Source organism: Indicator indicator, chromosome 29, assembly GCF_027791375.1.
Source record: "Indicator indicator isolate 239-I01 chromosome 29, UM_Iind_1.1, whole genome shotgun sequence".
In the NCBI taxonomy this organism is placed as follows: domain Eukaryota; kingdom Metazoa; phylum Chordata; class Aves; order Piciformes; family Indicatoridae; genus Indicator; species Indicator indicator.
Window position 1 is genome coordinate 2,129,935 of NC_072038.1, and position 138,431 is coordinate 2,268,365.

Consider the following 138,431-nt stretch of genomic DNA (forward strand, 5'->3'; position numbering starts at 1 on the left):
GCCGCAGTAGAGTCGTGGTTGGAGAGTAGAGAGCCATGGCCCTCGTTCATCGCCTCTTCCTCTTCATCCTCCTCTTCACGGCCCTGCAAGTCAGGGTTGTTGGTGGAGCTCCATGGCGAGCCCGAGGAGCAGGTAAGCAGCAGTGCTGGTGCAGCCTTTCCTGGCCAGAGCCTCTTCCCCCTGAGAAGCATGGGGGTGAAGCTTTGCCCTCCAGTGCTTCACAAGGCTTTGCTCTGGGTGCTGAGGGCCCCAGGCCCCCCTGCAGCTTCACCAACCTCCACCTTCCCCGCTTCCACCTTGGCACCTCAGCCCCTTCCAGTGCCCACAGGCCACCGAGGCACAAGTGGATGCCAACATGCACTGAAACATTTCCCATCTCTGCTTGCTTCCAGATGAGGATGGAGGAGGCCCTGGGGATCCAGCTGCACAGCTGGATCTTGGTGTCAAGCCCTCGGAGCACCGCAGAGGTACCTTCCCAACGTCCCTTTCCTTGAAAGAACAAACACTGACAGTGTGCCCACAGCAGCTTCTGCTGCACTTTGCCTTGAGATCCTCTCTTGGTCACTCCTCCATCTCTTGGCTCATTCCTCACCTGGAGCCAAGAACACTCCTACATGGGGAGTGAGCTGGGCTCAGCCATGTGCCCCAGGGCACTTTGCCTTCAGAAGCTCTTTGTGGCCCCTTGGAGCAGGAGCTGCTGCCAAGCCAGGGGGCTGGTTGAGCTTGAGCTCAGAGCTTCCTTTGGTCCCAGCACGGTGCCACTGCAGGCAGGCTGTAACTCTCAGCAGCCTGCTCCTGAGTGGAGGGCAGAGCTGAGTGCCGTGGGGTGCCCGGCTCTGCCTGTCACTCACTGCTGCTGCCTGCTGCACAGCTGTCTGCAGCTGTGTCTCAGAGGCTCTTCTCTGCTGTGCTTCTTTGCAGACCTGCCTGGAGGCCAAGGCAATCCAACTCCCCTCCCGTGCTCCAAGACTAAGGCTCTGGCAGATGGCACAGGTAGGTCCTGGCTCTTCCCTCCCTTTCAGAGCTGCCAGCACCAAGCCCAAGGGTCACCTAGCTGGGGGCCTCAGCAGGCATGAGGACAAACACGTGCCCATGGTGGCCTCTCTTGGCATCAGCCCCTGAAGGCTTCTCTGAGACACTTCTGCCCAGGCAGGTGCCAAGAGGTGACAGAACCTTCTCTGGGTGTTTAGGTACAGATGTGCCCGCCCTGAGGACTCTTTCAATGCCCCCCTGGAACCGTCCACTGCAGCCTCGCTGGCATCGCCCACTGCAGCCCGGCTGGCATCGCAGCGGTGAGTCTCTGCTGACCTCACAGGCCAAGCACTGCATTTCAGTATTTCATTTGTGTGAATCTCTGCTAAACCTCTCTGTTTAGGATCCCCAAGAGGCAATTACCCAGCTGACGAGGCAGAGATTTCCAGAAAGACTTCTGAGAGTGTCAGGAAACTGCTAGAGCAAATGGAGAGAGAACATCAAGGTGGGTACCCTTCACTCTGCTCTTCTTGTCAGCCTCCTCCATATCTCTGAGCTGTCTCGCCTCCTGGTGATGCCATCTCCCTGATGGGGCAGGTTTCCATCTCACTCAGCTCTCCTGCTTGCTTTCTTCAGAGAGGGAGCGAGAGGCTGAGCAGGAGCAGAAGGCTTTGGCAGGCAGCAGTGCTTCACCGCCAGCCTCTGCCGAAGCAACCAAGGTGCCTCCAGCCAGCAGCTCCTCAGGTAATTGCTGTCCCCTGCTCAGCTGGCAGCATCCATCAGCATGTAAAACGAAAGGGACTTGTGAGCCTTGGACTGCCCATGGTGGCCTCTCTTGGCATCAGCCCCTGAAGGCTTCTCTGAGTCAGTTCTGCCCAGGCAGGTGCCAAGAGGTGACAGAACGTTCTCTGGGTGTTTAGGTACAGATGTGCCTGCCCTGAGGACTCTTTCAATGCCCCCCTGGAACCGTCCACTGCAGCCTGGCTGGCATCGTCCACTGCAGCCCGGCTGGCATCGCAGCGGTGAGTCTCTGCCGACCTCACAGGCCAAGCACTGCATTTCAGTATTTCATTTGTGTGAATCTCTGCTAAACCTCTCTGTTTAGGATCCTCAAGAGGCAATTACCCAGCTGACGAGGCAGAGATTTCCAGAAAGGCTTTTGAGACTGTCAGGAAACTGCTAGATCAAATGGAGAGAGAACATCAAGGTGGGTACCCTTCACTCTGCCCTTTTGTCGGCCCCCTCCATGTCTCTGAGCTGTCTTGCCTCCTGGAGATGCCATCTCCCTGATGGGGCAGGTTTCCATCTCACTCAGCTCTCCTGCTTGCTTTCTTCAGAGAGGGAGCGAGAGGCTGAGCAGGAGCAGAAGGCTTTGGCAGGCAGCAGTGCGTCACCGCCAGCCTCTGCCGAAGCAACCAAGGTGCCTCCAGCCAGCAGCTCCTCAGGTAATTGCTGTCCCCTGCTCAGCTGGCAGCATCCATCAGCATGGAAAACGAAAGGGACTTGTGAGCCCTGGGCTGCCCATGGTGGCAAACCAGGCTCCAGACTGAAATCACTCTCTGGGTAGGCTGCTGAGCTGCTGGGACAGCCCCAGAGAGGAGGTCAGGAGCTCTGGGCCCTGGTTTCCTCTTGTCCCCTCCCTGTTACCTCAGCCCCTTCCAGCACCCACAGGTCACTGAGGCAGAGGGGCATCCCAACATGCAATGAAACGTTTCCCATCTGTGCTTGTTTCTAGAGGAGGATGGAGGAGTCCTGCCTTATCCAGCTGAGCACCCGGACCTTGGCATCACCTTCGAGCCCCCGGAGTTTCGGCCTGCAGGGAGGTCTCTTCCAGCTCCTGCCCCGCGTCGTGCACTGCAGCCTGGCAGGCGCCGCAAGGGTGAGTCTCTGCTGACCTCACAGACTGCCTCTGGTTTTCCCTATTTCGTTCCTGTGAAATCAGCTAAATCCCTTCTCTTTAGGTCCTCCAAGGGGTAATTACGTAGCTGAGGAGGGAAGGATTTCCCACAGGGCTTTTGAAGCCCTCAGGAAACAGCTGGATGAGATGGAGAGAGAACAGGGTGGGTATCCTTCACTCTGCCTTAGCCGGGAGCCTCGGCAGCAGGAGGCTGCAGGCACAGGGCTGGCCACGCTGTGGCCTGCACAGGGCAAGAAGGGAAGGGGTCAAGGGGTCGATCCCAGCTGCAAGCTCTGTGAGCTGAGCTGGAAAGCAATGCCCATGCTGCAGAAAAGGCAGAAAGGCAGAGCAAGGCCGTCCTGAGGGGGCAGCTTCACCCTCTGGACTGTGGGAGCTGGCCCAGGGAGAGGGAGGAGATGGAGCGGTGGCACTCCCTGCTGAAGACTTAACGTTGCCATTGCTCCTCCAGATATGGCCGAGGAGAGAAGCACAACTGGGGATGCTGATCAGGACACCCAGAGCCCTCAGTGTCCCCAGAACGTGCTGCAGAGCTGCATGGTGGCCACAGCTTCCATTCTGGTTGCTGTGCCAGTTACCATTCTGCTGTGCTACCTGGCAAGGCAGTGGCAGAAGAAGAGACAGAAGTGAGTTGTGACTTTTTGCCCCTGACTGCGGCCTGCACTGGCTGCTGGGAGCCAGCCAGCACTTGTAGTCCAGCTGCTGTGGAGCAGGGACTTAGTGCTTGGGCAAAGAGCTCCACCAGCAGCTGAGGACTTGAAGGGTCTCCTCTCTCCACAGGGAAAGCAAAGCCGTGGCAGATGCACGAGCATGGTACAAAAGCCGCAACCAGCCTGGCAGCCGGGGCCAGCCCAGGCAACACAGCTACAGTCCTTGAGAACGGAGCCTTAGGCCCCCTCACAGCCCCTATACCTCACCCCTCCCTCACCACCACCTCCCCCCTAGTCCTCTCACACTAACAGCCCCTACCTCCCCCACCCCCCTTTCTCAGCCTCCCCTTTTCCTGTGATCAATAAAGATGTTTCCTGTTACAAGCTCTTGTTGGGTCCTTGGCACTGTCTGCTCAATGCTTGCACTCCATGAGATGAGGTTCCTGCAGCACCTCTGGTGCAGCATACACAGCATGGGAAAGACACAGGAAGAAGCAGAGACCTGGGTGCAGTCACCAGGCCTGCACCCTAGTTGTGGAGACATGGTGGGGGGCTGGCAGGGCTGGGCTGTTGTCATGGACAGCTATGCACTGGTTTAGCAAAGGCAGCCCAGCAAGCCCAGCTCCGGAGCTGCTCCTTACGTGAAGGAGCAACTGGAATGGATGGTGCTGTGCCCAGGGCAGGATGAAGAAGGTGCTGAGGAATTAAGGGACAGGTTCATGGGGCTGATGCTGCTCTGGGTGTTTACTCCAGACAGCAAGAGCAGGAAGAGGAAGTCAATGAGGCCTTCTACAGATGCCTAGAAGTAGCCCCAAGAAGCCGAAGTTGCTCAAAGCTTCATCCTTACATGCTTCTAGGGATGAGGCATCCAAGCCTTCTCTGGGCTGCCCGTTCCAATATCTCAGTAGCCTCCTAGAAGCATACGGAACAAAGGTGCCAGTCCCAGAGCCACTTTCAGAGCACACTCCCAGCCTTGAGCTCTGCTCAGGAGGGGAGTGCCAGAGTCAGGGTGCAAAGGTGAGGCTGTGCCAGCAGCAGGTCTTTGTGCAGGGCTCCTCCCTTCACCTGCAGCACAACAGCCACCAGCACAGAACTGATGACCAGCTTCAGAAGCAGGCCCCACAGCTTTTTGCCCTCATAAATTAGTAGGACATTTCCAGGTGTCATGGTCTTAATCTGTGATTCAATTAAACAAACAAACAAACAAACAAAACCCCCAAAAAACCAAACACCCAAACATTTTGGGGGCACATAGGAGCAGAGACTCCCTTCTGCACAGCAAGACCATACCTGTTATTGAGGGGTTCATGCTGACAAGCAGTGTCAGAGCAGCTGGCACTAGGTAGACAACCTGTTGATGAAACAGGAACGACTGCAGCAAAGTTTCTCAGGAGAAGCACCTGCCCCATCAGCAAGGTTGCTGCTCCCCTTCACCACAGGCTCCCCCTTCACCTGGTAGGCAGAGCAGCTGCCAGCCCCCATCCCACTGGCACTGCTCATCTTCAGCACCACCCCCCAAAATCCTGCAGCATCAGCTAGTCCCAGCCCTTGCTCCTCACCTGCTGGGTTACTGACCCCTCGCTGCCCAGCCAGCCCTTGCCCTGCACTTTGAACAATTTTCCCCCATGGAAAGCCCCTGCGGGACACTCACCACCTACCGCGGGCCTCCGGCCCCTCCGCCCACACTGGGCATCTCCCCTGGCAGCAGAGCCCCCTTTGCTACCGCAGCCCAAGGCTGGCACACACAGGCAGAACACCCTGCCCCTCAGCACTGGGCCCGGGGCGCCGAGAGAAGCTGCGGCAGCAGACAGGGAGGAGGGCTCCAATCGGGACTGCGGCGGTCCCGCCGAGCTGGCGGAAGGTTGGTGGCCCGCGGCAAGCAGAGCTGGCGAGGAGCCGGGAGAGGGCCCCGCAGGGTTAGGCCCGGGGAAGGGCAGGAGGAGGAGCAGCACCTCGGTGCGTTCTGCCCGGGGAACCAACGCTGAGTACGGGGCAAGGACCAAACTGGGCCGGAATGGGACGGATGCTGCAAGCGCGGTGCGGTTTCAGCCGCCGCTGCGGGGCAGCGGTCTCTCTCCCGGCACCTCCTTGCTCCAGCTAACGACAGCCGGCGGCGACCTCCGGCGGTCCCAGCAGCACAGCGGGGCTGGGGCTGTCGACAACCCCCGGCACCGGGCGGAGGGCAGCAGGGGCCGCGGGGCAGAGCCAGCCCCGAACCCGGCGTCTGCCTCGCTGCAGCTGCTCGGCGCTTCCCGTACTCACCGTCCAGAGCCCGGCGTCGAGGTCGCTCACCTGTGGCGGAGAGATGCGCACTGAGACCCCGCAGCCGCTGCCCGGCCCGGGGCCGCTCTCCGCGGGAGGGCAGCGGACGGGAGCGCAGCGGAGCCGCCGCCGGCCGCTCCCAGGTCATACGCCAGCTTCCTCACCTGCACGGTGGCCGCCAGCCCGAAGAACGCAGCCATGAGGAGGCTGCAGAGCCGCCACAGCCAGACCGACGCCCGCCCGTCCGACATGGCCGCTCCGCCGCTGCCTGAGCGCGGCCGCGGGGGCGGGACGGGGCCGGCCTCGGGGCCTGCTGCAGGCGGGGCGGGCAGCGTGAGCCACCCATCGCCACCCGTTTTTCAGCTACTTTTGGCCCTTCTCCCGGGGATGCTGCCCTCTGCTCCGCTCTGCCGAGATGCCACTTGCAGTGCCCGACCCAGCTGGGACCCTCGTTCTGAACCTCGATGGCTCCGCGGAACTGAAAGACCTCCAGCAGCCGTGGCATAGAGAATCGTCGGGGGGAAATTCTGATCCGCGGAGCAGAGAGCTCGGAGCGAGACCCCCGGAGAGATAAAGGCATCTTTCCTTAAAGGGTAACCTGCGTGTAAATCACACGAAAGCCTATAGAGCTGGGCTCGGGGCGTCTCGGGGGAGTCGGGGGCCGGGCAAGGCTGCTCAGTAAGTTGGGGCCGAAAGCTGTGCGTGGAGTGGGACAGAAGAAGCGTCGGGGACGTCCTGCAGGAGGGCTTTGGTTGTACGCTAGAAGGCAGCCGCCCGGAGTGCTACGCAAGGGTATCGGGACAATCACCGCCCACCGCGGGTCCCCAGCCCCTCCGCCCCCACTGGGCATTTCCCCAGGCAGCAGAGCCTCCTCTGCTGCCGCAGCCCAGGGCTGTCCCCTTGCACAGGGAACTCGGCGGCGCGGCGCCTGCCCACGAAGCAGCTTCTGGCACACGCAGGCATCGCCTCCTGCTTCTCAGCACGAGGCCCGGGACACCGAGAGAGGCTGCGGCAGCGGCTGAGGAGGAGGAGGATTCGCCTCGGGACTGCGGCGGCCCGGCTGAGCTGGTGGAAGGGATCCGAATCAGGCAGAGCTGGCGAGGAGCCGGGAGATCGCCCGGTCAGAGTCTCGGGCGAGGGCAGGAAGAAGAGGAGCAACCAATGGTATCCTGGGAGGCATCAAGAAAAGTGTGGCCAGCAGGTCTAGGGAAGTTCTTCTACCTCTCTTCTCTGCCCCGGTGAGACCACACCTGGAATACTGCATCCAGTTTTGGGCACCCAGTTCAAGAAAGACAGAGACCTGCTGGAGAGCAACCAAGGTGCCTCCAGCCAGCAGCTCCTCAGGTAATTGCTGTCCCCTGCTCAGCTGGCAGCATCCATCAGCATGGAAAATGAAAGGGACTTGTGAGCCCTGGGCTGCCCATGGTGGCAAACCAGGCTCCAGACTGAAATCACTCTCTGGGTAGGCTGCTGAGCTGCTGGGACAGCCCCAGAGAGAAGGTCAGGAGCTCTGGGCCCTGGTTTCCTCTTGTCCCCTCCCTGTTAACTGAGCCCCTTCCAGCACCCGCAGGTCACTGAGGCAGAAGGGCATCCCAACATGCAATGAAACGTTTCCCATCTGTGCTTGTTTCTAGAGGAGGATGGAGGAGTCCTGCCTTATCCAGCTGAGCACCCGGACCTTGGCATCACCTTCGAGCCCCCGGAGTTTCGGCCTGCAGGGAGGTCTCTTCCAGCTCCTGCCCCGCGTCGTGCACTGCAGCCTGGCAGGCGCCGCAAGGGTGAGTCTCTGCTGACCTCACAGACTGCCTCTGGTTTTCCCTATTTTGTTCCTGTGAAATCAGCTAAATCCCTTCTCTTTAGGTCCTCCAAGGGGTAATTACGTAGCTGAGGAGGGAAAGATTTCCCACAGGGCTTTTGAAGCCCTCAGGAAACAGCTGGATGAGATGGAGAGAGAACAGGGTGGGTATCCTTCACTCTGCCTTAGCCAGGAGCCTCGGCAGCAGGAGGCTGCAGGCACAGGGCTGGCCACGCTGTGGCCTGCACAGGGCAAGAAGGGAAGGGGTCAAGGGGTCGATCCCAGCTGCAAGCTCTGTGAGCTGAGCTGGAAAGCAATGCCCATGCTGCAGAAAAGGCAGAAAGGCAGAGCAAGGCTCAGGTGCCTCTCAAGAAGGGGCAGCTTCACCCTCAGGACGTGGGAGCTGGCCCAGGGAGAGGGAGGAGTTGGAGTGGTGGCACTCCCTGCTACAGACTTAACGTTGCCATTGCTCCTCCAGATATGGCCGAGGAGAGAAGCATAACTGGGGATGGAGACCGGGAAACCCAGAGCCCTCAGTGTCCCCAGAATGTGCTGCAGAGCTGTATGGTGGCCACAGCTTCCATTCTGGTTGCTGTGCCAGTTACCGTTCTGCTGTGCTACCTGGCAAGGCAGTGGCAGAAGAAGAGACAGAAGTGAGTTGTGACTTTTTGCCCCTGACTGCAGCCTGCACTGGCTGCTGGGAGCCAGCCAGCACTTGTAGTCCAGCTGCTGTGGAGCAGGGACTTAGTGCTTGGGCAAAGAGCTCCACCAGCAGCTGAGGACTTGAAGGGTCTCCTCTCTCCTCAGGGAAAACAAAGCCGTGGCAGACGCACGAGCATGGTACAAAAGCCGCAACCAGCCTGGCAGCCGGGGCCAGCCCAGGCAACACAGCTACAGTCCTTGAGAACGAAGCCTTAGGCTTCTCCACAGCCCCTGTGCTCCCCACCCACATCCCAAAGCCTGTTCCCTTTGGCCACGCAGCCACAGGGGCATCCTCTTACCCCATGTTCCAAGCCAGAGCGTTTCACACCCCCTTCTCATTGCCCATCAGACTCCACTACCAACTCCAAAGACAGGAGAGCCTCCAGCACCCCTGCTTTGTTATCCCTCTTCCCCATCTCTTGTCTCCTTCTCTCTTCCCCCACCCTCTCCTCTCCCCTCACTCCCCCGACACTAACAGCCCCTGCCCCCGTTTTCTCAGCCTCCCCTTTTCCTGTTATCAATAAAAATGTTTCTGTTACAAGCTCTGGTTGGGTCCTTGGCAGTGTTTGCTCACTGCTTGCAGTCCATGAGATTAGGTCCCTACAGCACCTCTGGTCGAGCACACACAACATGGGGAAGAAACAGGAAGAAGCAGACACCTGGGTTACGCCAGGCAGAGAGAAAAAGAGAAAGGCAGAAGTCTTGCTAGAACTCAATTTGGCCACTCTGCTAAGAAGGATCCACCTGAGTGTGCTGAGAGAGCTGGCACAGAAGCTCGCCCAGCCATTCTCCATTATCTAGATCCATCCAATGATGGGCTGGGTTGGAAGGGACCTCAAAGGTCATCTTTTACCAACTCCCCTGCTATGGGCAGGGACACGTCCCCTAGCCCTAGTTGCTGAAACCTCATCCAGCCTGGCATTTAACGCCCCCCAGCACCGCGCCTGGGGCACCGAGAAAAGCTGCAGAAGCAGACAGGGAGGGAGGGCTCGACCCGCGGCAAGCAGTTCTGGCGAGGAGACGGGAGAAGGCCCTGGCAGGGAGTCCCGGGGGAAGGCAGCAGTAGGAGCAGCTCGGTGCGTTCTGCCCAGGGAACCAACGCTGAGCCCGGGGCAAGGACCAAACTGGGCCGGAATGGAACGATCCTGGACGCGCGGTGAGGTTTCAGCCGCCGCTGCCGGGCAGCGATCGCTCTCCCGGCGCCTCCTTGCTCCAGCTAACGGCAGCCGGCGGCGTCCTCCGGCGGTCACCACTCGGCCCAGGCGCAGCACGGTGGGGCTGGGAGAAACTGGTGGATACTGGGAGAGACGCAGAGAAACAGCCAGATAGGCATAGCCAGGGCCCTATGCAGGGTGGGACAGAACTGCTGAAGGGAAGGGGCTGCCACTCTGGCAGAAAGCAGCTTCTCCTTGGCACTTGGGAGAGGCAGAATGAATAGTTTGGTAACTCTGCAGGCAAGCAAAGTTCAGAGAGAGGGCAGAAGGTCTGTCCCTTGTGGGGATAGGCTGGGAAGGGAAGGGTTGGTCTCCTGACCGAATCTGAACCTGCCTCTTTCTTTGCTGCCTGAATCCTAAAGCAGTGGGGCTGTAGCGTGGTTTATAACCATAAATGATTGTGAGTGATGGTGTGCTACTGCAAGAACAGGTCGGGGCTGTTCACTTTAAAGCTTTACCAGCTCTGAGGAGCATATAACCACTCTCTCGGTGGACAGAGAAAATGGTCTAGGAGTCTCCAGCAATACTGCTTTCTTCCATAAGAGGGAGGCCAAGAACGTTTAGTACCCTTGAGTATAATTTGAACTCCTTGAAAATTAGTTCCTCAAAATGAGATGGAAACACTTTCCCTCAATGTGCATCTCTGCAGCCTGGTACTTAGCCCACAGGAGCCCAGGTTCATCTTCAGTTCTGCTCTGTAAAGGGCAGAGAGATTCAAATGAGAGTGCTGTGGGGATGGACCCAGCAGCCAAGCTAGGAGATGAAGAGACCCAGGCTGCTTCCCAAGAGCCTGTGCCAAAGATGCTACTGAAACATTGCCATAGTGACCCACCCCTAACCCACCTGTAGACACTGATGACACTGCTACTAGTGACCACAGATTGGTTTTGATCAGACTAAAACTGGTTAAGAGGCTCTGAGAGGACAGGTGAAGGGCTCAGGGTCTTTGGAGTATTCCTGGCTGCAGGACCCTGACGGCAGGTCAGATAGAGACACCTGGTGGTAAATGCATGGTTACGTGGTTGGTACAGCCAAAAGCCTTTTGGGTTTAGGTGCCTTACCCTCTGGGTCAGGTGACAAGAGCAGGGAAGGATGGAGCCCACCTTTCTGAGAAGGGCTCACTGATGTACTGACTTCAGGGGACACATCTAAGGTGTCCAATAGACTGACCTCCTTCTTGTCCTTATTATAGGAAAGTTGTACATTAAGAACACTCTTCCTACCTCACTGGTTTTATAGAGCTCACCCAAACTGATCTTGTTCATGCTTTGTCAGCTCTTTACTCCTAATTTAAAGTCCTTCTCAATTCCCAGAAAAGTTCTGCAACAACTCATCCAGAGGAACCTGGACAAACTGGAGAGGTGGCCCAGGTGAACCTCCTGAGGTTCAACAAGAGCAAGTGCAGGGTTCTGCCCCTGGGCCAGAACAGTCCTCAGTATCAATACAGGCTGGGGGAGGAGGTGATAGAAAGCAGCCCTGAGGAATAGGACTTGGGGATGCTGGTGGGGGAGAAGCTGGACAGGAGCAGGCAGTGTGAGCTTGCAGCACAGAAGGCCAAGGGCAGCCTGGGCTGCATCCAAAGCAGCATTGCCAGCAGAGCCAGAGAGGTGATTCTGACACTGTGCTCTGCTGAGACCTCACCTGGAGCACTGTGTACAGGTCTGGAGCCCTCAGGATATGGACCTGATGGAGCAGGTCGAGAGGAGGGCCATGAAAATGATCAAGAGGTTGGAGCATCTCTGCTACAAGGACAGGCTGAGGGAGCTGGGGTTGTGCAGCCTGGAGAAGAGAAGGCTCCAGGGAGACCTAATAGCAACCAGCCAGTACCTGAAGGGGACTACAGGAAGGCTGGAAAGAGATTGTTTGCAAAGGCCTTGCAGGGACAGGATGAGAGGCAATGGCCTTAAGCTGGAGAAGAGCAGATTTAGATTGGATGTTACGAAGAAGTTCTTTACTAGCCTGATCTAGTGGAGGATGTTCCTGCTGAGTGCAGAGGGGGTTGGACTGGATGAGCTTTGGAGGTCTCTTCTGACGCAGACTATTCTATGATTAAATAAGGAACTTGCATGCACTTGGAGAACAGCAAGGGAAGGACAACAGCCACCATGAACCCATCAGGAGCAAATGCTGACAAACCAGTCTGATGTCCTGGTGTGGCATCATGTTTTAGGCATAAAGTGGAAAGTAGCAGATACTGCATATGCTGATTTCAGGAAGGTTTTGACCACTGTCTGTCCTTACACTCTCTCTGGAGAACATGTGACCACAGGGTGAGTGCAAAACCCCTGAGGTAATTGTGTGTCAAGTGCTAATTATCAGCGGTTGTCAAAATGGCAGGAGATAGGGGAGGGATTTTTGCAGGGGTCCTTTCTGACTCCAGACCTTTTCAATTACTTTGGTTAACAGCCTGGACGATTAACACCTCATTAAACCTGCAAATTACTCCAGGTTGCAAAGGACAGCAAAGACAGCAGAACTCAGCAGTGTGCTGAGAAGTGGGAGAGATGAGCTGGAACCTCTAGGACAAAATTCAACAGGTATGATTTGGAGCGTTACCCGTGGGAACAGTGAAGGTCACAAGTGGTGGAACTGGGCGAATAAACTCTTTCAAAAAAGAGCCCAAAGTATAATGGAAACCAAACTGAACACCAGCAGCAGTCAAGGCAAGCACCACTCTGGAGCCTATGATCCAGGAATGACCCTTCCAGACAAGCTGGAGCACTACCTACAGAAAATGTACTCCAAAACAATGCAGATCAGCAGAAAAAGAGTCAAAGGAGGTCAGTGAAGAAGATGGGAGGCAGAGAAAAGGTGAAGAAAAACCTGAAAGAATCATGCTGAGGTAGTCTGTAGAGCAGAAAGCCAGAGCAAGGAAGGGGAAAGGAAGTGCCTAAGAGGTCACTCCAAAGGCGGCTGTGGTCACAGCAAACAGGACAGGATCTAAAGGATTTCAGCTCAGACAAAAAGGCTTATGTGAGGCTTTCAGATAATGTCAGGATAGAAGTGTGCCAGAACAGACTGCTGATGGATGGTGCAATTCCCACCACTGGAGGTCTTTAAGATCAGGTTTGACAAACATCTGTCAGGACAGGCATTGTTGATCCTCCCAGATCCGCAGGGAGGGAGGAAGGATAAACAGTGTGATTTTACCTGATTGTAAGCAAACTGCATGCAGGTGGCACAATGCAGAGATACAAAACAGCTGTCAGCTTCTGCCAGTGTCACAGCCTGCAAGATGCCAGCTTTGGACTTGCAGTCTTAGTTAAGGCAGAAGAGAAGGCTCAGGCAAGAGAGGGAAGAGAAAGGAAAGTTGTGGAACTGGGGGAAGGGAAATGTCTTCTGTGTCAGGACCTGGACTACAGCCCCCTCCCCAGGTGTTTAACTCTCAGCAGTTAAAGCCAGTTTGGTGGTGAGGGCAGGTGGTTTAACAAACATCAGGTGGCTCTTTGAAAAAAAGCTGGGAGAAGCCCTAGAAGGGGTGGGTGCAGAAAAAAAAAAAAAAAAAAGTCCATTCCTTTCCTTGGGAACTGCTTTTAGCTTTGGTTCCTACCTGTGTTATGTTGCTGCTGTGCCTAACCATGTCCTGGATTGCATAAAGGATTGAAAGTCAGCAACACCACCAGAGAGAGCAGAGGGCTGTGTGAGGCAGGGTGAGGCAGCAACCTAAATAAACCCCAGCAAATACAGTACTGGGATTTTGGCCTGAGAGCGTGAGGAGGTGATGGTGTTCCTCATGGCAACAGAAAGCTGCATCCCTTACAGGGAGGAGCAGGACTATCAGCAGTTGGGAGGATAGAGCAGAAAGAGGGAGGTGGCCAGGACCAACTCTGCTTCTTACTCCCACTTCCTGACAGAGGTGAACTCTGCAGAGTGTGAGGTATTCACTGGAGAGCAAGGTTTAGGCAGGTAGCCAGGCTACTGGAGTCCCAGCCCACCTCCCTGAGCCCACAGCAGGGAAACCAGAAGTCTCTAGAAGATACTACCCAAGCTCAAAGGAAAGAAAAAAATCTTGGTCTTAACAGGAGGATGAAGTCTTTTGAAAGATAAATAAATATGAGCTAAACTGAGGGAGAAAGAAGGAAAAAAAAAAGGAAGGCTTTAAGGGGAGGCAGTTCCAACCCCTTTCCCCATTGCAGTTGCACAATGGGTGATGGTTGGCAGCTTCTGAAGGCACATCCACTCTGTGCAGGAGTTGAGGTGTCTATCAGCACCGTCACGAGAAGCATGGAGAAGCCTGGGCAATGCAAGAGCAGGGAAAGGGGCTGCATAGTGCTGTCTAGCACCTGGGTGTCCAGCTCTTTGATCAGCAGATCTCAATTCACAAGGAGGTTGGTGTTTTTTCTGTTACATGGGGGAGGAAACCATGAGTCCTGTAGGTGAAGGGACTTGCCCAAGTCATGCAGCAGGCTAGAGAGAGCCCAAGTCTCTGGGGTACCCATGTTACTGCTCTAATTCCTGGCGTGTGTTGTCCCGAGACTAAGGCTGCAAGCTTGCTGAAGTGAAGGATCAGAAACAATGTGTTGGAATGAACAGTGAGTGGCTAAGAGAGGAGACTGATGGTGGCAGAAAGGGAGTGAACCTCTGGGTGTGATAGAAAACACAGGAGCAAGCTGTGCCCTGGGGTGGCCAGGGAAGACAGGGGCGGTTTGCAAGTAGCTGCCTGTGCGGAAGGGGCACGGGTGAGGAGGCGACACCCCAAAAAGCTGCTTGGGCCAGCTGCCGGCTCTCGAGGGGCCTTGCACAAGGCTGGGGGACAGAGGCGGCCGAGCACCCCCAGTCACCGGGGCTGCCGGGGCAAAGGCTGTAGGACATTGTCCCCCACAGCGAACTCCTGGCATTCTGTGACACACGCGGCGAGGCCCCGGGCAGGACTCCGGAGGCAGCGGGTGATGCCCCCCCGCCTGAGGAAGCAGGAGCGGGGCTGCTGCGGACGGAGGCAGCAACGATACGCAGCTCCCAAGGTGCACAGGGGTCCGGCGGCAAGCCCAGCCCCGGCGGAGCTTCCCCTGTGCCCGCGGGAGCAGCGGCCGCTCCCGCCCCGCCGCAGTGGCTGCCGCAGGGCGCCGGGGCTGCGGGCGCCCCGCCTGGGAGGGGTTAAGCGGCGGCCCCAGCCCGGGGGCGGACGGGGCGGCTGCGGCGGCTGCTATACGGCGGCGGGGCTCTAGGTGTCCTGCCTGGGAGGGTCCCTGCTGCATTGCAGCCGCCGCGCTGCTCCCTCTCCGCGCACACAATGGCGACTCCGAGCCCGAGCAGCGGCTCCGGCGGCGGGAGCGGGCCAGGCCCGGGCGGCCCGCAGGCGCACGCCGCCGCCAGCAGCATGCAGGGTAAGCAGCCCGAGCAGCCCCGCGCTAGGCCGCGGCCCGGCCGCCGCTTCCGGGCCGGGCGGCGCGCCCCGCTCTAGGCCTCGGCGGGCCGGGCAGGGCCCCGTGAGTGCGGTTCCCGCCGCGGGGCTGGCCCTGCCCGGGTCAAGCGCGGCGCCGCCGGGCGGGAGCTCCTGCGGCCGAATCCCCGAGCTGGGGGGTGGCTGCCTGCGCCGGCCGCCCCGTGCCCCCCATGCTGGGCCCCGGCCCGGGTTAGTCGCGGCTCTAGGGACCTCGGCGGGGCGCGGCCGTGCCCCGCCGTCCGAAGCGGTGCGGTCCCGGGCCGCTGGGGTGCCGGGAGAGGGGGTGGGCTCAGCCTGGCCCCGGCAGACCTCGCTCCGGGCCTGCCCCGCCGCTCCCTGCGGCTGCCGTCTCCCGCCGCGCCCCGCTCCACTCGGCGGCCCTGCCGCGCCAGCAAACTCCGGGGGAGGAAGGGCGGCCCTGGCCGCCACCGCGCCGCGACCCCTGGGGCAACCGAGGGGTGCGGGACCAGCCCTGGAACCCTGCTCTCGGCGGGGGCTGCACTGCCCCGGGGCCGCGGGGCGGGACAAAGGGCGGCTGGAAACGGCTCCGGCGTCTTCCTGCCGGGAATGGTTTTGCGGCCTCCGGGGCACCCGCGCAGGCCGCGAACAGCAGTACCCGCAGGAGGGTCCTCGCTGGAGGGAAGGGCGACGGGAGCGGGCTGGGACAGCGGGCGGGTGGCCGGACTGGTGTTCGGGCCTGCGGCAGGACCACTCTGCCCTGACCCGGTGCCCCCCGCCTCGGCCCACCGTCAGCCTCACTGTGCCGTGCTGCTGCCACTCTGTCCCTTGTTTGCTGCTTTGGAGGCAGATGTTGAAATGCTTCAGAGAGAACTTCTGCTTCAGTTTCTGGTTTATTCTGATGGAAATTTACAGTGTTTGGAGCAGGGACGTGTCGCAGGGTGCCTGCCTGCACTTGTTGGTGGTTGAGCAAAACCAGTGGGTGTTTATTTTTCAGCCGAACCACAGCAAACACCTTTTGAGTCTTTCCTTTAAAGTTCGACCACCAAACTCTCTCTCTACTTGAGCAGTGTTTTCGGGTTCATTGGGCTGAGGTGACACAGTGATGTTTTATGTTTTGGTTTAGGTAATGGAGGGCTGGTAATACTAACAAAGGTGTTTGTGCTCCTTTGGGACCTTTGATTTTTTACCAGAAGGAAAGGTCTCTCACAGAGGTGCTGGGTTGTTTGCTGTGGCCTGTGCTCTGTGTCCTGTTGGGGCACAACCGAGGCTCACAGGACCTGCTTGAGCAGAGAGCTGATGACACAAACAGAAGAGTCTGGTAAACTTGGAATAAAAAGGTGAACTTTTGCTGTTCACAGCTTTCCCTGGGTGAAGCTCTTGTGTGGGATGGCTGAAGGACCGTGTGGGTCGCAGCTGGGCCCAGGGAGGCTAGTTTTTACCTGTGTTTACAACACTTTATCAAAACCAGAATCCCAGACCTTGGAAAATAAACCCCTGGATGGAAGGCTTGGCCACAACACCCCAGAGCCTTTCTGATGGAAGGAGAAATGGCCTCGCTGCAGTGTGGGTACAACTTGCTGCGTTGCCCTCTTGCTTTCTGCCTGACCACTGCTTCTGTGTCTCTGAATGGTTTTGCACGTTGGCTCCAGAGCCTGTGGTGCCCTTTAAGCCTGTGACCATGCAGCACTTCCATCCTTTCTGCAGGTGGAGGACAGGCACTGGTTTCTGCTGTAGATGGTTTAAAGAGGCTGTTTGAACGTGAGGCAGGACAAGAGGGCAGGTTTGCTGACCCTACACAGGTGCCTGTGGTGAGAGCTGGGGTTGGGGTGTTTTTGTTTCTGTAGGTACCAGATGAGTATTTAGGTGCCCTGGGAGGAGCTGAGTGTAGGATCCTGGGTAACTCTGGAGGTTGCTGTGGCGGTGGTGGTGGAAGCAGGTTCCTGGGACCAGCGAGAAGCTCCATCCCGAGAGAACCATGACCTTACACTGTGACTGCTGATGCAAAGCCAAGGGAAACCTGTGGGTGGGATGGAAAGAGGCTGGTGGTGGCTGGAGGGGTCTGCAGTCTGCTGGGGCAGGTCCTGTTGCCCTCAGAGGTGCACCATGGCCTTGCCTCCAGTACATGTTTGGCTCCTTGCTGGAGCCAAGGTGAGCTGAGCTGTGCCCAAGCAAACCCACCAAGAAACAGTGAGCTTTCTGCAGTTGGGATGCTCAGCATTGGCTCAGGTGGGGTTGGGCAGGCACTGGCAGTTGGTAGGTGTGGGAATGCCTTCCTGGGTGGGGAGAGAGGCAGGTGGGGCTGTGGCAGTATTGATTTAATTGGCTTACGTGACATGGTGAGGTGGAGCAGGGAAGTTATTAAACTGGAAACAAGTAATTATATTTAAAAACAAAAAAAAAACTTGTGCTCAGTTAATTTTCAGCCAGAACCACTCTGGCCTGGCTTGTGCAACTGCTGATGTGAGGGAAGTGGTGGGAGCAGGAGAGGGTGGGACAGCTCCCACAGCTTTGGCAAGTGCCCATCACCATGGCAGAGGTCCTGTGGGCAGAGGTCTATTGTTTGTGGAGGCTGTGCCCATAAGACTTGTGCTCAGGCAGCTGACTGAAGGTGAGAGCCTCTTACAAAGGGTTGCTACTTCAGTATGAGGGCTGGAGGCTTTGTGAGGGGCTGTGCTGGCTGTGATTGGGGTAGAAGAGATTTTCTTCCCTGTAGCTGATAGGGGCTGTGCTTTGGGTTCATGCTGGGGACAGGGTTGATAATCCAGGGATGACTTAGTTGCTGCTGGGCAGTCAAGGCCTTGTCTGCTCCTTAACACCTCACTAGCTGGCAGGCTTGGGCTGCACAAGAAGTTGGGAGGGGACAGCTGACCCCAGCTGACTACATGGATATCCCAGGCCATAGAGTGTCACTCAGCAATAAAACCCAGGGAAGAAAGAGGAAGGGAGGACACTTGGAGTGATGACCTTTGTCTTCCCAAGTCACTGGTGAAGTCCTGCTCTCCTGGGGATGGCTGAATCTGACATGCTGAATCTGACATGCATCTGGCCTGCCATGGGAAGTGGTGTTGGAATTCCTTGTTTCACTTTGTGTGAAACACAGCTTTTGCTGCACCTCTTAAGCTGCCTGCATCTCACCAGTTTTCTCACTTTTGTTCTCCTCATTCTTTCCTCCATCCCAGCAATGGGGAGTGCACCAGTGGCTGGGAGGGGCTGAGCTGCTGGCTGGGGTTAAACCATGCTGAACATCTGCTCAGCAGGGGCTTGGGGTAGGGAGACGTCTTCATGGAAGTTGAGGACCATCATGTTGATATCTGGAGCTAGAGCAGCACATCCAGAAGTCTCTACAGGCCACCCTGTTTTGTTTTATATGCTACAATTTTGATGTGCTTAGGCACATTCCAGGTGCCAGTGCTGAGGTGAAGGGACAGCTGGTTGCCCTCACACTGCCCTCACTGTGCAGCCATGGCCCTCAGACCTTGTGATCAAGCAAGAGGTTGCTTCAGGTCTTAGTGTTCTGCATGCTCCAGCTTCATGCTTCTGTTCTTTGTCAGCTGCACGTCCCCATGAGCTTTTTTCTTCCCAGAGGGTGTCCCAGCCACAGCAGTTGATGGTGCCATGTTCAAGACATGACTGACAACTTGGAGACAGAGCTGGAATTCTGAGCCTAGAAAATAGATTCTGTTTCACAGTCTTTGAAGTGTTTTTGTGTGCCTGGCTGTGGGGGATTGCTGATCTGAAGTGCTGTGGGGTTGTGTTAACAGTCCTGGGGCAGTGGGTATTGAGTGTCCTGGAGGTTTTGGGGGGAAAGCAGGGATTCTGTGGGAAGCAGGATATCCATCCCACTGTGACAGTGCCTGAAGGAAGAGCAGCACCCAGGCTGCAACTGGAGCAGTTCTGCATTTCTCACGTTGCCAAAATTAGTGATAGGCTCTGCTGCAGATATTAGGCAGAAAATTGAGGCATGATGGTATGAGATTGAGAAATGTTAATTAATTCCAAGGCATGGGGAGAATGCTGATTCTAATTGCAGTTTGTGGGGTCAGTTGTCCTACCTGCAGTGTCAAGCAGGAGCTGGAACTGCCTGTGGCTGTTATGGATTCAGCTTCTGCATTCAGGAAGGCTGGAGGCATCTGGGGCTTCGCAGGGTGCTTGCAGCTTGGTGTGCTCTGGTGTCTCTCAGCAGCAAAGCATTCCTTCTGTGTGTGTCTTTTTAGAGTCTGCATGGAATCTGGTATTTTTGGTTCCCTTCCCAGGTGTGGTCCTGTCTGCTCCCCAGCTGAGGCCTTTGCCCTTTCTACCTCACTCCAATCTTTCAGGTTTAGCAGAGATCAGAGAAGATCTGTGTCTGGTTAGAGTCCTCTGTGGCTATGAGGCAAGGCACCTGGGCAGGGAGGTTGCTGAGGGGTATCTGAGTGACTTTGTCAGTCACTGTGGTCAGGTGTGTCAGTGTGTAGCCTGTGCTGTGTCTTTAGGGGAATTGCAGTTTCTTCAGTGCTGGCAAAGCAGAACATTGCTTGAAGCCATTTGTGAGTGTCACTGAGGCCCTCATGGTCCTTGGTACAGGAATTTGGTAAGAGGCGCCAAGGCTCCTGTGTCCTCCTCCTCTTAGTGTGGCTGCCTTGGTGTGTGCTAGGAGTGACCAGACCAGTCCTCAGCACTGCTGGAGGTACTCCTGGACCTAGGCCCACCAGGAGCAGAAAGAATGAGACATTAATGCCTTGATGTAGAGATCTTGGATCTGCTGGGGCATAGTGTGGGCACTGCCAGAAGGCTGGTGGGTGGCTGTAATTACCTCTCTGAGCAGAGGGGCTTCATGGATGGAGAAAGTAAGAGGAGCCCCAGCAAACACTTCAGTTTGCTTAGGGACCCTCTGAGAGAGGAATATGGGAGAGAAGACAACAGTAGGAAGGTGGAGGTGTTGTGAAGCAAAGGGAGCAGCACAGAAGCAGCAGATTGGATGTGGAGCAGTGTATGAATAGCCAGGTGAGATGAGATGCATGATGCTGGTGAGAAAACAAGGAAGACAGAAAAGAAAAAGGCAAGAGAAGTGATTGGAGGGGAGCATTGCTCTTTGTCCTCAGCAGATAGTGAAACAGGCATTGCTTGTCCCTGCTCTTGTTCTGGTGTGGGCAGAGGGAGCTGGGTCTTCAGCAGGTGGGATTTGACTGCTTGAAGTCAGAAGGTGACTGCACTTGCCCTTGCCTACAGTGGACTTACAAAACCTTTGTATTAAAGGTGAGCTGCTGGTGCAAGCTGATACTGGCAGACTGGTCAGGCTGGGACACATTGGCATTGATGATTGAAAGTGAAGATAGTTGTGTGGTGAGCAAAGCAATGGAGTTCAGTTCGTGCCCAGCAGTTTATTCCTGCAGAGTGCCTGTGCCAGGCTGTGGCTGACCATGCCTGCTCCTGCCAGCCTTGAGTTGGGTGCTGGTGTGCACCTCCCTGGGCAGGACTCTGCTAGTTGGCAAGTAGGTGGCTTTGCTCTTGAGCTTTTCGCTTTTGCTTTGCTTGTCATCAGTTGACATTCTCCAGATGTCAGGTTTCCTGGGGCAGCACAAAAGTGCAGCTTGCTCTCCTCAGACACTGGGAGGCTTTTTCAGTTATTTTGTGCTGATCTGATGGAGCCAACAGGATGGAAATCACTCTTGTCACCTGTCAAAACAAGGGCCACACAGTGAGGGAGAGAGAGAAGTTTTGTGAGGAAGCAAAAGAAAGAAATCTGCACTACCCAGACTTGATTTCATTGAGGATTCCCCTGAACTCGGTGTGTTTGCAGTCCTGGCAGGTATGGAGTGAGGCATCAGTTACAGGAGCCCTGTGCTAGCAGATCAAGCTCTCTGTGTATCAAACGAACATAAACACCTCGTTAGGATCTACAGCTGGGACAGCATTGCTGCCTTTGATGTCAGGTGTTTGGATTCAGGTTTGATCAGGTTTTATGTGAGCTGAAAGGAAAAATGGAGGAATAGATGCTGTAGCCTGTGGGGGCTGGAAGAAAAACTGCAGGAGAGGGAGAAGCTGCACAGGATGTTTGTGTAGTGCTCAGCCCTGCAGGCAGGAACCAGCAGCAGCCGTCCAGCCAGGGGTCACCCAAGCCATGTTTCTGAAGAAGGTACCAAAATCTGAATGGATGAGATGCTCCTGGCCTCCCCTCAGAGGCTGGAGTGCTCTGATCAGGACCCATACCCAGAGGTGCTGGTTATGTTCCCAGATCCCATGGTCCTCATTGAAAATGGACTCTGCTGTGCTCACTGAAGCTATCTATGCTTCCTTAGGTGGGCCTGGGTTTCTTGGGCCTGTTGTGTGCTGAGATAGCAGCAGCCAGCTCAGGAGAGTGGGAACTTCTGGGCTGCAGTCAGGAAACCTGCTTGATTGTGGCAGTTGAAGCTTTTCATCGTGGTTCAGGGGTTGTCTGTCACCTTGGGGATGTTCTAGTCAGGATGGATTATTGTTGTGGTGGTTGTTGGTGGTCATTGGTTATTGTAGAATCTGAGCTCCTGCTCTGCAGACATGAACAAAATGTTTTGGGGCTTCCTGTGTTGATCCTGGTTGTTTATAGTTGGGCTGTAATGTCTCTTCTACAATGAGAAACTCAGCCCCTGTAAAGACAGCAGTTTGGGAGAATCTCTAAGTGCATTGCTTCAGTAGCTATTGCATTTGTAAGCTGTTCATTTGATGTACTTTGGTTGGTTTCTGGTTCTTGGCTGCTGGTGGAGGAGCTCACTTGGCCTGCAGTGCTGTGAGCCCTGCACTGTTGGTCAGGTCTGGGATTGCCAGCGAGGGACTTTTGTCCTTGGGATCCTCAGGTTGCTTTTTGTGTTGCCAGCTTGTCTGATGGCAGCAGAAAGGTTTGAACAGTGGGTAAAGGAGGGTGCAGTGCCCTCTGAGCACTGAAAAATGCCTTCCCTTGGAGAAGGTCTGTTGCTGTAGCTGCAGTAATTAACCTGCAGCAGTTCAGTGGTGGCAAATGCCCCTGAAGAGACACTTCCCCTGTGTTCCTTCAGCTCAGCTCCTGAGTGAGTTGAGTGGTGTGTCCCTGCTGGGCTTTGGCAGTGGAGCAACTGATGGATGTTGGTTAGATCTCGGAGATCCTCATGATCTCCAAGTATCTGGAGCACTGTGTCTAGTTCTGGAACCCCTGTTGCAAGAAGGATCTGGACGTGCTGGAACATGTCCAGAGCAGGGCCATGAGGATGAGCAGAGGGCTGGGGCTCCTTTCTGATGATGACAGGCTGAGAGAGTTGGGGTTGTTCAGTCTGGAGAGGAGAAGACTCCAAGGAGACCTTCTTGTATCTGAAGGGGGCTACAAGAAAGCTGGGGAGGGACTTTTTAGGCTATCAGGTAGTGATAAGACTGGGGGGCATGGATCTGAGCTAGAGAAGGGGACCATAGGAAGAAGTTCTTCCTCATGAGGGTGGTGAGACACTGGAACAGGTTGCCCAGGGAGGTGGTGGAAGCCTCATCCTTGGAGGTTTTTGCAGCCAGGCTGGATGAGGCTCTGGGCAACCTGATCTAGTGTGAGGTGTCCCTGCCCATGGCAAGGGTTTGGAACTGAGTGATCCTTGAGGTCCCTTCCAACCCTGACAATTCTGTGATTTCTTGGTTTACTGATGTGGCCACTGCTTCAGGACGAGTTCTGCAGTTCCTGCTTCTTGGTGCTGCTGGCACTTGTTTGGAAGGTCTGAAACAAAGGCCTCACCCCTCTCAGCAGGCAGCTACTTGGATGTGTGGAGTGACTGTTAAAATACCAAAATCAGTGCAAAAGGAAGGACATCCAAGTTATTCTGAAGGTGCTGTGGGTTAAGTCAGTGTCCATAAAGCCTGACAGTGCAGGGAGGGTGCTTCATCTGGGGCAGGATTGCAGGGAGGCTTTGTGCAGCCTTGAAGCCTGTTTTGGTTTTCACTGGGGGTTCTTCTGATTGTCTGAGCAAGACAAAGTAACTTTTGCCTTGGCTTTGCACTCTGTTCCCTATCCCAGCCCCACCTCCTTGTGCCATTGCTGAGTTGCTGGGCAAGGTCTGTCTGTTACAGATCTCACTGAGGTTTGCTGGATGGACTTGTGTAAATGAAATGTAAGGTGCTTGAAAACCTGCCACTGTAGATGGCCCATGTGTGACAGCCCCTTGAAGGGTCATTTCTGTGTTAGCAGCTTTGTGTTGACTGCAGGAGCTGGTACAGGTACAACTTTAACACAGGTACCCCTGTGACATCCATACACTTGCAAGGTCTGCAACCCCTCTGCCAGCTCTCCTTGCTGAGGCTGCATGTTCCCCTTGCCCTGTGCCTGTCCCAGTCAGGAGCTCACCTTCCCCTCTGCATGGGCACAGCTCCTCAGGCTGCAGTGCCAGGGCAGGATGCTGCTGCTAGGGATGGCAGGGAGCAGGATGCCACTTCCCAGAGGTGGTTTGGCTCTGTCACTTGTCACACCATGCCCAGGCAGCACATTGGGCACATGCTTACCCTAAACCTTTTGACAACAGAACTAACCCCAGCCCTCATAGCTGGTGTGGCTGGCAGGGCAGAGGAGTGTGCTGCCCATGCTGGCCTGGTGCTTCTGACTCAGGCAGGAGCCTCCCTGCTGCCAGGCTGTGCTGCTGCCAAGTGCCTTGTGTGGCCTCCCCAGACGCTGTCCTGCATGGTTGGAGGGGGTGGGGGCTCAATTTACTCATCTGGTTCCAGCTTCTGTGGGGTTTGTGCAATTTGTGTCTGTTTTTGCTTGTCGGGGATCAAGCAGATTTCCACAGCTGCACTGTGCTGTTGAGCCAAGGGTGTAAGGAATCAGCCCCTGGTGTCAATAACCCCATGAGGTAGGAGAGCCCCACATTGGAGCTGATCAGCTCCCTGCCTGCCTTCAGTCCCAGTCCTGTCACCTCTTCAGAACTCTGCCTGCCTGGGTTGGTCTCTGTTCTGAGACACTTCTGGAAGCTGGAGGGAAGGATGGACCACAGGGAGCCATGCAGTGGGACAGGCTGGACCTAATTCCTGAGATTTAAGGTGGCAAACTCAGGGAACAAGAGAGATTAATTTTAAACCAAAGGCTGTAAAAACTCATCAAGTGTGGCAGCTCAGTGCATTTGGAAATGACAGTAAAGGGGGAAGGGGGGATTGAGAGCTTGCTCTGCCCCAGGGTCTGAGTGTGGCTCAGCCATGGCAGCAAAGCTCCACCTCAGCCCAAGTGCCTGTGTTTTGGCCAGGCTGCACTGCTGACTTCAGTTTGAAACTTTTCACTCCACTTTGGGCGTCTGCAATCTTACTGGGGAGGCTTTAGGTCTTGGAGATGCCCCTGGTCTCTTGGAGTATTCCAATACCTAGAGTACTGTGTCCAGTTCTGGAACCCCTATTCCAAGAAAGATCTGGAGGTGCTGGAAGGTGTCCATAGAAGGACCATGAGGATGAGCAGAGGGCTGGAGCTCCTCTCCTATGAGGATAAGCTGAGAGAGTTGGGGTTGTTCAGTCTGGAGAGGAGAAGGCTTTGAGGAGACCTTCTTGTGGCCTTCCAGTATCTGAAGGGGGCTACAAGAAAGCTGGAGAGGGACTTTCTAGGGTGTTGGGTAGTGTTTAGGGGATGGATCCAAACTAGAGGAGGGGAGATTGAGATTAGACCTTAAGAAGAGGTTCTTCCTCATGAGGGTGGTGAGACACTGGAACAGGTTGCCCAAGGAGGTGGTAGAAGCCTCATCCCTGGAGGTTTTTAGGGCCAGGCTGGATGTGGCTCTGAGCAACCTGCTCTAGTGTGAGGTGTCTCTCCCCATGGCAGCAGGGTTGGAACTGGATCTGGATCTGGAACTGGAACTGGATCCTTGAGGTCCCTTCCAACCCTGACAATTCTGTGATATCTTGGTTTACTGAGGTGGCCTCTGCTTCATGATGAGTTCTGCAGTTGATGCAGGTGCAGGGTGGTTGTGCCTCCCCATGGTAGGTGGACATAGAGAAGCATGACTTTTATCAGCTGTTGTTCCAGTGCACAGAATCTTTGTGTTTTCCAGGAGCCCAAGCTGTTGTATCAGAGGTCCTGATGGAGCTCTCTGCTCTGCCTGTTGGGTGCCTGCTTCAGGCCTGCACAGACCCAGTGCAGGGTGTGGGGGATCTCATTGGCCTGGATTTGCTTCAGGACTGGCATGTGATGCTGCAGAGCATCTCCCAAAATGTGTGACCTTGACTCCTCAGGCTGCAAGCCCTCCCTGGAGGGCTCTCTGCCGTTGCTGTTGGGGAGGAAAGGCAGCGTTGGTGTTGCCCAGGATCCGCTCCCTGCTGAACGTGAGCGCTGCTGAGGCTGTGCTTAGCAGAAACAAGCATGTTAGCTGTGTACGAGCACCAGGGGAGCCCGGGGATAGATACTGCACAAATTGTGTATTTATTAGCTGCTAAATTGATTTCCTCTTCTGCAGATCGAAGCCTTTGTGTTTGCCCTTTGCTGGAGGCAGTGTGAGCCCTCCAGGAAGCAGACGGCTGGGGCTGGTCCTGGAGCGAACAAAGAGTCCCCAGTGCCAGGAATGAGCCTGGGGTTTGAATAATTTATCTGATCTTTCTGAGGTGTTTCAGGAGATGTCCTGTGGTGTAAGGAGGACAGCTGCTCGGAGCAGATGGAGCTGAGCTGAAAGGGAGTTGGTTCTTTTATCTGTTTTGGTCTAGGCTTGTTTTTTTATCTGTGGACTAAAAAAGGTTTTATGGTTTGCTTTGGAGCAGGTTCCCTGAATTCACCATCACCTTGCCCTTGGACCAGGGAGCAAAATGTTTGTGCTCTGAAGAGGTTTGTGGACAGAGATAAAAGAGTTTCCTTTACAAACACATGGCTGTGTTGCTTTGACCTGGGAGGGGTTATGGACCAAGATGAAAGCTTTGCATTTGGAAATCCCTTCTGGGGAGTGATGGGCCCATGTCTGGGTTTTCCTGTAAAGACCAATTCCCCTCCTGAGCAGTGTCAGTTCAGGACCTGGTCTCATGCCAGACACTGGAAACCTCACCCTACCTTTGATGCCTTCTTTCCTCCTGTCCCACTTGGAAATGTGGGTGGGCAGAGGGTAGGAAGGGTGAGGATGGTCAGAACTACTTCATGCAGTGCTGGCCAAGGCTGGCAGCCCAGGGCTGAGGACAGACACAGGATTTTTGTCCTTTCTTCAAGGTAGCAGGAACAGTCAGCATGTGGAAGCTGGGGTACCTGGATGATAGCTTTTAAAGCTGGTTAACACTGATTTGGGGGAAAGTAGAAATCAGCTCTCTCCTTTCTGACCTCCTGTAGCCCAGCTGCTGTCCCTAGGAAGTGTGGCTGGATGGTAACAGAACTTAGGCAGGTTATGCAAAGGAGTTGTGAATGAACTCAGACTTCTGCTGGAGGAAGGAGATTTGGATTTGAAGGGTTGGAGACTGTTGCTGTAGGCAGCAGCTTGGCAGTTGAATTCCTGCTGCACTGGGGCACATGTGGTGGAATATATGAATGAGCTTGCCAGTGCTCTCCTGGAAATGCAGAATGGAGTTCAAAGTATGTTTCTCATTAATTATTTCTTTTTGAAAAGAGTTGGAGTAACATCCTGGAGCTTATCTGCCCAGCTGGCTATGCCAGAGTCCTGGCTTTGCCACTGTACACCAGCAGAAGACATCTGTGGGGCTGAGAACAAGACTCTGCTCTCAGGCCTGTTCCTTTGCCTTCATCCCTGCTGATCTTTCTGAGCAGCTGAGCAAATGGAAGAGGGATCTTCTCAGCATGTGTGGAGGTGGTGAAGGCTGAGATAGAAGTGGGAGCTGATGTGGGTGTCCCAGGTGTCTCTGTGTGCTCACACAGGAGAGGGCTTGGCTGATCAGGGATCTTCTGTTATTTGCAGAGGAAATTCTGAGGCTGATTTGTCAGCAGGGCTGCTTTGTTCCTGCCCCACAGAAACACATTGCCAGTGAGGGATGTGTGGCTGCAGGGTTTGTGTCAGCAGAGACCTGAGATGTTCCTGGGGCTGCTCACTTGCTTTAATATAGACAGGTCTGTTGCCACTGACTGGAACAGGAGCCTGTAACTGAACTGGCAGCAGGGAACCTGCTCCATTGCTGAGCTGCCAGAGGTCTGAGCTGCACCCTGCCTGGTGCCAGGGTACTCTGCTGCTCCCACAGCACCTGGGATGCAGTCCAGGAGCTACTTGTCCATGGTGCTCTTTTTATTTAGAAACAGAAGCTTTCTGGGAAGCTTTGGGTTTCCCTCTCAGATCTGATTAATGCTGTGGCTTTGGCAGCAGAGCTCTGACTGCCCAGCATTCGTGTCCTCAGGAATCCTGTGCTGCTGTGCCCTGAGTCTTGGGGTCCCACAGCAAGCACAGCCACCACTCTGTGGTGATGTTCTTCAGCTTGCCAAGAACATATAGAGCAGCACACCAAAGTGCAGATGGAATGGTACTGGGGTGAGAGTCTTGCTGTCCCTTGGCCATCATGTTCAAAAGATGTGAGTTTCACAACCAGCATTGGCAGGTGAAGCAGCCAGCTTTGGTCAGAGAATCAGGGGACCTCCAAAGGTCATCCAGTCCAGCCCTCTCTGCAGTAAGCAGAGGCATCCTCAGCTAGATCAGGTTGGGTTTGTCCAAGCTGGCAGGAGGTGCTGCTGATGCTCTCCTGCCCAGCAGGAGCATTGACTCTGCAGGAGAAGTAGTGACTGCTGGGGCAGTGGCAGGGCCAGGGAGGTGCACAGGCTGGCTGAGCTGTGTCCCTGCTCCTGTGGGTTCCAGCAGGCCCTGAATTCACAGCAGTCTCACAGCAATGACTTCTGCTAAATTTCTATTTCATAGTTCAAGCCCAAAAGCTGCCAACTGTGTTGTGCTGGAGGAGGAGGTGACTGTTCCCAGGGCTTTGAGTGCTGCAGCAGTGGTTAATTGTGACCAGAGCTTGCAGGTGATGCTGTGGAGTGGTTCTGCTCAGTGTTTCAGAGGAACAGGGTCACCAGGCTTTGCTGGAGGAAGAGTTTTGGTCAGTCCCAAGCGTGGCAGTTCTTTCAGGTGGCTGGGAGTTCAGTGTGCTCTGGTCCCTGTTAGGACTCCAAACCAGACAAAGACCCTTGGAAATCTCTTTGAAAATAAACTAAACCTACTGACAGCCTGGGAAGGTGAGGAGAGGGTGCTCCCTGCACTCCCCACGTGTGCACACTCGCTCTGCCAGGCTCAGCTGGGGCCTGGCTAACAGCTCCAGCCTGTGCCACACTGCTCAGCTGGCTGCCCAGGACTTCCTCCCACAGGTTCAAGGCTTGGTCTCTGCTGGTTGCCCCTTTCTGCCTCACACCCAGGCACGTTGAGCTCCTGTGTAAAACATCACACTCTGCCTTCCAGAAGGCAGTTTCACTCTTAGCTGGAGATGTTCTTTCAGTTGCCAGACTGCAGTGATTTCATGTTGTGTTGGTTGTCACCTTCCAGGTGTGTGCTGCTGCCTCTGTGTTGCCTGGAGGTGTTCATGGTGGTGGCATTGCTGCCCTGGCCTGCTTTGGGCTGGGTAAGGAGCCAGCCTCTGTCCCCCTTGCTCCTGCTGATGGGTAGTTATTTGTGATATCTTTGGAGCTCATTTTGTCTCTTGGGCTGGCTGATGGCCTTGCACAGGACAGAAAACGTGGGCAGCAGGAGCAGGCTGGTGCCCCCAGCCTCACCCTGCCCCAGGGCAGCAGCACCAGAGGCAGACCCATGCAGTGCTGCTGCAGGGTTGGGTCTGGCACCAGCAAAGAGAAGCTGATACAAGGGTGCTGTGAGGCAGCTCTCACCTTCTCAGCACAATGTTGCAAGTCTTGCTGTAGTGCAGAAGTGGGGGAATCTTAAACCAAGGCAGCCCAGGGCAGCTTTCTGCAGGCAGTGAGCAGAGCTGGCTCTGGTCACAGCCTATGCACAGATGGCTCAGAAGGTGGAAGGTGCTTACTTGCAAAGGCCTTGGGTGGTTTTGTGTGGGACAGTCAGAATTTTGTGTGCAGAACTGGTGCATGAGCTGGGGTTGTTCAGCCTGGAAAAGAGAAGGCTCCAGGGAGACCTTCTGGTGGCTTTTCAGGACTTAAAGAGGGCTCTAAGCAAGCTGAGGACAGACTCTGTCAGGGCCTGCTGTGACAGGACAAGGGGGTATGGTTTGAAACTCAGAAGAGGGAGATTCAAACTGGAGAGAAGGGAGAAATGTTTGCCACTGAGGGTGGGGTGAGCCTGTCCCAGGCTGGCCAGAGAGGTGGGAGCTGCCCCATGGCTGGCACCAGTGCAGGTCAGGTTGTTTGGGGCTGTGAGCAACCTGCTGTGGTTGGGGATGTCCCTGCTGGCTGCAGGGGGTTGGGCTGGAGGAGCTTTAAGGATCCCTCCCAACCTGAGGCATTCTAAGGGGTATGTGTTGGGTTCCTTTTCATGGGAGCTCTGAGGGGGAAGGAGTTAATGGGAGGGAGGGCAAGGGCAGGTGATAGCTGGATCTGTGTGGGGGCTACTGGCTGGTATTTTTGCAACAGTCTTCTGTTACTCAGCCTGAGACCTTGGGGATTAGCTGGGTAGGCTCCCAGGCTCCTTGCTGTTGCAGACCCACCTGCCCTTTGCACAGCAGGGGAGCTTTTTGCCAAGGACTTTTTGTCAAAATCCAGTGGACTTGGGAAAGTTTTGTTTAGAGACTCTATGGTGTTTGCTTCTATATCAGAGAAACTTTGTGTTTGCCCTTAGTTCTGGGGCTTTGACAGGATGAAAAGCTTGTGTAACTCCTAGGAGAGCCACCTCTCGTGCAGCAGCACCACTGAAAAGGAAATTCAGAGGGAGGTCAGGGAGAACACTAAGGAGCACTGGTTTGGGTGTCAGTGCTCTGGGAAAGGCAGAGGGACTGCCCATCTCCATTGGCTTGGTCATCAGTGGGGAGGGTGAGGACTGATCTTGGTTCTGCTGCTGGCTGCCTGCTTGGGTGGGCACTGCAGATGCCATTTATAGGCTCTGCTCTAGATGCATCACTGCAGGGAGCTCTGTGCCACCTGTGACTGGCAGGGTGTTAAATGCCTCTTGGTTTCCCCTGCCCTTCATTTGTCAACTTTGCAGGTGAAGTGGCCAGAGGCAGCTTCCTGAGAGTGCCATGGGGGCACATTCCCTGTGCACGCTGCTGCAGTGCCTGCATCACTGGGGCCTGCTTCTGCAGGGTGCTGGGGGCTCAGCTCTGCCTGAGGAGTGGGGTGGTGCCATCATCTGCCCCTTTTTTCCATGGATCTGTAGCCAGGGCTGCAATGTGGTTGCTCCTGGTGTGACCCTGGGCTTGCTGTGAGGAGTGGCATACACTGAGGGGCTGTGGGCAGCACTGCTGCTCAGGGGCTGTGGTGCAGCCTGAGTGGCTGTCAGCAGCAACTGGGGTCCCACAGCAGGTTATGGTCTGTGTCCTGCCCTGCTCCAGGCTGGCTCTTCACTGTGCTGTGTGGTGCTGCCTGCTTCACCTGCTCTGGTCCTTCACAGTGCTGGAGAGCTGGGCCCTGCTGGGAAGTTGCCTGGGTGTGTGCAGCTGGGCTGGATAGTCTAAAGTGGTGCTTAATGGGAGCAGATTTCATGCAAACCTCCAACTTTCTGGGAACAAAACCAGCCTCTTTGGCCTTAAAGAGCGTTGGCTGTTCCTACCAAACTCAGAACAGAGCTGTTCTGGTCAAGTAGGCAGTCAGCAAGAAATCCCAGAATGCCCCATGGTGGGCAGCTGACCCCAAGAATTTAGTTGTGATTTTCTGGTTTCAATTGACACAGGAGGTGTTTCTCAGCACTGATGTGCTGCTTTGACTTGCATCATGGAATCACAGAATGGTCTGGGTTGGGAGGGACCTCCAAAGGTCGTCTAGGTCAACCCCTCTGCAGTCAGCAGAGACATCCTCCAGGTTGCCCAGAGCCCTGTCCAGCCTCACCTTGAATGTCTCTAGGGATTGTGCCTTAACCACCTCCCTGGGCAACCTGTTGCAGTGTTCCAGCAGCCTCATGGTGCAGAGCTTATTCCTCACACCCAATCTAAATCTGCTCTTCTCCAGCTTGAAACCACTGCCCCAGGTCCTGTCCCTGCAGACCTTTGCACACAGTCTCTCTGCAGCCTTCTTGCAGCCCCCTCCAGGTACTGGCAGGCTGCTATTAGGCCTCCCTGGAGCCTTCTCCTCTCCAGGCTGAACACCCCCAGTTCCCTCAGCCTGTCCTCATAGCAGAGGTGCTCCAGCTTCCTGTGGCCTCCTCTGGACCTGCTCTCCAGGTCCATGTCCTTCCTGTGTTGAGGATTCCAGACCTGGATGCCAAGTAGTCTGCTGTGCTTCAGGCTTTCATACAGCCTGGTGTGCAAAGGCTCCAAGCATTTTCAGTACTGTCCTGGTTTTTGCATCACTCCTGGTACTGAGAATATGATTTTGCTTCCAGCTGAGAAGCTGTGGATTTCCTGCTCCTAAAAGTGTCTCCATTTCTCACAGTGCCAGTGAAGACCACCTCTGTTAAGACTTTGTGAAAGGTGACTGTTGAGGTGGCTGCCTGCCTTCTGCTTCTCCTCTGGCGGAGCAGCAGCAGGTGACACCACTGCTGGGTGTGGGGCACTGAAGGTGTGCTGCCTGCTGAACTGATCTGAAGTGCTGCCTGGATGTGCTTTGCTGGTGTCACTGGAGCTTGGTAAAGGTTCTGCTGAGCAAAGACCTGACCTCCTAGGTGCTTTTGTGTGGCACTTCAGGATGTCTGTCAGCTTGCTGGGGAACACCTCAGGTTTCTGTCCCCAGCACAAGCTGCATGGGCACCTGGTTCTCTTATGGGTCACTTGTGGTGCTGCTGCTCTCTGTGAAAACCAGCAGAGGCCTGAGGCATTCTGCAGGCAGTGCTGGGGGTGCCCAGCACTGCTGGGAGCCCCTGGAGCCTAGGGGGGGCTCTGTAGGATTCAGTCCTCTGCTTGCTGAGGCTGTGCAGTGCTGCCATGCCCTCAGTGCTGGCTGCAGTGAGCTGGGAGCTGTGCTGGCAGCCAAGGCTCTGCAGGGTTTTACTTTGTGTTAAACCCTGAGTTGTAGCAGTCTTGTGCCTGCATCTCTCGCAGTTTGCACTCAATGCACTGATTTGTTCCAGCAGCTCTGACATCTCCGGAGGGAGCTGTGAATGTTTGGTAAACAATGGGTGCCTGTGGCTTTATCTGGGTGTGCTTTGTTGGTGCTGCTCAGACACGTTTCTTCTCAGATGCTGGCCACAGAGAGAGAGGCCTTTGTCGGCCACAGCTTTACACAGCCTGATGCTGCTCTGCTGTGGGGAGCTGAGCAGGATGTGTGCCCTGGAGTTACAGCCTGGAGGGAGGCTGCTCCCCTAGGGCAGGGCTGGAGAACACCCATCTGCTCTGTCACAGCTTCCTGCCAGCACAGGAGGTGTGCACACTGCACACTGAGGTAACAGTGTCTGAAGCAGGCATTTCAAATCTATTTGGCAAGGTAGAGCTGGGTGGCAGGGTTGGATTTAGGCTTGCAGACCTTGCAGACCTTTCTGGTAAATCCTTCAGACCACAGTGACTGAAATGTGAAAAGAGGCAGAAGGAAAGCACCTGCCTGGGCAGAGGGATGCCTGCTGCAGCCTGGCTGCTAGAGCTGGCTTGGGGCTCTGCAGGTGAGGCTGAGTCAGGGCTGGGGCTTGCTGCTGGGGACAGCTGGCACCCCGTGTTTAATGCCAGCCTTGTAGCTTGAGGAGGTTGATAAATACTCCTGAGGACAGTGGCTTGCCTCTGTGGCAGTGCTTTTCTCAGCTGCCTGGCATGTTAATAAGATTGTAAATACCTCTGCAGAGCTTTAGTTGCTATCCCAAGGAGCCAGGCTCTGTTCAGTGGTGTCCTGTGGTAGGACAAGGGGCAATGAACACAAAGTGGAACCCATGAGGAGAAACTTCTTTGGTGTGAGGGTGCTGGAGGCCTGGAGCAGGCTGCCCAGAGAGGTTGTGGATTCTCCTTCTCTGGAGACTTTCAAATCCCACCTGGATGTGTTGCTGTGTGACCTGCCCTGGGTGACCCTGCTCTGGCAGGGGAGGGTGGACTTGATCATCCCTGGAGGTCCCTTCCAACCCCTACTATGCTGTGATTCTGTGGCATGGACCTGTTGCCACCTCCCAGAACATGATGGTCCCTGCTGTAGGTCCATGTTTTGCCCAGAAGGACATCATCCAGCCTGTATCAGTTGTGAGGTTTTGTGCTGAGCAGGGAAAAGGCTGTGGCTGTTGCCTGTACAGGAAGATCAAAGATGTGCAGGGGATGGAGGTGCTTTACAGATGCTGTTTGTTGTAGATGACAGGAATGTAGCACAGGTGTCTGGATTTCTCTTGTAAGCCATCAAGTAGTACCAGGGTTTGATCCCGGCTCTTTCATGGCAAAGCAGCAGCATCTCAGGTGAGGAGGCAGCTTTGCCTCACCCAGGCACTTACAGAACTGTGTCTTCTGCTGAGCTGTGCTCAGAGACCTGGGCAGGAAGCAGCTGGGCTGTTAGTGAGCTATGAAAGGAACAGCGAAGGTCCCAGTGCTACTGCCTTCCCCCTGCCCTGAGGAGATCAGCTCCTGTGGGGCCAGCTGGGGTGCAGCCCAGGGGGGCTGCAGAAGGTGATGCTGGAACTTCTGGGGCTCAGGTCCCCTTGGCCAGGGCTCAGGTCCCTTCATCCCTTTGCTGCAGCTCACTGAATTCCCCAACCCTCTCCTGTGGCATTCCTTGCCCAGGTGGCAGCCCAATCCCACTGTAGCTGGGCTCCTGCCTGTGCCCACCATCGGCCCTCTCCTTGGGGCACACCACTGCCAGGGGGCTGCTTTCCCAGTTCATTTTACTGATGAGTCCATAGAGCAAAAAGAAAGGGTCAGGGCCTGCCTGTTCCTTCCTTTGTTTGTTGATTTATTTATTTAGAGAATGGTTTGGGTTGGAAGGGACCTTCAAGAGCATCCAGCTCCAACCCCCTGCCATGGGCAGGGACACCTCCCACCAGCCCAGGCTGCTCAAGGCCTCATCCAGCCTGGCCTGGAACACCTCCAGGGAGGGGACAAACACAGCCTCCCTGGGCAACCTGTGCCAGTCTCTCCCCACCCTCCCTGCCAAGAACTTCTTCCTCATCTCCACTCTCAATCTCCCCTCTCCCAGCTCAAAACCGTTGTCCCTCATCCTGGCACTCCCAGCCCTTGTCAAGAGTCCCTCCTCAGCCCTTCAGGTACTGGAAGGCTGCTCTGAGGTCTCCCTGGAGCTTTCTCTTCTCCAGGCTGAACAGCCCCAACTCTCCCAGCCTGTCCCCATAGGAGAGCTTCTCCAGCCCTCTGCTCATCTTTGTGGCCTCCTCTGGCCCCTCTCCATCAGCTCCAGGTCTTTCTTGTGCTGGGGGCCCCAGAGCTGGAGGCAGTGCTGCAGGTGGGGTCTGAGCAGAGCAGAGGGGCAGAATCCCCTCCCTGTGCTGCTGCTCTCCCTGCTCTGGATGCAGCACAGGATTCCTGCATTACATTGCATAAACTTAGGCAAAATGAGAAATGGAAGCAGTCAACTCTCAGATATGAGGAAGTAAAAAATTAAAGAATAAAAATGAAGAACAACTCCAAGGAGAGTCTGATCTGTTGAGCTTCATCACCAGAGTTAAAACTGTGACATCCTTTCCATTCTAGATGTGTTACACTGCAGAGGGAAGCTGCTTTGCCAAGACTGTTTTTGCTGAAGTTGATAAACTGACCTTGTTCTGAGCCTGTGTTTGAAATGGGAGAACATGTTGTTGGGGTACTTCAACAAAAAAAGTGTGTTGGGATTCTTTGTTTTCTTTCTCCTTTTTTAGAGATATCAGTTTGGATTTCACTGCTGTCTGCAGTGGCCCAGGGAAAGAGCAAAACAGGTACAGAAGAGCTGGTGAAGCTTCCCAGTGCGTTGGACACTGGAATGGGAGAATCTAGAATCACAATATCGTAAAACTTTATGATCTCAGAGGTGTTTCCTGACTCCTACCCTTAACCCAGCACTGCCAGCCTGCCATGGCCCTCTGCACCACACCTACACAGCTTGGAAACCCCTCCTGGGATGGGGACTCCACCACTGCCCTGGGCAGCCTGGGCCAGGCTTTCAACACACAGTGAAGAAGTTTTTCCTCATGTCCAACCTAGATCTCCCCTGGTGCAACTTGAGACTGTTTCTTCTCTTCCTATTATGTGTTTCTTGTGAGAAGTGCCCAACCCCCACCCTACTGCAGCCTCCTCTCAGGAGCTGTAGAGAGCAATGAGGTCTCCCTTCAGCTTCCTCTTCTCCACACTGAACACCCCCAGCTCCCTCAGCTGCTCCTCCCCAGCCCTGTTCTCCAGACCTTTCCCCAGCTCTGTTGCCCTTCCCTGGACCTGTTCCAGCTCCTCAATGTCCTTCTTGGAGTGAGGAGCCCAAAATTGAACTGAGGATTCAAGGTATGGCCTCACCAGTGCCCAGTCCAGAGGCACAATACCTGCCCTGCTCCTGCTGGCCACACCATTGCTGATCCAGGTCAAGGTGCTGGTGCCCTTCTTGGCCACCTGGGCACACTGCTGGCTCTTCTTCAGCTGATGGCAACCACCACCTCCAGGTCCTTTTCAGAGAGGCACTTTCCAACCCCTCTGCCCCAGGCCTGGAGTGTTCATGGGGTGGTTGTGCCCCAAGTGCAGGACCCAGCTTTTGGCCTTGTTGGCCCTGGCTTATGGCTCCAGCCTGGCCAGGTTGCTCTGTAGAGCCTTTGAGCCCTCAAGCAGATCAACACTTCCAGCCAGCTTGCTTTAGTCTGTAGGGTGGCAGAGGCTGCTTTTAGCCCCCTAGTCCAGACTGCTGGTGAAGACATCTAAGAGAACTGGCCCCAGTGAGAGCCCAGGGTGCCTGAGTGTTTGTAAACATGGAAGGTCTCCATGGCTTTGCTCATTGTATCTTCTGATGCAAGATTTGGTGCTCATCAGGGTAAACTAAGGAGATGGGTTAAAAAATGCCCAACCCAGAGGGAAGTGATTCTCTTTGTGCATTGGGTGGTTAAGCTTTGGAAACTGTGGTAGTGTGCTGAGTGTTAGAGGGATGATGAAGAGCAGCATGGAGAAGCTTTTGGAGAGAGCAGTTCAGTGTCACCATGTACAGGGAGAACCTCTGGGCCAGGAGGCTGGTGGGGCCTCAGCTGGGTGGGTGCTGTCCTTGGGGTGCTTTGCCTGGTCAGGTGCTGTCATAGAGGACACACAGTGGTGAGGTGGGACACTGGGCCAGCTTCTGGCAAGGTTGGGTTGGTCTTGGGTTGGGTGAAGCAAGCACTCCCCACCCTACATCACTTGAAGGTGGGGAAGGGCTGGGGGGTACCTGAAGGGGGTTGCAAGAAGGATGGAGAGAGGCTGCTTACAAATGCCTGCAGTGACAGGATGAGGGACAATGGCTTCAGATTAGAGCAGATTTAGATGGGATATCAGGAGAAAGTTCTTTACTATGAGGGTGGTGAAACACTGAAACAGGTTGCCTGGGGAGGTGGTTGAGGCTTCATCCCTGGAGTTGTTTATGGTGAGGCTGGACAGGGCTCTGGGCAACCTGATCTGCAGGGGGTTGGACTGGATGAGCTTTGGAGGTCCCTTCCAACCCAGACCATTCTGTGGGATAAAATCCTGCTCTTGGTGGGTGTGTGGCTGTCTCACAGGCTTCTCTGGCTGCTGGTGGTGGATGGCAGTGAGTCCTTCAACAATTACTGAGGGGTTTTTCAGGCAATTCCTAATGGCTGCAAAAGGATGGCACTGAAAAACTGGCATGCTGGGTGGCTTTGGGTATTGACCATAACCCTTGGTTTCATGTCTGCATTGGTTTTAATATTTTTAACCTCAAGAGAAGCCGATGGGGTCAGTGATTGTCATTGCCCAGGGAGCTCAGCTGCAGTTGCTGTGTCCCTCAGCGAGCTGAGATGTTCGGCTGGTTGCAGCACAGATGTGTAGCTCTGCTGGGATCTCTCCTTTACTGAAACAGCTTCTCTCAATGCTCAGAAGTGTCAGCAGGACCCAGGGATGTGTTTTGCAGGACAGCAAGGCTCCTGTCTCAGTGTGATGGGCTCTGAAGCTCCCAGTTAGCTGGAGGCAAACATGACAAACAGCAGCTGGGTGTCTCATGCTGAGAGAGGACCACTTGGCAGAAGCAGTTCATTGTAGAAGCGTCTTGGGGTTTCTCCAGTGGCAGCAGAGTAAAGCTGGTGTGATTCTTACCAGATTTTGTCCAGAAATAAGAATCTGAATTATTTGGTGTCATTTGTAAGCCTGCTTGTCCAGACTCTTGTTTGCTTGTCCTTGAGCCTTGGAAGAAGACAGTGGCCAGAAGTGCCACAGGTCGATATTGCTTCTCACAGGCACTGCCTCTCCTGAGAGCATTCAAAAGGCAGCAGTGACAGCTGGAGTGAATCTGTATCTCCAGACAGCCTCTGCCCTTCCCAGGAGAACAGAGACCAGAGGAGTGACAGCTGGAGCCTGCCTGGCATCGTTCACGGGCTGGGACCTTGAGGGGAGATAGAGATTGAGAGCAGTGTGGCCATGGTGCTACCCCTGGGCCGGAGTCATGAAGTGCCTGGGAAAGGTTTCTGTGCAGGAGAGGGAAGCCAAGAGGAGAGTCTGGAAATGGGTAGCCAGAGACAGCTGTAACTTGTGGGCCACATGCTCCAGAACCTTTTCTTTCTCCAGGGGTACTGAACCCTGGCATTTCCTGAGCACTTGGGATGCTGAGTAACAATATTGCAGTACCTGCTGCCCTGTGTGCTCTCAAGGGTCTTCAGGGTCCAAGTGACATCCTGCCCATGTTGGGACAGTCTGGCACATGGTGACTTCATCAAGTAGGCTTTGATGTGCTCCCCAGAGAGTGTTTCCATGTTCATGCTGAGCAGTTCTGTGGCAATGAGCTTTGAAGGCCATGGGCTATGTGGTCCCCACATGCTTCTGTGGCAAGAACAGTCCAGCACTAGGGAATTGCATTGGGAAAGAAGCAAACAGCAGTCTGGAAGGGGTGGCAAGGTAAAAGTCCTCAGAGGCAGCTGCTTTGGTGGGTTCCTGCTATGGGTGCAGAGAAACTGAAGCAGCAGCAGTATTGTTGGAGGCAGCATCTCTTGTCTCAGCCTTTCCTGGGCCAGCTCATGGTGCAAGCAGCTGGAAGCAAGAGTGGTCAGGGCAGCAGTCTGGGGTAAAGCCAACCTGGCAAGGGCAGCTCTACTGCCTCTATGGGTAACCCACATGGGATCAAGTGGAGATGCTGCAGTGCTGGTTGTTTGTGATGGCAGATCTTGCTTTGGTGTGATGTTGCTGGTGCCCCCAGCACGAGAAGGACATGGGACTGTTGGAGAGGGTCCAGAATAGGCCACAAAGATGATCAGAGGGCTGGAGAATCTCTCCTATGGGGACAGGCTGGGAGAGTTGGGGCTGTTCAGCCTGGAGAAGAGAAGGCTCCAGGGAGACCTCAGAGCAGCCTTCCAGTACCTGAAGGGGCTCCAGGAGAGCTGGGGAGGGACTTTGGACAAGGGCTGGGAGTGCCAGGATGAGGGACAATGGCTTTGAGCTGGGAGAGGGGAGATTGAGACTGGAGATGAGGAGGAAATTGTTGAGAGTGAGGGTGGGGAGAGACTGGCACAGGTTGCCCAGGGAGGCTGTGGCTGTCCCCTGCCTGGAGGTGTTGAAGGCCAGGCTGGATGAGGCCTTGAGCAAGCTGGGCTGGTGGGAGGTGTCCCTGCCCATGGCAGGGGGTTGGAACTGGATGAGCTTTAAGGTCCCTTCCAACTCAACCCATTCTTGCACTGTTTCTTGCACTCCAAGCCCAGCCAGGTTCAGCCAGGCTTGCCAGGGGAGGTGTTCATAGAAGCTGTGGTAAGTGCTGTTGGGTCTAGCCTAGATCATGTACTGAAGCTGCAGAGGTGTGGGTCTGCTCGTGTGGGGAGGGTCTCTCAAACTGGGAACCACCCCCCCCATCCCCCCAGTCTTAGTCACTGGGCAGTCTTGCTGCCCTTGAGTGTCACAGCAGTGCTGGGCTCTGGGGGGCTTCCATGGAGGCAATGGCCAGCAGCACTCCCAGGGGCCTGGCTGAGCTGGGCCTGGGTGGCTTTGTGCTCCCTAAATGGAAGCAGCCTTGGGGCTGGTGGGGAATTACCACAAATCACAGAAACATTCAGGTTGGAAAAGAGCCTCAGGGTCACCAAGACCAACCCAGAACCCTACTCTGCAAGGGTCACCCCTGAACCATAGCCCCAAGCACCACATCCAAACTACCTTGAAACACAGCCAGGGTTGGTGACTCCATCACCTCCCTGGGCAGCACATTCCAATCCCTGACCACTCTTGCAGTGAAAAATGTTTCCTCCTCTCCTAAACCTACTCAGTCACAGCTTGAGGCTGTCTACTTGTTCTATCACTCATTACCTGTGAGAAGAGACCAGCAGCAACCTCTCCACAACCTCCTTTCAGGTAGCTCTACACAGCCAGGAGGTCTGCCCTCAGCCTCCTCTTTTCTAAACTAACCATCCCCAGCTCCTTCAGTTGCTCTTCATCAGATTTCTTCTCCAGACCCTTCACAGCTTCCTTGCCCTCCTCTGCACTGGCTCCAGCACCTCCACATCTCTCTTGTATTGAGGTGCCCAAAACTGAACACAGTACTTGAGGTGTGGCCTCCCCAGAGCTGAGTACCAGGGCACAGTCACCTCTGTGCATCATGGCTCAACCTTTCCTCATGAAGTGCCTCCTGAAAGGAGCAATGCTTGGCACACTGCTACAGGGCACAGCCCTCATCTGGGTGCAGCTGCTGACTGGGTGGTACAGTCAGTGCCAGTGCCAGACCTGCTGAGCATCCTTGTGCCCTTGGCAGAGTTTCTGCTGTCACAGTTCTTAAACCCAGCTACTCAAATCCCAAGCTTCCTTCATCCAGACTCCCCAAAGTTAGCTGTGCTCTGTGCTGGAGTTCTTCATGGTTTCCTCCAGAATCTAAGCAGTATTTACTTGGAAAATGGTTTGTCTGGAGGACAAGGCTGGGAAACTGCTTTACTCCCAAGTCAGTTGTGCTGCTGTTGGAGTACATCCATGGGCAAGGCTGGAAAGGAAGGAAATCTCAGTGAGGCTGGAGGTTGGAAGGGTCTGTGGGAAGGCAGCACCGTGCCAGCAGCCATGGAGACAGTGAGCTGCCAGTCCTGGGTGTGTGCAGGACATCAGCAGCTGCAAGGCTGCAGCTCTGAGCAGGGGGAGATGTTCCCCTGCTGCCCCTGCAGCAGAGCCAGTGCTTTGGCAGCAGCCCTAGCACCTGGGACAGTCAAAGCTGTTGGGAGCACAGAGATCAACAGTGTTGGGTTTTTTCCTTCTCAGCTGAGAGCTCACAGGATCAGAGGATGTTAGAGGTTGGAAGGAACCTCTGGAGATCTTTAAGTCCACCCCCTCTGCCAGAGTAGGACCAGAGAATCCAGTACAGGTCACAAAGGAACACATCCAGACAGGGCTGGAAAGGCTCCAGAGAAGGAGACTCCACAACCTCTCTGGGCAGCCTGCTCCAGTGCTCTGGGACCCTCACAGTGAAGAAGTTCCTCCTCATGGTGAGGTGGAACCTCCTGTGCTGGAGTTTCTATCCGTTGCTCCTTGTCCTGTTCCAGGATCCCCAGCCCTCAGGTATTGCTATACATTTATTAGAGACCCCACCTGGAGTACTGTGTCCAGTTCTGGAGCCTCTATTACAAGAGGGATATGGACATGTTGGAAGGTGTCCAGAGAAGGGCCATGAGGATGGTCAGAGGCCTGGAGCTGCTCTCCTGTGAGGACAGACTGAGAGAGTTGGGGCTGTTCAGTCTGGAGAAGAGAAGGCTCTGAGGTGACCTTCTTGTGGCCTTCCAGTATCTGAAGAGGGCTACAAGAAAGCTGGGGAGGGACTTTTTAGGCTATCAGGTAGTGATAGGACTGGGGGGAATGGAATAAAGCTGGAAGTGGGGAGATCCAGGCTGGATGTGAGGAAGAAGTTCTTCCTCATGAGAGTGCTGAGACCCTGGAATAGGTTGCCCAGGGAGGTGGTTGAGGCCAGGCTGGATGAGGCTCTGGCCAGGCTGATGTAGTGTGAGGTGTCCCTGCCCATGGCAGGGGGAGTGGAACTGGATAATCCTTGTGGTTCCTTCCAACCCTGACTGATTCTATGATTCTATTAGCCTTAGCTTTGCTTTGGGATGCCCTGGAGGAGATCAGATTGTTTCCTCTTCAGGAGATAACCTTGGATGTTCTGCTCCGTTTCCAGATGGAAGCAAATAACCCAATCCAGCAGCTCCTCACATCCCTTCCACCTCTTTTTCTCTCTTTGTTGATGTGTTTTAGTTGTGCAAGGGTAAGGTGAGAAGGTTGCAGAGCTGGATGCAGACCTTCTGGTCATCCTTTCTGCTGTTTGCTGCCACAAACTCCTTTTCCTGTGGTTCTGTTTCCTTTTTTCTGCTTATACTGGAGTAAAGAAGTGGAGCTCAAACAGGGTTCTGGTGTGGTGACAGCACCTGGCCAGAGTGAGGTCACCTTGGCACAATGACAGAGAGCAGCATAACACAGGGCATGACCCTGGTTAGATTCCCTCAGAACATAAGGCAATGCTTGCCTCACCACTGCAGCTCAGCCAAAGCCAAGACCATCCCATGCTCAGATCCAGTCTGCACTTAGGTTTGTTTAGCTCTGCACTGGTCTTACACTACCAGTGGGAATTGGAAGGCCTAAGTCAAGAACCTTTGTAGTTTCAGGTCTGGTTTTAAGGATTAACCTAGCATCAAGAAGTGATAGGAGCCAAAATTAGGTTTGATTTCTTCTAAATCATACCAAGAGCAACTGGAGGGAGTCCAGAGGAGTCTGTAAAGCTGCTGAGGGGCCTGGAGCAGCTCTGTGAGGAGCAAAGGCTGAGAGCCCTGGGGCTGAGAGCCTGCAGAAGAGCAGCCCCAGAGGGCATCTGAGCAATGCTCAGCAAGAGCTAAAGGAGCTGTGGGGGGCAAGAGGCTGGGGCCAGACTCTGCTCAGTGGTGCCCAGGGACAGCACAAGGGGCAAGGGGCACAAACTGGAACCCAAGGAGGTTCCATCTGAAGATGGGGACATAATTTTTTGTTGTGGGGGTGCTGAAGGCCTGGAGCAGGCTTCCCAGAGAGGTTGTGGAGTCTGCTTCTCTGGAGAGCTTCCTTAATGACCTTGAAGATCTTTTCCACCCATAGTGATTCTGTGTGACTTTGTAGTTAGTTGTGTTGGTTTCACTGTGTGGCCCCTTCAAAGCCAGAGGCTCTGCCAAGCTGTATGAACATTTCTGGTGGAAAGAGAAAGTTCCTGACACTGCCTTACCCTTGAGAGAGGGGAAGTGCTTCAGGTGTGGATAAATCAACATCACGAGGGTGATGAATGGTGCAGATCCCCTGAGCCAGTCTGAGTGGAGCTGCTGCTGCTGAAACAGGACCTGTGCTGCCCGTTGGGAGGTCCCAGCAGTGCCTCCACTCGTAGGGGAGGCTTCCAGAGAGGCTGTGAGGGGGCCCAGCTTTCATATTGCTGAGTAAACAAGTTCACGTGATTCCAAATGTGGAAACCTCTGACTTCACCTTCCTCTTGGATTTTCCCAGAGCTGGCCAGGGCCCAGGGAGAAACCCAGGGAGCGTTGGAGTGTTTTTATCTCTTTGGCTTTGATCACACCTCCACACAAGGCTGGCCATCTGACTGCATGGCCTTGGTGGTCTGCCTCTGAGTAAGGAAGGTTGACTCTGTTCTGCTGACATTTCACCCTCACTGATGGTTGTGTTCTGTCTCAGCTCCATCTGTCACTAATAAGCATCCAGGTGTTGTTAAGTGGTAGTAGATGCTAAGGAGCAGACATTGCACTGGTGAGCAGGTGCTCAGAATATTGTTTACTATGAGAGTGGTGGAACACTGGGACAGGTTGCTCAGGGAGGTGGTTGAGGCTCCTTCCCTGGAGATATTCAAAGTGAGGCTGGACAGGGTCCTGGTTGGGGATGTCCCTGCTGACTGCAGGGAGGTCAGACTGGAGGTCCCTTCTGGCCTGGCCTATTCTCTGATGCTATAACCCCAGTGCTTGGTTGGGATGTCACCCAGGGGCCAGCTGTGGCTGGGGACTGCTGGCTGAGGCCCCAGCACGTCACTGTGCCAGTGCCTGCCCCCGGCTGGCTGTGCAGCGCTGCCTGCGCGGGAAGCTTCCGGACAAGGGCAAGTGTTGAGTGCTACACCTGGGCCACAACAGCCCTGGGAACCTTCCAGCCTTGGGGCAGAGTGGCTGGAGAACTGCTCAGGGGAGAAGGACCTGGGGGTGTTGATTGATGGCCTGCTGAAGATGAGCCAGGGTGTGCCCAGGTGGCCAAGAAGGCCACCAGCAGCCTGATCTGCATGAGGAATAGTGTGGCCAGCAGGACCAGGGCAGGGATTGTCCCTCTGGACTGGGCACTGGTGAGACCTCCCCTCAAATCCTGGATTCAATTTTGGGCCTCTCACTCCAGAAGGACATTGAGGAGCTGGAGCAGATCCAGAGAAGGGCAACAGAGCTGGGGAAGGGTCTGGAGAACAGGGCTGGGGAGGAGCAGCTGAGCGAGCTGGGGGTGTTTGGTGTGGAGAAGAGGAGGCTGAGGGAGACCTCATTGCTCTCTACAGCCCCTGAGAGGAGGCTGGAGCCAGGTGGGGGTTGGGCTCTTCTCACACACACCAAGTAACAGGACAAGAGGAAATGGCCTCAAGTTGTGCCAGGGGAGGTTCAGGCTGGATCTGAGGAACAATTCCTTCCCAGCAAGGGTTCTCAGGCAGTGTCCCAGGCTGCCCAGGGAGGTGGTGGAGTCCCCATCCCTGGAGGGATTTCCAAGCTGTGTGGCTGTGGTGCTGAGGGCTGTGGTGCAGTGGCAGTGGTGGCTTTGTGAGCTCTGGATGTGGGGCTGGACTGGATGATCTCAAAAGGCTCCTCCAGCCTCAACAGTTCTATAGTTCTGAGACTGGCAAAGTCCAAGCAGGAGGGAAGGGTTGTGTGTCCTCATGCTGGTGCTGTGTCTGTAAGTGCAGTCCTTGCTGCCATCCTGGACAAAGAAGACCTTTTTTGCACACCTGTAGGTAACATCAGTAAAACTTTTCTTGTGCTGAGGAGTGCTGGGCAGGCTCAGGGAAGGAGTGAGTCAGGATCTGGGGGCACCAGGCCATTGCCTGAGCTTGGGAAGGACCCTGCAGTTCCAGGTCAATGCTTTTCAGGAGGATAAATTATGTGTAATAAACATGGGAAAAATTGTCTTTCTGGGAAAAGGATGAATGACTGTTTGGGGAATGCTGGTGTTTGAAGGGGAAGCCTTGAGCTGGGAGGCCACTTTGTCAGGCAGGACCATCAGAGGGGCTTTGGGACCTTTGCCATTTACTTTTCAATTCTTCAATTATTTTTCCCCAGAAGACCAGAGAATCAGAGGCAGCTGCTGAAGGGAGGGTTCCCCCAGGCAGCCCAGCTCTCAGCACCAGCAGTGGTGTTTCTCCATGTCCTGATGATGCTTGAGAGGGGCAGCCCAGCCATTGCTTACCTCCTTGCAGTGTGTTCCTCAGGGTTTTGTTTGTACCTTGTGGTCCTGCAGCCTAGACCCTCCTGTGCCAGCTTCTCTGGGGTAACACACCCAAGGAAGACCCCCTGGGAGTGCTGCACTTCGGTTCTCCATGGCAGCGTGGGGCTGGTGAGAGGAGCGCTGGTGGGAGGGAAGATGCTTGGGGCCCTGGTGTGGGGGTGGCCTGTGGCTGCTGGTGGCCCTGGAAGCTGCTGGTGGTACTTCAGGTGTCACAGGAGGTGCTTTGGACACCTCACTTTGGTGTCTGCCTGGGAGTGAGCTGATGGAGAAACTTGGGGTGAGAGCTGCCTCTGTTCCCCACCCCTGTGCCCCTAGCAGGAGCTGTTGGTGGCTGCTGCTGTGAAACATTGGTTCTGTTGTTTGCCTTTTCCTCACCAGGTGTCTTTCTTTCCTTTCTTTGTTTTGTTTCTGGTTTTTATTTCTGTTTTATCTCCAGATGCTCTCAATATTTTGTTGCTGACAAAAAGTTTCCTTTATGTTCCGTTGTCTCCCAGGTAAACGCAAAGCGCTGAAGTTAAATTTTGCAAACCCACCTTTCAAGTCCACAGCAAGATTTACTCTAAACACCTCTGGAGTTCCTTTCCAAAACCCACACATGTGAGTATGAAGCCAAAGGCACAACTAGTGGAACGACTTTGAAAGTGTTTAGCCAGCACAGAGTGTGACTGAAATTGCAGTTGGATGACTTCAGTTATCTGTAGCTTGTTCCAATCTGCCACAGTCTGAGGCACTGCAGAAGGTATTTTGAGTTTTGAGTTTGGTTTTGAAATTGTTCTGTTTTCCTCCACACTTTAAAAAAAAAGGTTCAATTTGGGGTCTTTGTTTTGCACTGGAGCTCTGCCTTCCAGAAGTGATTGAACTGAGATCAGTTGTAGCTTGCAAGCCTGTGATTGATTTCAAGACCTCCTCACTGTCAACGTTCCTGTCCCTCTATTCAGTGCTCCTTACTTTTTGTTGGATGAGTTGTTGTTCCTGTGTCACTCTGTGTAACTGACAGCTGTGGTTTCAGCACTAAAATGAAGAAGGTTTGGGGTTTATCACTCTGCCAATGTGTTGGTGCCAGGGAGTCAGGCAGCTCCAGGATACCCCTGGCCACTCTGAGTGCAGCTGTGGCACAGAGCTGGTCCTGATGCTAGGGAGGAACATCCCAAAGAATATCAGCTTTGTATCCTCAGATCCACCAATCTAGAAGGATGAGTGCTGCACCCACAGCCTGGACCTGTTGCAGAGTGCAGCTAGAGCACAAAAACATCCCAAATTTTTCCTCTCAGCAGGTCTCAAAGAGTTTTGTCAGTGGCAAGTCTCAGAAACTTCTTGTGCTGCCAGGGCTCTCTGGGGTGTCCCTTCTTCCAGGCTGCTTCTGCTTGACTCTGCATGTTGCTGCCTCTCTCCTTCAGCTCAGTGCCTTCTGCTTACCCAGGCAGTCCCCACTGGGGTCTGTCCCTGTTTCTGGTAGCTTTTTTATGCTGGGGATTTTCCAGGCAGCCTTTATATTGAGTTAGAAGAGGTTTCTGATGAGTTATCAATGATTAGTTACAACATCTAGAGATGTGACAGAGTACTTAGCTGATGCTTCCTACCATCCCAAGTGACCTCTCCAGCAAGTCTTCCTCTCTCCTTCTCTCTCTTTTCCTCTCCCAAACATCCTGTCTGTGCTGGTTGTAGAGCTGCTGTTTCTATCTTCACTTCTTATGTCTCCTCACAGCATCAAACCTTTGTCACAACACTCTGTAAAACCCCATCTGGGGCCCTTTCCTCTCTCCAACCTCCCCAGTCCATCAAGCACAGGACTTGGCTCAGCTGTGTCATCAGCCATCTGTAGGGGGTTGACTTTTCTGTGCTTCTCTCCATGGATTTCTGTCTTGGGGTCACTGGAGGGCACAGTGGCTCTGGTCCAGCACAGCAGAGTTTGCTTTATTCATTGGTGACATCTTAAGTGTCATGTTTGTGCAAGTGACTCTCAGCATAGCCAGCAAGGTGCTGCTCTGTCACTGTGGGAGTTGCAGTTGTTAGCAGAGGTTGGATCCTGGGCTGATTAATGGTTGAACTGGTTCTGAGGGCTTGGCTGTGATGTGAGGAGTGGTGGTGCTGTGTCTGTGCTTCAGCTTCCTTGGGAGGCTGCAAGCTGCAGTAAGCAGTGGAAGGAGGTGGATGCTGTTAGCTGATCACTGTCCCTCTGCTGGGGCTGGCAGCCTGGGTGCAGCTAACCCATCCTGGTGTCCTTGCTGCTGTCTGTGGGTGCTGTGCCTCTAAGGCAAGGTTCACATCTCCTGGTTGCACCTTTCTCAAGTGTTTGTCTTGCAGCTGCTGCATCTCCTGCCTGCCTCCCAGAGAGGCTGCACTGTTTTTAACTCTGTTGTCTAGAAACCTTCGTAGACTTCAGGTTTGACTTGGATATTGCAGACCTCCTGACCCAGCTGTGTTCCCCATGCAAGATGTGTTTCTGCTTGCTGAGTCTCTTCTCTTCCCTGGCTGGCTGGAACCCAGTGGCCTTGGTGCCCTCCCAGGATGATTGCTGGCTTGGCACTGCTGAGGAGTCCCCTGGGCAGACCCTGTTGGTCCCGAAGGGTGGATCTGAAGATAGAGAGAGGTCCATTTCTCACATGAAATCTGGGTTCTGTGACTTGGACTCACTGATCCAGGGGTGTGCTCTTGCTCCTGCCTCCAGGAAGGCAGCAGGTCCTGGCATCAAACACCTGTTGCCTGCACCCAGCTCTGGCTGCAGCACAGCAGGAGCAGCCAGCAGTGACCTGCAGCTGCCATGGGGTGGAAATTGCTCCTTAGCTGTGTTGTGCTTGATGAGCAGGTGTGGGGCAGGGCACTGCTCAGGCTGCCCAGGTCAGACAGAAAGCAGGGCTCCTCATGCCCACATGGGTGTGAGGAGGGAGGAAACATCTGTGAAACTGCCCCAGTGGGGCAGAGGCTGCCAGGAGGGCAGGTATGGTCCTGCCAGAGCTGCCCTGGGGGTCTCAGGATGTTGGTTGGAGCTGTGCTCCTCCTCAGGGCTGAGGATCCATACCTGGTAGGATGGGTGCAGACCCCACATACCCTGGCAGGCTGTGAGCTGGGGTTTCCTCTTAGGGTTTGCTTCTCAGGAATGAGATCTCAGGAATGTTAGAAAAGAAACTGGAGAGTGTGGAGGGAACCATTTTCAGAACCACCATAGTCCAGGGCTGAAGTTTAGCTCCAGTGGGCTGAGTTGATGCTGGTGTGGGCTGGAGAGGACTCTCTGGTTTGCAGAGGGAGGTTTGCAGGTGATCTGTGGGTGGTCCCTGACTCCAGCCCCTCCAGCCCCCTGCTGTCAGTGGCCTGTTCTCAGCAGGAGCTGTTTCAAAGGCCATGGAATCTCAGCTGCCAAGTGTGGTGTTCTTTAGACTATGACCAGTGCTTCCCAGCTGCCTGACATCCCCTCTGTGTCCCAGTGAGCATCATGCCCACTGTGCTCCTGCCAGGGGGCTGTGCCCAGAGCTTCGCTGCCCTCATGGCCAGAGGCTGTTTGTTGAAATATCTGCTGAAGAGAAGAAGTTGGGACATGGCCTCTCAAAATGTTTTCCTGCCCCCTCATTGTCTCATCTTTCCCATCTGCCATGGTTTCAGCCATGTCTCAAGGTTTGGGTCTCAGGTTGGGTCTCATCCCTCCAGTGTGAGTGTGCTGCCATGGGGGTGCAGGGACTGCAGGGGGTGGGTGCCAGGGCAGGACACAGCAGCACCTAGGAACAGAGACCACATGCAGGAGCAGGAGCTGGTGCTTGGTTGGGACCCCTGAGCTTTGTCTGCAGGAGCCATGGCAGAGGCTGGAAGGCAGCAGCCATGGTTAGAGTGAGCTCTTAACCTGCTGGTAAGTGTGAGCATTCCTCAGTTACCTGTGTGTGAGCTCTGCAGAGCCACTTGCAGCTGGTTGCCTTTGCTGGAGGGAAGCTCAGGTAGCACTCACCCAGCAGTGATGTGGGGAGCACCCACAGCAGCTGGCTCTGGTGTGCTGCCCAGTGCTGGCATCCCCTGAGCCAAGCTGTTTGGCTGTAGATCATAGGATAGGATCAGAGGATGTTAGGGGTTGGAAGGGACCTCTGAACACCACCAAGTCGAATCCCCCTGCCAGAGCCAGGACCACAGAATCCAGCACAGGACACTCAGGAATGCATCCAGACAGGGCTGGAAAGTTTCCAGAGAAGGAGACCCCACAGCCTTTCTGGGCAGCCTGTTCCAGTGCTCTGGGACCCTCACAGTGAAGAAGTTCCTGCTCATGTTGAGTGCTGTAGTTTGTATCCATGAGCCTCCAGGTGTTCTGGAAAGCCTTGTGCCGAGCAAGGGCTCTGCAGGGTTTGCATCCACTGCTGAGGAATGAGCACCCCCAAGGAGGTGTGGGGATGTCTGGCTCAGCCTTGCTGCTCGAGGACCCTGCCTGTTGGCTCTGGCTCTGGCCTGTGAGGGGTGCCACCTCTCCACAACCTGAACACAGAGCATTTGCAATCTCACCTGGAAAGGTGACTAAAAGAAATGTTCTCTTTTCATGCTGACAAAGCCAACTTCTGTCTGGTGGCCTCTTGGACTCCTCAGTCTCCCCACTGACAGTCATGGATGCTTTGTGACTTCTGAACCTTCCAGAGGTGGCCCATGGCAACCCTTTTCTCCTTCTGACCCCTGGGAGAGTCACACACTTTCCAGATGGATGTCCCAGGAGTGTGACAAGGGTTTGTTTAGGAGACTTTTGAGGTTGGATCCCTGAAATGCAGATGGAGGTCCAGTTGCTCCTCAGACTGCTGCTGCTTTTTTGTCTGTGTAGGGCTGTGATCATTCCTGGAAGGGACTTTCCTGGTGGCCCAAAGTCTCTTTGAAATGTCTGCTTCCTTTTAATCTCCACTTATGCTTTTCCAGACCTTTGTGGGTTGTGGTTTCACATTCTCTAGCTGCATGACCTACAGCTGGCCAAGTTCATTAGGACATAACCTGTGTGAGTTACCACCAGTGGTCTGCACAATACCAGAACCAGGAGTGGAGCATCCTGAAGGGGCAGTGCTGAGGGGAACTTTCCTGTACATATGTCTCTTTCTGTCCCCATTTCTATCAGAGTCATTTCATAGCTTTGTTGGTGCTGATTTCCATCTTCTTTTTGCTGCATGAGACCTTCCTGTGGCAGGCTGTGATGCCTGCAGCCTTGCAGAGAGCTTTCAGTGGGACTTCTTTGTGTGACTGTTCTGCAGCATCTCCTGAAGGATGCAAAGCTTCATCTGGATGTGGTCACTTGCTCTTGCTTGGATTTCAGTAAGCACAGGTGGCAACAGCCCCATGTAGCATTCCAGCCTTGGGGCAGAGTGGCTGGAGAACTGCTTGGGAGAGAGGGACCTGGGGGTGTTGATTGATGGCCTGCTGAAGATGAGCCAGGGTGTGCCCAGGTGGCCAAGAAGGCCACCAGCAGCCTGATCTGCATGAGGAATAGTGTGGCCAGCAGGACCAGGGCAGGGATTGTCCCTCTGGACTGGGCACTGGTGAGACCTCCCCTCAAATCCTGGATTCAGTTTTGGGCCTCTCACTCCAGAAGGACATTGAGGAGCTGGAGCAGATCCAGAGAAGGGCAACAGAGCTGGGGAAGGGTCTGGAGAACAGGGCTGGGGAGGAGCAGCTGAGCGAGCTGGGGGTGTTTGGTGTGGAGAAGAGGAGGCTGAGGGAGACCTCATTGCTCTCTACAGCTCCTGAGAGGAGGCTGGAGCCAGGTGGGGGTTGGGCTCTTCTCACACACACCAAGTAACAGGACAAGAGGAAATGGCCTCAAGTTGTGCCAGGGGAGGTTCAGGCTGGATCTGAGGAACAATTCCTTCCCAGCAAGGGTTCTCAGGCAGTGTCCCAGGCTGCCCAGGGAGGTGGTGGAGTCCCCATCCCTGGAGGGGTTTCCAAGCTGTGTGGCTGTGGTGCTGAGGGCTGTGGTGCAGTGGCAGTGGCTCAGCAGTAGTGGTGGCTTTGTGAGCTCTGGATGTGGGGCTGGACTGGAGGATCTCAAAGGTCTCTTCCAGTCTCAACAGTTGTGTGGTTCTATGCCATGGATACCTCCAAGGACCCAGCAAATACCTTCAGATGTTTGAAGGAGTCAGTGGCAAGCAGCCTTGCACCTGCAGTGCAGACCTCACCTCCTGTGCCACAGCAATGTTCCTTACTCCTGTTGGTCAGGAGCTTCCTTCACAAGTGCAGGAGTTTTGTCTTGGATTTAACCTTCCTGTTTCTCCCAGCAGTTTACAAGTTCCTTTGGCCACTGATCTTCATGACTTAGTTCTTCCAGGCTGGTACTCATCTTGCTCTGCTGAGGAACTTTTTGTATCTGCTGCTTCCAAAATAGGTTTCCCTAGCAACTTCCATGACCCTTGGAGCATCACTGCCCTTGCAGGACTGTTCTTTCTGCAAGAGTTTTGGTATCTCATCTCTCTGATTCTGAGTTTAGGTCTTCCATGCCTGGGACCAAACTTTGGAGCTTGTATATCTCCATGAAGCTAACTCACATTGATTTTCAAAGGTGCTGAGCACCTGGCTTCCTGCCACATTGCTGGGACTTGGGATCCTCAGAACTTCTGAGAACCTTTGGGTGCCCTTGGGGCTGTGAATCAAGCACAACCCCATGTTCTGGACTGACTTGCCTGCCCTGGGTTCTGAGTGCTTCACACCTGCCAAGTAATTTAGCTGTGCAAACCTCAATGGTTGCACCAAGCACTGCATTCCATGATGTGCAGGTGGGGAGCTGGGGGGTGCTGTCATTTGGAAGGGGTCAGGCCAGAAGCTTGTGCCAGGGTAGAGAGCCCAGGAGGCATCTCCTGGCAGCCTGTGGGGGCACTGTGTGAGCTGTGGGTGAGCTGTGCCATGGCTGGGGCAGTCAGGAGCACACAGCCATGGGCTTGTCCTTGCAGCCCCCACCCTCAGGCTGTGGTGTGTGACAGTCCCCTGGGGAAGAGCAGCTGAAGGCTGGGAGGCTGTAAGAAGTTGGTGACAGTGGCAGTTACCTTCCAGAGCACCAAGAGCTGGCCTGCCTTACCCAGACAGGGACAGCAGCCTGGGTGGTGGGAGTGGAGGAGGAGCCTGTGGTGGCTGTGGAGGTTATCTGGAGGCCCCTGCTCCCGTGGGGCTGCAGTCAGTGGGAGCCCTGGCACAGGTGTCTGAGGCACACCAAGGTGTGCAGCATGTCCTGCCTCTGGGCTCATGCTGCCCCTCAGATCTGTTTCCACCAACACATTGGGTGAGGGCAGGTGGGATGGAGGCAGAGCTGCCATCAGGTGTTGCCTGTGAAGGTGTTTCAGTGCTGCTGTCCGTGGGTTTCCTCCTCCAAGGTGGTGTCTGAGGAGACAGCAGCAGGTTTGAGTTGACTGCTGTGCTTTTCCTGATGAGTTGCTGGTGGGGAGGGAGGTGAAGTTTTCTGGTTCCATGGATGTTGGAACATGCTCAGGTAGAGCAATGAGATGGAAGTGTTAATGATCAGACTGAAGCTTCATTTGCCATCAGAACTGCTGTGTGTTGGGGCAGAGAGAGGCTGCTGCACAGATGAGCAAGGCTGGGCAGTGCCTCCTTGGGCAGAAGTGTCCTGTAGACTCCCCTGGCCCTCAGGGGGCTGTGCTGCCTGCCCTGTAGCTGGTGGCATGGCTCTGTGGGTCATCTCTGCCTGACCACAGCCTTCCCTGAAACACAAGGGGCAGCAGCACCCTGACTCCATCCCTGCTCATGCAAAAGCCAAGTGCCTGCAAGCCTGCTCAGGACCAAGCTCCTGCTTTGGAGTTGCTGTCACACTCCAGAGCCTAGAAGAGAGCCAGGAGGTGACTGTGTTGCTTAGCCAGCTTGGCTTGGCAGAGCCCAGGTTTATAAACCTGAGTGTGAGGTCAACCCTTCAGAACACTTTGTGTGGTCTGCCCAGGAAGGCAATTGGAGAAGCATCTCCTGTGCTGCCCATGGGAGAACTGGGATTTTCTCCAGGCCTTCTGCTGGGACTGAAGATGGGGGCATGGTGCTGCTTTTGTGTGAGAGCAGACTGTGAAGGCTTCCAGGGTGGTTTGAATTCATTCTGCTGCCTGTGCCCCAGTGGTTGGGAGGCAGCTCTGGGTCTGGAGCTTGAGCTGCAGGGCTGTGGCTGCAGCATCCAGCAGACCCTGGGGACTCCTGAGCCACAGCCCTCTGCACACATCAGGAGGGACACATCTGGTGCTGGCATGGCTGAGTAATTCCCACGAAGATGTCATACTGCAGAGAAGTGAAAGTAGGTCAGACAGCCTCCGAGTCAGCATCAGCTCCTCTGCTCCCTCCGTGCTGTGCTGGTGACAAAGCTGCATTTGCTCTCCTTTGCTCTTGATTTCTGCCATCCCCCAGCATGGGCAGCAGGGTTGTACATGCTTGGATGCAAACTGGTTGTAAATCTTGGTGTGTGGGGATTTTAAAAGCGTTCAGGACACCAAAATGCCCAAATCTTCTCTGGAGGATTAGGAGGTGGCAGAGCACAGCTCCAGCCCTGTTGGAATCCTGGTGTGTTCTCAGAGTACTTCAGGGCTGCTCTCTGTGCTGTGCTGTTGTGTCTGCTCAGGTCTGAGGCCACTCTGGAACTCCTGTGCCATGCTTTCTAGAGAAGGCACTGTGCCCTGCCACATCTCAGCCTCACCTGGGCTGCTTCTCTGTGTTCAACAGGAGCTTCTTGGGAGCACAGGTGAGGTTCAGAATTCCAGCTGGGAACTGGGAGTTGCCAGGGTCTCTCCCTCCTTCCAGCCAGTCTTTGGCACTTGAGCTTTTTTGATCACCAGCACCCTGTGCTACCTGTGTGCCACCTGTGTGCCCATGCCCCAGGGATCTGTTGAGCTGTGCACATTGCTGCTGTCCTGCTGAGAGGGGAGGTTGGACACCCCCATGTTTGAGCTCACCACTTGGTGAGGATGCTCTGAGGTCTATCAGACAGTGCTGCTAGCAGGGAAAATGTGTTCAGAGAGTAGGAGATGCTCATCTTTAACATCTGAGAGCATGGACTTCCCTCTTGGCCTTTCTGCTTTAGCTTCTTTTCTTCTACACACATCAATGTGGCTTTCTGAGCTGAGGATTGATCCAAGGCCAGCAGGGCCATGAGGTGTCCCACCCTGTGTGCCTCAGTGACCAGTGTCCTGGAACACAGAATCTATCAGAATGATTGCTGTTGGAAGAGACCTGAAAGCTCATCCAGTTCCAACCCCCTGCCATGGCCAGGGACACCTCCCACCAGCCCAAGTTGCCCAGGTTGCTCAAGGCCTCATCCAGCCTGGCTTTAAACACTTCTAGGATTGATGCCTCCACAGCTTCTCTGGACAACCTCTTCCTTTGCCAGGGGGAGGAATTTCTTCTTCATGTCTAATCTCAATCCAGCTTCTTAAAGTTTGAAGCCATTGTCCCTCATCCTGTCACTCCATGTCTTTGTCACATGTCCCTCCCCAGCTTTCCTGGAGCCCCTTCAGGTACTGGAAAGCTGCTCTAAGGTCTCCCTGGAGCCTTGTCTTCTCCAGGCTGAGCAGCTCCAACTCTCCCAGCCTGTCCCCTAGGGATGCTCCAACTCTTGGATCAACATCACAGGATGGAGTCCTGAGGCTGAAGAGAGCTCAGAGCTCCATGGAATCCCAGAATGGCAGGGGCTGGAAGGGACCTTCCCTCCTTGGGCAAATACTTAACTGCTGGCTTAGTATGGAGACCCTGTGGTGTTTTGAGAGGAAAGGCTGGAGCAGATGATTGTGTGTCACATCTCTGACCTGTGTGTGTGCACACCTGGGTTTGGTCTCTGCCCATGGGTTTGGTAAATATGTTGTTAATTATTGACAAGTACCAGAGGAGGCCATGGCTTACACACTGGGGCCTGTGTGCAGGAGTGGTCCCTGCTCTGCTGTCCAGAGGGGCTGCTGGGTTCTGACCCCAAGGGGCTCTCACTGCTGGACCCCAGTCCCTCTCAGATGGTCAGGCACAGGCATTTACTTTTTCCCTGGCTATGAGACATTCATAAGTGTCAGAAGGGATTTTGTGTATGGACTAGCACTGCTCACATCTCTCCTTTGAGTTGGATTGGAGCCCAGCCCTGTGTTTCCAGATGTGGACCTTGCAAACCACATGCCTGCAGGGAACCCCAGTAAGGAGCTGCCCTCACTGGCTGGAGGGGTGAACCTGTGATCACACCAGCACAGGAGTGCATCCTCCAGCTCCTCAGATGTTACTCACCACCTCAGGGGGAATTACCTTGCATTATGCCCCGGCTGCAGAGAAGTGAGACAACTCTTCTGCCTTGTGGGTTCAGGCTGAAGGAACCAATCATCCCTTTTGTCTTCTGCACACATCGAGAAATGGAGAATAAAAAGAAGAGAGGTTTGGAGAGTGCTCCAACCCCACAGGTCATCATCAACAACTTCTTTTTTCATCCCTTGAGGGCATCTGGAGTGACCCCAGGAGAACACAAACTGATGGTGGCAAGGACACTGTGGTGGGTTGGGTGGGTGTGATGGAGGGTGGGAGGTGGACCCCAGGGCTGAACTGGTGTTGACATTCTGCTTGTTTAAGGACCTGACCTCTGAAAGGATTCAGATTGATGAGGTTTGTGGTATGTTGTGGTGGTGAAAACTACATTGTGAGAGTCATGTGGGGGTTGTCACCTCCCATGGTGAAGGTCCCAGGATTCTGGGAGACCCCAGGAGAGTGTCCAAGCCAGCCTGCAGTGGATTATGGTAACCCTGAATGATCTTCTCTTGGAGCCTGCTGTAATTCTCTCTGTGGAGAAGTACACTGGTGGAAATCTGGATGAGCAGTTGGTCCTTCATGGCCAACCTGATGCCTTTGCAGAGACAGGTGTGGGGCAGTTGAAAGAGATTGTTGCAGCTGTCTCTTGCTACTGCAGCACGAAGGTGGTTGCTGGGGTTTGGTTTGTCTCTGATCTTCTAGGTGGGTATTTTGTACCAGTGGAGATGGGAAAGGTGATTCTCTGGGACTATTGGCCTAATTCCTCAGAGCATCCTTCATTCTCTGTGAGCAGCTTTACAGAGCTTCCAGAAAATCTCCTGGTGGCTCCCGAGAGTCAGCAGAGAAAGCCATGTCCCCTGCAGCTGTCTCGGAGCAGACCGACCCTCAAAATCTCACCATGCTGCTGGACCATGGAGCAGGGGGGCCTGCAGCAGGCTCTTGGAATCTTACTGCTTAGACAAGGGGCACTTCAAAAATGCAGGACACCATTGCTCTGCTTGCTCTCCTGGTCACCACACCTGAGAGCTGCATCACTCTGGAGCAGCAGCCTCTGCCTTGCTGTTGGGTGACTTCATCTCCCATCTGTCCTTGTCTGCCATAGAAAGAAAGATACTGCCAGGTCCATTACTGGCACTGAATTTCAGATTATTTCAGGCTGTGAGGCAGCCCCCAGTTTTATCCTTACCCCAAACAGACAATAAATCCCACAGGAGAAGTTGGAGAGCTTTTAACTTTCAGGCCCAGGGCTGGAATGTTCTGCTGCACAGAGCTCAGAAGGGAGGCTTGTTGGAGTCAGTGAAACAAAAACCCTGCAGTGTTCATTATCTGCCTCTCTCAAGTGTTCCCAGCAAGGAGCTGAGCAGAACCCTCAGTTCTCATTGCTGACCCTTTGTAGACAGCTGCACTGCTCCTTTGGACAAGGACCTGAGTGCTTGTTTCACTGTGTCCTCCACAGAGTGCGTAGCAGGAGCTTGTCTTGGCAGAACTCCCCAAACCCTTCTGAGATATTGGGTCCTCAGATTGGGAAAGGACATTTCTAAACCTTGAGAATCTCAGAGATCCAGAAGGTGATTTTTATTCTTAGAGAAGTGTCCCAATGTGGAGTGGTCACTCCCCTTTGTTTGTCTGCCGTCGTGGGGCTCTGGGGGCAATAAGAAAGGACACAGATGTTGGAGTCATGCACATTTATTCACGGGGACAGGGGGTAAGAGGAGTGAGAAGCCCACCTGGCAGAGACCACCAGTCCTAGATGGGTGGATTCAGGATAGAAGCTAGATTTTGTGTTTAAAAAAAAAATAAATAAAGAAAACAGTTAAATTGCTTTGTGAAGTTCTGCTTTGGAGCCCCAGAGACAAGCAGAGCAGGGAGGGTCTCTGCCTGCAGGGAGCAGCTGGCACTGGGCTGCAGGTGTGGGGCTGGGGAGCTGGCTGGGATTATTCATGTTTCTAATCATAGCAAGAGGATTGGAAATGAGAATTGCCCTTGCTTTAAGACAGCATTGCTTATGATTTCATGTGTCAGAGTGCCCTGCAAACCATCAGCCTCTGCCTTGCTCCCAGGGAGGGAAGGTTGCTTAGGGGACGTTTGGCAGAGAACTCCCTGGCTGAAGAGCTGTGGTAAGGGCTGAGGAGCTGAGGATTGTGTTCTCTACTGTTGTGCCACATGCTGACAGCACCTTGTTTTACCTCTCCTGGCTGAAGTGACACCTGAAGTGTAGCAACCTTGTGTGCTAATCACGTTGTCCCTTTCAGTTTCCAAAGGAGAGAAGTGGACCTCACCCAGAAACTGCCCAGCAGGCTCCAGTAAGCTCAACCCTCTGTTAGCCATTGGCAAATGCTTCCATCCCCACAAAAATGGCAATTCTTCAAGGAGTGGAGTTTGGCTCAGCAGTGGGGTCAGAGGGTGGGCAGTGTGTGCTGCTTCTGCAGCCTTCAGGCATGGATTGGGTTCTGCTGTTGGTTCTTAGGGATGTGTTCCTGTGTCCCTTCTCAGGTAGCTGCCCAGGCTGAGGAGATGCAATGTTACAGCATTCCCAGAGGGGTTCTTTCAGTTCATTAGCTCAGATGTTTCCAGTGTCTTCTGAAGGTAGGGAGTCACTGGCACAGGTTGCCCAGGGAGGCTGTGGCTGTCCCCTCCCTGGAGGTGTTGAAGTCCAGGCTGGATGAGGCCTTGAGCAAGCTGGGCTGATGGCAGGTGTCCCTGGCCATGGCAGGGGTTTGGAACTGGATGGTCTGGAAGGTCCCTTCCAACCCAACCCATTTGGTGCTTCTGTGAAATGCTGGAGTGCAGTGTAGGCTTTGAATGCCCAGCTCTGGTGGGTTCAGTGAATGTGCTGCAGCCTGGCTCATGCCCAAATCAAGATGAATTTGAGTCAGTTATACTCAGGACAGGCTTCACCACGGCCAGCTGAGAGGTTTCCTCTGTGTCAAGGGCAGGGTTAATCCAAATCCATCCTCACTCAGTGGCTTCCTTGGGGAGCTGTATACAAAGTACTGGCACAGTAAAAGCCTCAGCCAAAGCCCAGGGAAGTCAGGGATACTTTGCAGCCTTGAGACTGTGCTGGGCTGTGGGATGAAGGGGCTGTGGAAGGAAGGGAAGGGGCTGTGGGAGGAGGGGGCTGTGGAAGGAAGGGACTGTGCAGTCTCCCACACTTCATTCATATTTTCATGCTGTGGAGGAGCAGTGCTAGGGAGAACCTCTGCCACCAGGTCAGGACAAGAGGGAGTGAGTGTGTGTTTGCTTTCAGTCTGAGCATCTGACAGATGCAGAACTAACTCACAGCCTTCCTTTGACCTGTTCTCTACATCCTTCTTCACCTCTGGGAATCTCTTAGTAGAGACAGCCAAAGCTCAGGACAGATTGCATGGGTCACAGCAAAGCCAGTCTGGTTCTGCCCACCAGCTTACTGGAAGCAGAAATTTCTTCTCAGGAGAATCCCAGAGCTTTGAGAAAGCACCAATGTTTTTCAGCCCTCTAGAAAATAGTTGGAGCATTTCTTTTGGAGACTCTGTCCAGTGAAATAGAAACCAGGGTGGTTGTTTTGTTAGGGTAAGCTCATAGGGGCTGAGAGCTGCTTCTTAAGGCACACAGACATTGAGATAGGAACAATGCAACCTCTCCTGGCTTTTGGAAGACTTGGTAGAAGTGTGTCAGGAGCTGTGTTTGAGGTTACAAAGAGTGCACAATGGTACTAAACCCCTGCAGTGTGCAGGGGTGTGGTGGTTTATTAGGATTTAAGTTTTGCCATTCCCTTGGCTGATTGACCACAAATCAGCGTCTGCAGTCCCACCGTGTGAGCAGCTTTCTTTACCCACCTTGAGGAGGAGTAGAGAATGTTCTCATTAACCAGAGTGTAAATGGAAGCCTCTCATTGAAGCTCCTGAGAAGAATCCATGCCTGGGCAGAGGCTTGTGAAGCACAGCTGCTTTGCTTAGCTCTCTTTGACTCTGCAGATTTGCTCCTGCCAGCTGTAATGCCAAACACCTCAACTTTGGGGCTCCCTAAGAACTCTTAAAAGCAAACCAAAGAGGAGATAGGTGCCATCTACATAATCTTTCTGGCCTTGCTTTCATGTCTGGTAACTTTCAGTTTTGCTTTAAAAATCCACCTCCTTGTCCCTTTCTTCTGCCCAGGGTCCTTCTTTCTGACACCAAGCAAATGTTTGTTTCACCGAGTCCTGGCATCCCTACAGCACTAACCCCAGGGTGGGGGGAAACCAACACAGCCTGTCCAGAGCTCCTGCAGTCTCCCCAGGGGGTTGTGTGAGCCTCCAGCTGTGGCAGAGCTTGCTGGGAGAGTCTAGCTGGGCAGGCTGGCAGCGAGCACCCTGCTGTCCCCATGGCGTGACCCTGTCCTTGGCCCGGCCTCGGTGCCTGGCGCCAGCCGGCCGCCTGCCTCCTGCCAAGCCGGACCCACAGACAGCTTCAGTTCTGACAAAGGGCAACTGTTTGCAGGAGTTGTTGTCTTACTTGGTGCTCCTAATCCCTGGAATCAGTGCTGTGACAAGCATAGTAACCATCTGCAGGCAGAACCCTACACTGGTGCCTTTCAAGCACAGGAATCTCAGCCTCTCCTGAGCTCTGCCATCTTTAGTTCTGCTTTGAAAACCGCTCCAAGGCAGGCAGGGAGCTGGAAGCTCGAGTCCTGGGCAAGCCATCAGGAGCTATAGTCCCTAAGGTGCCTTGAGAATACTACTTTTAACTGTTTGAGGAGTCTCTAGCCCTCTAGTGAATTATTGTGATTTTCAAACATACATCAAGCCCCCCAAGTCCATCGTGGACATCCTGAGCTCTTGGCCCAGTTCTGGCCAATGTTCCCAGCTTGAGGGAGAGGTGGATTGCAGAGCTTGGGCACGAAGTGGGAGGAGGAGGCACATGTCTGCTGCCATCTGTGCAGGCTCTGGTGAGCAGTGAACACAGGGACTGGCATCAGGCTGGTGCAGAAGCAGGGACTGGGCTTTAGCTGCTTCTCACCTTTGCTGTTCTCTGGGGCTTTCCCTTTTCTGCTCTGCAGGAGTTGTGGCCCAGGCTGAGACAGGCTGGTTTGTGTTCTGGGGGCATGTCTGCCCTCTGGGTTTGTGTCCTCCTCTATCTGCAGCAGTGCAAGTCTAGTGGGAGATGTGCTGCATTGATGATTAATTTGTTCTCATTGCTTCACTCAGTTCTGCATCAGCAAATTCCCAGTTTTTATCAAAGCAGAGAGTCTGCCTTCTACATTTGCCTTTTTTTTTTTTTTTTTTGTTTTTAGCTGCCTTATTGGCATGGAGATCCCTTGGGATGTTAATTTACACTAAAAAATAACTGCTACAAAGTGTAGGGCTTTGATGGTCAAAGCCATGATGATGCCCCAGTTCCTGCCTGGAGCAGTAGCCTGTGCTGCTTCAAGGAAAACTGCATGGCTGGCATGGGACAAAGCAGCTGGAAGTGTCTGGCTCTGTCAAACCTATGGTTTGCTTGTTTGACCATTTCCCTGGGGATTTGAAGGGAGCTAAGCAGGAGCTGTGATTGCACTAGAAAGCAATCCACATCCATCATCCATCATCCATCATCCATCATGATGGAAGTGAAGCCAAGCCCAACACGAGGCGCTGTCAGCAGATGGGGAAGCTTCATCTCCGTCCCAGCCCCTGCAGCTCCTCACCAGAATACTGCACAGGGCTGGCCCCAAGCTCACATCTCCCCCCTGGCTGCTCCAACCACCCCTCCTGCAGCTGCAGAGACAATGGCACAGCCTTGCTTTCACCCTCCAGCTGGGGAGAAAGAGGCTTCTTGTGTGAGCAGGAGGTGATGACTGCAGGGTGGCTTCTCTTCTGCTGCAGGCCTCTGGGCAGGAGAGCAGCAGGGGGAAGGGTGCAGGTGGGCTGCTTGCTTGCTTTGCGTAAACCAGCTCAGTGGTTAGATTTGTTAGCTCCAGGAGGACTCCAGTTTGAAGTGTTTGGGAACAGGAGATGGAAAAGGTTTGCTCAGAAAATCAGAGCTCTCATTTCACCCTCCTGGTAACACCTCTCTGCCTTTTCTCCCCTGCCCTTCTGAAGGTTTAGCTCTCAGTGGCTGTGCTTCTTCCTGCCCCGCAGCTGGCAGGGGGCATGCAGGAAAGGCCTCTTTGCCGATGGCTCCTCAGCACGATGCTTCTCACCTCCCTCTTGCTTTCAAAAGGGGAACTATTTTTATGGTAGGAGCAGTTAGGTAGTGACTGATTCATGCAGCTTCCAACAAAGACAGCTGGCAAGGTTGGAGGTCATGTTTCATTTCCTTTCATTTTGTTCTTTTCTTTTATTCTCTCTGTTTTTTTTTATTACTATTATTTTTAATATCATTTTGCTGCCTCGTTTTCATTCCTTGCTTTTTAGTAAGCAAATGCCACAGAGAGATCCCCCCCTCTGTGCAGTGGTTTATTATGCACTGGGATCTGTAAACAGAGCTCCCAGAGGGGTGCCACTGCTGCTCCACCTTGCTGCTGCGTCCCTCTCACCCTACTGTGTCAGAGCACCACCAGTAGGTTTCCTGCAGTGTTCCAAAGGGCACTGGAGGGACACTGCAGGGAGTGCCAGATTGGAAATCTCAAGCCAGGCAGGTTAGACAGCAAGGAAAGCCCAGGGCAAGCACAGCATGCAAGTAGTGAGAGGAGCCGTTGGGTAAAGGGTTCAGGACATGGAGCTGCTGGAAGTCCTAAACCAAAGCTGCAGAGAAGCTGAAGTGCAGCAGATGAAGCCATTTGACATGCTCCAGCCAATTGAGGTTTGGACTTGTCCTCACTGCCCTTCAAGACCTGTGTTCCACATGGACCCAGTAGGGTCATGGCTGGGGCCACCACTGCTTCCAGCTGGGTAGTGTCTGCAGCTGCTGGTTGCATTGATCAGTGTGGGATCAGCCATGAGCTCTTGATCCTTCTGGCTGAGAAACTTGATCAGTTTCATGCATCTGGTCAAAGGCTGCATGTGTGCTCTGCTCCTTGGGCCAGACAAGCGCATGGTGCCTTGATCAGATGCCCTGGAGAAGTGATCAGAGGCCAAGGGATGACTTTGACAGAACCTTCCTGGTACACCAGGTGGTCAGAAGTCCCTGGGTGAGGTCAGTGGGGAGTGTCTTCAGTGCTGTTAACACTGCTTGGAAGTGAGGGAGAGAAACCTCAGGCTTTCTCTGTGACCCAAAAAGTGTGAACCAGCTCATTAGTGAGAAACTGAACCTTTGCCTGGCACTTGGAGGTGAGAAGTGGTGCAAGTACTTCTTCATTTGCTGCTAATTCAGTGACAGCATTGCTGCAGCAGCCTTCAAACAGCCTCTTACATCTTCAAACAATCTCTCACCTCTTCAAATAGTCTCTCACCTCTTCTTCAAACAGCCTCTCAGCTCTTCTCTCTTACAAATTCTGGGCATTGGGCTGCTCTTTACCTGGACCAGTCCTGGTAGCTTCAATAGGAGCAATGCTTGCCTGAGAGCATTAAGTGAGGTGTTTGCTGAAGGCACACTGGGGAAGGCATGGTCTGGGTTAATTTGTAACGAGCATTTGACCTTCTTTTTTTGTGTGATTGGCTCTTGATTTGGTTTTGAGTTCACTGAATGGTTCCCTAACACCATGCCCAGCTCTAGATAAATTGCAGTTTTCCAGGAGGGGCAAACTCCTTCCACATCCCCTGTGCTTCACACCTGTGTTGTGCAGAACCCCCCCTGGAAGGCAGGCAGCTGTGGGGGGGCCTAGTGGTGTAGAGCAGCAGAAGCTTTGGGGAGATGGGGCTCTGGGGAGTGTCCTTCAGGCTCTGGGTTCTGCATGTTCCCAGCTCCTGCTGGAAGCCTGAGGTGTTTTGTGCACAGCAGGAAGAGCTGAGTGCTTAGAATGACTCTGCTGAATTTCACCCCACAGCTGCAGGAGCTCCTGACTGGAAGCTGTGGGCCAGGTGTATGTCGTTTTTCAATGGAACATTTTCCCCTCACCCCTTGCAACCCCCCCACCCACCCCAACCACAACCCCTTGGTGGAGTCAGAGTGTTGCTGTAGCCTTTGTGAACTCCTCTCTTCTAATGTTTTCAATCAAGTGCTGGGAGAAAAAAAAAAAAAAAAGAAAAAAAAAAAAGACATTTGCAGACAATATTTAAAAATGTGGAAAAATTGCTTCCCAATATTTTTGACAGAGAGAGACTGAGAACACACAGCATTGAATCATCAGGAAAATTGAAGATTTCCCCTGAGCAACATTGGGATTTTACAGCAGAGGACTTGAAAGACCTTGGAGAGATTGGACGAGGAGCTTATGGTTCTGTCAACAAAATGGTCCACAAACCAAGTGGGCAAATTATGGCAGTTAAAGTAGGTGATGCCCATCCTTACCTTTGTACTTGAGTCCTCTAGGGATGAACTAGGATGGAGAATCAATGTTCTTCCATCTGGCACCCAGCTACTGCTCTTCTCTATTTATTTCCAGTGTAAAGGCTGCTGTTTGCTGAACAAAAACCTGCTCTGCTGGGAGTGCTGTCGAGTGGTTTGTGAAGCTCTGGTGCTTGCTGGTGCCCTTTTGACAATGCCTACCAGGACCCCACTGCTGTGAGGGGATCATACACCTCTGGAGACTGCTAATGGGCCATGGGCCTTTCACCTCTGGGTCACTGGTTCAGACACAGCCTAGGCTGGTGCTAGGTGCAGGCTGACATCTAATAGCTTGGGTGTCTCTGGGAAATAAGGCAGTGACTGCCAGTTTGCTCTTGATGTAAGTATGTGCTGTGGGGTAGCCTCACCTGGAGGGGCTGGAGTGGACCTGTTGTAGGGAGTGTTTTGCTCTTGCTGATGGATGATGTCTCTTTGTGCTTACCATGCTCTGGAGGGGGAAAGAGCAGCAGTATTTTAGACTGACCCTTTTCTACCTTTGGCCACCCAAACCTCACCTTAAACCCAGAAACAATCTGCAACCTCATTTCCCATCTGGGTGATCCAGAGTAGTCTTTCCCTTGCCATGGCTGTGCTGCTCACTGGGCATCTCTGGGCAGCAGCCAATCTCTCTCTCTGTCTCTGGTTCTTTTCTTTGCTTGCTGCCAGCTGGTAGCCAATGACATCAATCTCTGAACTTGTTGATGTGCCCCCATGGCTCCCATCAAAGAGCAGAAGTGAGCTGTGTAGGAATCTGTTGCTTTCTTTTCCAACTCTGTCTTCTTTGGAGTACTTCCTGATCTGCTCAGGAAACATTGGCTCCTGCTGGTCTCAGGTGCCAGGTGGGCATGGCTCAGCCCCAGTTCTAGCTGCTGTGAAGAGAACTTTTCTAGTGTGTCAGGTTGCTGGAGCAGCCAGCAGCCAGTGAGCAGACTTGCCTACAGTGCTGGATCACTGCCCAGGGCTCTGGGTGGTTTGCATCACCACCCCACTGGTGTTTCTACCTGCTTTTGTGAACCCCTGAAAGCCTCCAGTGCAGCTAGAAGCTGACCATAGCTAAAGGCTTCTTTCTCTTGGTTGTCTTTGGTGGAACTTGGAGTTTGCAGATGACAGGCTGAAACCCACTGCTGTAGTGGTATGACCCTGAGCACCTCCAGCCTCTCAAAGCCAGGGGCTGTGACCTGGGGAGCTCCAGTGTGGTTATGGTCATCACAGTGGTGACCATGGCAGGAGGAGGGCATGCCTGGAGGCTCTGGGATGGGTACAGCTGCTCTGAGAAGAGGACTTTGTTGCCTTAGCTGAGCTCCTTGAGGAGGGGCCACATCTGCTGGTGTCCCAGGCTGTGTTTGCCCAGGGGCCATGGAGCAGCACAGGCTGCTCTGGGCAGTGCCAAGGGGCTGTGCTGCAGGGATGGCTCCCACCTGGCAGCAGGAGGCACCAGTGTTGTGTTCTTAAAGCACACCGTGGAGGTGGTGGTGCACAGCACCTTCAGCTGGCTCCCAAGGGAGGAGAGGTGGTCTGAGCCTCAGCAGGGTGCTGGCCTTGGGGCTCACTTTTAACCAAATCAACCTGAGGGGTCCAAGTGCAGGGCTGGGGTGGTGCCACCTTCTTTGCTCTGAAGCCCCTTGCCTTGGGCATGCAAGGCCTGCAGAAGGAAGGTTGGAGGGTCTGGGCAAGGGCAGTAGTGGCAGGACACTGTTCTGCTTGTCAAGCACAGAGCTGAGCAAAGGGGTGGCAGAGGGAGTGAGGTCTGCAGGGCAGCAGCAGCTATTCCACAGCTTGCATGGTGCCGCTGTTTGCAGAGGAGGTTTCAGGACAGCACTGAGCTTGGGCTGGCAACTGATTCATGCCCACTCAGTCAGTCTTTTCTTGCTCAGGTTGCTGTTGCTTTGGGCAGCTGAGGTTGTGCATTCGTCCCCCTGCATCTGCCCTGTGGACCACCTGTGTTTGGGGCTGTCCACCTCCTGCTCTTTCTGTCTCCCTCAAGCCTGTCATGTCCTGGCAGCTTGCAGAGCTGTTGCTCCACCTCCCCACCTGCACTCAGGCAAACCAGCTGCTCTCCACCATCTCTCTTTGCTCTCCAGGCAGGAACTTCTCTTCTTTGCTTCTCCTTCAGCATAATGACTTTCTGTGAGGGGAGACTGAGCGGGTTTAGGGCAGGGGCTGGTTGGAGAAGCCAGGAGTCAGTGTAGAGTTTGGAGGCCTTGGCTGTGATCTCAGTGGCACCTGCCTGAGGCTCCATGGTGTGTCACTGTGCTGTGGGCATCAGGACCACTGCCCTGTAGCTAGCTGGGTTGCTCTCCAGTGTCTGTGGTTATTTGGTGGTGCTGCTGTCCCTCTCCTGTGCTTCCTCAAGAGCACCATCAGTGCATCAGGCAAATCACACTTGCAAGACCTTCAGCAGTAGGAGAGAGCTTCATGGAGGCTGCAAGCCAAACGCTGTTGGCTGTTCTGTACTGATGAGTGAAACACAGGGATGGCTCCAGGAGCTGCTAATTAGATGCAGAGAAAATTGGTATGGAGGCCTCCCCCAGCTACTCCTTCAGCCTTCTCCACCACTACCCAGTTTTTTCACTACCACTGTTGTGAATTTGCAGCACAGTCAGGTACCTGAGTGCCCTGCTTCTGGAGGAACAAAGCCCTGTTTGAAGCTGCCACGACCAGCTGCATCCCTTGTGACTTCTCAGATCCTTTTCACAGCTTCACAGATTGCATTGGGTTGGAAGAGACCCTCCAAGGGCATCTTGTCCAACCCCCTGCAGGCAGCAGGGACACCTCCAACTAGAGCAGGCTGCCCAGGGCCACATCAGATTTGGCCTTGAATGTCTCCAGGGATGGGACCTCAACCACCTCCCTGAGCAACCTGTTCCAGTGTCTCCTCACCCTCACTGTGCAGAACTTCCTCCTGATGTCCAACCTAACTCTGCCCTGCTCCAGTTTCAAACCACTGCCCCTGGTCCTATCCTCACAGCCCTTCTGAGCAGTCCCTCCCCAGCCTGCCTGCAGATGGTGCAGTGCAGCTACTGCCTTGGACAGATGGAAATCCTCCTTGTTCTACAGGCTCACGAGGTGGAGTGCTGCTCTTTCTCTCTGCCCACTTTGTGGCCAGAGTCTTCCTCTGGCTGTTGGCAGCTCCTGCTATGCTCTGGGCACTCATCCTGCTCAGCCCATGCAGATGGGCCTGCCACAGCCTACCCTAGGATCCCATTCCCAGCTCCTTCCTCTGGCTTTTCCCTTCACACAAGGAGCAGGCTGTGGTTCCTCTCAAGTGTGGTTCAGCCCAGCCCGTCCTCTCCCCACATGGTACAGATGGCAGAGCAGCCCCAGGCACCCCCAGCACAGCCTCCAGTTCTCACCATGCAGGAGAAGCAAATGTCAGCAAAGCAAGCTGAGCTCTGCAGGCAGAGGCACCATCTTCTCCCATTTTTTACCCTTTTTTGATGCATTTTGGCCTCACCAGCCAGTGTGGAGCCTGGCAGTGTGATCTGGCAGCCTGCAGGAGGATGTCTCAGTGCTCATACAGACAGAGCTGCCAGGCCCTGCATGAGTCAGAAGCTTCATCTCTGCTTCAGCCTCAGCACAAAGGAGGACCTTGAGCCTGGTTGTGTCACTGGTGTGCAACCACAGCAGCAGAGCTTCAGCTGGAGGAGCATTGCTGGGAAGAGGCTCCACCATCAGCTCCTCTGCCCAGTCCTGCTCCTCCCTCTCCTTCAGCCTCTGTCTTTCTGTACCTCTACGAACAGCCACTTAAAAAGATGTCTTGAGCAGGAGCAGGCTGGAGGGGCTGCAGGAGCAAGGACCTCAGCCTTGTGAGGCTGCTGGCTGCAGCAGGTTGGGTTGCAGGCAGATCTGAGCATCTGAGCCATGCTTTTGCATCCCTTCCCCTTACTGCCATGGACAGCCTCTTCCTAGAGCCATCAGGAAGAGAGGAAGAGGATAAAGGAAAGAAGAATCCAGCTCAGAGGAGTTCAGTCCAACAGTTCCCGTTTTTGCCCCTGGAAGATGCTGTGTTGCTTCCCAAACCTTAGGAAAGGACAATCCTTTATTCGTGGGGTCCTTCCTCTCTGAGATCTTGCAGGAGGTGCTGAGTCCCTGCTTGCAGTGTCAGCTGATGCAGAGCAGTCTTCTTCTCCCTGAGAAAACTCTGCTCATTGACTTGAGCATTTATTGGCATTGGAGGTCAAGAGACCAGTCCAGTTTTGTCCAGTGCCAGCTCTGTCTCTGCAGATTGACAACTGCAAGGCCATTTGGTGTGTTAACTCCTCACCTCTGGGCAGATCTGGCTTCTGGGCTCCTCATTGTGCTTGAAGCAGTTCCCTGCCCTGGCCAGCACTGCCCTGCAGCAGCAGCTCTCTGATGCTGCCTGCTCCAGCTCCCACTTCTACCCAGTGTCCTTTGACTTTGCTTCCCATCTCTTGTTTGCTCTTTACTCTCTTTTTACCCAGTCTGTGGCAGTTCAGGAGTGACTTGAGGACAGTCTCCTGGGCTTCTTGGCTCTCTGGAGATTCCTGCTCCTTCTCAGCACCTGCCCCTGTGCTGGCATTGTTGGGTTTAACCCAGCCCCCTGGATTCACCCTCCAGAGGAATGTGTCCCTTGGCTGTGATGAATGCACTGCTGTGTCACTCTGGGGGGCTCCTGTGGGCTATCAGGCATCCAGGTAAGGATGGAGGTACAAAGAGAAGCTCAGGTTCTGCTCTCATAGCATGGTTTGGGTTGGAAGGGACCTCCAAAGGTCAATTAGTCCAAGCCCTCTGGATTCACCCTCCAGCATCACCACATGCTCTGGTCCCAGCTGCTCCAGGACATTGTGTGTCTTGCTTCATCAGGGTACCATGAGCTCAAGGACCAGAGCTGTGGAGTATTTTATGGGGGTGAAAAGGTTTTCTTGGGCAGCTCAGCCAGCAGCTGGAGCTTTCTTTCTGCCCTGAGGTTTCCCTCAGGTGATAGTTGCCCCAAAGAAGGTGCTGTGCAGCATCTGTAGCATGCTGCTTTTTTTTTTTTTTTTTTTTTTTGCAGACTGGTATAAAAATACAGAAATGAAAGCAAAGCCCCAGCTGGAGCTGGGGATGTGGTCCCTGCTGGAGGAGGACATTTCCTTCTCATTTAAATTCTGTGTGAGGTCCCTGGTGGGGGTTTCCTTAGCAGGGACACTTAACAAAGGCCCCTCAAAGGGCAGGAAAGTTGCTTGTGTGAAGAATTCCCAAGATGAGTGAATGTTTAAAGTAGCCAGCCCTTGGTAGGTGGCACTGGGGTGGGTCAGCAGCCCAAGCACAGCTGTCATGTCCTGAGCTAGCAGGCAGCTGGCAGGAGACCTCCATGCCCCACTTGTCTACCCACAAGGACCCTAATGGCCTCCCCTGGCCCTTCTTGCAGGGAGCACCTCCAACACTGGGGGGTCAGAGTCAGCAACCTCTGCCAGCTGCTTTTCAGTCCTCAGGAAGACCCCAAGGAAGTGAGCTGAGTGGTTTGTGCTTTGGTTGACCTTCAAGCTCCTTGTCATGGCCCTGTGCAAACATCTTGCACCTCTTTGGAAAGGACTGATTTTGCTGTCAGGAGTAGTTACAGCCTGAGGAGAAGGCAGCTGGGGGGAGAGCATTTCCCCAGCAAGGTCCACAGGCCTTGTGGTTGGGCTTCCCCCACCCCAGAAGATGTAGTGACTTCCAGCTCTGTCCCAGGATCTACTCTGTCTTCCAGCATCTAGCAGAGATCAGCCTGATTTAGTCCTGCTCTGCAGTAGTGGCCCTTCAGGTCTCCAGTTCCTGCCAGGTATCATTGCTGGGTCCTTGTTTTCTCCTCAGCCTGGCAGTGTTTCTGAACAGACTAAGGTGGTCTTCCCTTTCTGCTCTGAACTTCTCTGAGCAAACCAGAAGCAAGCTGAAGTTCAGGTGGGCAGTTGGAGAAGCTGCTTAGGCTTCTCCAGGCTGCAAGGCTTTGCTTAGTAAATAAAGGATGTCAAGTCCAGGAGATGTCAATGGAAGATCCTTGTTCTTTCTGGAGAAGCCAGGGGGCTGTGGAGCCCTTTTTTGTTCCTTGGCATCCCTTTGCCTTGCAGTCAGTACTCACTCCCTCACCTGGAGCTTTCAACCAGGTGTTCCTGCCTTTGGTGTTCACAAGCTCTCCTGATGGCAGTCTCACAGCTCAGACAGGTTGTTGATGTCCCTGCTGACTGCAGAGGGCTTGGAGTAGATGACCTTTGGAGATCCCTTCCAACCCAATCCATGCTATGAGAGCAGAACCTGAGCTTCTCTTTGTTCCTTCATAATCCCTCCTCCATCCTTACTTGGATGCCTGACGGCCCACAGAAGCCCCCCAGGGTGAGTGCATTCACCTCAGCCAAGGGACACATTCCTCTCTCCTTCAATCCCCCACATGACTTCTGGGGGCTTTGCACAAGCTGCAAACCCTCATCTCCACTCTTCACACAGTTAGGTGCCCTAAAGTTGTCTCCTTAGGGTTTATTGAGCAGGATTTTTCTGTTCCCTCATCCCTTTGGGTGGCTGGCTGAGGGCTGTGGAAAGCAGGGCTCTGAGCCCTGCTGGGAGGACACTGGGAGAGGAGTGGATGAGTAAGAGCTGGAAGGAGCTGGTGAGAGCAGGCAGAACCTTGCTGGCTGAGCTGGGAAGCTGGTGGTGGTGCTCTGTGGAGCACCATCTGCCAGCAGTAGATGTGTTTTGGATGGGTAGGGCAATGTTCTTCTCCTCAGCAGTGAGTGGGCAAACCCTGCTTCTGGTGGAGTTTTGGTGTCCTCAGGCCCTGCCAGCCCCTGGGAGTGCCCAGCCCTCACCTGGCACTGCCAAGCTCTGCTGAGGCCCTGGGAGCCCTGGGGCTGGCTCACAGCTCAAAGGCTTGGTCTGCAGGTTGGTGTTAAGGGCTTTGTCCTTTCCTTTTCCTTTTCTAACTGGCCCCTGCCCACTGCATCTTCCCCTCTGTGTTCTGGGGCTGGCTGAGGGCTCTTCTGCCTCTGCTTTCTGGCATCTCCCTGGTTTTAGGTTTGAGACTGCTCCAATCCACACCCAACTTCTCCTGCTGTTGTTGCTGGCCCTGCTAGCAGAGGGTTTTTTGTCCTGGGCTGTGTTTGTATGAAAAGGGCTGGAGGGTTTGCTCTTGCAGCATTTGATGCAGTTAAAGTTTGAGGCCAACAAGGAACTGTTAAAAAGAGACTTTCCATGAGCCTCTAGCACCAGAAAGTTTTTTCCCTTATGTGTCTTGTTCAGTGACTACCTGCAGCAGAGCTGTGAGACCTGAAGCTAAGCCAGACTTGTCCATCCCTGTCTTAGCTGCTGTCTTCAGGCTCTTGCCTCCCTTTGTGTCTTCCATCTCTGCCATCTCCCATGGCTGTGGGGAGTGTGTCTGTGGCAGCTGCAGCAGTGCCCTGCTCTCCACCCTGCAGCTAGGTAGCAGATGTGCCTCATGTCCTGCTTGGGTAGTGCCTGCTGTTGACCTCAGTCACCTTTTGCTGCCTCTTCCTTGCTTGGCTGCTCAGCACTGGTTCCTCAGCTGCTGAGGTGGCACTGCTGGTCTGCACCCCAGCTGCACGAAGGCCCTGTCCCAGCCTGGGCTGCCCCCAGCTCAGCACTGTGCTGCTCACTGCTCCTCAGAGTCTTGCCTCCTCTTCCATCTGCCCATCTCCAGTCTCCAGCACTCTCATGTGAGACCTCCCAGTCTTGCATCCTGTCATTGCCTTCACTCCCTGAAGCAGTGCTTTTGGGGAGTCCATGCTGGCTTCTCCAAGTGTCCTTTGGCTCCTGTGTCTGCCCAGATGCTCTGCCCTATAGCCAGCCACTGTCCGTCCTCTGCCTGCCCTTTCTCTTTCTCCCTGGGGAGAGCGTTTGGGAACAGGAGGAATCTTTGGGATCAGTGTTGTTCTGGGGTGCAGTTCAAATCACCTCCTCCACACAAGATGTCTTTCACATGCTTTCCAGAGTTGGAGAAGAAACAGGATGGAAGGAAATGTCAGAAGTAGGAGGAGAGGCTTTCAGGGGAGGTTGTGGAGTTTGAGGAGCACACTGCAGGGAAGGCTGGGAGAGGATTAAAGAAGAATGCAGTGGGGGTCTGGGGGGACCCTGAGATGAGCAGGAAAGAGTCCTTTTGGAGACAGACACAGAGCTGGCACAGAAAGGAGATGTGAGTTACAGTATGGAGAAAAGCTTCTTTTGATGTTTCTCCTCACCAGAGAGGTGAACTTCCCAGAGTTGTGGCTAGCATCTCAGTGAGACACTAAACTACTCCTCCTGGGTCCCACCATGGTGCCTTTGGCATCCATCATCTTCTGTGGAGCTCAGGGCAGTGGTATTGTTCACCCAGTGCTGCTGGGGTTGCCTGAGAAGGAGACATTTGCTCTGCTCAGCCTCTGGTGTCTCAGGAGGGGGCTGTGGAGCTTTGTGTGGTGTAGGGGCAAGACAGGAATCACCAAACTGCTCAGGCTTTCCTCAGTGACCTGTCTGAGCTTCTGTGAAACAGACCTGAACCAGTGACCTAGAGGTGAAGCATCTGAGGTGGTTGCTAGTCCTCTGAGCCACCCTTGCTCTCTGTGGGACTACAGAAGGGCACCTGCACGGCAGCACCACGGGGGCTGGGTGGCCCAGCTCTGGCTGTGCTGCCTCCTGCCTCTTGGCCCAAGTGCTCTAGGGTGCCCTGGGAGGGAACAGGGCACTGGGAACATGCCAGTTACTGGCCTAGGGCTGAGCTTTAGCTGCTAGAACACAACAAGTGGTGAAATCCCCCAGTATCAGGATGCACCAAAGGTAAGGCAAATCAACCATCCTGACGTGGTGTGGGTTGTCAGAGGGCAGTGCTGAGGCACACAGCCATGCCCTGCTGCTCAGAAGGTGCTGTCAGTGGCCAGCTGGAAGGTACCTTCAGACCCTTGGTCTTGTGCTTGTCCTGGATGCCACCAGCAGTTGCTCCCAGGCCAGCCCTGGTGCTGGAGTCCTTCTGGCGTCTTGCAGATTTTTCCCACAACCTTGAGTAATTTTTCTTTCTTGGATAGCCAAGGAGATTTTTTCTCCTCAAGGAGGCTCCAGGCTACCTCAGTTGCTTTGGACTTCTTGCCAAGTACTTTTTTTTTTACTTTTTTGTTTTGTTTTGTTTTTTTTCCCCTTCCCCCTTTTTAAAAATGATTTTTCACCACGAGTCACACCTTTAGGATCCCAATTTCCTCACCTGTGCTTCAGGGATTGCATTAGTTAGTACAAGAGGTGAAAAATGGCTGTGAAATCACATGAAAAAAACCTCTGGATGGTCTTCTCCATCCTTCATTTGATGAGCTTCACCTTTGGACGTGGGCAGCTCTCTGTGTTCCAACTTGCACTGTTCTTCCAAGCCCAGAGGAGAGGTTTTGCATCATGTGTGCATCCATAGGTAGCTTTAGATACACACAGTGGAGATGTTCTATGCATGGCTAAAGCCTCTTTTCTGTAGCCTTCATGTTCCCTGGGCCAGTATTGGGCAAAGCTTGATGAGAAGAGCTCCTGGGCCTGTTGCCCACCATCAGCATTACCACAGCAATGTGTTCCCTTCTTTATGTGCCTGCTCCCTTCTCACCCTGTCAGCCATGCTGGAAGGAGCCTTTTTTTTTTTTTTTTTTTTTTTTTTGGTCTTCTGTGCTTGTCTTTAGCAATTTGAAATGGTTACATTTCACAGCAGCCCCCTTGAGCTCCATCCAGCATGGCCAAGAGCTGTGTGGGAAGAATTTGGTGGTGGGAATCTGGTGGTGGGAATCTGAAAAGCCCGACTGGGGTTGGCTTGCTGCAGTGTGCAATGGGATCTCTGCTCTTTAATTTCACTCTGACATTCCAGCTCAAAAGCCATTTTCATTCAGACTTAGCAATTCCCCAGGAAGCTCCTGAGGGGAATGGGGAATTGCTAAGTCTGAATGAAAATGGCTTTAGGGCTTCTTCTTTGAGCACGCAACCCTCAAGGGCTGCCTGCTCAGCCTGGGGCTTGGAGCTTTGCCCTTGTTTGCCCCAGAAGCAGGGCTTGTGAGGCTGCAGTGACTGGCAGGTCAGTGCTAAAAGCCTCTGCCACTCTTCCTCTTTCAGAGAATTCGGTCGACAGTGGATGAGAAGGAGCAGAAGCAGCTTCTGATGGACCTGGACGTGGTGATGCGGAGCAGCGACTGCCCCTACATCGTTCAGTTCTATGGAGCTCTCTTCAGAGAGGTGGGCACCACACACCTGCTGCCACACACTCAGCCTTGGCCTGCTTTGGGGTTGCTTTGGCTCCTTTGGAGGAGGAGAGAATTTCTCTTAGGTTTCGTGGCTCTTCGCTTTTTATAATCAATGGGGGGCTGAGCAGGGCACCCAGCTGGGTGCTGCTGAGCACAGCCCTGCTCTGCCTGCTCCTTGTTGTGGCTCTCTGCATCTTCTCTCTCTTGTATTCCAAAAGTCTTGGCAGTCTGGGGAAGCCCCATTTAGTCTCTCTCCTTAAAAGAGAGCCAATGGAAAAAGAAATTTGGTGCTAGGAGGTTCCCTTCATGTGTTAGCCCCCAATGCTTTTCTTTGTCTCTGTGCGGCTTGTAAAGCAACTTTTTCCCAGATGCTTAGAGATGGCTGTAACTGGTGACAGGAAAGAGCTGAGTGGAAAAGGGGAAACATAACTCCCATATCCAGCAAGGGCAGGAAGGATGACCCAGAGAACACCAGGTCAGGCAGTCTCACCTCTGTGCCTGGTAAGATCATGGAGCAGATCCTCCTGGAGGCACTGCTGAGACAGAAGAATAATGAAGAAGTGATTTGGTACAGCCAGCAGGGCTGCACCAAGGGCAGATCCTGCCTGACATACCTGGTGGCCTTCTGTGACAAGGTCACAACATTAATAGATGAGTGGAGAGCAACTGACGTCATTGACCTGGAGCTGAGCAAAGCCTTCCACACTGTCCCACAGCACAGCCTGGGCTCCAAGCTGGTGCAGTCTGGGTTTGATGGATGAAGCATTCAGTGGGTAAAGAACTGGCTTGATGGCTGCACCCAAAGAGTGGCTGTCAATGGCTCCATGGCCAAGTGGAGGCCAGGGACAAGTGGAGTCCCTCAGGGATCAGTGCTGGGACCAGTCCTGTTCAACGTCTTTGTTGGTGCCATGGACAGTGGCACTGAGGCTCCCTCAGCAGGTTTGCTGATGACACCAAGCTGTGTGGTGCAGCAGACAGGCTGGAGGGAAGGGATCCATCCAGAGGGACCTGGGCAGGCTGCAGAGCTGAGCACATGACAACCTCAGGAGGTTCAACAAGACCAAGGGCAAGGTCCTGCAGCTGGGTCAGGGCAATCCCAGGCACTGATATAGGCTGGGCAGGGACTGGCTGGAGAGCAGCCCTGAAGAAAAGGCCTTGGGGGTGCTGGGGGAGGAGAAGCTCAGCAGGAGCCAGCAGTGAGCACTTGCAGCCCAGAGAGCCAAGCAGAGCCTGGGCTGCATCAGGAGAAGTGTGGCCAGCAGGGCCAGGGAGGGGATTCTGCCCTCTGCTCCACTCTGTGAGACCACAGCTGGAGCTCTGTGTCCAGTTCTGGAGCCTCTGTTCCAGGAAGGATCTGGAGGTGCTGGAAGGTGTCCAGAGAAGGGCCATGAGGGATGAGCAGCGGGCTGGAGCTGCTTTGCTATGGGGACAGGCTGAGGGAGCTGGGGGTGTTCAGCCTGGAGAAGAGAAGGCTCCAGGGAGACCTAATAGCAGCCTTCCAGTACCTGAAGGGGGCTACAGGAAGATTGCAGAGAAACTGTTTGCAAAGGCCTGCAGGGACAGAGGCTGGGAGGTGCCCATGTGGAGGATCTCTGTGTGAAGGTGGCTGCTATGGTAGCATTCATGGCTCCCTTGAGGTGACCTGGCTGGGTCAGAGACCCCCAGGTGGCAGCCATCTGCTTTCTGGGGGTTTGTACCTGCAGCCATGCTGGGTCAGACCAAAACTCCTGCTGGGAGGTTCTGGCTCTGGCAGCGTGTGGTGGCCTTCAGCCAGGTGCAGCTGGCTGTCTCCTGCCCTAGCCCTGCTCTCCTTGTGCTCACTGACTCTTGCTGCATTTCTTCCCCATCCTAGAGTTCCCTTTGCCCTTGGCACATGCCTGCTTTTTGCATCCATGGAGCACTTCTCTTGGTTACCCACCCCTTGGTAGAAGGCTCAGCACCTTCACTGAGTCTGAATTTCCACCCTGCTGGTTTGGGTAGTGCCTGTGTTTGAAGAGGTGGTGAGCAGTTACCTTTAGTCCTCTTCTCCAAGCCACTGAGTATGCTATGGACACTTGCCCTGTTCCCCCTCCATCATGCCTTAACCAGTAAGTGCCAGCCAGCACAGAAACCCTCCCAGACCTTTGATCACCCTTCACAGAGTCATAGAATGGTCTGGGTTGGAAGGGACCTCCAAAGCTCATCCAGTCCAACCCCCTGCAGTCATCAGGGACATCCCCAACTGGATCAGGTTGCCCAGAGCCCTGCCCAGCCTCACCTTGAACCTCCAGGGATAGAGCCTCAACCACCTCCTTGAGCCACCTGTTGCAGTGTTCCCCTCACAGTAAAGAACTTCTTGCTGTTCTCTGCATCTTTTCCTTTCAGGACAGAGACCAAACTTTCCTGACTGTTGCTGACAGGAGCAGTCTCTGCCATCAGGAGCCTGGGGGCTGTCATTTTGCTGGGCCCTCATGCACACAGCCTGTGCTGGGGAGTGGGTTAGTCCCCAGGATGCCTCCAGGAATGCTTCCAAGTGAGGAACAGAACCAGAGCTGGAATTAGACATGGAAAGCTGTGTCAGCTGGCCACCATTAATCCTCACATACTTTAGCTGTTCCTGATGTCAATCACTGCATGTTTGTGACTGGTTTAGCATCTACTGTTGTCATTTAAGGTAGATGCTATGCTGCAGGGCCCCAGAAGGTATCCTTCTGTCTCCTTGTCTGTGCGCAGACACTCCCATTGCCATCTAGCTTCAAATGACCAGTGAGAGCAGTTGGGAAGCTGGCCTGGGCAGCCCTGTTGTGGTTGGAGGTCAGTCCCCAGGCTGAGCTGTGTCTGCTCAGCACAGGCAGAGGAGGGGGAATGCAGCCCTGGACTGTAGCATTTGGTCCATCTGCGAGAGGAAGGGGTCTGGAGAAGATGGATGTCAAAACCTGCCAGCTGCAGCTGCTCTGGTGTTGAAGCTGGCACAGGCTGTAGCCTTGGCTCTTTTCCACTCCTTCAGCACAAACCCAGCCCCTCTCCTCCAGGGGAGAAGGCAAATGGAGAGCTGCTGGCCCATGGCTGCCTCTGATCAGGTGCAGCAGCCTGTGCAGAGTCTTGCAGGGCTGTACCAGGGAGCTGCTAGAGAAAGCAGGTCACTGGTGTGGGTGAGGCTCCAAACTGGGACTGAATGTTCAGTTCTGCTTCTGGAGAGCCTGCCCCCTGTAGCTGTGCAGCTCACTGCTCTGGCTGTAAATCTCAGGCCCTGAAACAAGGACAGCAATCCTTCCTTTTCCCATGCTCTGCTGGTTCTTGTCTGTTCAAACACAAAGAGATTCTGGGCTAGGAAGGGTTCTCCCTGTCCAAGCTCCTACCAAGTGTGGAGCCTGACCCAGCCTTGGCTGAAGACAAATGATGAGGCTCTGAGCTGGGGTGAAGAAAAGTCTCTGGGCAAGGCTCTCTTGCCAGATGCTGCTGAGCAAAGTGTTCAGAGCTGTGCAAGCTCCAAGCACTTCCCAGGATGTCAACATAAATGCAGAAACCTTACTCTGAGCAGCACCCAAATGTCAGCCTGGCTTCTGCTGCACCCTTCTTCATGTCCAAAACTCCAGTCCTGCAGCCAGGCAGGGTTCCTTGCATGCTCCAGGTGGGAAAGGTTTGTGAGGTCACTCTGGGTTATGTGTTGGTCCCTGGAGCCTCCCTTTTCCCCACCCTCAGCATCAGTGGCATTTGATTCTGAGGTGACAGCAACCTGCCCCTGTCCTCAGCCCCTTCCTCCCAAGGGGAGGTTCCAAGTCATGTCCCTCAGAGGTGCAGAGGGTGTGCTCAGGGAAGGTCTTGCTAATCAGTTACATGCTGGAATAATCAATTGCATCTTTTAAAGCTAGGGCACTGTGGCATCAGGGAAGCACAGAAAGGGAATGGAAGGCTTCAGCAGTGTGTTTGAACCTGGCTCACACCACCCCACCCCCTTAGCAGAGCGGTGCCCACACCGCTGAGGATGCTCCAGGTCAGTGCTGCACCATCCCCTCAGGTGTGAGGGCTCCTGGGACATTGCTGAAGACTCAGCCTCCCTCAGGAAGCCCTTCAGCAGAGTGTGCATAAACAAAGCTCTTTGCTCCAGCATCTCAAGGTGAAGAGTAAGGAAATAAGCTCTGAAAGGCAGATCCTGCTGGGACCACCTGCCCTGAGCCAGGGTTCAGATTCTCCAGGCTTGGATGGAGCTACAATGGGAAGTCATCTTCTGCTTGCTTCTGAAAGGTGAAAGACTTTGATCTGAGCCTCTTCAGATACTGCCTAGAGAAGCTTAAAGGTTGAGGAGATGGCTGTCAGAATCTGATGATCGGCAAGAAGATGACCTCAGCCTCAGGAGCAGCAGCAGGGCAGCTGGGCACTGCTGAGGGGCTGGTGGCTGTCCCAGCAGGGAGCTGTGGATGCAGAGCAGCAAAGAACAGAAACTCTTGAATCCTGACAGTCTGGGGAGTGAAGTACTTTGCCAAATGGGACAGAAGTGTCCCAGGTGGTCTAACTCTGCAGACAGGAGAGGGGCTGCAGCCAGGCCAGGGGCAGCCGCTGTGTGGAAAGTTTGCTTGGGAAGGGCCAAAGGCACGAGCTGTGTCTCCTGAGTTACCTGCTTTCCTTCAGGAAGGGTTTCCTGACAGAGGCTTCCCAGGGAACTGGTCCTGCTTTGCCCCTCAGCAGCAGGCAGCATCTCCACACATGGTGTTTGCTGCTCGTCCTTCAGGCACAGGGGACAGCCCCCTGCCTGTCAGGGCACAGGGCCATGGGTGGTGTGCAGGAGCTACAAGCTGACTGCTGGAGTGGGACATCCCTTGAGTTGAGGGACACCCACTGGATGGAATGGGATTGCCTGGTGGGTGCCACAAGAAGGCTGGCACAGCAGGAGACACTGCTTCAGCCTCTGCATGGAGTCAGGGGCTGCCTGCACTGGTGCCAGGCAGTGCTTGTGGTGCAGTCGGTGCTCCATGGGACACTGCTCTGCTCACTCCTGCTCTTGTTGGTGATGCTGGGACCTTCACATCACCATGGTGGTGCCCAAGTGGCTGGGCCAAAAGTGTGGTGGGGAGTGGAGATCAATCAAGTTGGCAGCTGTCACCACTGGTGTTCCCCAGGGCTCAGCACTGGGGCCAGTTCTGTTTCACATCTTTATCACTGATCTGGACGGGGAGATCAAAGCACCCTCAGGAAGTTTGCAGATGACACTAAGTTGGATGGCAGTGCTGATCTGCTGCAGGGCAGGGAGCTCTGCTGAGGGACCTGGCCAGGCTGGATCCATGGCTGAGGTCAGTGAGAGGAGGTTTAACAAAGCCAAGAGCTGAGTCCTGCACTTGGGGCACAACAACCCCAGGAATGCTCCAGGCTTGGGGCAGAGTGGCTGGAAACTGCCCAGTAGAGAAGGGCCTGGGGGTGCTGGGTGCCAGCAGCTGGAGATGAGCCAGCAGTGCCCAGGTGGGCAAGAAGGGCAGCAGCAGCCTGGCCTGGAACAACAATGGGGTGGGCAGCAGGAGCAGGGCAGGGATTGTGTCCCTGGACTGGGCACTGGGGAGGCCACAGCTCAGATACTGAATTCACTTCTGGGCCTCTCACTTCAAGGACATTGAGGGCTGCAGCAGGTCCAGAGAAGTGCAACAAAGGGTCTGGAGAGCAGGGCTGGGGAGGAGCAGCTGAGGGAGGTGGGGGTGGAGAAGAGGAGGCTGAGGGAGACCTCATTGCTCTCTACAACTCCCTGAAAGAAGGTTGCAGTCAGGTGGGGCTTGGGCTCTGCTCCCTAGTCTCAGGTGAGAGAAGGAGAGGAAATGACCTGAAGCTGTCCCAGGGGAGGATTAGGTTGGAGAGGAGGAAAAATTTCTTTGCTACAAGAGTGGTCAGGGATTGGCAGAGGCTGCCCAGGGAGGTGGTGGAGTCCCCATCCCTGGAGGTGTTCCAGAAAGGTGTGGCCATGGCACTTGGGGCCATGGTTTGGTAGCCATGGTGGTGCTGGGTTGCTGGTGGGCCTGGATGATCTTGGAGAGCTTGTCCAACCCAAGCAGTTGTGTGATTCTGTTGCACCTCCCCGTGGTGTTGCAGCATCTTTCCTTTCTCTGGTGCAGTTGCTGAGGGATTGCTCAGTTCCTGTGTTCTCTGATATCCCTCAGCCTTTGCTTTCAGGAACAGAAAGAATCCCAGAGCACTGCTGGTGTGACATCTACCAGCTGAAGTCATGTTCTTGTCCACAGTCTGAGTTCTTCACAGCAGAGAGAAGCAAGTTGCACCTGGTAAAGGCTGGAGAATGAAAAACAGTTGGAGAAGAAAGCCTGGAGGGAAGTGCAGAAGGGCAGTGACAGCTCTGGCTGTGGAAGGGACTTGGTGGCTGATGAATTACAGAACTGAGGAGTGGCTCCCTCAGTTCCAGCTCTCAGCCCTTCCTCGTGAGAGAGGTGCTCCAGTCCTTCAGTCCTCTTAGTGGCCCTTTACTGGACCCTCCCCAGTCTGGCCATGGTGGGAGCTGAGGAACCACTGCTGGACAGAGCACTCTAGAAGTGACCTCACCAGTGCTGAGGCAGGGGGAGGGGTCCCCTCCCCCCTGCTGGCAGTGCTGTGTTTAGTGAGCAGCCCCCCAGGGGCCTCCTTCACAGCAAGGTTCCTGTTCAGCTTGGTGTCCACCAGGACTCCCAGGTCCTTCTCTGCCAAGCTGAATTCCAGCTGGGTGGTGTCTGTGCCATGCTGGGGACTCAGGACTGCTGCTGGTAGGGCAGGGGTTGGGTATGTCCTGGAGACAGGCAGGGACAGGGTGAAAGGAATGTGCAGGGTGTTCCTGGACAGCCTGGGGAGTGCCTACAAGATGTGCAACATCTGCAGGTGCTTCACTGCCCAGGAGGGAGCAGAATGCATTCTTTAGAAGAACAGCTCCAATGGGAAGGGAAGATTGAAAGGCTTCTTCCATTAGTTTGTGCCTGGAGACCAACCAAGAGCAGAAGGTGAAAAGCAGCTTTGGTTCAGGTGGCTTTGTCCTCACAGTTCCTCCCGAGGCTGACCTTCCCCAGGCACGGCAGCACTGCTTTGTGTGTGCTCAGGAGGGGTCTGGGTACCTGAGTGTCCCTGCCAGGCTGCATTTCTGTGCTCACTGAACTCCATCACTCTGGCAGTGGCTCAGACCTGCCAGCTCCCAGGAGGCAGCAACCTGCAGAGCTTGGAATTTTGCCCCCAGTGTGAAGGGCAAAGCTCTGGCAGTGGATTTCAGTGACCTTTCTGACATGAGTTCATGTGGATTTAGATTCATGGAGTGGGTTGGGTTGGAAGGGACCTTCAAGAGCATCCAGCTCCAATCCCCTGCCATGGGCAGGGACACCTCCCACCAGCCCAGCTTGCTCAAGGCCTCATCCAGCCTGGCCTGGAACACCTCCAGGGAGGGGACAGCCACAGCCTCCCTGGGCAACCTGTGCCAGTCTCTCCCCACCCTCACTCTCAAAAATTTCTTCCTCCTCTCCACTCTCAATCTCCCCTCTCCCAGCTCAAAGCCATTGTCCCTCATCCTGGCACTCCCAGCCCTTGTCCAAAGTCCCTCCCCAGCTCTCCTGGAGCCCTTCAGGTACTGGAAGGCTGCTCTGAGCTCTCCCTGGAGCCTCCTCTTCTCCAGCCTGAACAGCCCCAGCTCTCTCAGCCTGTCCCCACAGCAGAGCTTCTCCAGCCCTCTGCTCATCCTCATGGCCTCCTCTGGAGCCTCTCCAGCAGCTCCAGGTCCTTCTTGTGCTGGGGGCCCCAGAGCTGGAGGCAGTGCTGCAGGTGGGGTGTGAGCAGAGCAGAGCAGAGGGGCAGAATCCCCTCCCTGTGCTGCTGCTCTCCCTGCTCTGGATGCAGCTCAGCACACAGCTGGCTCTGGGCTGCCAGGGACCATTGCTGGCTCCTGGGGACTTTGTCACCAACTGACACCCCCAAGGCCTCCTGCAGGCTGCTCTCAGCCACTCCTCACCCAGCCTGGATCAGTGCTTGGGATTGCCCTGACCCAGGTGCAGGACCTTGCCCTTGGCCTTGTTGAACCTCATGAGGTTAGCTTGGGTCCTCCTCTGCAGCCTGTCCAGGTCCCTCTGGATGGATCCCTTCCCTCCAAAGTGTCAGCAGCACCACACAGCTGGGTGCAGACTTGCTGAGGGAGCCTCAATCCCCCTGTCCATGTCACCAACAAAGATCTTGGTACAGGTCCCAGTACAGAGCCCTGAGGGCTGCCACTTGTCACTGCTCATGCAGGTGATTGTGAATGCCATGGGACATGACTCCTGTGCCCTGCAGGGTGGTCACAACTGAAGGGATTGCTGTTTTCAAGTCTTGCTGTGCATGTTGATGTTTCACTGCTGCAGCCCTCTGGAGAGCCAGGCAGTTTTTGAGACTTGGATTCACCTGGGTTTGAGGCATCTAAAATGTAACCTCAGAGCTGAGCTGCTCAGCTTGAGGCCTCTGCTGGTGAGTGGAGTAGGGAGAGAGGTGCCTGTGGGGCAAGGCTGCCACTGAAGGAGTCCATCCTGGCAAATGCAGGTTGCTGTTACTGTGTTTTCACAGACTTACTGAGGCTGGGGTAGACCTCTGAGCTCACCAAGTCCAGCCTAACACCACCACATTGACCACACCATGGCCTTGGACCTATTCTTCCCTACCACACTGAAGTCAAATTGATTTTACCAAATCTTATTTTAAAATCTAGCTGAGCCACCAAGCTCTACTGCTCAGAGGTCATTACAGTTAGCTTGTAAGGTGCTCCAGATGCTGCTGATTGCTGGTTAAGCTGAGATCCTGTGGTAGTGGGGAAAGAAACCTAGGAAGCTTGGGTTTGTGAGCTGGGTGGCATGGCCAGTAATGTGCTCTGGTGGCCAAGAAGGCCAAGGGCATCTTGGGGTGGATTAGAAGGGCTGTGCTCAGTAGGTCAAGAGAGGTTCTCCTCCCTCTCTACTCTGCCCTGGTGAGGCCACATCTGGAATATTGTGTCCAGTTCTGGGCACCTCAGGTCAAGAAGGACCTCAGGGAACTGCTTGAGAGAGTCCAGCACAGAGCCACAAAGATGCTGAAGGCAGTGGAACATCTTCCTCATGAGGCCAGCCTGAGGGAGCTGAGGGCTCTGTAGCTTGGAGAGGAGGAGCCTGAGAGGTGACCTCATTGCTGTTGATAAAGATGTGCAAGGTGAGTGCCCAGAGGCTGGAGCCAGGCTCTGCTGGGTGATGCCCAATGCCAGCACAAGGGGCAGTGGTGGAAGCTGAGGCAGAGGAAGTTCCATGGAAACAGGAGGAGAAATTTCTTTCCCTGTGAGGGTGACAGAGCCCAGGCTGCCCAGGGGGGTTGTGGAGTCTCCCTCTCCGGAGATATCCAAGACCCACCTGGATGTGGTCCTGTGTGACCTGCTCTAGGTGCTCCTGCTCTGGCAGGGGGGTTGGACTGGATGACCTTTGGAGATTCCTTCCAGCCCCTCACATTCTATGATTTCTGTGATGACTTAATGGGAAAGAGCTCTGCAAGAATTACCTTCCCCCAGCCCCCATCTCCTTTTTTTTCTTTGTACTTCAAATGAGTAAAATCTTTCTGCGTGGTTTAATTCTTTTCTGAGCACTGTAAGCAGTAGGCTTCAATGCAATCCTACTTCTCTAGTCATCACACTCTAATTACCTGGGTCCTGAAGGTGCAAGTGCCACCTCCAATCCTAAACACCTCCAGGGACAGTGACTCCTCCACCTCCCTGGCTCCAAGGAGCTCTTTGTGCTCTGTGAGATTTTCTCTCTGGTTTTGGTTTTCTTTGTGCCCTGTGAGGTTTTCCCTCTGGTTTTGTTTTTCTCTTGGCAGTGACACCTTCCCTTCTCCTCTTCTCTTTGCAGGGTGACTGCTGGATCTGCATGGAGCTCATGTCTACCTCGTTTGATAAGTTTTACAAATATGTATATAGTGTATTAGATGATGTTATTCCAGAAGAAATCCTAGGCAAAATCACTTTAGCTGTGAGTATTCTCTTCAACCCTTTTCTGTCTTTGAGGCTAAGCTCTCTCTTGCTCTGGTGGGAGGGAGTTGTTGGTCTGTGAGCAGCAGAACTGCACCAAGCTGCTCATGGGCCTTGAGTGGAGCCTGACAATGGAGTATTGCCTGGTGGGAAAGCAGGTTACAGGATTAGAGGATGTTAGGCGTTGGAAGGGACCTCTGGAGATCTTCCAGTCCAACCCCCCTGCCAGAGCAGGACCATAGAATCCAGCACAGGTCACACAGGAACACATCCAGACAGGGCTGGAAAGTCTCCAGAGAAGGAGACTCCACAACCTCTCTGGGCAGCCTGTTCAAGTGCTCTGTGACCCTCAGAGGGAAGAAGTTCTTCCTCCTGTTGAGGTGGAACCTCCTGTGCTGTACTTGTCCTATCCCAGGGCACACCTGAGCAGAGCCTGTCCCTGTCTCTTCCTTCCTGACCCCCAGCCCTCAGCTGTTGATAGACATTGATCAGATCCCTCTCAGCCTTCTCATTTCCAGACTAACCACCCCCAGGGTTCTCAGCCTTTCTCCCCAGGCAGTGCTCCAGACCCTTCAGCATCCTTGTATCCCTCCCTTGGACTCTCCAGCAGATCCCTGTCCCTCCTGAACTGGGGATGCAATATTCCAGGTGGGGCCTCACTAGGGCAGAGTGGAGGAGGGGTAGAGGTCCTCTGGTCTGTAATCAGTTCTTAAAGAGACCTCAGGGCCAGCTTCCTGCTCTGTCCTCCTTGAACATCAGCATCCCTTCCCCAGGCATCTTAGTGTGTGCTGGTGGTGGCTGCAGTGGTGGCAGCTGGGTGCAGGTGGTCTCATCCCAGGGAGTGATGGAGGGATGAGCTGGCTCCTCTTCCCTTCTTTGGGAAGAGAACAAGGAGTTGGGCATTTGGAGCCAGGACACCTCAACCCCACAGAACTACTGGAGAGCAAGGCTCTGATCTCAGTGAGTTCCTTACCCCCCCTGCAGTCAGCATGGAGAGGTTGGTGTCTGTGTGGGAGCTGAGTTCCCATCTCGTGGTGCCTTAGGTGGTGGAGTGAGATGAGTCCCACCCAGGGTACCTGAGTGCAGCCCTGCTGCATGGAGCCCTCTGAGCTCATCTGTGGCTGTGACTCAATGAGCCCTTGGTTGTCTAAACACAAGGGCAAGATCTGGCCCTGCAGAACAAACTTTTTGGGTTTGGACTGTGGAGGAAGGGACCTTGAAAGGTATCCTGAAACCTCTGAAACCTGTCAGGTCCATTTGGTTTCTGCAGGGGAAGCTGAGCCCCTCCAGAGAGACTTCAGGCAGCCTTTGTGCAAAGGTTGCCAAAAGCAGAAGTGAGTCTTCAGCAGGTGGAGACCCTGGCTGATGGTTCCTTGGCTTAAGCTGAGGTCCTGACCCAGTCAAAAGCTGAGACCAAGCCAAATAAATCAGTTCAGTGATGCTGCTGGAAGGTGAAAGGCTGCAGCATGAGCATTCAGGAGTACCAAGGGAAAGTGAGTGAGTGCTGGAGCTGTGCTGTGCTGGTGACAGCTGGGCAGCTGTGCCATCTGCAGTGAGCAGTGAGCATGTGCTGCAGTGTCCTGAGCTGCTGGGGTGATGGGAAGGTGCTCAGCAGGTCACAAACTGTGAGCTCTTGGAAGGATATCAGCAGATTCTGCTCAGGGCCAGACCTCTGATGAAAAACATCTTTACTCTTCTTAGGGTGGCAAATGCTGGGTGCAGCTGGACCTGCTGCCCCTGCCACATACTGAGATGCTTACAGCCAAGACTGAAAATCCTGTCAAAGGCAGATGGTGGCAGTTCTGCAGCCCAGGGGCTGCACCATCTTACCACCAACTGACTGAAGGTGTTGCCATCCAAAGCAAGGCTTGAGGCAGGCAGGAGATCATAGAATGATCCAGGCTGGAAGGAACCTCCAGAGGTCATCCAGGCCAACCCCCTGCACTCAGCAGGGACATCCCCAACTAGATCAGGTTGCCCAGGGCCTTGTTGAGTCTTACCTTGAATATCTCCAGGGGTGGGGCCTCAGCCACCTCCCTGGGCAACCTGTTCCAGTGTTCCACCACCCTCAGAGTAAAGAACCTGTCCCTAACATCCAATCTAAACCTGCTCTTCTCCAGCTTAAAGCCATTGGCTGGATGAGGTTTGTCCTTCAGGAGCAGTCTGCTTGGAGTTCCATGGCATTCTGTGAGGGCACAAAGAGGAGACCCTCTTAGGGTTTGCAGGGTGTTAGAGAAATGCTGCCCCATGCCTTGGCTCAGACAGACTTTGGGAGTTGTTTGCCCACAGAAGGTACCTTGAACAGAGACTTGAGAGGAGTTTGGAAGCTCTCCAGGGGATCTCCTCCACTTACCCTGTGCAGGCAGCAGAGCTGTAACTCCTGACCAGGGAAGTGGCCACCTTGGTTGTTTCTGACCTGGGAGTCAGAAACTGACTCAGGTGACTGAGCCACCTAAAACTTGCCATACCTGATGCCCACCACAGACCTGAGGATGTGAGCCCAGCTGTGCTGTGTAGGAGCTCATGGGCTGCTTCTTGAGCACTGCTCTTCTTTCCTGCTGTCCTAAGCCCCAGCCCCAGCAGCTGCCAAGGGAGATGCTCTGCACAGCCTGGCTTTAGGAACTGAGGCAGGTGCTGACTGGGCTTGGTGTTCTGGGGCTCATCTCTGCACACCTTGTTCTAGAGAACAAGTGAAGAAAGGCATTTAAGAACACCAGGCTGGGACTTTGAGGGCATCCAGGTCCAGAGGGTTTGTGTGAGCACTGCTCTGGTGTCCCCATCAAGTGCTCACCAACCACCTTCATGTCATGTGAGAGCTTTTTGACCCAAGACTGAAGAGCTGTGAGCTGCTGCTTTGCCTGCTTGAGGGTGGGGGTAGAAGCTTCCCAGGTCAGGTGGGATTTGAACCAACATTCAGACACCAAGTCCAGCAGGCTGCCTCTTGCTCAGGTCCAAGGAAGCCACAGAATCTCCTTGCACCACAGGCCTGCCTGAAGTGCAGCTGATGCTTCAGAGAGTTCTGGTAGCTTCTGCTGCCAGGGCAGAGGCCTGTACCAGTTGAGCAAGGTGGGTTGTGAGGAGACAGCACTGTCCCAGAGCCTGCCAGAGCTCTTCATCACCTAAACACTTGCACATGTGGCTGGAACAAGCAGGAAGGAGCAGATCTGGGGAGCTGTCCCTTGGTGCTGGATTTCATCCTTCCAGCAGCACAGCTTCAGCACACAGCACATCATGGACACCCCCTTGGCAGCATCTCCAGGGCAGCTGTTGGCCAGAGGCTTCAATGCTCTTTTCAGCAGAAGCAAAATGGGTTAGAATGGTGACCTTGCAGGGTGGATTTGGACTGTCCTGTGCAGCAAACTTCCATTTGCTGTTGGAGCGTTAAATCAGAAGAGCCTCAGCTGCTACTTCACACTGCTGCTGCTCAGGCAGTGGAACAGGACCAGTTGTTGCCTGCTGAAAAGTCCAGCACAGGGCTTCCAAGAAGTTATTACTGCAGATAATTAACAGCAGAAGCTGCTGCAGCCCTTGCTCCCATCTCCCAGAGTGGGATATTAGCAGCTCAGGGGTGCTGTGTGTCCTTGCTTCTATCACCTTCTGTTTGCAGGAGAGGTTGGGCACAAAATGCTTTCATTACAGCACCCAGAACATTTTTAAAGCTTTTCTCCTGTTCCTGGAGCTCCGAAAGTTCCATAAATGCAGGAATCTACTGACGTTTGCTTATTTTTCATCTCTTTTTCTTTCCTAGACTGTGAAAGCACTAAACCACTTAAAAGAAAACTTGAAAATCATTCACAGAGGTGAGTTTCTGTCTTCTCCTCTTGCCCACAAAAAGAACTGCAAGAATCGTAAGTGGCCTTTGCTGCAGGTCTCATTGTGGTTGGCACCTGCACTGCCCTGAGTGTGAGTACAGGCTTTGTGTGCTGTGTCTCAGGGGCTGGTCACTGCCTCTTGGGTCTGGGTTTTGCCATAACAGATGATTCCACAGCTTCACAGATTGCCTTGGGTTGGAAGGGATCCTCCAAGGTCATCTTGTCCTACAGGCAGCAGGGACACCTCCAGCTGGAGCAGGCTGCATAGGGATACATCCAGTCTGACCTTAAATGTCTCCAGGGCTGGGGCCTCTACCACCTCCCTGAGCAACCTGTTCCAGTGTCTCCCCAGCCTCACTGTGCAGAACTTCCTCCTGATGTCCAACCTAACTCTGTCCTGCTCCAGGTTCAAACCATTGCCCCTCGGCCTATCCCCACAGCCCTTCTGAGCAGTCCCTCCCCAGCCTGCCTGGAGGTCCCCTTCAGATGTTGAAATGCAGCTCTAAGGTCTTCCTGGAGCCTTCTCTTCTCCAGGCTGAACATCCCCAACTCTCCAAGCTGTCCCCACATGGGAGGTTCTCCAGCCCTCTGATCATCTTGGTGGCCTCCTCTGGACCCTCTCCAGCAGGTCCTTGTCTGTCTCGTGTTGGGGGTCCCATAGGTGGACACAGGCCCCAGCTGAGGTCTTAGCAGAGCAGAGTAAAGGTGGTTGGGTGTTCAGGGTGGTTAGGTGCCTGCCTCTGGGCATGTAGCATCCTTGGGGCTGGTTCCATCTCCTTGTGTCCCTGCTCAGGACCCTGAGCGGCTGTGGCTGCATCCAGTCAGGATGGCACAGCACTGCTGGTGCTGCCTCTCTGCAGCTACTCTTCTGGAAGCTGAAACCTCCAGCCCTACCTTATGGGGTTCGATTTGTTTCCCTTGCAGACATCAAACCTTCCAATATTCTTCTGGACAGAAATGGGAATATTAAGCTCTGTGACTTTGGCATTAGTGGGCAGCTGGTGGACTCCATCGCCAAGACGCGGGACGCAGGCTGCCGGCCGTACATGGCGGTGAGTGGGGATGGGGCATGGGGGCTCTGTGCCCCTGGGGCCTTGTGCCCAGGGGCTGAGCAGGGGCTTCCCCTGGCACAGTGTGGCTCTGCTGCCTGCCTGACCTCTTTCCCCTGGGATGAGCTCCCCCTTCCCAGAGGAGAGCAAGCCTTGGGTTGAGCGCTGCTGCTGGCAGCGGCAGCAGAGGACCCCAGGCTGTGGCAAGGTGACCAAATCTCCTGGGTTTCAGGAAATTTCAGGGACTTTTCGGTGGGTTTCTCCAGTAGTGAAGTGCTGCAGTAAGGAGCTGCTCAGAGCCTGCCAGCAGCAGCCACTCATGCTCCAGAGCAGGCAGTGCCTGGGCAGGCAGTGCCAGCTGGCTGCCAGCTCTCCTTGCTCTGCAAGAAATCCTTTTGCTACAGTGAGATTATGTCACAGGAGTTACTGCAGAGCAGGATGAGAGAGATTTCTGCAAAACACTTCAATCCCAAAGGGTGCCATAACTTAATGCCAGGAGAATGTGGTTCTGGAGGGCAGCAGCAGCAGAGCAGCTGCATGGAAATCACCCAGGCTGAGCTGTGGCTCCTGGGAGTCTGTCCTGCCCATTTCCTTCCCTCCTCCTGCCAAGCACTGGAGCTGTGCTGGGCATTTCTGAAGCTGTCTGAGTGCTTTAAACACTTCTGTGCAGCAGGCTGCTGTGAAAATGCATCTCTTGGTTTCATGTGAGCTGAGGGTTACCTTGTGTGGGAGCTGTGTGTCTGCTGCTGCCAGTGCTTGCTGAACGTCACTCTGGTTGCCTGTCTCATGGCTCTGTGCTGGAAATGCTGGGTGAGAGAACTCTTCTGACTGCTACCAAGGACACAAAAACTTAAGATCTTCCCATGCCGTGTCCATCTGGTCCAGGCAGTGGACTTTGGTGTCTGCCCTGATTCACAGGATCACAGGCTCAGAGGATGTTAGGGATTGGAAGGAACCTCTGGAGATCATTGAGTCCACCCCCCTGCCAGAGCAGGACCATAGAATCCAGCACAGGTCACACAGGAACACATCCAGACAGGGCTGGAAAGGCTCCAGAGAAGGAGATTCCACAACCTCTCTGGGCAGCCTGTTCCAGTGCTCTGGGACACTCAGAGGTGGAACCTCCTGTGCTGTAGTTTCCATCCATTGCCACTTGTCAGGGCACACCTGAGCAGAGGCTGTCCCTGTCCCTTCCTTCCTGACCCCCAGCCCTCAGTTATTGATAGACATTGATCAGATCCCCTCACAGTCTTTTCTCCAGACTAACCACCCCCAGGGCTCTCAGCCTCTCCTCCCCAGGCAGTGCTCCAGTCCCTTCAGCATCCTTGGAGCCCTCCCTTGGACTCTCTCCAGCAGGTTCTTGTCCCTCCTGAACTGGGGAGCCCAGAACTGGATGCAATATTCCAGGTGAGGTCTCACCAGAGCAGAGTAGAGGGGGAGGAGAACCTCCCTGGATCTCCTGGACACACTCTGGATGCCCCCCAGGATCCCATTTGCCTTCTTGGCCACCAGGGCACATTGCTGACCCATGCAGAACTTGTTGCCCACCAGCACTCCATAGGGCTGCTCTCTAGCAGATCATCTCCTAACCTGGACTGGTGCAAGCACAGAGGCTGAGTTTCAGTGTTTGACCTTTTCCTTTCACACCTTTTGCAGAGCTCATTACTGAGTGAGCTGCACAGAGCAGTGCAGCTGAGGTCTGTTGCTGGAGGACAGTGCTGTGGCACAGCACAGCCTGTGCCAGCTCCAGGGCCATCCTGCAGAAGGTGGAACAGGGCAGTTTGCTCCAAGAAAGCCCTGATGAGGCTGGAGAGGGGGCAGAGGCCTGTATGTGCTGGCAGCACTGCTGGCAGCTGTGTGCAGCTCCCTGCAGGTCATCACTGCCAGCCTGCTGTGCTGGTTGGGCACAGGTGCTGAGGGCAGCAGCAAAGAGAGGTGCCCCAGGGGGGCACAGGAGTCAGCACAGTCAGAGAGTCACAGACTGCCAGGCTGGAAGGGACCCCAGGGACCATCTGCTCCAACCTCTCCAGGTCACAGCCCAGTTGCTGCTGGCCCAGCACCCTGTCAGGCTGAGCCTTCCAACTGTCCAGTGCAGGGACTCCACCACTTCCCTGGGGAGATGATTCCAGTGGCCAACTGTGCCCATGGGAAGCATTTTCCTCTGGAGCCCAATGGGAATGTCCCCAGCAGTACCTTGTCCCCTGCAGCCCTTGGCTTTGCCATGGGACTCCTTGTACCAAGGGAGTCTCCATGCTGCTGGTGGCCTCCCTTCATGTCCTGCTCCATGGCAGTAAGGTCTGCCCTGAGCCTTCTCTTCTGCAGGCTGAACAACCTCAGCTCTCTCAGTCTTCCCTCACGTGGCAGAGGGCTTCCAGGCCTCTGAGCATTCTCCTGGCCCTTCTCTGGACACTTCCCAGCCTGTCCACAACTTTTTTGTACAGCAGGGACCAAAACTGCAGGCAGTGCTCCAGGTGTGTTCTGAGCAGTGCTGAGCAGATGGAAGGGATGGGTGAGGGGATGTGTGGTGCCTCCTTGGTGCTAGGGCACAACCTGTGTCCCATCTAAGACACCTCTGCCTGTCCCTGCCTGTGCAGGAGCTGAGAGCCAGCACAGAGCTGTGGCTGCAGGGCAGTGCTTGGGGTGCCTCCAGCTCCTCTTTTCTCCTGGTGAAGATGGGCAGTGGCTGCTGGCATCAGGGCCCAGGGCTGGGCACAGGCTGTGTTCAGATGTCTCCTATGGAGCTCAGGCCATGCATGAAGATATTCCCAGGGCAGCTGACAGTGACTCTGAGCCCTGCTCTCCCAGGTGCCCTGTGCATGGAGCAAGAGGCTGCAGAGATGCAGGAGCTCTCAGAATCCTTCATCCAGGCTCTAAGCTTGGCATTCCTGCCCCAGTGCCCAAGTTGTCTCTTGGGATCAGTCCCTCAGGTGTCTGAGTTTGAATGCATGCAGCTAAAATCCTCTTGGATTCTCCTGGATGTTGCTGGGTGTTGGACTTTTTTTTTTTTCCTGCACCCAGCCAGCACTTTCCTGATGGAGAAAATCAAATCTGGGAGGAGAATGGGAGAGCTGTGGCACAGATCCTCTGTGAGCAGAAGTCATCCCCTTGCACTGCTTCCTTCTGGACTCCCCTCCAGCCTGTGTTTGGAAGCTTTGCCTCTCTGCTAGGCTGTGGGAGAAGACCTGGGCTGCTGCCATTCAGCCTTTGCCAACCACCTGAAGGACTGCTGGAGCATCCCCAGCAAGGCTGCAGGCCCATTCTGAGGGTGTGTGACAAGGTTAGGTAGGGAGGCTGAAATGCCAGCTGCCAGCCTCCCAGGCTGCTGCCCCTAAGAGCTCCTGCTGAGCTGCAGAGTCTGCCCCAGAAGTTGTCCTGGTCACCAGTGATGCTGCTCAGACCATCTCTGCTCTGGTGCATCTCTGGCACCAAACAGAAGCCTGGCTGGAGTGGGTGGCTCTGGGCTCTTGTTTCTGCTTCCCTTGCAGAGTTAAGGAGACCTTCACTTGCCACAGGCTCCTTCCCCAGCAGTTCTTTCTGACTCTGATGTAGTCACCTCTTAAGCTGTTCTTTGAGGAGCTTAGGGCTGAGCAACTTAAGCCTTTAACGCAGATCAGGTGGTTTTGTGGCTCTCCATAAACCCCTCAGGTTTTTAGCAGTCTTTGCAAGTGTAAACCCTGAGATTGAGCAAAGTCCATGTGTGGGTCCCACCTCTGGAGGAGGCAGCAGTTCCTCCTGCATCACCAGGCAACAGCCTTGGCTGCTGATGCTCTGCTGGGGTTGGATGCTCTCTGGGCCTTTTCTGGGAGCCATCACCCCAGAGTGCTGCTGCTTCTGTGTCTGCTCCAGTGAGGCAGCACCCAGCCAGAGCCCAGCTGCCCAACCTTCAGGTCACACTAGCCCTTCAGGAGCCCTCTGCAAGATGGTCAGGATGTGCAGCACCACCAATTTGATTATTTCCTTGGGTATTATTAGAGGTAGGCCAAGGAAGGTCATCTCTGAGATCCCATTATCAATCCTCTCTTTCCTACTCATCAGAGACCTTTGAACAGCTCTGGACTCTTCCAGTGCAGCCATGAGCCAGCAGTGTGCCCTGGTGGCCAAGAGGTCCAGTGGTCTCCTGGGGTGCATTAGGAAGAGTGAGGCCAGCAGGTCAGGGGAGGTTCTCCTCCCTCTCTACTCTGGTGAGACCACACCTGGAGTACTGCAGCAGGTTGCCCAGGGAGGTTGTGGCTGTCCCTCCTTGGAGGTGTTCAAGGCCAGGCTGGATGAGGCCTTGAGCAGCCTGGGCTGGGGGGAGGTGTTCCTGCAGGGGGTTGGAACTGGATGCTCTTGAAGGTCCCTTCCAGCCCAACCCATTCTGTGGCTGTGACTTTGTGCCTGCAGCCACCCTGACCACATCCAGCTGCTGTGCTCTGGGGAACAGCAGCAGAGCAGCTGCCTGGCAGCTGCAGCTCTCAGTGCCAGGCTCTAGCCAGCTGCTGTGGGTGCAGTGAGGGTTGGTTGGCTCTGGCTGTCCTGGTGGCTCACTGTGGGCTTTGCAGCTGACCTTGCACAGGCCATGGTGCAGCTGCAGCCTGCACTGCCCTGCTGCCAGGTCTGCTGGGCTCTGCCTCACTGCCACCAGCCACAGCCAGGCAGGTCTCTGGGCTCCATTTCACATCTGCCTGAGGGCAAGGAGAGAGGCTCCAGGGGAGGCTGGCAGCTTCACCTTACAATCATAGAATCATCAGGGTTGGAAGGGACCTCAAGGATCCTCCAGTTCCAACCCCCCTGCCATGGGCAGGGACACCTCACACTACAGCAGGTTGCTCACAGCCACATCCATCCTGGCTGCAAAAACCTCCAGGGATGAGGCTTCCAACACCTCCCTGGGCAACCCCTTCCAGTGTCTCACCACCCTCATGGTGTAAAACTTCTTCCTAACATCCTATCTGAATCTCCCCACTTCTAGTTTGGCTCCATTCCCCCCAGACCTATCACTCCCTGACACCCTACAAAGTCCCTCCCCAGCTTTCTTGTAGTCCCCTTCAGACACTGGAAGGCCACAAGAAAGTCTCCTTGGAGCCTTCTCTTCTCCAGACTGCTCAACCCCAACTCTCTCAGTCTGTCTCCAGAGCAGAGCAGCTCCAGCCCTCTGCTCATCCTCATGGCCCTTCTCTGGACACCTTCCAGCACCTCCAGATCCTTCCTGGAACAGAGGCTCCAGAACTGGACACAGAGCTCCAGGAGTGGTCTCACAGAGTGGAGCAGAGGGCAGAATCCCCTCCCTGGCCCTGCTGGCCACACTTCTCTTGCTGCAGCCCAGGCTCTGCTTGGCTCTCTGGGCTGCAAGTGCTCACTGCTGGCTCCTGCTGAGCTTCTCCTCCCCCAGCACCCCCAAGGCCTTTTCTTCAGGGCTGCTCTCCAGCCATTCCCTGCCCAGCCTATACCAGTACTTGGGATTGCCCTGACCCAGCTGCAGGACCTTGCCCTTGGTCTTGTTGAACCTCCTGAGGTTGTCATGTGCTCAGCTCTGCAGCCTGCCCAGGTCCCTCTGGATGGATCCCTTCCCTCCAGCCTGTCTGCTGCACCACACAGCTTGGTGTCATCAGCAAACCTGCTGAGGGAGCCTCAGTGCCACTGTCCATGGCACCAACAAAGATGTTGAACAGGACTGGTCCCAGCACTGATCCCTGAGGGACTCCACTTGTCCCTGGCCTCCACTTGGCCATGGAGCCATTGACAGCCACTCTTTGGGTGCAGCCATCAAGCCAGTTCTTTACCCACTGAATGCTTCATCCATCAAACCCAGACTGCACCAGCTTGGAGCCCAGGCTGTGGTGTGGGACAGTGTGGAAGGCTTTGCTCAGCTCCAGGTCAATGATGCCAGTTGCTCAGACTTCTGTTCCTGTGGCTGGAGCTGAGGCAGGGCATGTCCTTTGGGATGTATTCTGTGTTCTCCACTGCACAAGTGTGACTCCTTCTGCCTGCTCTTCACTCCTGGTTTCCTTCTCTTCTCTTTCGGCTTAGGAGTGCATTGGCCTGAGTCACAGATCAGAGCTGATGTGGTCAGGGATTGGAACAGGCTGCCCAGGCAGGTGGTTAGGGTCACCATCCCTGGAGGTGTTCGTGCTCTGCTGGTCATGGAGGTGTCGGGTAGAAGGTTGGACCTGATCTCAGAGATCTTGTCCAGCCTTAAGGGTTCTGTGATTTCAGTGCCATGTGGGCAGGTCTGGATGTGCAGGGCAGAGGGCAGGAGGCTTCCTGCTACTGTCACCAGTGACAGCCCAGACCTCAGCTTCAGCAAATGGATTTTCCCTGAAATGCTGCCTGGAAGTAGCTGAAGGCTGCAGTGTGTCCTGTGTCCCTCTGTCTTTGTGTCACACCCTAAGCTGCTGTGCTTGCTTAGCTGGGGGCTGGAGAGGGAGGACCAGGGATGTCCAGTGCTCACTTTTCAGGCAGGATGCTGCTGCTGAGGTGGACACTGACAGAGGGAGAAGCTCCCTGACAGCCTGCACTCCTCTTTGATGCCTCCATACCTTGCCTCTGTGCACCATCAGCACACCCAGCGGTGGGTCCCCGTCTCAGCCATTTCCCTTCCTCACTTGCAGTTGGCATTAGCAGGACACCTGGCACAAGCTGAGCTTTGTCTGCAGCCCTCATTCCAGGGCCCTGGAGTGTGGCACACTGACCCTCCCTTGGTTGGTGTGAATTGTTCCTGTGTAATCTGGATGGAAGTTCTCTGTATTTGGAGGAGTTCTGTTCTGCTCCATCTAGCTCTCCCTTCAGCTGTGCCACCACAGCCTAGGGCCAAATCCATCCCTGGGAGTGCTGTGACCCTTCTGTACCCAGGAGGTGATCTTATTCCCTGTGTTGCTCTGGAGCAGGGGACAGGTCAGGTCTGTTAGTCTGATCTGCTGATGTCCTTCCTGAGCTCAGTGTGAGCCAGTGCTCCCCCATGGGCTTCTCCTTCAGGTGTTCTGCTTCTTGCTGACAACATCCAGGAAGCTTCAAAGCATTTGAGAGCATCCACATGCTGAGTACTCGCTGTTCTCAAACCACCCTCCCCTCAAATAGGGAAGAGTTAGGGGCTGGAAATCATAGAATCCCAGAATGGTAGGGTTGGAAGTGACCTCATTGAATCCAACCCCCCTGCCAGAGCAGGGTCACCAGGGCAGGCCACACAGAACACAGCCGGGTGGGACTTGAATGCCTCCACAGAGGGAGACTCCACAACCTCTCTGGGAAGCCTGCTCCAGACCTCCAGCACCCTCACAACAAAGAAGCTTTTCCTCATGTTGTGGATGCAGCTCAGCACACAGCTGGCTCTGGGCTGCCAGGGACCATTGCTGGCTCCTGGGGACTTTGTCACCAACTGACACCCCCAAGGCCTTCTCCTGCAGGCTGCTCTCAACCATTCCTCATTCAGCCTGGATCTGTGCTTGGGATTGCCCTGACCCAGGTGCAGGACCTTGCCCTTGGCTTTGTTGTACTTGTTGAGGTTGGCTTGGGCCCTGCTGCAGCCTGTCCAGGTCCCTCTGGATGGATCCTGCTCTCCTGTATGTCAGCAGCACCACACAGCTTGGTGCCATCTGATGTCATCCAGAGGGAGTCCTTCAGGCAGCCACTCTGAGTCCTTCAGATGCTTCTCTGCTGGGGTCAGACATCTGCCCTAGCAGCAGGTTTGCCTCCAGAGCTGTGCCAGGCTCTGCCCTGCAGGATGAACTCCAAGTTCTGAGTCTGAGATTCTTGTGGCTCCTGCCTGCAGAGTGTGTGACTGCTCCTCCTTCCCTTTGCAGCCCGAGAGGATAGACCCCAGTGCCTCCCGGCAGGGCTACGACGTCCGCTCCGACGTCTGGAGCTTGGGGATTACATTGGTGAGTGGGGGAGCTCCTGCTGGGTGGCCTGGCTGTGGTGATGTCACCCAGCTCCAAGCAGAGCCCAGCTGTGCTGCTGTGAAGTGTTGGCATGCAGAGACTGAAGTGGGCACCTCCTGGCCTCAGCAGCAGCGTAAGCCCCTCTGAGGCAGATGCTCTCCTGAGCCCCCAAGGGTCTGGGTAGCTGCAGCTGTGTTTTGCAGAGGAGGGATCAGAAGTGAAACCTCCTGAGGAGGGCTGGTGAGTGTGAGGTGCAGAGCAGGGCACCCAGCCTGTGTACATAAGCCCCTTACAGCCCTGGCATCTGCTGTGCTTTGGCTGTGCAGAACACTTTGGTTAATCCTGGATCCCAGCTGCTTAACCACAGCACTGCTAGGTGCTCACACTGGGAACAGAAGAGATCTCCCCTTCTCCAGGTGCTGAAGTAGAAGATAAACAGAAGCACTAAGTGTAAAGCAGCAGCTTTTGTCTTCTCCACTGGTATTTCCAAATGCTCCTTTTCATTGTCCCATGAGGAGCAGGGTGCTGGACTGGGTGATCCCTGTGGGTGCCTTCAGCTTGAGATGTCCTATGACTGTGTGACTTCACTCTTGGGTTTAGTGGTTGTTAGGATGCTTGGGAAGGGACCAGAGGATTTGGTCTACTTTTGCACACGTCAGTAAGAGCATTGGTTGATGTTGCAGTCAGTGGAGGGGAAGACATTGCCAGCCTGGAAGCATGGCACAGCCTGGGGAAACCTGGAGTGCTCCTAACAGAGGCACCAGAGTTTGCTGTTGGGTAAAACTTCCCTGGAATGGTTTGGGTGGGAAGGGACCTTCAAAGCTCATCCAGTCCAGCCCCCTGCAGTGAGCAGGGATATCCCCAGCTAGAGTAGGTTGCTCAGAGCCCCAAACAGCCTGACTTGGGATGGGGCAGCTCCCACCCCTGGGCAGCCTGGGCCAGGCTCTCCTCAGTCTCAGTGTCAAACATCTCTCCCTTCTCTCCAGTCTGAATCTTCCCTTTTAGTTTAAACCATGTCCCCTGCCCCTCTCTCAGCTGAGGTTCGTGCAGGGACTGGGATGAAGCGTCCCACCTTAGTCTTCCTTTTCTGGGGCTCAGGGTCCTTGCAGACCTTTCTGCACCCTGCTGAGCTCAGCCCTTGTAACCTGGCTGCTGCTGTTGCTGTGTCCCTGCAGTATGAGCTGGCCACAGGGCGGTTCCCCTACCCCAAGTGGAACAGTGTGTTCGACCAGCTGACACAGGTGGTGAAGGGAGACCCCCCCCAGCTGAGCAACTCAGAGGAGAGGGAGTTCTCCCCAAGCTTCATCAACTTCGTCAACTTGTGGTGAGTGTTTGCTGCTGAGAGCCCTGGGAGCTGCCCTCTGGGGTCACTGTGGGTGTTTGGAAAGGGTCTTGCACCAAGCACCTCCTGCACCAACCTCAGAGTGAGGACCTTTTGCATTCCTCTGGTGTGGATGGGACACTTGTCTGGGTGAGGGCTGAAGGGCAGAGGCATGGCAGAAGGTTTGTGTGAGCAGAGGTGGGCATGACCTGGGCATCACCTGGGCATCCTGTTCCTTGGTATGACTCAGCCTTGGGACAGACCTACTGCTTAGCCTTGCTTCTGCAGCACCTGGCAGCACTGTCACATGGTTGGACAGAGGATCTCTGCTGGTGCTTGCCTCTGCCTGGCAGGGTCAGGAGCCTCTCTGCCCAGTTCTGCTCAGCACAGTCACAGTCAGCAGCTGCAGCAGGTGCTCTGGGCTGTTGGCTTCCTGGTGTGTGCTAAGATCAAGACTAGAGATGGTTTTGTGGAGAGCAGGGCCTCTGAAGTATGCTCAGCAGGTTTGTGCAGAAGGGGCTTGGAGCAGCCTGTGCCCACCTGGGGTCTGTGGGACCTGTGCTGCTTAAAGGCTGGGGAATGATTTTTCTATCAAAACGTGAAAGGTGGTCAAGGTAATTTCATAGACCTAATGCTGAAGCACACAGGAGATCCAGCAGTGGAACCTGTGATGGTCCTCTGAGACCTTCTGCTTCTGCTGGGGGTTAGGAGCCTCTCTAGTAGTGCTGGGGCTTGAGAAAGGTCCCAGGTGGCAGTGCAGCTGCTGGGGATTAGACAGATCCCCTGGGAAAGGAGCTGTCCCCTCCCATCTCTTGTGGGGCAGCTCTGGCTGCTGGTGCCCCCTCTGGCAGCCCCTCTGTGCCCACGTGCCCTGCCATGTCCCTCTGCCTCAGGGCCTTTGGTGGCCTTTGCTGCCACCTGCTGTCCTTCTGTGCTGCTCCAAGTGCCAGAGCAACCCCCAGCAGAGGACACTGCATCTGGCCCCTCCTGTGCCCCAGCTGCCACTGGGCAGCTCTGTCACCTCTCTTGTCCCTTCCTGGCAGGGCTGGCCTGCTCAGCACTGGATGTGTCACCAGTGCTGGGGATGAGCTGGGAGGCTCTGGGAGCACAGCCCCAGTCCCACATCTGTCTGCTGCAGCCTCAGCTCTGCCCACAGTGCCAAGATGGTGACTGTGTGCCCTGCCTGCCACTGGCTGGTGGCACTGGCTGGTGGCTAGAGGTCAGGCCAGCTGCTGTGGCCCAAAGCTGGTGGTTGTGCTGCAGTCAGCCCCATGCCCCATGGATGCAGCAGCCAGCCAGGATGAGGCCCTGCTTCCAGCAGGGTTTGTTGGTGTCCATCCATGTGGGGAGGGGAGGAGGGAAGGAGGGAATGAGGGGAGGAGGGAAGGAAGGGAGAAGGGAATGAGGGGAGGAGGGAAGGAAGGGAGAAGGGAATGAGGGGAGGAGGGAAGGAAGGGAGAAGGGAATGAGGGGAGGAGGGAAGGAGGGGAGAAGGGAATGAGGGAATGAGGGGAGGAGGGAAGAAGGGGAGAAGGCAATGAGAGAAGGAGGGAAGGAGCAGAGGAGGGAAGGAGGGGAGGAGGGAAGGAGGGGAGGGAAGGAACAGAGGAGGGAAGGCATCCGTGTGGTCACTGGCAGCACCGGGTGGGGTTTCTCCTGAAGGTGGTGAGCGGTGGAGTCCCTCTGTGTGCTGTCAGATCCTGCACTGGATGCCTGCAGCCCTGCCCTGCCTTCTCCTAACTCTTTGTGCTTTCTTTAGCCTTACAAAGGACGAGTCCAAAAGGCCAAAGTACAAAGAGCTTCTGGTGAGTGCCCAGCGAGGCTGCGCCGGCCCCTGCGGCTCTGCCCTCACACAGCCTTGGTTGCAGGGGCTCAGCTTGCTCTGTGTCTTCCCAGGCCACCAGGGCAGGGGTTCAGCTCCCCAGCCTCAGGAGGCACCACCTCCACACCACTCTCTCTGGCCTGTGGGGTCCTGAGTGTCTGTCCCAACCAGGGCAGACCAGTGTAGGGCAAATGCCCTCTGCAGCAGATGGGTGGGCACTGGAGTGGGCAGCTGTGGGCCCTGCATGCTGAGTGTGCCCTGGAAAGGCTGCTGGAGGTCCTGGTGCCCTGCAGGAGCCTTCTCAGTGGCTGAGCAAAGCTGCCACCTGCAGATGCTCAGCACAAGTGAGACTTGCAAGAGCCGGGCTCTAGAGCAGGACACCAGCAGAGCCTCCCTGGGTGGGGGAATGCTGTGATGCTTTTGAGCTGAGTAAATCACACTTGGCAGCAGTGCACCTTCCAGCAGCTGTGGGCATCTGGGATCCACCTGTGCAGGAGATGGAATCATGCCCTGGGTCCCTGATGGTGGTGATGTGATATAGAAGGAGCTTGCCTGGTGTCCTGGCCCAGAGTCACTGTGTTGTTACTTTCCAGCTGCTCTGAGCTGGGTCTGGCCAGTGCAGCCTGCTGGGCAGAGCAGAGGGTTCAGGAGGCCTGGGTTTGAGCCCTGACAGAATCACAGAACAGTTTAGCTTGGACAAAACCTTTAAGATCAAGTCCAACTGTTAAGCCAGCACTGCCAGGTCACCATGGCCCTCAGCACCACATCTACACAGCTTTGAAACCCCTCCAGAGATGAGGACTCCACCACTGCCCAGGGCAGCCTGGGCCAGGGTTTGTCAACCCCTTCTGGGGAAGAAATTGTTCCTGTCATCCAACCTAGACCTCCCCTGGTGCAACCTGAATCTCCTCCTTGACCTCTGTCACTCCTGTGCCCACAGTGCTGCTGCTGGAACCTCTCCTGGAAGTGTTTGTGTCCATGTCCATGCTGTGGAGGAGCCAGGTGCTGCTAACTGCACCCTCACTGCCTCCTGACACCCCTGAGGTCCCACCTCCCTCCCTGTGTGCCAAAGCCATGGAGCAGGCTGTGTCCTGCAGCCCTCCATGCCCCCAGCCCCTCTTTATGCACATCCAAAGGCTGAGCTTTGCCCTGGGGCAGGCAGCAGGCAGTGAGGGTGACCTTGTTGTGGTGGTTTGAAATTAGCCCCCAAATAAAACTGCCAGCCTAGCTCAGGGGAAGCAGATGAAGCTCTATTTACAAGCAGACTAAAATCTAGAAATAGGGAATGCAGTGAGTCAGTACAAAATACACAATATTTACATGGATTTACAAGTTAGAAGCCACACAAGAACCCCCCTGGACAAAACCAGGGGGCTACCATCAGCTTCCTCCTCTTCCCCTCTCCCTTCCTCCCTGTACACAGGACAAGAGAAAGAAGGAGCAAAGCAGAGGGTTGCTGTTAGTACTTAGCCACAAGAAGAATGCAGCCAAGGTGTGGTGGGTTGAAACTTTCCTCAACATTCAATTGCCAGACCAGCTCAGCTGGAAGCAAATGAAGTTTGTGTTTACAAGCAAAACTGCAACCTAGAAATGAAATGCAGTGACTGTGTACAAAATACACAATAGTTACAGGTATTTCCAATTTATAAACAGCACAAGAGTCTCCCTGGGCAGTACCAAGGGGAGCTACTAACAGCCTCCCCCTCCCTGCTCCCTTCTCCCCCTACTGTATCGTAGAATCATAGAATCACCCAGGTTGGAAAAGACCTCAGAGATCATCAAGTCCAACCTATCACCCAGCACCTCCTGACTAACTAAACCATGGCTCCAAGTGCCACATCCAGTCCTTTTTTGAACACCTCCAGGGACAGTGACACCAGCACCTCCCTGAGCAGCACATTCTATGGCCAATCTCTCTTTCTGTTAAGAACTTTTTCCTCACCTCCAGCCTAGACCTCCCCTGGCACAGTTGAGACTGTGTCCTCTTGTTCTACTGCTGGTTGCCTGGGAGAAGAGCCCAACCCCCTCCTGGCTACGACCTCCCTTCAGGTAGTCGTAGACAGCAATGAGGTCTGCCCTGAGCCTCCTCTTCTCCAGGCTGAACACCCCCAGCTCCCTCAGCCTCTCCTCATAGGGCTGTGCTCCAGACCCCTCCCCAGCCTCATTGCCCTCTCTGGACTCATTCAAGTCTCTCAATGTCCTTCTTAAATTGAGGAGCCCAGAACTGGACACAGCACTCAAGGTGTGGCCTAACCAGAGCTGAGTACAGGGCAGAATGACTTCCCTGCTCCTGCTGGCAACACAGTAAAGGAGAGAAAAGAGCAGAGAGTTGTTTTGTTAGATACTTTCAGCCACAACAAAGAGCACAGCCAGGGGCAGCAAAGCCAGCAGAAGCCAGAGCAAGTATCTGCTGGAGCAAGGAGGCCCAAAAGAGAGAAAGTTAGGCTAAACCAACTTTGTTAGCAGTCTCCCCAATGGGATTGTTCAGAGCTTAGCATCAGTTTCCTGCTCACACCCACTGGTGATTTATTTACATTCTACCGCTTTCTGTTCACGATCTGTGGAAAATTTACCAGGCACAGCCTGGAACTGCCACACAAGGTCAGCAAGCCAGCAGAAGCCACCAGTTGGTACGTGCTAGAGTGAAGAAGCAGAAAAGAGCAAGAGTTAGTTCACACAACTAACTTCATGTTAGCTACCAGCCCAGCTGGGTTAGTTAGACCTCAGCATTGTTTTCCCTTTTCACATCCAGAGGTTGTTTGGTTGCATTCTGCCTCTTTCTGTTCTGAGACCTGTGGACAGTTTTGTGAGGGCTGTGCTGGTTTGAGCTCTGGCTGGAGTTTAGGAGCTCGAATGATAACAGATTGAGATTCCTCCTCATTCCCTTTTTCCCAGCAAGGTAGAGAGGGAGGAAAGGGGGAAAAAAAAAGGGGAGAGGAGAGGTAAATTCATGAAAGAAAGTCTGGACTCAGTTTGGAAGTAGATGAGGTAAAGTTTTTAACAATATACATATATATATCTATCTAGCAGTAGCAGGGAGGGGTCACAAAGGTAAGGAATGAGGGTAAATGGGAAAAGAGACAAACCCAAGCCTGGATGGCCTTGTGTTCCCTGCATGCCCTTGTGTGTGTTCCCCTCCATGCCCTTGTGTGTGTTCCTCCATGCCCTTGTGTGTGTTCCCCTCCATGCCCTTGTGTGGGTTCCCCTATGCCCTTGTGTGTGTTCCCTCCATGCCCTTGTGTGTGTTCCTCCATGCCCTTGTGTGTGTTCCCCTCCATGCCCTTGTGTGTGTTCCCCTCCATGCCCTTGTGTGTGTTCCCCTCCATGCCCTTGTGTGTGTTCCCCTCCATGCCCTTGTGTGTGTTCCCTCCATGCCCTTGTGTGTGTTCCCTCCATGCCCTTGTGTGTGTTCCCTCCATGCCCTTGTGTGTGTTCCCCTCCATGCCCTTGTGTGTGTTCCCTCCATGCCCTTGTGTGTGTTCCCCTCCATGCCCTTGTGTGTGTTCCCCTTCCATGCCCTTGTGTGTGTTCCCTCCATGCCCTTGTGTGTGTTCCCTCCATGCCCTTGTGTGTGTTCCCTCCATGCCCTTGTGTGTGTTCCCTCCATGCCCTTGTGTGTGTTCCTTCCATGCCCTTGTGTGTGTTCCCTCCATGCCCTTGTGTGTGTTCCCTCCATGCCCTTGTGTGTGTTCCTTCCATGCCCTTGTGTGTGTTCCCTCCATGCCCTTCTGTGTGTTCCCTCCATGCCCTTGTGTGTGTTCCTTCCATGCCCTTGTGTGTGTTCCTCCATGCCCTTGTGTGTGTTCCTTCCATGCCCTTGTGTGTGTTCCTCCATGTCCTTGTGTGTGTTCCTCCATGCCCTTGTGTGTGTTCCCCTCCATGCCCTTGTGTGTCTTCCTCCATGCCCTTGTGTGTCTTCCTCCATGCCCTTGTGTGTGTTCCCCTCCATGCCCTTGTGTGTGTTCCCTCCATGCCCTTGTGTGTGTTCCCTCCATGCCCTTGTGTGTGTTCCCTCCATGCCCTTGTGTGTGTTCCTTCCATGCCCTTGTGTGTGTTCCTTCCATGCCCTTGTGTGTGTTCCTCCATGCCCTTGTGTGTGTTCCCCCATGCCCTTGTGTGTGTTCCCCCATGCCCTTGTGTGTGTTCCCTCCATGTCCTTGTATGTGTTCCCCTCCATGCCCTTGTGTGTGTTCCTCCATGCCCTTGTGTGTGTTCCCCTCCATGCCCTTGTGTGTGTTCCCTCCATGTCCTTGTGTGTGTTCCCCTCCATGTCCTTGTGTGTGTTCCCCTCCATGCCCTTGTGTGTGTTCCCCTCCATGGCCTTGTGTGTGTTCCCCTCCATGGCCTTGTGTGTGTTCCCCTCCATGCCCTTGTGTGTGTTCCCCTCCATGCCCTTGTGTGTGTTCCCCTCCATGCCCTTTTGTGTGTTCCTTCCATGCCCTTGTGTGTGTTCCTCCATGCCCTTGTGTGTGTTCCTCCATGCCCTTGTGTGTGTTCCCCTCCATGCCCTTGTGTGTGTTCCCCTCCATGCCCTTGTGTGTGTTCTCCTCCATGCCCTTGTGTGTGTTCCTCCATGCCCTTGTGTGTGTTCCTCCATGCCCTTGTGTGTGTTCCTTCCATGGCCTTGTGTGTGTTCCCCTCCATGGCCTTGTGTGTGTTCCCTCCATGCCCTTGTGTGTGTTCCCTCCATGCCCTTGTGTGTGTTCCCTCCATGCCCTTGTGTGTGTTCCTTCCATGCCCTTGTGTGTGTTCCTTCCATGCCCTTGTGTGTGTTCCTCCATGCCCTTGTTTGTGTTCCCCTCCATGCCCTTGTGTCTGTTCCTCCATGCCCTTGTGTGCGTTCCCCTGGGTGTGTGTTCAGTTGGCAGAAGCAGGCCCTGGGCAGTGGTCAGTGCAGGAGGCAGCAGCAGCAGCGATGTTCCTTCGAGCAGACGAGGCAGGAGAGAGAGCAAGCAGTGAGATGTGCACCCTGTGACAGGCCTGCTGGACAGGAAGGGGGAGTGCAGTAGAGCACCTCTGAGCCAGGGGACCCCTTCTCCTGGCGGGGGGGGGGGAGGGGGAGGAGAAGGAACCAAGTCCCACCTGGATCAAGTTGCTTTTGCCCACCTGGGGGGCTGGGTTCTCTTAGCCCCATCCAGGATGGGTGTAACCTGGGATAGGCCCAGCCTAAAGCTGTCCCCCTTGTGTCTCTGTGTGTGTGTGTGTGTGCCTGCAGAAGCATCCCTTCATCCTGATGTACGAGGAGCGGACGGTGGACGTTGCATGCTACGTCTGCAAGATCCTGGATCAGATGCCGGCGACTCCCAGCTCCCCCATGTATGTCGACTGACCTGGCTGCTACCATCCACCTCTGGAACAAGGGCTGAGGGGAGCAGGGAGCTGTAAAAGAGTTTTCATCACATGTTGCAGTGTTTTTAATGCTCGCCCAGACACCATGTGAATACCTGTGGTGTTCTTTTCCATCCTGTCTGTATCCTGTTGTCACGTTTCAAGTGCATCCCTGTAATAGCTGATCACACAGTGTTGGTGTTGGTCACAGAGAGACAGACCTCATCTTGCTCTTTTTGTGGACATGTTCATGAGCTGTGGAAATGAGTGCAGTTATTTGGTGACTGTGATTGGATGAGCACCTAAAAAAAACGAAACAAAACAAAAAACAACCCCACAAAAAGAATTCATTTCTAGACTCAAAACTTGGGAGACTTCTCAGCAGCTACTGGAAAGATTTTATTTTATTTTATTTTTATTTTTTATTTTGTTTTGTTTTTTTTCTTCTTGTTGTTTTTTTTTCCTCTCAAACTCTTCCAATTGTTGTTTCAATTAATAATAATAATAAAAAATTAAAAAAAGAAACAAAAGCAAGCAAACAAAAAGTTAGGCTTTGTCTGTCTGAACATTAAAGAGACTTTGCCTGGAGGGGAGAAGACTTTGCTTAACCAAGGAGAGAGAGAGAGGGAGATGCTTTGCCTCCTGGAGCTGGAGAGGGGAGGTGTGGGGGAGGAGGAGACAGAGGAGGATTTTTTTATGTTTTATTTTTTTTGTTTGTTTTTATCCTTCACAAAGTGCAATAGATTTTACTGCTACGAAATTCTGTTGCTTTACAGTTGCAGTGTACTTTCTGGGGACAGTGTGCTCAGCTGAACTTCTGTTAAAGAGAGCTCTTTGTTCAATATAGTGAAGCTGTCTTTTACCAAAAATCTGTTGTGTTGACAGAGGCTAACATTAAACTATTCCGAGATGGGACGTCCTGTATTCTTTCTCCTTTTACCAAGCCAGCCACTCTTCACTCTCAACTAGGTATCCTGTAAATTGTTACCTGGTAAGATCTTAAGACCTTTGACCTGAAGAATTATTAAACTACTCGATTGAATTTAACCTGCTTGTGACCTGGTTTGTGGCTGCAGAGTGCTCCCCACGCCTGGCTTGGCACTCACCTCAGCCCTGAGAGCTGATTCTGCCACTCTGCTCTGCTGAGACCTCACCTGCAGTACTGTGTGTGCAGGTTTGGAGACCTCAACACAGGAAGGACATGGACCTGAGGGAGAGGGTCCAGAGGAGGGCCAGGAAAATGCTCAGGGGGTTGGAGCAGCTCTGCTACAAGGACAGGCTGAGGGATCTGGGGGTGTTCAGCCTGGAGAAGAGAAGGCTCCAGGGAGACCTAACAGCAGCCTGCCAGTACCTGAAGGGGACTACAGGAAGGCTGGAGAGAGACTGTTTGCAAAGGCCTGCAGGGACAGGACCAGGGGCAATGGCTTCAAACTAGAGCAGAGCAGATTGAGATTGGATGTGAGGAACAAGTTCTCCACCAGGAGGGTAGTGGAACCCTGGAACAGGTTGCCCAGGGAGGCGACTGAGGCTCCATCCCTGGAGATATTCAAGGTGAGGGTCAATGAGGCCCTGGGCAACCTGATCTAGTTGGGGATGTTCCTGCTGACTGCAGGGGGTTGGACTGGATGAGCTTTGGAGGTCCCTTCCAGCCTGGACCATTCTATGATTGTATGAGTGCCACTCACAGAGCCTGCAGCGGTGACCCTCAGCCCATGTCTCTGGTTTCCGGCTGATGTTCCTCACTCTCTTCCTTGGCCCCAGCCCTGCCTGACCCTGAGGGCAGCTCTGCCACCTCCCAGCCCTGCATCCCTCATCAGGCCAAACCTCAGTGCTGCTTCTGGCCACAGCAGGCAGGATGCTGGGGATATGCCCCCAGCAGTGCTGGCTCTGTGCCCACCTCCCTCCTGTCAATGTCACGCTCTGCTTACCCTGCTGGGACTGCTCCTGGGCACACACAACCTCCTTCCTGACCCTCCCAGCACTGGGTGCAGCACCCTGGGCCAGCCTCACTGCAGCGGTTTGGTGGAGATGAGGGAGCAGTTGAGGCCATGTGGGCTGTGAGCTGGCAGAGTGAGGCTGGGCAGGCTGTTAGCTGCTTGCCCACTGCTGAGCAAGAAACCTCCTCAGCCAGGAGGAGTTTTTGATTGGCATCTTCTTCAAAGATTAATTTATCTTGAATTTTTTTCCCTTAATGTTGCAATTCTCAGGCCCTTAGGAGCATGTGGAGATAACATGGAGGCTCTCTGGTTTGCAATCTGAGGTGTTTAGGCACTTGGGAGTGCTTAGAGCAAGCAGCTGGCAAAGCTGCAGCAGAACCAACCCTGGGATGCAGAAGGCCAGAGATGAAACAGGCATGGAAACCCTGGCAGGTTTCCAAGGAAGGGCCTCCCACCTCAAACCATTGCTAGCAAGCACAAACTAGGCTGATGTGGGAGCACTGGAGACCTGCACACCACTGCCCAGCTGCTCCACTGGGAAAGCAGAGAGCTGAGGCTGTGCTGCTGTGGATCCCCCTGGCTGCAGAGGTGACACCAGAGGTGACACCTGGCAGGAGGCACAGCTCAGCTCAGCTGTGGGAGCTGAGCCCTCTGGCAATGAGGCTGACATCGATGTGAGCCATGGGGCTGGGCAGGGATGTGCAAGCCTCCTGCCCTTCCTGGGTTGTGTTCCCCTGGGGCTGCTCATCTGTTGCTGAAGCCTTCCCAAAGCAGCCGAGGCAGAGCTTGCTGCAGGAGCTCTTCGTTCCCAGCAGCTCTGGAGGGATCAGCTGAACGTTGTTGTGTATCTAGAGGGGGAATTTCCCCCCAGCCCACCTGCCTCAGACATTTTCTCTCAGCCTTGGCCAACCCCTGCCAGCTGTGACCCGTCCAGCAGCCTTCAGTCATCCCTAATGGGACCTCAGGCACGAACTGGGGGGTTGCTGAACAGACACACCCAGTACAGACAGACGTGTGTAGAGGTCCTCTTCTGCCCCCACCTTTCAGACATTAAAGTTTGGTTTCCATCTCCCCAGTGACAGGGACCTCAAAAACCTTTCAGAGGGATGGCACTGAGGTGGACCATCCCAAAGCTCAGTCTCCCTCCAGCTCTGAGCTGCTCTCTCTGCCCATTGACGTGGCTGTGGTCTGTGCTCTGGTGCTGACCCTGTCCAGAGCTTGTCCTCACCAGCACCACCAGTTTGGAAAATGGAAATGCAGAGCTCTGAGCTGCCAGGGACAAGATGTGGGCTGAGGTGCTGTGGGCTGAGGTGCTGTGGCCTGGATGTCCCTACAGGACAGGCTTAGATGCTGAACAGAGCTCATTCTGCACTCCTATGGGGGCACCACTGACTGCCACCTGTGCAAGCCAAGGTGGATGTGCTCCGAAGCTGTGCCAGCAGTGCAGGAACCATACAGAGTCTGCTGGGGCTCTTGGTTTGGTTTTCTTGTACCACAGAGAAATGTATAAAAATGATCCCAAAGCTGATGTGCAGGGATGTTGCCTTATTGTCTGTGAAATGGAGCTCAGGAACCTACCTGCTCCAAGGAGCTTCAGAGTGTCTGAGCTGCTCTCCTGGTTTGACTTCTCCTCTGCTGCAGGTCTGCCATGGAGCAGAGCATTGCTGAAATGATTCTGTGCTCTGCCTGCAGGTCAGTTGTAACAAAAGCAGGATGCCACTGCCACCTTCTTGTCTCATTTTGTAAGGTCACACATGGGTGGGAAGGGTCATTGAAAGCTGTTGAGAGGGACAAGAAACTACTGGAGAGAATCCACTGGAGGCTACAAGGATGCTGAAGGGACTGAGGAGGTAAGGCTGAGGGCCCTGGGGCTGGTGAGCCTGGGGAAGACTGAGAGGGGATCTGATCAGTGTTTACCAATACCTGCAGGGTGGGTGTCAAGAGGAAGGGGCCAGGCTCTTGTCAGTGGTGTCCTGTGATAGGACAAGGAGCAATGGACACAAACTGGAACCCAGGAGGTTCAACGTGAGGAGAAACTTCTTTGGTGTGAGGGTGACAAAGCACTGGAACAAGATGCCCAGAGAGGTTGTGTAGTCTCCTCTGGAGACTTTCAAAACCCATCTGGATGTGTTCCTGTGTGGCCTGCCCTAGGTGACCTTGCTCTGGCAGGGGAGGGTCAGACTTGATGACCTTCAGAGGTCTCTTCTAACCCCTACCATTCTGTGATTCTGAGTGTTGAGACCTCTGTACTGTTGGGGTGAGCTCTGTTTACTGCACCAGGAGGGCCTGGTGGCTCAGGACACCTCGACCCTGAGAAGAGGGTAGGTGGTCATGCCACAGCCTAGGGAGAGAGCAGCTTGATGCTCATGGCCTCTCAGGCTGCTTTATTTTGGTGAGAGCAGTCAAGGTCTGTGAAGTTCAGATGGTCAAAGTCCTGGGTAAATCCTACTGCCAAACCTCCTGGTGCTGGGACAAGTGTCTCTCCTGCCTGGAAACCATAGAGGGCTTGGAGACCATGCAGGCAGGTAGGCACAAGTGGACTCAGCAGATCCCCAGAGGTCCCTTCCAACGCCCACCACTCTGAAAACAAACAAACAAAGAATCCCTTCTGCTCTTGCCAGGACTGTGGCTGTCCCTGGGCACAGAGCTGATGCCCAGCTCACAGCTGGGATGTCTGTGGCTGCTGTAGCTGGCAGTAACAAATCAGTGAACTGAGAGCAGGCAGAGTGGCAAGACAAAGGGGGTTTAATAATGAAGGTGTTGCTGGTAACATAGGTAAGGAAATGTGCTGCTTACAGGGTTGAAGCTGACAGCATCCCTTGAAATAAGGACATAGATTTGCTGAGGGGAGAGGGCCCCGGGCAGCCCTGTCCAGCTCCAGGGCGCAGCAGCCGGCACCGCTCTGCCCCCGGTGCTGTGAGCATTCCCCGCGGCCTGGCTCCCCCGAACCCCTCCCTTATAAAAAGAATCTCTGTTACAAAACTGCACCCCGTGAGTGCCTACCCTAGCGGTGCCCTGTGACCCTTTGTACAATAGAAAAGTGGTGCTTTAAATAGTGACTCGGAAGCTACTGCCCCCTGCTTTGTACAGCGTGCGGCAGGGCTGGGGGCTGCAGAGCTCCAGCGTTCCCCGGGGGAGCCCCCGGCCTCCCCACGGCCCCGCCGGGATCCTCCCTCCGCCGCTGCCTCGCCCATGTGCTGTCCTTCCAGTCAGACAAATATTAAATACGCTCAGGCTGTCCACGGTTCAAGTCTTTGTCAGCAACAGCTGGTGCCAAGCCCACGTCGGGCTGCACAGGAGGCGAGGTCTGCGTCACGCGGTCTGAAGGAAGGGCTTTGCTGGAAGCCAAGGAGTGAAGCAAAGGCTCCTTCTCGCTAGAGCCTGGGAGGTCTATTGCACAGAGACTCCTAGGAGAAAGGCTGGAGGCTCCACACGGGAGCATCACTGCGGAGAGCATCCCTCCCTCTCTGCTGGCTTCAGGAGAATGAGCTCCTCCCGGCTCGGTGATTCACAGCTCTTCTCCCGACCGCCTCGCTCTGGGCTGGCTGAGCAGTGACGCTGGAATCGGCTCGGGAAGGAACGGATGGCTGCTAGGGATCAAGGGGGAAGAGCAGGAATGATGGAGGGATGGGTAGCAGAGGAGTGGAGGCAACAAAAGCAGATGTTCCCAGGGAGCTGCAGCCATGCAGGGAACTGCTCAGCTCTGCCCCATGTGTCGGTCGCTGAGTGTCCATTTCTAGCTCCTCCTGCTTCCAGGGGTCATGCAAGGTGATGGAGATCCATCCTGACTTGTGGCTGTGCAAAGGACATCCCCTCCAGAGCCTGGCTGTGTTTTCTGTACAACTTGCCCCTACCTTGGACCAAAACACTTCACACACCTCTCCATCTGACCCATACTAGCTGGGACACAGCAGCTCCCCTGAGCTCTGCTCCATTCCTTTGATGCCTGCACCTGCAGCCTGAGCAGCTGCAGCCAACATCCAGAGCTCTCTGCTGCAAGCTCACAGGCCCCATCCTGATTCAGTTCAGACAGCAGCCAGGACAATTTCTCAGCTTTCAGCCCCCCCAGGCACCGTCAGGACCTGACAAGGTGCACCACAAACGTGGTGGTCTCCATCTCTCATCCACCTGGAGTGGAGCTCTGCAGGGACTGGGCCTCACAGCTTGTGGGGCAGGAAGAAGGCCACGAGGTGAGCCTGGCTGATGCAGAAGTGTGCTTGTCCCCCCGCTGGGCACAGCCTCCCTGTGCCCACAGCCTCTGGCCTAGGCACAGCCAAGGTGAGCCCAGCAGGATGGACGAGCAGGAGGAGAGGAGAGGAAGAGGGCAGCAATGGCTTCTCCTCTCCATGATTTCCCATTGCTACCCAGGTGAGGTCTCCTCACCACACAGTTCTGTCATGAGCTGCTCCAGTTCTCATGAGAGTGACTGCTAAAACTGGGAGGAAAAAAGGCAAAAGAAAGGCAACCAAAGTCCTTGGCAATCTCTGAAGAAGGCACTGGTGTCCCAGGAGGGGACGTGGTGATGGAGGAGAACCGAAGTACCAGAGCTGTTGTGCTGTGGATTTGCAGCCACTGGAAGTTCAACCAAGTTTGTCTGCTGGGAAAATGACTCCAGCGGCCCCTGGATGTGGCACAGCAGCGCCGCGGGGGCTCTGCTGAGACAGAAACACTGTGCCGGCTGCGGCAGGCTTGCAGCTACCTGCACCCAGCGCCCTGCACCCAGCGCCCTGCCCTTCACCACTGCTGCAGGTGCAGGTCCATGCTGCCGTTCAGGCTGAGGTCAGTGACGTCAAGGAAATCGATGTTGAAGATGCTGGGGCCCGCGGGGGTGAGCGAGCCGAAGCCGGTGGCGGAGCTGGGCGGGGTGAGGTCCAACCACTCCATGGTCTCCCAGGGAGATTCGGTGAAGCTCATCTGCAGCGCGGGGCCGTCGGCAGGGGCAGGGGACAGCTGCGTCTCCATGGGCGAGAGGGGGGTCTGCAGGATCTCCTGGGAGGTGAGCAGTTCGTCGGCGGCTTTGCCGGAGAACCCTTCCATCATCCCTTCGAAGTGGGGCTCCTCCGCCCCCATCTTCAGCAGGGCGATCTCGCTGACCCTGCCCAGGGGGCTGTGGGCGTTCAGCAGCACCTCGAGGTGGGCATCTCCGCTGCCTGGGCAGTGCTCAAAAGAGAGCTGTGCCGAGGACACCTGCTCGAAGGGGGCCGACGGCTTGGGCAGCGCAGCGCTGGCGCTCCCTGTGGACACCGTGATCTGAGGTACCTTCTGCAGGCAGGAGCGATCCTCCTTGGCATTGGCTGGCATTTCTGGCAACAAATGAGAGGGCTCTGAGGCACTCTGGTGGCACCCACCACTGCTGGGCACAGCGCCACCACCACAGCGCTCAGCTAGGCTCCTGGGCGTGCTCGTGGAGACCTGCTCCCCACCCAGTCCCCTTGGCACTGATGCCCACTCTCCCTGTGGCAAGTTTCCCATGTTCCTGCTTTCTGACCTCGGCTGCCCTGGTCTTGGACAGAGTCCCTAGGGCAGGAGCGCTGGCAGCTCTCCCCACGGGGCTGGGCATGTCTTGTGCAGGGCAAGGGCACAGGCAGTGCTTTGCACAGGGAAGGGCACTGGCAGGGGTGGGAGATGGCACTGGCACCGTTGGGGTTACAGGGGGCTGTGTGGGGGGTGTGGGGAGGCTGCTGGCAGTGCTGTACCCAGGGTTGCTGCCCTCCTGTCCTGGCTGTGCTGTCCCTGCTGTCCCTGCTCTGTGCCCAGGCCACCTCACCAGGTCTGTGGGCAGGAGCAGGCTCCAGCAGGACCAGCAGGGGTTTGGGTTCCATCTCAGTGGCTGCTGGCACAGGGAGGGCAAACAGGAGCTGAACTCAGCTCAGGCAGCCCTGCTGTGGTGCACAGCAGGCACTGAGCCCCAGGGGCCAGACTGGCTGGGGAGGAAGGCCTGGAGGGAGCAGGGGAGCTGTGCCTACCTCCACTCTCAATCAGCACGTCCAGGAGCTCATCCATCTGCTGACTTCGTGTCATCTGCTGCAGCAAACGACAAAGAGGAGAGGAGAAGGCATTAGGAGGAGAGTGCCTCCAGCCAGCAGCCAGCTCACTGGCTCCAGACCCCATCAGTGGCTGTGTTCCATGCAGCAGAGGTGCCACTCCAGCATGGGGCTGGCAGCAGTGTTCAGGTGAGCACTGCAGGGCACCTGGGACAGCAAGGGCAGACCCAGGGAGCATGGAACCATGTCCCCTTCACCCTGCCACTGACCCTCTGCTCAGTGGCCACCACAGACTGCCTCTTCCCAGGACACACCAATCTCTAGGGCCAGCACCTTGCACTGGCATGAGATTCCTTGCACTCCATGCAGCTCCCTGGGGACAATGCACCTTCATCCTGCCCTCTCTGACCTGGGACTGCTCAGAGCTTCTGCACACCTCCCTGCCAGTCAACAGGAGCCTGTTTGGTCTCTCCCAACAGCATCACTCCACTTTCCTAAAGGCACCATCATCATCACCCGTGGCTGCTGGCAGACCCTCACCTGAAGTAGAGGCTCAGTGGGCAATGGAGAGAGTTCTCCACATGGGAACTGCTCCAGCTTGAGGCTGATGGAGGCAGATGGAGTGGCACAGGACACTGCTCAGGGGCCAAAGAGGGGAGGAGATCTGGCAGGGGGGGTTACAACTAGATGATCTTTGAGGTCCTTTCCAACCCTGACAATTCTATGATCTGGGGATGCTCAAGAGTCTCATGCAGCACTCAGCACCGCAAAAAAGACCACACAAAGCCCTGGGGTAGTGGTGTGGGACATCAGGACCCCAGGGTGGGCTGGTGCTATGAAAGCATCAGCCCAGAAGATCCTGTCCCATCCAGCAGGGTGTCTGACTGCTTTCTGGCTGCCATTCAGCAGATAACTCCTGCAGAGAAGCCCTCTCCTGATGGGCACAGGCCTGGCCCTCAGCCCCCACACAGCTGCAGATGAGCAGTACTGAGTGCAGGGCACAGCCTGGCAGCCCCACCCAGAACAGAAGCCATGCAGGTGCCTGCTGCCCTGCATCCTCATGGGCCAGGGGCTGCTCTGCTCTGACAGGGCTGGGCTGGGCTGACAAACACTTGGGGGTGCAGTAGGGAACTCTGGGGCTGCCTGTGTGGGGAGGCAGGAGAAGGACTCAGTGCAGGGTGGGCAAGGCAGGAACCTGCTCAGCTCACTGTGGTGCCAGGGCAATGAGAGGCTTTGTGGGTCAGAGTCACAGAGGTCACTGGCCTGGAAGGGACCCTCCAAAGTCATCTTGTCCAGCCCCCTGCAGTCAGCAGGGACACCTCCAGCTAGAGCAGGCTGCCCAGGGCCAGCCTCTGGGCAGAAGAAGGAGGCAGCCAGCTCCTCCAGGCTGGCTCTGAGCCCCAGGGCAGGCTGCCTGCTGGGCACAGGTGTGGTGCTCCAGAGCATCCTGGTGCTTGGTCCAGCCATGGATGTGCAGAGCAAGAAGAGAGAAGGAGGCTGCTGGTGTCAGCTGCACCCAGCCAGCAGTGCAGGGCTTCCTTGGCTGCCAGCTGCCTTCCAGCCCCTCTGCTGGGACCTTCTCCATCACCTGGAGGCACCTCACAGTGCCCACGAAAGGGAATACCACTCAAAACTCACTGCCAGGTCAGCACCTAGGCTATCTCTGTGCCTGTGCCACGATGTGCCAGCTCTCCACCAGTCTTCCTTCCCAGAAGCAACCTCGTCTGAAGGTCCAGTGCCTCCCAGCTGCTGTCCCTATTGCCTCTGGGCCCTCCCCTGTCCCTGGCCATGGCTACCTCATCCCATGAGAGCCAGCAGCAGGGGATGAAGTGTGGCCCTGGCAGGTGGCTCAGGCCCAGGGCAGTGTGAGGCTGCTCAGCCTGGCCATACACACCCTGACTGCCTTGCTGGGGAGTGCTGCTGAGAGGAACATTGTCCCTGGTTTGTCAGGGAGGGCACAGCAATGCTGGGCACAGAGAGGGAACTGTTGCTGAAGGGGGATCCTCGCCTCTGGCAGCCCCTTGCAGGTATCAGAGGTATGCCCAGGATGGGTGATGCCACAGCCAGGATGAGCTGCAGGATACTGTGTGGTCATCCCCTTGCACTCAGGCAGTGAGGAAGGAGCTGGAGGTGCTCCACACAGGGTCCCTGCTCCCTGTTGCTGCTCACAGACCACTGCCTGGGCATCCAGAGCAGTCCTGTTGCCTCCCTTGCACTGTGCCCCTTTGCCTACTGCAACTGCAGCTCTGCCTCTTTGCCCAGCTCACCTCTGCAGTGTGAGAGGTGTCCCACTGCTGAGGGCACTGCTGCAGCCCCCTGCAGCCCCTGCTCTCTGTCCCACTGCCCAGCTCACCCCAGCAACAAGTCCAATGCCTACCTCACCCTCACTGCACTGCACCCCACTGCCCACCCCCACCCCGGGCAGCACCCTGCCTCTCTCACCCTAACTGCTCCTTGTCTCCCACCCCCCTGGCAGTGCTGTGTGCCAGCTGCCCGTGGCAGCCCTCTCATTGTCCTCTGAATGGCTCAGAGACAACCCTGTGTCCTCCTCTTGGCCATCTCACAGCACTGCACCCAGTGCCCAGCTCCAGTGGCACACTGCTGGGTGTGCTCTCTGCAGTTCCTGGGCTGCCCTGCTCCTTTGGCAGTGCTTTCCCTGCCGTGGGGCTTTGTGCACCCCCCTGAAGGCACCATGCATGTTGCCCTCCCTGTGGGTGCTTTGCAGCCCAGAGGAGAGGTCCTGCTGCTGCCTGGCAGGGGGAGGGGATGAGTGTGGGCTGGTAGCAGCAGCAGCTTGTGCTGAAGAGCTGGGCAGGGAGAAAAATCAATGAAATTCAACATGGACAAGTGTAGGATCCTGCACCTGGGAAAGAGCAACCCCATGGACAGTGCAGGATGGGGGCTGAGCTGTTGGAAAGCAGCTGTGAGGAAAGGATTCAGGAGTGCTGGTGGTCAGCAGGATGGCCAGGAGCCAGCAATTTGCCCTGGTGGCTAAGAGGCCAAAGGCATCCTGGGGTCAGTTAAGAGGAGTGTGGCCAGCAGGTCCAGGGAGGTTCTCCTGTCTCTCCACACTGATAAGGCCTCATCTGGGGTCCTGTGTCTAGTTCTGGGCTCCCTAGCTCAAGAAGGACAAAGAGACTGGAGAGAGTCCAGTGCAGGAGCCACTGAGATGCTGAGGGCACTGGAACAGCTCTCATGTGAGGAGAGGCTGAGAGCTGGGGCTGGGGAGCCTGGAGAAGAGGAGGCTGAGGAGGGATCTCATCAATGACTACAAATATCTAAGGGGTGGCTGTCAGGAGGATGGGGCCAGGCTCTGCTCAGTGGTGCCCAGGGGCAGGACAAGAGCTACTGAGCATAAACTTGACCATAGGAAGTTCCATCCAAACATGAGGAAGAACTCCTTTACTTTGAGGGTGCCAGAGCCTGGAGCAGGCTGCCCAGAGAGGCTGTGGAGTCTCCTTCTCTGTAGATCTTCAAGGCCCACCTGGATGTACTCCTGTGTGACCTGCCCTGTGTGCCCTGCCCTGGCAGGGGACTTGGACTGGGTGATCTCCAGAGCTCCCTTCCAACCCCTACCACTCTGTGATTCTGTGACTGTGCTGGCAACAAGTGTCCCTCCTCAAGCCTTGGTACCTGCCCAGAGGGAGGGTGTTGGCTGCAGAAGGGACAGCTCTGCTCTGCTGGTTGCCTGGTGGGAGGCACAAACTCTATCTGCTGCAGACCCTGCTCTGTCTCCCCAAGAAAAGGCTTCCAGGGGAACTGCTCTGCAGTGCTCAAAGCCCCTCAGGCACTGTGAGGGCTGTGAGCAGCACTGAGTGGGCTCTGCCAGGGCTGCAGAAACTGTGCCAGGGCTCTCCCAGGGGCTGAGGGATCTGTGCCACTGCTTCTTTGCTGTGGATATAGCTGTGCCAGGGCTTTGTGGGCAGGGGGAGTTGTGCCAGGGATTTCCCAGGGTGGAGAGACCCACGGCAGTGCTCCATGGGGCCAGGAGAACTCTGCCAGGGCTCCATGGGGCAGGGAGAGATGCGCCAGGGCTTCCTCAGGGGTACAGCAAACTGTGCCAGGGCCTCCCTCTGAGGGGAGAAGCAGCTGGATTAGGACTCTTCCAGGGCAGAAGAAGATGTGCCAGTGCTCCCCCAGGGCAGAGGGAGCTGTGCCAGGACTCTTCCAGGGGCAGAGGGAGATGTGCCAGTGCTTAACCAGGAGCAGAGGGAGCTGTGCCAGGGCTCCACGGGGCAGAGAATACTGTGCCAGGGCTCCACAGGGCAGAGGATGCTCTGCCAGGACTCTCCCAAGACACAGAGGTCTGTGCCGGTGCTCACCCAGAGGCAGAGAGAAGTGCTGGGACCCCCTGGGGAAAACGTGTGCTCTGTCTGGGCCCCCTCATGGCAGCTGGAGCTGTGCCTGGGCTTCATGGGGCACAGGACCTGTGTTGTGGTCCCCCAGGGCAACCGGCTGCGGTGGCAGCAAGGGTTCCCCAGGGGATGCCCTGCCAAGGACCCTGTGGTGTCATCAGCTTCCACCCATTGCCCAGCTGGGGCACTCGTGCCTCTCCAGGCAGGCCCCCGTGGTACCCACCCTGGGTGGCAGCAGCCCCAGGCTGAGGGGCGAGGACTCAGCCTGGCTGCCCGCCCGCAGCCCAGCGCGGAGGCACAGCCGTGCCCGGGGTGCCCCCGACTCACCGGCGCGGGGCGCAGGCAGGCGCCGTGCGGGGAGCCGCCTTGGCCGTCGGGCGGAGCGCCGGGGGACAGCGACAGCAGGTAGTGGCTGTTGGGGGAGGGCGGCAGGCTGATGTGCTGGGGGCTCTTGGCAGGCCCCAGGGGAGAGTGCTGGGGGGAGCACTGGGGGCTGAGGAAGGTGGAGGAGGTGATGGAGCCCTGCCCCGCGGGCTCCAGGCAGCGGCTCACGGCGTGGGGCAGCTGCACCCCGCAGTTACTCAGCTTCTCCGAGCTGCTGCCCTGCCCCTTCAAGGCCGTCTGTTTGGAGGCAAAGGGGCAGCTGGACACTGCGTTTTCTTGCTTGATGGGGACACCAAAGAAGTGCTGAGGGGGCTGCTGCTTCTCCTCCAGGCCGCTGCTTCTCTTTCTCTTCTGGAGCTGCATCCGCAGCTCTTCCACCTGCCTCTGCTCCTGCTGCAGCTTCCACGTCAGTTCGTTGATCACCTTCTGCTTCTCCACCAGCATCTTGTCTTTCTCCGTGTCGACCCCTTCCAGCTCCAGCTGGATGCTGCCTCCGTTCATGCTGCCCATGAGGCTTTCCTCCGCGCCGCCGTGCACCGGGGAGGGCTGGAGCCCGAACTGCGGGGAGGCCATGGGGCCGTCGTTGAAGGTGTCTGGCAAAGAGCCGCTCACGGAGAGGTCGGAGGAGGCCGGGGAGATGGGGGGGGTGGAGCTGGTGCTGCCGAAGTGGTAGAAGCCGTTGGATAACATGCCGGTGGAGGACTGCGGCTGGTAGCCGGGCAGGGAGCTGGCTGGTGTGACCGGGAAGGTGACGGTGGTGATCTCGCTGAAGCTGGGCACGGCGCCGCCGCCGCACTCCTGGAACGGCCGCAGCCGGTCCATCAGCGCCGTCTTGGTTCCCGACACGGGCAAGCCTCGGATCCGGAGCTGCTGCCTCAGCTCTGACACCTAGAGGGAAAGCCACCGACCGTCAGCCCCGGGGGCAGATCAGCCCTTTGGAAGCCAAACCTTCCGACCAGAAGCCTGAGCTCACAGGCAGAGCAGAGGTCTGGCCCCTCAGCTGCTTGCTGTCAGCAGCCCTGACCACTTGCTGCACAGCCCTGACCACTGCCTGTCCTGCAGCATCTCAACTTTTCCTAACAGGAAAAGCCTCCCTTCTTCCTCGAGGAAACCAGCAGTGGTCCTTGGGACATGGAGGTAACACAAGATTCACCTCCTGGCAGTAGGTGACATAGAATCACAGGAAGAGACCTTTAAGGTCATCCAGTCCAAGCACTGCCAGGGCACCACTAACCCATGGCCCTCAGCACCACAGCTCCATGGCTTTGAAACCTCTCCAGGGATGAGGACACCACCACTGCCCTGGGCAGCCTGGGCCAGCCTTTGATAACCCTTTTGGGGAAGAAACTGTTCTTCATGTCCAACCTAAACATCCCCTAGTACAATCTGAGGCCTATTGCTTGCTCCTTGGGAGAAGAGACCAACCCCCACCCTCCTCTCAGGAAGTTGTAGAGAGTGATGAGGTCTCCCCTAAGCCTCCTTTCCACTTGAGCAGAAGGCTTTCACACTGACCAGGAGCTAGCTGATGGCATCCTTTAGCTCAGAGAATGTGACCCCATGCCTTGGAGGGAAATACTCCATGGTAAGACATCTGCACATGGTTGAGGCATCTGAGCTGGGGCATTTCTGTGGCCAAACTCAAGTTATCTCTCCCTCACCTTATTGCCTCCAGGTCTCTAGGGGCTCCTCAAAGGACTTGGCCTTCCCCATGGCTGAGGCCTCATGAGCAGAGCATAAAAGGACTGTTGGTGTCAGTGATTGTCCCTCCTGCCCTGCCTGCCTTGCCTCCATGTGAGACTGAGCTGCAGTGCCCACAGCTGCAGCCTGCAGGAGATGCCTGCTTGTGCAGAGACCTGAGCTGGCCTGGCTGCAGTGACCCCTGAGAAGCTGAGTGGAGGTTGTGCTGGCCTCAGCCTCTGGATGGTTTGCTAGCAGCACCCATGATGTCCACCATAAAGCCACAGAAGGTGTGGAGCCACGAGCTGCAGGAGCAGAGATTGTCCTCTAGCAACTGAGCTGCTGGCCTGGCCTGCAGCCATCTCAAGTCATAGCTAAGGCTACATGCTCTGGAGCAAGGCACACACAGGCCACCTGCAGAGCAGCAAAACCATGCCTTCAGCCACTGCCATGGTGACCAGCTCTGGTGTGATGTCCTCCTGGCTGTGCTCATGCCATGGTGGCTCTGCAGTGCCAGCTCAGCCTCTGGCACTGCACTGCACTGCACTGCACTGCACATTTCAGGGGCAGCAAGGCACATTTGGGCAGCATGACCCTGCTCCTGCACCAACAACGTTTGTACTCACCTTCAGATCATCCAGGTTGGATGGCAGAGGGCCTGGCTTGATAGAGGAGACACAAGTCTGGCCTGAGAAGGTGGTTTTCACAGGAGAGAGAGGGGTGCTGGTGACAGAAGATGATGAAGAATTTGAGCTTTTGACCATTTGCTCACTGGATTGCCTGAAATAACAAAGCAGAGGTTGGTCTCTGTGCCCAGCTGTACCATCTCTTTATTCCCTTGGGGCTGCTGCCTCCTATAATAGGAGGACTGAAGGGCTGCCAACCCCAAGGAAAACCAGGCTGGGCTGTAAGGAGATTGCTGATGACCCACCAGCAGGTCACTGGTGCCCAAGCCAGTGCACAAAGCCAGAATGGCTCTGCAGAGACTGCTATGCCCCTGGTCAGTGGTTCTACAGAGACTGCTGTGCCCCTGGTCAGTGGCTCTGCAGAGACTGCTGTGCCCTGGTTTGTGTTTCCCTTGCATACCTCCACCCCCCCTGCACTGCCTCAGATGGGTACAGCAGGAGAAGTGTGGGGAGAGCCAGGACTAACCCCTGCTGTGGGCACAGTGCCACTCACTTTATCTGGCCTTGGTGCATCCCTGGATAGCTGAAGTGCTGCTGTTGCTGCTGCTGCTGCTGGCTGAGAATCTGGAGCTGCAGGAAGAGCTGCTGCTGCTGGAGGAGCCTGGCATAGGCAGAGTCCATGGGTGGAGGAGACTTCTCTGCCTTCTGGTCCGGGGGGATGTATTGGTGATACTTCAGCTTCTTCACCTTGGGCTTGGTGTCCTTGGGCTTTTTGTGACGGTTCTTGTTGTCACTGGAGGATTTGGACTGCTGGTCCAAGAAGGAGAGGCATTAGCTGGGAGAAGAGCTCCTGCCACCCCCGTGGGAACTCAGAGGCCAAGGACAGAGCAAGGGCAGCTCCTGCTGCCACCCTGACACTCCAGCTCCAAGAGCTGCTGAGCCTGCACATGGGGGACTCCTCAGGGCTGCCTCTCAGTTGTGCTGGAGAGCACATGAGATAAAGGACTCTCCTTGCCTGGAAGGTGCTTCAGTGTTGCCTTGAATCCCCTAGTCCCAGCCCCAGGGGATGTTCCCAGTGCAGCCCCAGGGGATGTTCCCAGTGCAGCCCCTGAGCAATCACCTCTAGCAAGGTGCAATGCCGCACCTCCTGCTGTTACAAATGGAACCTAACTGCAGCTTTTGACCACAAGGTTTAGCTCCCCCACATTGTCCAAGCCTTGAAGGCCAAACCCCCAGACCCCACACCGGTGGGGGACAGCACAAGGCACCTCAGACTTGGCCACAGCCAGGTGCCCATGGCAGTCTGGTAGCACAGGAGTAAGTTACCTTCACGGCAGAGGGCACTGCGAGGCTCGGGCTCTCCTGCCCTGCTGGCTGCTTGGGGCTGTCACGCTGGCTGCCCTGCCCTGGGGCTGGGTCCGTGGCATGGCTGTCAGCACTGTGGGGGTGATCCTGCAAGGAAGAGGTGAGCTGTGGCATTGGAGTGGGACTGTCCCCAGTCCATCCTAGTGCCACCATGCCAGTCCCAGCCCATTATCCACACTCCCCTGGCTAGCTCAGTTCTGTCCTGCTCCTCTGCTTCCCGACTTCATCCCGGTCATCTCCAGTCTCCACGTCTTCCCTCAATCCTCCTTCCCCTCTGAGTCCACTGCCGAGTTCTCGGTGTCCACCAGACTAATCCAGTCCCCACAGTGCACCTCTGTCTGGCTCCAACCTCTGTGGTCCTCCCACTCCCAATCTCTTCAATCTGTCTCCAGTCCCCACAGTCCCTCACTGCCCCCGGACCCACTCCGCCTTCCCCGGGGGCAGCAGTACCAGCAGTGGCCATCAGGGGGCGCTGTAGACACACCCAGAAGGTACACTTCACCACCACCCCCTCCCCTCCTCCCCTCCTCCCGGGGACCCCAAGCTCCACGGACCGGAGGGGGGGGGCTTCACATCCTCCTACGGACATGGGGACACTTCACATCAATCCCCCACACCCAGACACGGGGACACCAAACACACTCCCAGGGACACGGGAACACTTCACACCCTCCCACGGACACGGGGACACCTCACATGATACCCACCCCTCCCACCCCCGGGCACGGGGACACTTTACCCCCACGGACACAGGGCCGGTTCAAAGGCCCAGCCCTCCTGCCCGTGCCCTCCATCCCGGGCATGCGTGGTGCCGGAGCCCGAGCCTGACCTGCAGGATCCCGGCAGGGGCTGGCTCCGGGGCCTTGGTGCCCGCTGCAGGCTCGGTGGCCCCCGGTGAGTCCTGGCCACGGGCCTGCTCCGGGGACAGTCCATCGTTGCTGCTGTCCTCATCGAAGGCAAAGGCATCGGCAGGCTTGGGGAAGCTGACCTGGGTCCCTGCCAGAGGAAAGGGGACATGATCAGGGCACTAAGCAGGGCACGAGTGGGGCAGTGGGAGGGACAAGGGTGAGCCCTGTGGGATGTCCCTGTGCCTGCAGCCACTTCCTCAGACCTGGCTTGGGCAAAGGCTGTGGTGCTCAGAGAGCTCAGACACCTCCTGACCCCAGCCGTGCACTGGGCAGCAGCTGGCAGTGACCCTGTGTCCAAGGCTGGTGGGACAGCAGCTGGCACATGCCATGGACCATGCTTCCTGTGAGAGGGAGTGAGGAGACATCTGAGGAGCCTGGCCTGCCAGGGCAGAAGGCTTTTTGCAGGCAGGGGAGGCTGGATCAGGAGTGGCTCTGGCCCACTGCTGGGCTGAGGTGGGGAAGGGGTGTGAGAGTCACCCCCTCCATGGGAGCCTGCACTACGTGTGGGGCCCTATCCTCAGCAAAAGAGTTGAAATCCACCCACAGAGAGACCCACAGCAGCCAGCAAGAGTGGACCTGGCTGCGGCTAACAGAGGCTTCTATATCCTGTCTCTGTCACAGAATCACAGAAACTTTTAGGTTGGAAAAGAACCTCAGGATCACCAAGTCCAACCATTACCCCTACTCTACAAGGGTCACCCCTAAACCATATCCCCAAGCAACACATCCAAACAACCTTGAAACACAGCCAGGCTTGGGGACTCCACCACCTGACCACTCTTCTTGGGAAAAAATGTTTCCTACTGTCCAGTCTAAGCCTACCCAGTGGCAGCTTGAGGCCATTCCCTCTTGTTCTATCACTAATTACCTGTGAGAAGAGATCAGCAGCAGCCTCTCCACAACCTCCTTTCAGGTAGTTGTAGACAGCCATGAGGTCTCCCCTCAGCCTCCTCTTTTCCAAACTAACCATCCCCAGCTCCTTCAGTTGCTCTTCATCAGATTTCTTCTCCAGGCCCTTCACAGCTTCCTTGCCCTCCTCTGCACTGGCTCCAGCACCTCCACATCTCTCTTGTATTGAGGTGCCCAAAACTGGACACAATACTCAAGGTGTGGCCTTGCCAGAGCTGAGTAAACTTCACTCACATGAGGTGCTTCAAACCACCACCACCATCACCTCCCCAACAGCCCCAACCTGCTTCTCCCCGCTGCAGTGTTCCCCCCATGCTATCTCCCAGCAAGAAGGACAAGAGCTCCTGAGCCCTGGGGTCTGCTGATAGATAAACTGCTGAAAAAGAAAAGGTCTCCTGTGAGCCTGGGGAGAGCTGCAGGTGGGGGCTGAGGAAGCAGCAGTGGGACCATGCTGGTAATCTGCTTGTGCTCATGCCTGGCATTTGTCAGGCAGCCTGGCACGCCGATAGCGAGGTGACAAATGGGGAAGTAGGAAGGGCCTGGGGACAAACTTCCACCTGTCCCTGCTGCTGGTGGAGCAATGTGCAGCTTCTCACCGACCCCTGCCCCTATCAGGGAGATAAGGCTTATCTCTGCCTGCTCCAGCTCATGGTGCCAGGGTGGGCGAGGAAACAGGGAGCTCTGGCTCCCTGCCCTGAGCTGCTGCCCGGCCAGCATGTGGGGTGGGGATATGAGATGAGCTGCATCCTCTGGAGAGCCTCTTCTCCCTGTGCTGCAGAGCAGGGGCTCCTCATCTGACCCTGCAAACAGGGCCTGTCCCCTCTCTGCCAGAGGCAGCACCCAGACCAGGACTCTCCTGAGGAACTGCAACCCACCTGGGCCAGGTGGGAGCTGTCCCCATGCCTGCAGACCACCATGGGCAAAAATGACACCCAGCAGGGAGCCCTTGTGCAGCTGCAAGACACCCGTGGGGCTGGCATTCAATAACCACACCTTGAGCGGTACCAAAGGCAGGAGCCCGAGGGACCTTCAGGACACAGCAGCAGCCTGGAGCACGACAGGAATGTGCTGCATCCTGCTGTCTGATACCAGGGGCTGTGCCGGGTGGGGAATGCTGCTCTTATCTGTCCTGCTCTCACCCAGCCCGGGGCTGACCCTATTGTTTCACTGTCCCCTGTCTCTGCCCTAATCTCAGGCAGCGTGGTGCTTGCTCGGGGCTGTTTCTAATGCCCTGGGTATTGTCCTCACCAGCGCATTGGACAGAGTGATGACAAGGACCTGGTAAAAAAGGCTTCTTGTATCACTGCTCAGCTATGCAGGGCACTGGCGGCCTCCTGTCACTGGGACGTTAGGGCTCTGGGTTGGGGTCTGGCACTTTCTGCTCACCCTGCCGGAGGTGATTAGAGGAACACGTCAGCTGAACTTTCCACTGCATAAACAGTCGAGATTCCAAGGTTCAAGTGAAATGATTTTAAACCCTGTCATCTCCATGGGATTGCAAAAACAAAAGGCTTAACCTTCTGAAGTGCCGCTGCTCATCTCAGCTCCCTGCCCAGCCCTGCCCCCCAAATGGCCAGCACCACAAGGCACCTCCACGAGGCTCCAGGGATCAGCTGGGGGATCCTGCAGCAGGAGGCTCTTCTCCTGCAGAAACCTGAGAGCTGGGATCGTGTTCCCGGTGCAGCTGCACCGCGTCCTTCCCATGGCACCCAACACTACCAAGCAACTTCACGTCTGACCCTAGCGTGCTGCGTGTTTCACCCTAAATGGGATAAAACTGGCTGCCAGGAGGCATTTTTCCCTCAGCAATGTGTTAGGAGGACGTTGCAAAAGGGAGAAATTTAAAGTTGGACAAAACATTCAAAGCCAGACTTTTTGTTTTAACAATTATGTCCTGTAAATGTCTGTTTACCACCAGCTCCTGACAAGGCAGCTGGAGAGGAGCTCTGCTCAGACTTCAAACGTGCCTGGCCCAGCCTCCAAGCCCCAGCTCGTGGATGAGGCTCTGCTCAGACTGCCTCAGATGTTGCTAAATGGGAGGGGTTTTAATTATTTTTTTTTCTTTTTCCACTGTTCTCTCCTTCGATAAGTGGCTGGGGAGATTATACTTGAACTCTCCTTAAAAATTCCTCTTCAGGCAGAGCCCTGGAACATTTCACCTCCCAAGATGAAAGCAAGCTGTGAGACGCAGGGAATGGAGCAGCTCAAGGGCCAGGCTGGAGAAGCCTCCCTCTGAATGCTGTGTGCACTCCACAGAGGGGACACTAAGAGTAGGAGCAGGACAGAGCAGGATCTGAGCCTGGAAAATCTAATGGCATTTGTGCTGCTTTCTGAGATGAAAAGAAAAATCAAATTTCTTCCTCTTTCAGTTCCCATTTTTGGCATCTCTCCTGTTGTTCAGACTCTCCCTGTCTCAAACCCTTGCCACTGTCCTCAGCTTGCTCTGAGCCCCAGAACAGGCACTTGATGTGAGGTTGTTCCATGGATTGAGGATCCAGGAGCAACAGAACAACAGAGCATGTCTCTGTGACCCAAGGGTCAATTTGGACATGTAGAGATGACCTCAGGCTTCACATATACAGCCTGCTCTCCTGGCACTGTAGGATGCTGCCACAGGCAAGTGTCCTTTCCCAAAGAACACTGAAGACCCCATTTAGGGATTTGGGATTTGGAGCATTGGGAGCACATGGGGACAGTTCAAATCCAAGTGCTGTTGAAGTGCCAGAACTGAGCCATGGCAGAGTTGGCTGCAAATTGTTGGCTGCTCTGAGTATTGGAAGGGTCCAAATCCAGTTCTGGTGCATGTCTCATTCCCAGAAGCATTCCAGGTGAGGTTGGTTGGGCTCTGAGCAGCCTTCTCTAGTTGCAGATGTCCCTGCTGACTGCAGGGGGCTTGGACTCGATGTTTAAAGGACCTTCCAACCCAAACCATTCTACAACCATTCCTGCTCCTGCTTTTGGACCTCCTTGTCCTGGCACTGGACCCTGGTGAAATCTGAGTCACTTGTTACGGGCTTGTTATGGGCTCCCACAGCAACCTCCTGCAGCAGCAAGGGGGAAATAATTGTGGAGGATTCTGCTTCCCTCCTCTGGCTGGGGGTAGGTGATGGGGGAGAGCCAAGCCTGGGCACAAGTCAGCTGCTGGGTACTGGTGTGTAGGAATGTGCCCTGCCTTGGGGGGCAGGCAGCTCCTTAGGCTCCCATCAGTCTAGCACCACAGGGATGCTTCCCCATCCCAGGAGCCCTCTGCTTGGCCTTGCACACCACTAGCACCAGTGGGAAACAGGGAGAACCTCAGCCTCAGAGTCACAGAATGGTTTGGGCTGGAAGGGACCTTCAAGATTATCCAGCTCCAACCCCATGCCATGGGCAGGGACACCTCCCACCAGCCCAAGGCTCAAGGCCTCATCCAAACTGGCCTTGAATACCTCTCTGGGCAACCTGTGCCAGTCTCTCCCCACCCCCACTGCCAAAAATTTCTTCCTCCTCTCCACTCTCAATCTCCCCTCTCCCAGCTCAAAGCCATTGTCCCTCATTCTGGCACACCCAGCCCTTGTCACAAGTCCCTCCCCAGCTTTCTTGTAGCCCCCTTCAGGTACTGGAAGGCTGCTCTAAGGTCTCTCTTCTCCAGGCTGAACTGGTCCACTTCACCCCTACCTACTGAGAGGGAGAAGCTTGGCAGATGGGAGACTCCAGGCTGGCCTCAACCTTAGTGTGCAGCCAGGTCCTCTCCCACGAGGAGGAGGAAGGAGTGTCCTGTGTCCAGCAGCATTTACACCCTGCAGGCCTTGGGAAGGGATTTGGGAAGGGAAGTCCTTTCTGACATGGCTGAGCAATTCAGCTTTGGCCATTGCTCTCAGCTGAAGAGAGCTCTCATCTCTTTTCACAGTTCTGGATGAGGCAGCCTGGGCTGTGCTGGACTGGGCTGCTTGCTATGAAAGTCATAAACCCGAAGCAATAAATGCAGCTTTTCAGTGCAGGCTGGTGACTCCCTGCAGCCACTGTGACACCATCCTCACGACCTGGCCATGCCCAGTGCCATGCCCACCACACAACCTGGTCACTTGCTCTACCTTTGATGGCCTCCTTCACAGATGAGTCCACAGGAATGATGTTCTTCTCCACCAGCTCCAAAGGCCCTGGCCTGAGAGCAATCTTTTCATTGAGATCATCTGCCAGGCGAGCTCTCTTCAGCTTCATTTGGGTGGACTGAATGGAGCCCTCTGCAGCTGAGTCTGGAAGGCCAAATGGAAGGCATCAGGTGAGGAGTTGGTGTGTCTGCTAGCACAGTGCTCAGCCAGGATGTGCTTCCTCTTCAGCTCAGACTCTCAGCTGCAGCCTAAGCATGGCTCAGTGCACAGCAGGAGCTGCTCTGGGGCTGGGAGGCAGGATGCTGGACTGGAGAGGGCTGGTGGGTTTGGGACATGGGTCCTCCTCTGAGCCATTCCCAAGCAAGATTGCTTTTTACCAGCTTAGGCTTGCAAACCCAGCCTGCAAGCAGATCATCCTCCCCAGAACCCAGGAATGATCTGCAATGGAAACTTCATTAACCAGCCAAAAGTGAACTCCAGCTTCTGCCTACCAGGAGCCCATTGGTCCTTGTGAGCTAATTCAGATGGATCCCTGCTTCTGAGGAACAGCAGGAGAACAAAACCATTAATGATGTTTGACAGCTGGAGTAAATGGTTTACTCTGGAAGATCAAAAGCTGAGTCTTTGGGAGGGGATGTTTGGAGGTGGCATGACTGCAGTGCTCCAGGCCTTCAGGCAAGCTGGAGAGGAGCATAACAAAGGCAGCTAGATCTGGAAGCTGAGCCCTACCAAAGCCATCAGAGAAGCCCCCAGTTGTTGAGTGGTGACAGGAGAGTAGCCAAGTGAACAGCAAGGTGCCCTGGGCATGGCTGGTGTGGCTCCTCTGGCAGCTCAGGCATGAGCAGCGAGGGAGCAGGGTTCTAAACCAGACTCTCCATACCCTCAGAGTCTTCAGTGAGGAGGGCTGCATCTGCCTGCAAAGACTGCACACTCTCCTGGAAGAGACACTGCAGAACAAAAGCTTGATGCTGGTGACAGTTTGCCTGCAGGAGGCCAGAGGAGGTGACCCAGTGTCCCTCCTGCCTCACTCTGCATAGGCAGAGACCACCCAGGGCCAGAGAGCTCCTCGAGGTGGGCAGCAGCACCAGGTGTGCCTGTAAGGTGCTTAGATGATGCAGAGTGTCTCAGCTGGCCAGCTTCAACCATCTCTAGGCACTTCTATGAAGCCAATGCAGATGGAAGTCTATGCCAGGCCAGGGCACACCTCCATCAGATGCAGTGTGACAGACAGAGGCATGAGCAGAGGCTGTGCCCAGGACGTGTGTGTGGGGCACAGGAGCTTGCTCAGCACAGCCTCTGCTACACCTCTCCTCTGGCTGTGTCTGGCTGATGACTGCAGCTGCCTGCACATCTGGCTTACACCCCTGGGGCCTCAGCTCCAGTGGTGTTGCTTCTATTGTTCAACCTAAGGAAAGAGACCTTCCACCTGTTCAATAGGCATTGGTGCCAGGGCTGCACCACTGCTCTCCAGCCAGGGATGGAGACCCAAGGGAAAACAAGGCAGTGCCACCAGCCCAGCATGGGCCCCTGGCTCAGCCCTCCTGCATGCCAGGGGAGAAAGGAGCAGGGACTTCATCCCTCTGAGAGCAGAGGCCAGCATTTGAGCTGCCAGAGCCAGCTGCTTCCTCCAGGCGACTGACAGGAGCTGAGGAGAGAGGCTGCACAACATCCCTGTCTCTAAGGAGCTCCTTATCTCTGGAGATAAGGAGGGACACTGCAGTGCTCTGCTGTCTGTGATGGGATGCAGTGGAGCTGTGGGGGAGGGGAGAGCTGCTGTGGCTCCCCTTTTCCTGTGGCTGTGCTGGGGTCATTGGCTGCATTGCTGTGAATTGTCACTGGGAATGTCCAGGATTATGGCAAAACAAAGGATGTGCAGCTTTGGAAGGTATTGCAACCACCTGCTACAGAGGTTCCAGTGCCCTGGGCTGCTCTGGGTATGCTTTTTGTGAGGATCAGATGTTAGCATCTCTGTCAGAGTCCTCTCTTACAGCTGTCCTGTACCCTGTTGTCCTCCAGAGTATCTTAGATTGGTCTCTGCCAGAGCTGGCAGAAAGATTAGATGGCCTTGGGCCTGCTTCTGCCAGAGAATACATCTGTGTCCTGCCTCCTGAAGACCAGGTCTGGGCTGAATCCCATACAAAGTGTCCCTCTCCTCTGCCTCTCCTGAGCAGCTGGGACAGAGCTAATGATGAGAGTCCTGAAGGGAGGGTGAGTGGGGCAGAAGAGAGAGAAGTGCCAAGGCAGGAGTGGGAGAAGCTCAGGCAGTCTTACCTTGTAAAATGTGCATATTGACCAGGTCTGATCTCTCAGGCCTGCTTCTGATCTTGTGCTTGAGATAATCTTCAGTCTGCAGAACACAAATGCAGAGAGTTACCTGGCTAGAGCAGCAGGAAGGTACAGACAGCAGCTGCCCTTCTGCTGTCCCATGCTTCTTTTGGATTGAGTACAAGCTGGGCTGAGCGAGCCTGGGCTCACTCACTGCTTGTTCTTGGGCAGAAGTTCTTCAGAAGGGAACAATGTGCATGGAGCTGCTGACTGTTCCCTACACCCACTCCTAAGCTGGGTCTTTACGTTGGGCTGCAGGAGCCTGAAGCATTCTGAGAGCTCATGGAAAGAATGAGACCTAATGACTGGGGGGGGAGGTGGATCTGCTCCTAGTTTAGCAGACCAGGAAACCTCTGAGAGTTGCAGCAAGCAGCTTCTGTGGGAAGACTGGCACAGGGAGGTGAGATATAAGCCTGAGCAAGCTGTGAAGATACTCAGGCTCCTTACCCAGCTCAGACACAAGGTTTAGCTGCAGTCTTGCAGCTCCTGTGCTCCCTGGTTCCTCACCACAGCTGTGATGTGAGCTTGGGAAATCCACTTTGACAATCACTGCTGCTGAGCTTGTGATGAACGTGGTCCTGGAGCCTTGTGCCAACTGCCTCATGCCTTTAGGAGCAGAAAGGCACAGAGGGTACAACAATGCCAACCTTTAGGGCCAAGGAAGTCAGTGCTGAGGGTAGCTGACCTTCAGAATACACATCCAAAGCTTATCTCCTGGGGAAGAAGAACCAGAGCACAACATTTTCAGCTGTTTGCTGAGTTCAGATGAAAGAAAACACAGTACAAGAAATTGCACAGGGTCAAAGAGGATAAAATCTAAAGGATAAATATAAGAGAACAGTGCAAGCAGCTGGAGCGAAAGTGGAAAACCATTAAGAGAATATGCAGAGGACCATGAGAAGAAGGTTTTGTAAGGACTTCTGTAGCTGGGACAAGGCAGTGGAAAGTGCTCTTTGTGTCCCATAAAGAGGAGAAATAGTTGTGCTTGCTGCTGGGATGGCTGCAGGGCTGAATGCCTTTCCAAACCATCCTCACTACAAAGCTAAATGGCCATTTATCCATCCCATGGGGAGCAATCACATCAAGGACCTTCAGCAAAAACTGAGAAGAAGCTCCAGATTGGAGAAGACTCAGATATTCCCAAAGAGTTTGAGGTGCGCAAGGCTAGAGAGGCAGCAACTATCTGGTGAGGCTTCAGGAAACTGGACAAGGGAGATGCTCTAAAAGAGGTGGGGAGGAGAAATCAGACAATTCTAAACGTGTCAGCAAGGTCCTGAGCCAAGTAACTGAGCTCTCTAAATGGGTTTTGAAGGTATCAAGGAGCTGAGTCACAGCCAGGATGGATTCATCAAGGACAAAGCACATCACACCTGATCTCCATGTATGGAGAGCTGACAGATTCCTGTCAGAGGAAGGGATGTCTTGTAGCTGGACTTTTGCCACTACCTCTCATGGCTTTTCTCACCTGCAAGCCAGAGAAATTTGGTCTGGGTAAGACTAACATAAAAAAGGAACATATCTGTGGGTCCCCAGAGGAGGTAGGAATGGCTCACAGCCTGAACAGAAGAATATATCAGATCCTGTGGCATGGAAATCTTTCCTACCAGTTTTGCTTACCAATAGTCATGAATGCCTTGGACAGCAGCAGACAGACTCCTGGGCTCTGAAACAGCCAAAGCACAATGGAACAGGACTTGGGGGAACTGAAGGAATGATCTGAAATGCTTTTGATAACCTTTCAAGAAGGACATTTGGAAAGGACTCTGCTCAGATCACAGCCACAGCTAAGCCACTTGATCAAGAACTGGGTTGGATAAAGACTTAAGTCACCAGAGATGTCTCTGTAGTTACTTCATAGGCAGAAATTAGTTACTTCATAGGCAGAAGGAAAAAAAAAAGATCTAAAAGGCTCTGGAGGATCTAGAGAGGAGCAGCTGAGCCATGTCCCCACACCAGCAGGCACTTGTCTAGGAGACACAGTGAAGGATGGGTCCTAGGCCTAGCAAGGTCTCATTCTGTGCCCTGCATCTGAAAGGGTCTGTGTGGTGGCTCAGAAGTCATTATTGAGGCAGAGGGGGAATCAAGGAGGAGAGCTGAAGGGAGAGGAGGTTCATCAGTATCCTATAGGGAAACAGGATGCAAAGCATCTCTTCCAAGTGCTCCAAGAACAGCTCTGCTTGTGCAAGCATGCAGGGGAAAGGGATGGCCTTAAACTTCAGATGAGCAGCATGGGCTGGGAACCAGGGGACTGCTCCCAGCAGAGGTTAGGGAGCCCTGGAGCAGGCTGCTGGGGGTGGGACATCCATCGGGGGTCAGACATCTGCCAGGAGTGACTCAGATGGGGCTGATCTGCTCCGGGGCAGAGGCACCACAGCTGTCACCTGTGGCCCTTCCCTGCCAGGCTTGCTGGGTGCTGGGTGCAGTGCACAGCCCTGCTGAGCCAGCCTGCCTCAGGAGCCAGCCTGCTGCCTGTCCTCCAGTCAGCAATCTATTACAGGACGTTGAGTTCAAAGCCTGCTGGCCTGGCCTGCTGCCAGCCTCTCCCTGACATGTTTAAACAAACAACAGACACTTTATTTACTGAAGCCTTTATAATTCCTTCCCCTTCCCCCCAGTATTTTTTTCCCCAGCACAATCCCTCGCTGGGGCCATGGGGGTTTGCCTGGCTCCTGTGCCAGGTCAGAGCACACTGGTGCCTGCACCTGAGTGCAGTTAACTTCACCCTAGGCCTTCCCAGCTAATCCTGCTCCTGACTTGGGCTAAGCCTGGCTTGCTGTCCTACAGCTGTGGCATTGCTCCTGTTGAGCCCAGCATTTCCCCTCTCCCAGCCTGGCTTTCTGCTGTAGTTCCAGATCCTTTTGACCTTTGCTGTTTAGAAGCTGATTTTGTGTCACTAGGGAACAAATGATGGAGAAAACCTTCAGATGTGGTGTGTTGGGGCTTTTTGTTTGCTTTTTTTTTTCATCAATAGCTGAAACAGAAGATCTTTCAAAACACAGGAAAGTGGTTCTTGTTCACAGAATCACAGAATGTTAGGAGCTGGAAGGGATCTCCAAAGCTCATCCAGTCCAACCCCCCTGCCAGAGCAGGATCACCTGAAGCAGGTCACACAGGAACACATCCAGGGGGATTTTGAATATCTCCAGAGAGGGACACTCCACAACTCCCCTGGGACCCTGTTCCAGGGCTCTGTCACCCTCACAGGGAAAAAAAAATGTTCTTGTTATATGCTTTCTGTTTGCAAACCCCTCAGTTTGGAAGACCAGAAATAGAAGGCTGTGGGGAGGCCTTGGTGCTGCTGCTCTGGCAGGGGGGTTGGCCTGGACGATCTTTGCAGGTCCCTTCCAACTGCTAAGGTTCTGTGATTCTGTGAATGTCAGCTAAGCAACAAAGGCCACCGAGGGATGATCTGGAAGGAGTCACTGCTCTGCCCCTGTCACAGCTCAGGAAGGCTCTGGGCTGTGCTCCTTGGTGCCTTCATCAGCCTGCTCTGGAGCGGTCTGCAGGCTGGGCTAGAGCAGAGCATCCTCCCCTTTTCCCCAGGCAAGTAGCCAGTGGGAGCTTTGGAAGAGCACAGCAAAGAGACATGAATGTATACTCAGACTGTAAAATATGACACCTGAGGGACACTCTGGAGGGCTGGGAGCTGTGTAAGCACACTCATTTGTCACAGCCCTACTCTGCTCTTCTCACTCTGGCTGTTTGTCACTGCAGGAGACTTGGGGCAAGTGATTTGGAGAGTGTTTAAGTTCAGCAGAGCACTTCTCCATCTCTCACAATCATTCTTCCTCAGAAAGGTTCTTCCTCAGAAAGGTCCTTCCCCACGTGGCTCCAAGCACGTTTTTGCAGCTTGAGGAAATAAAATTCTTGTGTTCAAGCAAAACCTGCAGAGACTGAGTGTTGCCTTTTCCCTGCACGCTCCTCCAGCTCGGGCAGGGCTGGCTGGTGGGAGCCTGGCAGGCCAGGGAGACTTCCCATAAAGTGATGGCATCAGGGAGCTTGGATGTGTCCTGGCAATGGCTACTTATCTTATCTCTGCTTTTGGCAATATTGAGGGAAGCCTGAGTGCAGTTAGATAATGGGGCTGGGGGGAGCCTGGCCCACTTAGCCCCTTGGACATTGTGTGTTGGAATGGCTGAGCTAAAAGCCAGGCTCCTGCCTGATGACAGGCTGTGAGCTCTCTGGGGACTGGCTCCAGGTGACAAAGGACATCTGAGTCCTCATGCACACTTGCTAAGCAGTTAGGCTTCTTCAGCCCTTTTTGCTGCTGGCCCTGCTCTAACCCTGCTGGCTTGAGCAGGAGTGGAGAGCAGCCAGCAGAGCAAGGAGCAGGTTGTGGACCTGGCCTGGAGAGGAAAGCAACACTTCAGCTGGTGGGACCTCAACTGGAAGGACTGTCAGTGTCATCCTGAGCTATGCCCTGCCCACAGCCTCATCTAAAACCCAGGGGCTGTGGTATGACTCAAGGCACAGAGGGCTGCTCTGCTCTTTTAAACCTTGCCTGCTTGGAGAGGCTGCTCCAAAGCATCGTGAGCCCTGCCTGCTTGGCACCAGGGAGATGGCCTGACCCTCACCCTTAGCCTCAGGGCCTGAGAGGAGGATGCCAGAGGAGGGAAGAGCGGTGGAAGGTGCTTTCTACCCCCGCCATGCATGCAAAGCAAGCCCCCATGTGCCAACCACCCTGGGGCTGGCTGCAGGAGTTACCTTGGCTCGCTCCAGGCTTTTTCTCTGCTCATGGAATGTGGAAGGGCTTTTCAGTGCTGCAACAGGAAAGAGAGAGGAGCAGTCAGCACGGGAGCAGGAAGCAAGCAGCCACCCGGATATTCAGCAGCAGCATTTTAATGAGTGCTGTAAAAATAGCACCACAGAGTAGCCCTCTCTGCATCGCACTGGCTAAAAATAACCCCGGGAAGCTCCGGGAGCTCCCACGCCCTGGGGAATCCGTGGTGAGAGAGCAGGGGCGTGGAGAGCGTGGGCAGAGCAGGAGGCACATGGGCAGGGGTGGGGTGCAGGCTTTGGAGTGCAGTGCTCCGTGGGACACATCAGAGAGCAGAGGCAGCTTTCCCCTAGAGTGCTTCCTGCAGGTCCTGGGAGGCACCACAGCCCCACAAGGCAGATCTGGGAGAAGCAACAAGCTGAGAGGGGACTTCTGCAAGGCAAACCTGCAGGTGATTGAACCTTGAGGCCAGCAGGAAAGCCTCAACAGGAAGGCCTGCCTTGCCTCTTGGGATCAAGGAGGGCACCTCCTCCACTGAGGATATTCCAAGGCAAGGCCCTGGGGCTGTGGTGCTTTGTCCCTCTTCCATCACTGACAACCCTTCCATCACTCACTGAGCACCTGTCCTGTCCCCTTCCCTGGGGTGACCCTGGGCAGGCAGCTGCCCAGCCAGGTACCAGGCAGCAGACCATGCCCTCAGCATCTCCTGACACCAAGGAGGATTATCCCAGAGGGACTCTTGATAGCAGGCCAATAATCCCTGGCTCTTGGACTAGTTAATGCCAGTCCCGTGGGGCAATCTTTACTGGAGTCATGGAGAACCTTGAACATTTCCTTCCCTGCCCTCATTCAGCAGAAATAAGAGCAGAATCTGCATGCTGAAGGGGTTAATGTTTCTCAGATCCTGCAAAAAGTATTTTTCTGGCAGTGTAACCAGGCAGAGTTAACTGTTCCTGTTGGGACCCACAAAAGCAGCCTACTACTATGGCTCTGATTTGCAACAGGGGTTCCTTTTCCATCTTTGGAATGGGACCCAATAAGGACAGAAAGTTTTTTCATACAAGTCATAGAATCATAGATTCATAGAATTGCTTCAGTTGGAAAAGGCCTCCAAGATCATAAAGTCCAACCAACAACCTAAAACCACCATGGCCCTTAAACCATAGCATGGGTTGAGTTGGAAGGGACCTCCAAAGGTCATCCAGTCTGAGCCCCTCTGCACTCAGCAGGGACATCCTCCACTAGATCAGGCTGCCCAGAGCCCTGTCCAGCCTCACCTTGAACATCTCCAGAGAATATCTCCAGGAATGAAGCCCCAACCACCTCCCTGGGCAACCTGTTCCAGTGTTCCACCACCCTCATGGTGCAGAGTTTGTTGCTAACATCCAATCTCAATCTGCTCTGCTCTAGTTTGAAGCCATTTCCCCTGGTCCTGTCCCTGCAGGCCTTTGCAAGCAGTCCCTCTGCAGCCTTCTTGTAGCCCCCTTCAGGTACTGGCAGGTTGCTATTAGGTCTCCCTGGAGCCTTCTCCTCTCCAGGCTGAACACCCCCAGATTCCTCAGCCTGTCCTCGTAGCAGAGCTGCTCCAACCCCCTGAGCATTTTCATCCCAAAGTGCCAGGTCCAGAGTCTAGGGGAGGATGCAGAGAAGACTGGGGGCAGCTGGGGTATGTTTCAGGGCATTCTGAGCTGGCTTTTTGGTGGACAACCTCCACAACCCCCAGTGAACCCCAGAAGACACAGAAGGCACCTTGCTGCTCCTGGCAGCTGGGAAGCGACACACAGGCAAGGCAGGGTAGCTGTGCCATGCCCTGGTGAGCAGCCATGGGCACTGGTGACAGCTGGTTGGGTCAGAAGCAGAACACAATGGTGTGCATGAGGAAATGAAGCTAGCAAGAGAGAGAGGCCTTCTGCAGCCCTGCTCATGCTGGAGAGCTGGCACTGGGGGCGTGCTGCAGGCAGGGCCAACGCCGTGCTGCTCGGGGGGCACATGGGGCAGAGCTGAGTCCTTTACCAAGGCTTTTGGAGGAGCTATGAGGAGGCTGCAGCTTGTATTAGTCTGCAAAACAAATAAAGACATGGCCAGCACTGGTTACTCAGACAACTTGTCAGGGGATGAGAAGGCAGCTTGAAGGGGCTGAGGGTCTGGGGGAAGCAGGGCAGAGCTTTGGGGAGTGGTGGTGGTGACCTTGGCACTGTTGCCTCTGCGGTTTCACTCGGGGGGGTGAGGTGTTGGCTGCCTACAGCAAGAGGCTCTTTACTTCGAGCACTCAACTCCTGCAGTCCACCAGAGTTGGGGGAACCTTGCCCTGAAGAATCCTTGATCCTGCAAGCTGCCTCCCCTTGCTCTTGGGTAGGTGAGCAGGGTGGGGCTGGGCTCTGGGCAGCATCTCTGTGGGTCTAGAGAGAGGATTCCCCATCCTCAGCCCTGCAGCCTGCCCTGCTGCAAGGGACCCCACAGGCTCCTGCTTTCAAATGCTCCTGCTGGGTCTGTACCAGTGTGACTAGGACAATAAAATGTGTGGTTGCATGAAGTGGAGCCTGAAGAGTGGGGCATGCTCCCCCCTCACCTGCCCTCCCATACAGCAGCACTGTGGCTGTGTCTCGATGAACCTGGATCTCCCCTGGCCCTCAGAGGCTCCTCCACAAACAGTCAGAGGGCTGAAGGAGCTCAGAGGCTGAACTCAGAGGCTGCTCTTGCCTTCCAGTCTGCAGCCATCTGTATCTGCAGAGCCTTTTTCAGCACTGTGGATTGCTTTGCCAGCAGCTTGTTCAATTTACAGCCTAATACCAGCTGACAATCAGAGCCCAGCTTTGAACCTGAAGTCTTGTACAATGCTCCTCAGCATCCTCCTGCAGGCAGGTTCCTGCCTTCCCCCATGCTGGGGACAGCTGAATGTTTTGTGGGGGAACATCCAGGGCAGTGTGAACAGTGCTCAGGTATGCAATGGCATTTCCCACTCAAACCAAACCCAGACTGGGCTTTGGTGAAGGCATTGATCTCCCTATGCTGTGCTCAGCTAGCCCTGCCCTGTTCTCTGGGATACCCAAACCCAGCCAGCTTCCTGGGATTCACTCCAATGTTTCACACTGGCTGCAGCTGCACTGCTGAGGAGCTGAGGCAGGCTCTGCATGGCCATCACCTTCCCTTCCTGCAAGGGTTTCTGCAAGCCCTCAAATCTTTATCCAACACTATTCTGTCACTCTGACCTCCCACCTCTCTTCCTGATCTTTGCACAAAATGGATCAGGAAGGAAACTAAAGTTTCTCTGTGCTGAGATTGTCTCAGCAGGAGAGCTCTGCCACCCTTGGGCACCAGCTGATGTGCAAGGTGGGATCAAGAGCATGTGCCAAGCCTGGGAGCAAACCTCTCAGCATGGAGACCACCAGTGCTCACCTTTTCTCTTCCCAGGAGGGCTGTGCTCAGCCCCTCTGGGTTACAGCCCTTCCTACAATGCCTATGAACTGAGGTGGTGTCCTGCTGCACCTCCCAGAGCCCACCTCACCTGCTGCTCCTCAGAGCCAGCAGGGCGAGGGCAGCTGTGGTTAAACAGAGACTTGTTTCTTGGAAAGAATCTCTGCCCTTGCCCAAGCCATGGGCAGCTGGCTGGGGCTCCCCTGTGTGAACTGCTCACACCTGACACTTCCTCCTGAGGTCACAGCCAGCAGTTAAATCCTGCACCTTTGTTTTCACAATGGCAAAAGTGCCTTTTCTTCTGCTCCTCTGGGTGAGGGAGCACAGAAGCTTCCCAAAACAGTCTTCTGGGCAGAAACCAGACTGCAAAACATCAGTCTAGAAGCTGGGAGTGTGACCAAGCTGTAAGAAACAGGAGAATGCCCTGCAGCTGCCCTCAGATGGATGTGGCTGAAGCTGTGCTGCAGGGTGTGTGGCTCCACATGTTAGGTGCCCTTTGGAGCAGTCCTGTGCAATCCCAGGGACCCAGCCCTGCAGGGCAGCATCAGGGCTGCAAACCTCTCTGGTGGCTCTTCTGCTCCACACGTGTGCCATGGGCTGCCCTGCATCTCATCTGAGTTCAGGAGGTGCTGGACATGTTTTTGGCTTTATTCCATTCCCCCCAGTCCTATCACCACCTGATAGCCTAAAAAGTCCCTCCCCAGCTTTCTTGGAGCCCCCTTCAGATACTGGAAGTCCACAAGAAGGACTCCTGGGAGCCTTCTCTTCTCCAGACTGCACAACCCCAACTCTCTCAGTCTGTCTCCAGAGCAGAGCAGCTCCAGCCCTCTGCTCATCCTCATGGCCCTTCTCTGGACACCTTCCAGCATGTCCAAATCCCTCTTGTAACAGAGGCTCCAGAACTGGATGCAGTACTCCAGGTGGGGTCTCACCACAGCTGAGCAGAGGGGGAGAATCACCTCCCTTGACTTGCTGGCCATACTTCTCTTGCTGCAGCCCAGGCTCTGCTTGGCTCTCTGGGCTGCAAGTGCACACTGACAGCTCCTGTTGAGCTTCTTATCCCCCAGCAACCCCAAGTCCCTCTCCTCAGGGCTGCTCTCCAGCCAGTCCCTGCCCAGCCTATATCAGAGCCTGGATTTGTGCTTGAGATTGCCTTGACCCAGATACAGGTCCCTGCCCTTGGTGTTGTTGAACCTCCTGAGGTTGGCTTGTGCCCACCTCTGCAGCCTGCCCAGGTCCCTCTGGATGGATCCCTTCCCTCCAGTCTGTCTGCTGCACCACACAGCTTGGTGTCATCAGCAAACTTGCTGAGGCTGCACTCAATGCCACTCAAATGCCTGTGTTGCAATAATCACAAAGCCACAGGACTGGGCTTAAAGCTCCAGCTCCTGGAGTCATAGAATCACAGCATGGTAGGGGTGGGAAGGCACCTCCAGAGATCATCAAGTCCACTCCACCTGCCAAAGCAGGGTCACTTAGGGCAGGCCACACAGGAGCACATCCTGATGGGTCTTGAAAGTCTCCACACAAGGAGACTCCACAACCTCTCTGGGCAGCCTGCTCCAGGCCTCCAGCACCCT

The 138,431-nt window shown here is 55.0% G+C and overlaps 2 protein-coding genes across 2 annotated transcripts in view; one reads left to right on the forward strand and one right to left on the reverse strand.

The window, feature by feature from the left end:
- Positions 1-14,740: 14,740 nt before the first annotated feature.
- Positions 14,741-104,545, forward strand: MAP2K4 (mitogen-activated protein kinase kinase 4). The gene is made up of 11 exons (XM_054393723.1): positions 14,741-14,834; positions 44,806-44,908; positions 62,637-62,811; positions 72,907-73,026; positions 82,853-82,972; positions 86,720-86,771; positions 87,708-87,835; positions 95,611-95,688; positions 96,864-97,012; positions 98,769-98,814; positions 104,047-104,545. Exons 1-11 carry the CDS (start codon positions 14,741-14,743, stop codon positions 104,158-104,160), a joined length of 1,179 nt encoding a protein of 392 aa, XP_054249698.1. The 3' UTR covers positions 104,161-104,545.
- A 6,285-nt stretch (positions 104,546-110,830) lies between these two features.
- The window catches only part of MYOCD (myocardin), a 152,641-nt gene continuing 125,040 nt past the window's right edge, over positions 110,831-138,431 (reverse strand). The window contains 13 exon segments of the mRNA XM_054393801.1: positions 110,831-111,399; positions 112,063-112,120; positions 113,123-113,160; positions 113,163-113,213; positions 115,651-115,668; positions 116,759-117,707; positions 119,123-119,276; positions 119,676-119,932; positions 120,449-120,574; positions 121,317-121,483; positions 126,378-126,539; positions 128,667-128,742; positions 133,425-133,480. Of these exon segments, the coding sequence (XP_054249776.1) occupies positions 110,831-111,399; positions 112,063-112,120; positions 113,123-113,160; positions 113,163-113,213; positions 115,651-115,668; positions 116,759-117,707; positions 119,123-119,276; positions 119,676-119,932; positions 120,449-120,574; positions 121,317-121,483; positions 126,378-126,539; positions 128,667-128,742; positions 133,425-133,480 (2,681 nt within the window).

What these genes read in the sequence shown, in the direction of transcription:
- MAP2K4 (XM_054393723.1), top strand. Translation starts at nt 14,741, where the DNA reads ATGGCGACTCCGAGCCCGAGCAGCGGCTCCGGCGGCGGGAGCGGGCCA. An exon ending in CGCCGCCAGCAGCATGCAGG is followed by an intron (nt 14,835 to 44,805) that starts GTAAGCAGCCCG and finishes GTTGTCTCCCAG; the next exon opens with GTAAACGCAAAGCGCTGAAG. An exon ending in ATCAACTTCGTCAACTTGTG is followed by an intron (nt 97,013 to 98,768) that starts GTGAGTGTTTGC and finishes TGCTTTCTTTAG; the next exon opens with CCTTACAAAGGACGAGTCCA.